This window comes from Chroicocephalus ridibundus, chromosome 1 (assembly GCF_963924245.1).
Source record: "Chroicocephalus ridibundus chromosome 1, bChrRid1.1, whole genome shotgun sequence".
NCBI lineage: Eukaryota > Metazoa > Chordata > Aves > Charadriiformes > Laridae > Chroicocephalus > Chroicocephalus ridibundus.
The window spans coordinates 146,543,221-146,678,196 of record NC_086284.1 but is presented as its reverse complement, the minus strand read 5'-3'; the positions used below and the strand labels follow the sequence as shown (position 1 = coordinate 146,678,196).

Sequence of the window (134,976 nt, the reverse complement as noted above, 5' to 3'; positions counted from 1 at the left end):
GCTCTTATGGCAAAAACTTAATTGGATTTAAAAGGAGTCAGTATTTTTTAGCCTTTTTAAAAGTAAGTAAAACAATGAGTAGTTATTTTTCATTTGTGGTGAAAGCAAAGATTCTTCAAATATTTTCCTTCATACAGTTTACTAAGTAGAGAACAACTGCATTTTGTGAGTTCAGAAATGTATATTCTTCCCCAAAGTGCTTTTAATCAAAGTTCCCTTGCAGACTCAAAGAATGTAATGGCAGAGCGTCTCAACAAAAGAACATTTAAAGGCCATATTGGTTGAAAGTTAACATTCCCTTAAAAAAAATAATTTAAGAAATCTGACATCGTGTGTATTTCAATGCACTGTTGTACTGAAGAAAAGCATTTCACCCCAAATTCCCTGTCACCAAAATTGTTTTAACATCATCTGAGAGTGACCCAGCACTTCTTTTGTTGCCTGAAAATATTCTAGTAGCCACGGGCTGGTGAACATCTGTTTATCATCATTCCAGACCCAGCTTCATTGCAGTGCTGAAAGATGTGATCACTACACACATATTGTAAATATTGCTAAATGATTGAGGCACAGCACAGACAATATGGGAAGTGGAAAGTTTTTGCTAGGGTTTGCATTAAGACAGCTACACTTTTTCTTTCTGGACAAGTCCCAGAGGAGAGAAATAAGCAACATGTATGATCCAGATTGCAGGTTCTCTTATATGTGTTTATGATGTTTGAGTTCCCTGGGAACAGCAGAGAGCTGGCATGATGTCTCGCACAAATCCAGCTGTATTTGTGTCAGCACACTCACATGCTTTGAGCACTTGCCTGGTGACAGAAAATGCACAACTTTTGAGGTATAACTAATGTGAGTATTATGCCCATTCTTCTCAGCAATGGCCCTGCAGTGGTCAAAGCGACCTCTACCTCACGCCTCTAGGTTTGTTTTAATTCTGCCTTGAATGGTAGGACTAGCCGTCAGTAGCAAGGCAATTCAACCACAGCAAAGCACTTCTGCCTTTTGAATTTGCAGTGTTAGAGGGAATGCCTTTTCATTCAGTCAAGGCGAGATTGTCTAACTTGAATGCCGCACATTTCTAACAGTTACTGACATCTGACAAGCTTGGTAGCAGCTATCTGTCACATAAGCGATTATCTGCCAGATTGAAAATATTAGGGTTTCACAAACAGCTCACCAACAAGGAGAATGTTTATCCTATTTCACAATATTTGTAAACAATTGTTTCAGCTAGTGAGCTTAGATCAGGAATACATACAAAAATCAGTCAACTGGGAATGTGTTTAGTACGGTTTTTGCATGCCTGTGACATTGAGAGGCGTATGAATTTCATGATACTACCAAACCAAAGGATGTGTAAGCCCTGACTGATCATCCTGCAAAATATGCTGAAAAATAACTTAGGTGTACCTGAGATATTCAGAGTATGCTTGAAATGGAGAGCAATTGAATTAATGGAAATATTCTGGTGGATACCATTGGTCTTCAGACGAAGTTCATCATGGACACGTTCTGTCACACAACATATACTGCTATTGAAAGATACATTTGTGCTTAAAAATGAACAAACAACGACATTTTGATTTCTCCAGTTTTGTTCCTCCCTGAAATGATATGGATTACTGAAAATGCCAGCAGTCCCATGATAGAAATTAATTCCTCTGTTTCTTCAGCTGCGTTTCTTTGTGTCGGGGAGAAGCAACATTATAGCCAGTTGTTAGATAACAAAATTAATTAGCAGTGTCACGAGAAAGATCAGAGGAAAGTAGCATTAAAAGATGGAGAGCACAACTAGGGTTAAAGGTTAAAAAAATAAAACATAGTTGCTTGGACACAAGAATCATGAGGCTGCTTTTTAATTACATGAGAACTACAGAGGACCTTCCAGTAAAGACCACAAAACTACATAAATAATGTTAAATATATCCTTATCAGCATGGAATGATAATTAACCCATTTATGTAAAACTCCAGTTTTGCAACTCAAAAACCAGAACAGCAGAAAAGTACAATAACGATGTAATTAATATTCTGTGTGCCTGTTGTCATGCATGACACCAGATTTGTACCTACTACACCAACACCAGCTCTAGCAGCACTGCACCTCCTGACAACAGTAGTGACTGACTGTGAGGTCATTAATGAGGCCCTGATCCTGTAAGACCTATCCCCATACTATCTTTATGCAGTGGGACTTGCTCCGGAGGATTGTTCAGAGTATACATTTCCGTATGTGTGTAACCGGGGCAGCACTGAGGTCTAAGTAAGTGCTGTTGCCTGTTCTCTGTGGTGACAAATCATAGAATGGTTTAGATTAGATGGAACTTTAAAGATCATCCAGTTCCAACCCCCCTGCCCTGGGCAGGGACACCTCCCACTAGACCAGGCTGCTCAAAGCCCCATCCAGCCTGGCCTTGAACACCTCCAGGGACGGGGCATCCACAACTTCCCTGGGCAACCTGTTCCAGTTCAGTCCAGTCTCACCACCCTCATGGTGAAAAATTTCTTTCTGATATCTAATCTAAATCTACCCTTCTCTAGTTTTAAGCCAGTATCTGCAAAAAAAAAAAAAAAAATCACCTGCTTTGCAGTCAAAGATAGCTGGATTGTTTTAATACCTCGCTGACTTTATTGCCCATCAGCAACTTACAGGGCCAGCAGTGAAGTGCTGAAGGAATCTACCTTTATCATAAATAAATCTACCTTTATCAGGTCTTCAGGGTGGAAGGTCGTAAAAGGTTTCCCAAATACTATTGAAAAATTGTCTTTAAGGAAGTAGTTGACCAAAAGGACAGTTTTAATCACCTTTTCAGGTAAGATGGTACAGTGTACTTTAAATTTTGTGTGGGACGTGCAAAATGGTCTAAACAAGGCAGGAACTTTATAAAGAACTTCCTTATCTGAACTAGTAACTTTTAATCAGTTGGCATTCAAAATGTTACATTGAGTGTGTACGTCACCCTTTGGGAAATTAGGTGAGGATGGATGAAATACTCTGTTTACACAAATCATGATTTCAGGGTATATACAATACAAACATTAAAGAAATTTGAAATGTTTCACCAATTTGACAGATTATCTGTCAAGTAGACAGGGTGATCACTGTTTTCTTCTTCAACTGTAAGACAAGACACAATGGGGAAAAATAAGCTGTAGATAAAGGAAAGTTCAGTCAGCCAAAGTTTTCATGAGATAGGTGTGCCTCAGGCACAGGACTAACGTATGTGACTACTTATAAGAGATGCAGGCACCTGTAGAAATGATCATACCTTCTCCCATTTTAAATGTAGGAATTTTTCTGTTTGCTGAAGAGCAAAGATACAAACCATCTCCAGGGGGATGTCTCAGTACAAGGCGCAAATTTTTCATGCAGAAGAAAATAATGTATTTGTTCTTTCTTTGCACATTTCTCTCAGTCAAGAGGATTCTAAAATCAGCTGACAGTGATTACTTTCAGCTTACCCAGGTTTGACTGCGTTGTTACTCCCTTCTACGATGATGGCAATGTTATCCCACATAGTATTTTTCAAACAAGCTGCCAGTTCTGCTTAGCTCTCTCAGATATGTCACCTTTTTTCTTAGGGGGCTGTTACCCTCCTCTGTCTCCTCCAGAATAGCAACAGCTGGCAGGAAAATAGCACTAAAATTTATAAATCGTGACCTTCAGAGGATTTTTTCTTTTTGTTAGCATACGAACGACGCTTTCACTGATTTATTTTTAGGACTTCTCATATATTTTGTCCAAAGCATTCTGCTCATTTTTAATTTGATTTTGCATTAAATTAATTACATTTAGTTTTAATTTTTAATTCTGCCTTTCTCTCTCAGTCAAAATGCCACCGAATTTTTTTGCTTAGCAGAGTTCTGCCAGGGCAGGGAAGAGAGAGCTAAGCAGAGAGCCACAGCGCTACGTGACATGCAGTGGGAGATTTTAGGAAGTGGAGAAGACAGGAGTGATTCCAGCATATCTACACGTACACCAGGTAAATTCTGTCAGGTGGTTCTCACACCGTCTTTTCATTTCAGGAAAGCTGCAAACTTCAGATAACTAAGGAGGGGTGGTATCACAGCACTGGCAAGACAGTTATTTATTACGTGCTGTTGATCATGTCAAAGGCAATTAGGCAATAACAGGCCTGTCGTATCGCTCATCTATGTGAAAGGTGCAAAACTACCTCATACTTTATTAGGGTTTTACTTCACATTTCCTAATTCAAGCAAAGCACTTTTTCTGACAGGAATCGAGAGTCTGAATACGGAACTCACAACCAGGAGTGGTTGTGGCTTCTAGGGTGGCTTCTAGCCACCTTCTGTTCCTTCCTGTCCTGGACCAGAGAGGGGAAAAGCATAACTTAGACAAACTCCTGGGCTTGTAGATGCTACAACAGCCGCCTCAGCGCCCAGGGGCCAGACAGGGGCACAGCACGGACTCGCCACAGTACTGTAGAATGTATCCTACTTTTACAAGCTCCCTGTCGCCAGCTCCATTTCCGAACAATAGTCTATGTACCTGAAGAAGTAAAAAACGAACAGCATTGACTTAGGGTCTCAGCCCAGTGAGCTGTACCTGTGCATCAGACGACGAGGGGTTCAGGATAATAGCTTTGCAGGAAAGGTGGTCTAGGGAGGAAAGGTGAACTACAGAAGGGTGAGGGAGCTGGGGAACACATGATAGGGCTCCTCATCTAAGGGGGTGCGATGTGCATGGAAGAGATGAGGAAACACAAGTTATTTATGCCTGACTCCATAGCTGGGTTTTGCTGTTGTGGAAGGGGGACGTGGCTTCTGAGGTTCTGAAGTGAGAAGTGGAAGCACGTAGCAGGTAGTGAGAAAGCAGGCGGTGAGGAGACAGAGATGGGAGGGTTAGACAATACATCTGGGAGGCTAGGAATTCATGAATTAAGTATGTGATTTTTCAGGATATTTCAGGGCTCTGCCTCTAAATGTCGTTGGGACCCGTTGTCAGCTATGCCAGCAACACAGCTCTCAGGAGCCAGACGTGCACCCCACAGCTCCTCTGCTGGGGCTTTTTAGGATTCTTTTAAGCCTTTCCACCAGGTCATAAAAGACAATGGAGGAATGAAAAATTCACAAGCAAAAACATTCTGCAGAAAAAGGAGCCCCAGTAGAGTTTTCATTCAGAAAAATCAATTCAAAATAGTGATTCCCTTTAATCTAAAGTAATAAAAATCTGAAAAGCAAATTAAAAGCAGAATGAAAGAAATGAATCATTTATCTGATTCATGCTCTAATCTGTGTGAATGTACACTCTAATACAATGCAGTCTGTGGAATAATATCTCTTTTCAAACCAGGCCTTTTAGATCAATTTACTAAATTGTTAATAAATGAAATTCTGATAAACCCCTTTTAAAAAAGTCAGGGTAATACAAAACATGCATTTACCTTCTTGGGCTTCCCGTAAGGAACTAAGGAACAGCGCTGCAGCTTCAGAAAGAGATAAAGGATTTGTGTTTTGGCTGCGTGTTTCTAGAATTATAAAATCAGAGGTGTATGATTTGTTACTGTTTACTGACATTTACTTATTTTATTCTTTGGGTTTTTATCTCTATAACTAGAGACCCAAAGAGAAAAAAAATACTGCTGTCTCTTCTGCTCTGTAACATTGTCTGCTCAAAATCAGCCTGATAAATATCTAGCACAGAAGAGACTAGCAATGTTATTAAAAAGGGGGCTGTTTTAAAGTCTCCTAGAAGGTAAAAACAACTTTTTTTTTTCATACATTTTTTACTTTGCTACATCATTCTGTTTACCCAGAAACATTGTCTAGCATGAATTAATGTTGTCTAGTTTTGTCACGTGTAAGTACAGCACAATTAATAAATTGATTTGATTTTTTCCAGTGGAAAAAGAAAGTCAAAGGTACCGATGATAATCCCACTTAACAGCCAGGTCAGTCTGGAACATCACTTAAGTAAAAGAAGTCACACATGCACAAGAGAGGAAAGTCAGACAGTCTTTATCATTTGCTTTTTTGAATGCAGGAACTAACAAAAGGGACTTTCATTGCTTCCTTGAATATAATTCCAGGAAAGCAAATCCCCTCCAGCTTCCACAGATTTCTCCCATAGGATGTGTGACATACACTTGTGCACATGTACTTACCAAGCTGCGTTCTGTCATACAGATCCTTTCGCTGGCTCTCATCTGAGATGAATCGACGTCCCTCTACAAAAGCAGTGGGAAAAGGATGAAAACAACCTCCCAAATCTGTTGTAACTCCTACTTTACAATCCCTAAAGTAGCCTTTTCAAAATACAAAAGTATAGCAATACTTCTACAAACATAAAATGGGAGGCATAAGTCCATCCCGGGGTTTTCCCAATCAGCAATAGCCCATCCTGAACCGGAACACTCAAGACATACTTTATTCCATAGAACTGGTGTTTCGGCCCTTTTCCTTCTTGTATTAACCTGCTTTAGGAACTGTACTTAGGGAGAAATTTACTGGTTTTTCCTCACTCTTTCCTCGAGTGCTGTACGGTCTCTTTGCTGGACTATAAAATATTGTCTTTTAAAGGGATATTTCTACTAAAAAACAAACAAACAAACAAAACAAAACAAAACAAAACCAAAAAACTAAAAACCCAAAATCACATTACTTCCTATGCATCAATAAGGATGATACACAGGTCAGTATAGAAGTAACACAGTGCATTATTCAGTTGGAAGATTTAAACAAAAGAAAAAAGGGACAAATTCTTTGCTTTTATGAATAGAAATAATTTTACTAATGTCACTAGAACTTCTTCCAGTTACACTTACAGTTCTTTGGAGCCTATATTTATTTTGTGGTGTTATTATTTGTATTGTCTCCCTTTTGCATTTCTTTCAGGATTGTGAGCTTCAATATTTTTTTTAATTTCAAGGAAGCTATTTTACTTGCTCTCTTAACACCTACCCTACCTGGTAGCTTTTAATTTTGAAACAACAATTCAGAATAGATTTTTTTTTAAAAATAATAGTTCTGTTAAATTTCGCGTGTTTGCATCAAAGGAAAAAAATCTCTCTTTGGCTCTAAATTTTATCTTTATGTTTAATGCTTCTTTAACTCTGGACTAATGATAGAAACTCAAAAGGTCATTTATGCAACCTTAACACCACAATACTGCTAACACTGACATCCAAGTTCTCCTTAGAAGAGGTCACTTGTGGTCTTAATACCAACTCTAATGCAAGGTGCTTGTAATAGGAATGTGTGTTCTTCTATTGCTTGAGAAGATGTTTTCATAAAGCCTAGGTGAGAATAAGGAATGAAAACTATACCCAGTGTGTCTTAAGCCCCCTTTAAGATTATTTCAGATAAGGAAACTGCTTTTCCAATAGGTATTACAATCAAGCTTCAAACTCTATACATTTTCAGTACGTTGTTTTACTTTGCTTCTTCCAACACTTGCTTTCTTCAATCTGATTTTCTCAAAAAATAAGAATAATACTGTCAATGCCACTCTTTCAGAGACAAGAAGACATAACAATTAACACATCCCTGCAGGCCTCAGCAACATCCTCAAGGATTTACTGCTTGTGTGGAGCCAAGCAGATTAGGAATAATCCAGCGGTAGAGAAAGTTATCTCCTCAAAACGGAAAGAGCTCGGGACTTACGTGCACCCTTCAAATAGAGCATAGCCTGAGGAGTCCAATTTCTCCTTTGGAAATGAGCCTTTATGCCAAAAAAGAGACAAGATACATGTCAATGTTGCATGCTGTTGCCAACTAGTGTAAATACTTAAACGGCACCAACCTGGGAGATTCCTGGATGATGCACATTCAGCCTGAGCGAGCTGTTTACCTGAGGCGCGCTCCAGGAGAAAGATATGAAGGACACTGCCAAGAACAGTGCCATTGCAGATGCTGTCAGTTTACGCAGTCCCTGTGCATAACAAAGAACCATGAGGTCCAGGAAAAGCCTTTCAGGTCCGTAGATCCTCTCGACTTAAAATCTAAATGTGAGGGTATTTCCAGTCCCTCATTTCTCCCTGCCTTGCTGCCAAACCTCCTCTTGCACAGTGTCTATTTCAGCTTCAATACACAGTGATCCGAGGGGAGGATGAATCTTAAATCAAATATACTTTATTCTCTTTACTCATATTCATTATAAAGGTTCCATACTGGTGAGAACCGACATTGAGGCAAGCAGCTTTTGTGCTCCTATTTACGAGGACATTAGGTCCTCCAGAAATGAGAATAACATACAAACGCCAAGGGGGAAAGATGATATAAAGCATATCTTGATTTCACCAAGCCCTGAATGATAGAGTTTAGATAACAAGCAAATGTAGGGGACTTGCCATTTCAAACCAACCAACCAACCAACCAAACAGAGAGGGGGTCCCTACTTCCTCAGGAAAAAAAGTTTTTAAAATTAGCATCCTATTTGCATCAACCATGATTACACTTATGTCACGAGAGAGGCTTGTTTGATACTTGGAGTTTGTTCACTGATGCAGCACATGCAAAGGAAAGCATTGAACATGAATCTTCTGCAAACAAGTTGCATCTCTGCTTGTTCGCACAGACCGTGTTGTTATTCATGCATTGATAACAGTGATGGGCAACAGAGAGTATTTAACATCATGATTCACAGTAGTTCATTTCATCCTGGTTTTGAGAGCACGTTGTGCTATTAATGTTTTTTTAACGCAGTTTTTTCAAGCACACTGAATATAACTATGTGTATATTCCTCCTGGGTTATTTTTAAGTTTACAGTTATGCAGCCCCCCTGCAGTTCCTAAGTATTATACTCACATGAAAAAGCATAAATTGCAAACTAAATGTTTCCCACACACCAAAAGAATCTCACTCACCTTCATGCTCTAGTTCAGTGGCAAATCTTCAGTCTTCTTTTCTTGGGATAACGTATCACAAGACCTCCTACAGGTTTGGGGGTCCCTTTTTAAATCTTCGGAGTGAAGAGACCCTCCCTTTCTTGTGGCAGGGTGGAGGAGTCTAAAGGGATCTCTTGTCAGCCCTGCAGATGGAGAAGTAGAAGGTCTGATGACTCCTGAGGGAAACCTGTAGTCTTGCAGGAAGTCAGAGAAATGATTGAAAGATGGATACACTTGGAGATGCACCCCATTAGCCAGGTGAATACCTTCTGAATACATCAGCATCAACCCTGTGCATTTGCAATACGTCACCTTCTCACTAGACGATCAATAACCACAGCCAGTAGCAGGTATTAATATGGATGATGAGTGTTTACCTAGGATAATTTAACATATATCAGATTGCTATCCATTGTAGGAGCTGAAAAAGTTAGTAAATTACTCTCCAGTCGTAGCATGCCAACATCAAGAAAAAGGTGACTTACCCAGTGTTACCAGCTTGGGGTTATTCCTAGTGTACATTTAGAGGATGCAGTTTCTCGCTTGATTCTCTAACAATCTCTAGCATCTAGTTTTCTTACACACAAGTAAAAATACAAAGCTGAATTAAAAAAAAAACCACTCCAGAAAACCCACCAATCCCTAAAAGTCAGAAACGCTTGTCTGTCTCATGGATTGGTTGGAATAAAAGCCCAGACTGTGGGCTTGAATAGGTCAAGCAGTGGAGCAGTAAACAGAAAAAAGGCAGGAAGCGGGAATCAGAGAAGCCATTTCCACAAGATATTTCTAAGTGACTGTTGGACTCATTGCATCCATGGATAGCCGGTTTGATCCTCAGGCAAAGGGCTAATCATGCTTGATGCCTAGCTTTGCTGGTTCTGTAGCTAGGGTTTTCCTCTCTCCTTCATTTTTTCCTTTCTGAAACGGGAGGGGGAAGCAGAAGGGGAAGCAAAGCAAACAAGGAGCTAGAAAATTGCTGGTTAAGAGACTGGCCAATAGAGAGTTTACTGTGGAAGCCTCACAAACAGGGCCAGGCGGTGGTTTAGCAAGTATACAGGTCAGCCCGTGCGTGTGACAGACACGTGCTCGTGTATGTGGCGTCTGAGTGAGGAGCATGCAGATAGGCACCGCTAAGGCTTGTTATGAGCTTTTTCCTGATGTGTCTGTGAAGACTGCTCTGAAGCACGCTGTTAGCGAAGGTGCAACTGCTCCCCTTGCTTTTGGGGGGATATTGTTCTGTTCTCTGCTCGTGCCAGACAGAATTGTTCATCGAATATACAGAAGTGGCATTAGCTGCAGTTCATTCTGGTACAGATACAAGAAATGAGAGGCAAATAAGAGGTTTGGTTTCATGAAGCTCTTGTGATGGCTGGGAGCTGGTGTTATACCTCTATCTTTCTAAAAAGGCCATGCCATGATGCACCCTAGCCAGCAGAAGGGAATCTACTTGCATCTACTTCAATGTGAAGTTTACATTTTCCCTGCTCTTTTCCTCTTGCTCTGGCAGATCAGAGACATTTCTTGATGATGTTTAACCCTTAGCCTTAGAAGGGGGCTATGCATTCCATCCAGGAGACATTTAACAAGCAGAGACTTGGAAAAGACAGAGCTACTCACCTCTTCCATTCTGGAGTGACTTCAGAGCCTCTCTTTATGCACAGACCACAGGGCCAGAATCAAAACATACAACTGAGTCTGTGAAAATTAATGCCCTGCCTTTGGTATTCGTCAATGTAAAATATATTCTCTTCACAATGGTTCTCCTTGTGGTAGAAAAAACAGAGCGTATTTGGTGCTGAAAATAAGCCCTGGTTCTCCTGCCACTGGAATGAGACAAGTTAACACAAAATAAACCACGAAGATAACCAACTCAGACCCTTCTGTTGGAACTGGGGGAAAGGGGAAGAGATCATAGAATCATAGAATCATAGGGTTGGAAAGGACCTCTGGAGATGATCTAGTCCAACCCCCCTGCCACAGCAGGGTCACCTAGAGCAGGTTGCACAGGAACGCGTCCAGGCAGGTTTTGAATGTCTCCAGAGACAGAGACTCCACCACCTCTCTGGGCAGCCTGTTCCAGTGCTCTGCCACCCTCAAAGGAGAGAAGTTCCTCCTCATGTTTAGGTGGAACTTCCTGTGCTCAAGTTTGTGCCCATTACCTCTTGTCCTGTCCCTGGGCACCACTGAAAAGAGCCTGGCCCCATCCTCCTGACACCCACCCTTTAAGTATTTATAAGTGTTGATTAGATCCCCCCTCAGCTGTCTTTTTTCCAGACTGAAGAGACCCAAATCCCTCAGCCTTTCTTCATAAGAGAGGTGTTCCAGACCCCTCATCATCTTGGTAGCCCTTTGCTGCACCCTCTCCAGCAGTTCCCTGTCCTTCTTGAACCAGGGAGCCCAGAACTGGACACGGTACTCCAGATGTGGCCTCACCAAGGCAGAGTAGAGGGGGAGGATGACCTCCCTTGACGTGCTGGCCACACTCTGAACCCCAGGATGCCATTGGCCTTCTTGTCCACGAGGGCACATTGCTGGCTCATGGTCATCCTGTTGTGCACCAGGACTCCCAGGTCTCTTTCAGCTGAGCTGCTCTCCAGCAGGTCAGCCCCCAACCTGTACTGGTGCGTGGGGTTATTCCTCCCCAGGTGCAGCACCCTACACTTGCCCTTGTTGAATTTCATAAGGTTCCTCTCTGCCCAAATCTCCAGCCTGTCTAGGTCCCTCTGTATGGCAGCACAGCCTTCCGGTGTGTCAGCCACCACCCCCAGCTTTGTGCCATCGGCAAACTTGCTGAGGGTGCACTCTGTCCCCTCATCCAGGTCATTGATGAATATATTGAAGAGGACTGGACCCAGTACTGACCCCTGGGGAACACCACTTGTCACTGACCTCCAACTGGACTCTGTGCCCCTAATCACCACCCTCGGAGCTCTCTCTTTCAACCAGTTATCTATCCATCCCACTGTCCATTCATCAAGACCACTCTTCCTAAGCTTCCCTATGAGGATGCTGTGGGAGACCGTGTCGAATGCCTTGCTTAAGTCAAGGTAGAACACATCCACCGCCCTTCCCTCATCTATCCACCCAGTCATGCCATCATAGAAGGCTATCAGATTAGTCAGACATGATTTCCCCTTGGTGAATCCATGTTGGGTACTTCTGATAACTTTCTTTTCTTCCACATGCCTTGAGATGAAGCCCAGAACGAGCTGTTCCATCACCTTTCCAGGGATGGAGGTGAGGCTGACCGGCCTGTAGTTCCCCGGGTCCTCCTTCTTGCCCTTTTTGAAGACTGGAGTGACGCTGGCTTTCCTCCAGTCCTCAGGCACCTCGCCTGTTCTCCAGGACCTTTCAAAGGTGATGGAGAGCGGCCCAGCAATGACTTCCGCCAGCTCCCTCAGCACTCTCGGGTGCATCCCATCAGGGCCCATGGACTTGTGAATATCTAATTGACCTAATTGATCCCTCACTCGATCCTCCTCAACCCAGGGGAAGTCTTCTTTCCCCATTACTTCCCTCAATGCCTGGGACTCCTGAGGGCTGGGCCGAGCAGTAAAGACCGAAGCAAATGGAGGACTGGAGAAAGATGTGTGTTGTTACCACACTGTAGAAAAACAACTTCAGCTTTTCTTATCTTTTCATGACTTTGCAAAGTCTGAGCTGCTCTGAGTTAGTGTTGCTGGAGTCTCACTCTCCCTTCCATGCTTGGCTGTAGTGCTGGAGTCCCACTCACCTCCTTGTAGAGACTGGGGCTTGTTTGAGGCTTCCTGAGGGGCAGCAGGGAGCTGAACTGGACAGGTTAAAACCTGAACTGGCTTGTTGTGGGGCCAGGTGACCATCAGCTCAAGAGCAAACGCAGGGCCTTGACAGCATCCTCTTAAATTACGTGGTATTAATGTTGTACCACCGGATGTCTCAATGGCACCAAGGTGTCTAGAAGTGAAGTGTTCAGCTTCAACCAGTAGCAAGAGACAGGCTACCTTGCCCAACACCATCCGGGGCACCTGAGACACGCACACGGGACTGCTGGCTGTGACACAGAGCCTGCAAGAGACCCAAGACTTGTGGAGAAGCAGCTGAAGGGCAGGCAGGATCCCTAGGGCACCTAAAATGTCACTAATTGCTTTTGACTAGGAACTGAATCACTCCTACAGAGTGGAGGGAAACAGGACTTCAAAGAGCACCCTCTGGTTGCAGAGTGTAGAGCAGTTCTGGGCTCCCCGGTTCAAGAAGGACAGGGAACTGCTGGAAAGGGTGCAGCGGAGGGCTACAAGGATGATTAGGGGACTGGAACACCTCTCTTATGAGGAAAGGCTGAGGGATTTGGGTCTCTTCAGTCTGGAAAAAAGACGTCTGAGGGGTGACCTTATCAACGCTTATAAATACTTAAAGGGTGGGTGTCAGGACGATGGGGCGAGGCTCTTTTCAGTGGTGCCCGGGGACAGGACAAGAGGCAATGGGCACAAACTGGAACATAGGAAGTTCCACCTAAACATGAGGAGGAACTTCTTTACCCTGAGGGTGGCAGAGCACTGGAACAGGCTGCCCAGAGAGGTGGTGGAGTCTCCATCTCTGGAGACATTCAAAACCCACCTGGACGTGTTCCTGTGTAACCTGCTCTAGGTGACCCTGCTCTGGCAGGGGGGTTGGACTAGATGATCTCCAGAGGTCCCTTCCAACCCTATGATTCTATGATTCTATGATTCTATGATTAAGATGTAAGGACTGAATTTCCCTCTGGAGATGCCTGTGTCTCTTCATTGGCTTTTTACACAAACAACATCAGGTGAAATGAACCCAATCCCAAATTGAATTTCCATAATGTTTTCTTTCCTTCAAAAGGTTTTTATTTTTCCCTAAAATTCTCAGTGCCTTTGTGACATAGGGCCCTACATCCATTTTTTTTCACTATGACCAGCTAGGCTTTGGTGTTTCAAAAAAAAAACCAAACAAATTTCAACACCACCTTCCTGGAAATCTGTAAGAAGTCTGCATGCAGAACAAAGGACTCCAGGTTTGTCAATGCTACTTTAGTGATTAAAATTTAAAAGACTTTTCTTCTCCCTTCATAGCTCTTTCTTGTAATCTCACTCTTCCCAGAAATCTAACCACTTCTAAAATGGCATAAGGGACATCACTTATTTGCAAACAGCAACAAGAGGCAATGCTTTGGGAAGGAAAAGCATGCACTGAGGGTGTTTGCATTCACAAGAAAATGTGTGGATGTGTATGGGCATATGAAAGTTTGTACTCTTGAAAAATGAAGTAGCCTATAATTGGGTTATGGATCATAACACACTAAAAAACTACAGCACTTCAGGATGATGAGCTGTATGTGAAACACTCACTGTCAACCCTGCCATTTATCAGCTGATTCACATAAATGAGGAAGTGGCTTTGGCATGTAATCAATACCTTAAGTGAGGGAAGTAGAGTGAAGCTTGCTGTAGCAGCGGGGCCCCTTATTAGAAAGAACATAACCTATTCTTATTCTTAAAGATGATCTAAAGGGCAGAGACTGCTTATCCTGACACTGTAAATGATAAAAAGCCAATTTCTGGAATTGAAGTTCAGTGCTGAGGAGGGTGAAAAAGTTCTCGTGTGGTGGAGTTTTACCTAGTGAGGTCAAACGTACATCACTGACTTGCGTCATGACCGTGTACTTGCCCAAATCTTTCCCTAAAACTATAGGCTGTAGTCATTGTGCCTGTCTATTTTTAAGCTACTGGTAAGGACACCAGTGATCCGTTGCTTGCTCCTGAGTAAAAGGTGTAGCAGTTGTGTGTAGGCGGCCAGTAGCTACGTCAGCAAATATGTGTCAGGGTATAAATCTCCTGAGATTTATGACCTTTGTCTCTTGTGCTTATTCTCATTTCCTTTGTGCCTTACTGCTGGTTTGTTAACTCCTTGGGAAATACATCTCACTTCTTTCTGGCGTCTGAACAGCACCTAGCAGAGTGTATTTCTGGCTTGTACCTGCTAGCCATAGCATCTTAAAAGGCTGTGAACTATCATGGCGGAGTCCGAAAAGTAGGAAATTGCAAACAAAGAATTTTGTGTTTAATTTGCAGTAAGGGGATTTGAGTTAGATAGTGAGGCAAGTTTTCTAACAGTACCACAGTGAAATATAAATAGATTGCCTTGGAAGGCTGGGAATCTATTATCACTGAGAAACGCAGCCAATAGCTTAGCCAGCCCCTTCTTAGGACTCATTGGTAAGCTGGTCCTGCCCAGAAACATGGTGATGAACCATATGACCTCTTAACATCTTCTTTTGGGCCTGTCTTCTGTGTTGCTGTGGTCTTTCCAAGCTGACTCTAGACTTTAATCCCATACATCCCACTCAGACTAGGGGGAACTTTGTATACAAGTTCCATATTTGCCTTGTAAAACTTGTTGACTGAGCAAACCTTATCTGCAATCCATCAATACATTTTATGTCCGCCATGTCACACTAACATGGTTTTCAATATTATTTTTCAGAATCGGTCCCAACTTCTAGAATCATAGAATAGTTTGGGCTGGAAGGGACCTTTATAGGTCACCTAGTCCAAACCCCTCTACGATGAGGAGGGACATCTTCAACTTCTCCGGGAAGCTGTGTTTTCATGGTGCAGCTCTGAAGAGAAGAGATCCTCTCTGATGAAAACCAGGTGCGTGGTTACAGAGGCCATTGTTTGCTGGCCCAAAATTTAGCTAACCACTCTGTTGCACATTCAGCACCATAACGTCTGCGGGCCTGATTCCAGTGCTACTGCATAGTTACTAGAGTTGCTTTTCTTCTTTTCTCTAGACTGTATGAGAAGAACTGCGCTAAAAAATAATTGAGGTACAGAACAAGCTGTAGAAAAGCCAGTCTGCTAGGGATCGTGTAAACGCCTCACACAACAGAGGTGACAGAGCCTTTGTTGAGGACTACAGCGTGACCAGTGCTACATTCAGGTCCAGGCACTACTGTTCTCAAAAGTGTATTGACGAAAGAGAAGAAACTTGAAGGGATAATTATAAGTAAAAGTTAAGTGTGTTATGTGGGGAGAGTGATGTTTAAAAGTATCCGTAAAGACTAGAAATCCACAAATATTTGAAATATGTAAACATCACAGAAAGGAATTACTTCTAAAGTTCAGTGAACCATAGGATGGTCCAAATTTTTTTTCAGTAATGGACACGTCGAGGGCAAACACCAGGAAAAAAAGACCAGCTGAAAGAGAGTTTTCTCCAGTTTGCAAGCTGGAAAAGAGACCTGACCATCTAAGTATAGGCATTTACAAAGTACATTAGCTGAAGCTGTACAGGTCTTCAGACAGGCAGATACTACTGAAAATATCCTGCAGAACATTGCTTTCTGTAATGACAGAAGCACCAAAGGCCGAGGAGTCATCTGACCTTTTCTTCCACCCCCATGAACTTGGCAAAGAGGATTTCTGTCTTTGTCAAGAAGCTACCTAGCGGGCTACAAACTGTGCTGAGCATTATGCATGCAGTCGTCTCCTCTTGGCTGAGCAGTATGTTTGTCACACAGTCTCACCCATGGAGCTGGGCAAGAAATACACGCTGCTGCTGAGCAGCTGGATGATGACATTTCATTGTAAACAGTGGACGGAATTGGGCAAGTTACACTGAGAGACCGCATGATAACCAGGCAGTCAGGTGTCAGAGAGAGACTGAAAAAGCCTACTCCATGTTCTTGACAGACAAAGCGCCCAGCCTCTGTGAACGTGGTCCATAAAACGTGCAGCCTCTTGGGCTGGTTTTCCTTACCCATGCATACCGCAAGGGATGGGGAGGGGTTGATATATTTATATAGAATTACACATATTTATATGCAAAACAGAATCATAGGATGGTTTGAGTTGGAAGGATCATCTAGTTCCAACCCCCCTGCCATGGGCAGGGACACCTCCCACTAGACCAGGCTGCTCAAAGCCCCATCCAGCCTGGCCTTGAACAATTCCAGGGATGGGGCATCCACAACTTCCCTGGGCAACCTGTTCCAGTGTCTCGCCACCCTCATAGTGAAGAATTTCTTCCTAGTATCTAACCTAAATCTCCCCTCTTCCAGTTTAAAACCGTTACCCCGTGTCCTATCACTACACTCCCTGATAAAGAGTCCCTCCCCACCTTTCCTGTAGGCCCCCTTTAGGTACTGGAAGTTTGCTATACTGCATCACTTATGTAAAGGAAAATGCTGTTAAAGGCCGAACAGGAAACCCTGGGCAGTGTTTTCAAAAGAAACCAAGTAACTTAGGAACTCTGCAGCATTAATGTTTGTTAAACTTTGAAAACATTTGTCCTCAATATTTGCCTATGCACACTGAGCATGAGGTACACTTTACCCTTGAATAGCATGTATTTTAATCTCACCATGCAGAGAACAGGAAGCCTACTCAAATGAGAGTTATTTTTTTGTGTTACACTGTTGTAACAACAAACACCATGGTTGTTTGAAACAAAGCTTGGCTTTAGAGGTAGAAGTCCAATTTAAGGGAGAATAAACAGCTCTACCTGATACATGAGGTCACCAGGACTGACGGGCATTTCAGATGTTCCTAAAGTGGGTGGGAAACCACTTCAGCCGGGTCTATCAGTGCTTCCCTGTCTCAGCCCACAGTGAAGCTCTAAGCAATACACAGTGTAGCACAGCAAAGGCGGGCTGTGAGCCACAGGTGCTCCAACTGCACACCAGGCGAATGGGGGACGGTGGGAATTTCCTGCTGCCGGATCTCCCACATCACTGAATCGTGGTCTCACAGCAAGTTGCAAGTATTTCTTTTTGAAAAGCTGAATAAAACAGCGGAAAACCCACAAGATGATGCAGCTGTTACAAGAGCCTGTGATTCTACCTGTCCTGACGGAATACGAAGGAGAGGACCTGCTATTTTTTTAAATTAGAAACTTTATTGTGAATTTTGTACTACCAGAGTTTGTACTCAAGCAGAGTAACTAACAGCTTAGATCTTAGGCAGTTACACTTAACTCTTTACAAAGTCCCATGGCATTTGTCATCTGAAGCAACGTGAGGAGGAGGCGGACTATGTCATTGAGACTTTCGGGAGTGCATCAGGCACCTAGTTTATATCTCAGACCCTGTGAACGAAGCACTGCTTCCTGTGCCCCTACTTTTCTCTCCATCTCTCAGTTTAGCTTGCAAGGTCTACAGGCAAAGGTCATTTGCTCCTGCTCAGCGCCTACTCTGCTAGCTGTACAGCAGCACAAACCACTGCCAACCGGAGGAGCCTCCCTGAGTAGAGGTCACTTGTTCCTGTCACAGTATGAAAAAATTAGGGGTGTTATTTTAATGTATGAGGTTTTCTCTTCAAACCACTCACTTAAAAGTCTTCCCGTACACATAAATTTCTCGAAGGCAAGAGGAAACCTGGACTGGTTTGATGTCAGAAATGTTACCTCCATATTATTATCAGCTTTACTCCTGGAAGAAAGAGTATCTAGTCAAGAACGCCCATCTGCTAACCAAACCAGAACCAAACGCATCAGCTCCATGGTCTTTGGTAATGCTGCTGGATGACAGTGCCAAGTTTTCACTTTTATTTAACAGTTTTCCCACAAAACAGGGAACAGCAATGTCAGCTCACTTCCGCATTTTGGGGTTTAACCGCAAAGCACCTGTGAGAGCACTTCTTACTTTTTTTCCAGGAGTGCTGAACTAGGCTGTGGTAGATTGGGAGGTGTCATTTCTCCAAGGGTTTGGAGAAGTCTGATGGGCAGTGCGGTTAGTAGGTACTGCCCAGATGGTAGTATTCCCTCAACAACATTAGTGTATTATTTCCAGTTATTTTGTACAGCATATACCTAAAGATCCACAGTTTTAAAATGCAAACTTGTTTGAGAATTTAATACTAAAAAGAGGACTTGGTTAACAGTCCTAAGGACAAAACTCTTTCTTTTTGCTCACAGAAGCAAATGCAGAGCAGACAGTAACACAGAGACTCTTCAAGACATTATCAGCCCAAGACATAGCAACTTCTGCCTTCCTTTAAAAAGTGGTAAGAGCTATGAAATTTATACAGTTTCTGGATTCTCTGCTCAAACTGTCACAGGAGAAACTAGGAGAGAGCTGCTCCTGCCTGAAAGTTTGCAGTAGGTGCGAAAAGTAAGAAAGAACTGCTAATAGAAGTGAGAAACATCCCAGGTTCATGAACCTGAGTTCAGACACAGCAGTGAGCTATATAATTTTCCTCACTGTTTGAAAAATAAGGGTAGGGTAGTGGGGAGACATCACGATGCCTTGAAATTCCAGGCAATTTGTTTAACAGCTGCAGGAGAGATGGGAGAGACCAAGCAGAAAGGCTAGAAAGCTGGAGACTGATGGTTAATTCACACCTCATTGCAGCTTGCTGTCCCTCTCAGCCTGAGAGCTGGGTGGCAGGCAGCACCAGGTGGATCTTGTAAAGCTGATTTTCCAGCAAACGAGCCCGCTGGTAATTTAAGTACCAGAGTCCAGTCAGCTAGACCTCCCGAGAGGAAGAGCTAAAATAGCTGTTGTCCTCCTGTGCTAGCTCTACCAGAGAGGAATAGAAGGTATTTTTGTGTATGCTGTTGTAAGTATAATGTCTTGGACTGTTGGGTTTTTGTTTGGTTTTTTTTTTTAACGGGGAATTACAAGCAAGCGATATTTAAAAACGCATTGTAGTTAAAAAGGCTAATATTCTTTAATGGAGGGTTACTTATATGCTTGAAGGCTCTTGTGTGTTTAGAGAGCATACTTAAATCCAACTGTACTGGTTTTAAGTTTCTCTTTTCAAAGATGTTCTGTATCTCTAATATAGGAGACTGCTTTAACTTCCTGGCATTTATTTTTAAGGAGTAAATCTTTCGAAACAGCCAGAATAATAAAAAGTGGTGTCTTGCCTAAAACTATTTGGAGACTCTTACTATTGGTTTGTTGGGGTTTTTTTAAGTATTCCTGTGGCTAAAGACATAGGAGGCTGAGGGGAGACCTCATTGCCCTCTACAACTACCTGAAAGGAGGATGTAGAGAGGTGGGGGTTGGCCTCTTCCCCCAGGTGAATAATGACAGGACCAGAGGAAATGGTCTGAAGTTGTGGCAGGGGAGGTTTAGGTTAGATATCAGGAAGAATTACTTTACTGAAAGAGTGGTCAGGCACTGGAACAGCCTGCCCAGGGAGGTGGTTGAGTCACCATCCCTAGAGGTATTTAAGAAACGTGTAGATTTGGCACTTCAGGGCATACTCTAGTGGCAGAGACTGTAATGGGGATTTTTTTGTGTGTGTGTATGGTTGGACTCGATGATCCCAAAGGTCCTTTCCAACCATGAAGATTCTGTGATTAAGGTAAATGTTACTACTTACAGAAACAACAACTAGAAAAATAAACCTGGAGATCTTGACTCTGCACATATAAAACCAAGCTGCTGCCACTCAGAAAACTTGTAATAAGCCAAGTTAAGAAAAACATTGAGTATTTATGGCTGTTGTGATCTAGATTAATAAATACTTACATGTGATTTTCCTCTTTGCTTCACAAGATTGTACAAGTAGCAACTCTTGTGTTAAATGCTAGTAAAGAAAGTTGCTATTTTTGAGAAAAGAAATACATTTTTCTACCTAAAAGAAAAGCAGGGAGCTAACTGCTTGTGGAGTAGGCGTTTGCTTCATTTTGTTTCTTGATGCACAGTTTGAGTAAAAAGAAGGAGTTCAGTGAAGTTTATAGCCTTCTGGGGGCAAGTTGGTATTTGTACTATGCAGGGGGAAATCCCTTCATGGTCAAGGAGTCTGGTGTTCTGACCCTGGGGGCAACCACGTTTGTCCCTCTCACATGCACACACCTCCTCATGAGCTCTAGTTATAAAGCTGTTGTTTAATTTTCCTCCCACTCTACCCCTAACAGAAATGTGATCTGTAATGGTACTATTCTGATAGGCTGGCTCCAAGTAAAACCTAATCTTGGAGGATCTGAGGACTGTTGTTGCTGGTCATTTAGGTTATGCAGTTGACATACACTGGACTCTTGACTGCTTCCCTGCTTCTTACTTCAAAGCAAGTGTTGGTTTTGGGGTGTGTTTTGGTTTTTGTTGTTTCATGTTTTATATAATCTTCTGGAGAGAAGCAATGCAGTGTATTTTCAGAGCTGAGGAGTTGAAAGTGATGGAGTGGTAGAAGGTAGGTGTAAAGCTGCAAAATATCACTTAAAGGTAGCTGAAGCTCCCAAGAATCAAATTTTATCTGGTGCATTATTTTTTTTTAAATAATATCTCTAAACGTCATACCTAACTTTCAAAAGTATTGCTTGTTTCCCTCTTGTTTCTTTCCAATGACAAATATTCAGCCAAGCTGCTGATGGCTGTCACAGAGCTCTGCTCAAGTCTGATCATGTTCATCGGGTTACACTGGATGGTGTTTCTCAGTGCTGATGTTCCAGCAGATGCTCTTTTTTGGGTGAGAAACTGTGAGTGAAGTCCACAGTGGCGCAGTGCCAGATGAAAGCTCCCAACTACTCAGTTCAGAGGAGAAGGTTGCAAATTGCAAGGTGGAGACAAATATCTTGCTTGAAAGGTGGCTTTACGCCTGCAAAATTCACCTTCCGTGCTTTGGTTGCACGCACGTGCTTATCTTTTTGGAAATATATTTTAAAACATTGTTTGGGAGAACAGACAATAAAAATATAACTAGAACTGAAGTGCTGCTGTAGGTTATGTATCTTGGGTAAGTCCCTGTGTGGCAGTGTGACAGCTGTAGTTGTGGCTAATTAGTATAAGAAACAACTGGGTTTTGTGGGTTTTTTGATCTTGTAGGCTCATGGAAATGCTGACACTCTTGTTGCACTTGCTTTTCCAGCCTCCCCACATCCCCCAAGCCAGTACCTACAAAGAGCAAACCCATAAAGACAGCCTAATGTTTTCCTGAAAGTAAATTCTTAGCTTCTGAAACCTGTTATGAGACAGTATGGAGAAAGCTGCAGGCTCGGAATATTTCATCTGATTTGTGTGGCTGTGGCTTGCAGGGTTTGACTGGGAGGCAATTGAAAGGGATCAGAAACTGGAAACATCTATAGCCGTAGGATATACCTTCAGTAAACAGATGGACGGTTGTTGCTGTTAGACCTGAGCAAAAAGCTATGGAGTCAGGGAAGGAAGTACATGCTGCAGACGGGGTCAAAAGTAATAGCCACAAAAGTTGTGTGAGGTTTCTGTTTCTTTTTAATGAACACTTTATATAAAAAAGGAATACACAATTTGGGATGAATTGGTCTAAGTAACGTTGCTTGGTGCTTCCTTTAATCTAAAAAGATAGTCAACTGCTAGGTTGCAGGGAGTTCTTCAGTTCTTATTGTTGTTGTCATTGTCACCCCACCCCCCACCTTGGTTATTATAATTTAGAATAAGCAGTGAGATTTCTGAAAGTATTTCTTTTTCTTCTCCACCTCTTCCAAATCCACTTTTAGTTCCCTGGAGAACTAACCATCGTGACTGAAGGTTTACATCACAGCTGGTATATGCATCAAGCATTTTCAAATCATTTGATACCAAAGCACCAGGTTGTCTGCTGAAAGAAAAATTGGCGCAAAAGCTATGTGTATGTTGATCATCCTGAGTCTTGTATCTTGTCCTTATTCTTTCCAGGTGCTTTGCAAAAGAGGTGAATTGATAATGGCTTCAGAACATGGAGCTAACAAACGGCGTCATAACCCAGTGGACAGTATACGCAGAAAGATCAAATCTAATCAAATGATGGACCAAGTCTCTAATCCTGCTTTGCAGATACCAAAATTTCAGTCCCAGAACTTTGACAGTCCACAGTACAATATAAAAAAAAATCTAGAAGAAATACTGAAGAAAAGAACTTTGAGAAGTCATGGTAGTACAGGTCCACACTTAATCAGTCCCAGGAGTGATGGTGTTTTCTCTTCAGACTTTGAGTTGTTGTCACCTTGTTGCAGGCATATCTCAGAGTCCTGTTCTGCAAATGCTTTGTATACAACCATTAAAAGTGAAGAGAGATCCAGCAACACATGGATGGCAGTATGCCCTCTGGAGAATTGTTCTCCATCCTACTTCAGATCCCGAGAAGCCAATACCCGTAACAAACTGTGTGCCTTATCAAGTATTGAATCTAAAGATGTGCCTCGTGAAAAGAAGTATCTTATGTCAAGTCCAAATTTAAATTTCTTCACATCTGATAAAAAGTCAGAAAGTGCTGTGATCCAATCTCCTGTGCCAAAGAGATTACCTTTGAGTGAAAAAGGTAAAAATCCTGGGCGGGAAGTGGGGGGAGGAACTCCCAATCCAAAATCCTAGACCTCTGACCATTCAGCCTACATAGACGAATAGCTGACAGTTAGTTATTCACTACTTAAGCTAGAAACAATATGTTTTAGAATCACTCAAATCCAATAAGACTGCAAAAACAGTTGAGTAAAATCTTAGTTTTTCCTTAAAAAATATTGATGTGATTGTAAGAAGTGCAGAAGTAATGAGTTTTATATGCTTACTTCAAGCAAAAGAGTAGCCAGAGTTGCCTGAAGTGCATGTGTAGAAGTAGATATATAAACCAGTTCCCAATGCAGAGGCTCCAGCTACGAACAGTTCCTGGTGTTAGTTGTCAGTAAAAGCTCTGGTTTTATTGGTGGAGGGGATGCAGCTGGTTGGTTGGTTGGTTTTGGGTTTTTTTAATCACCCTAATATTTTTTTTAAAAAGCATTTTCAAACTACAGTAGGCTCTGTGTGCTCATGCTATTACGTACATAATATTGTAGTTAGAACCTGTGGTGCATGAAAGTTACTAGGAGAAAACAAAGATGGGTGGCAGCAAACTTTTTCTTCATAGGATGGAAGCAGTCACCGGGGTACAAAGCTGACAATGTGCATGACGTGAGCTTGATCTGTGAAGAAGACCTACTGACAACTGTTTTCTGTGCATGTGACATAGAGCATACAGGTTTGACAGCGACTCTTCATTGCTCCATTTTATTCTTCTCTCAGAAGAAATTTTCAAGGCTGAGATCCTGTTGATTCCTGAGACGTGCAAATCTGTGATATGACTAGCTCCCTTAGCTAGGTGGCTATATGTGTGGCAGATGCAGAACAAATGTCTGTGCCTCTTTTGCACAGTGCCTGTCTCTTCCCACCTCCTTCCCCTTTCCCCCCCTCCGCCACCTGATCTCTGCTGAATTTTAGTGCAGAGGAAGTAGAGGAGCAACATGCTTCTAGAAATCAACCTTATTGTAAATGACTGCTTATTTCTTTTAGGCTTTTTCCCGTTAGAAATGAGAACTTTGGGAAACTTCAGAGCTAGAGATAATTCTTCCAAGTTCCACCTCAAAAGTGACTAAAATGGTAGAGAAAGGAGTCACCTAGCAGAGTAAGATAATGACAATCACAGGGTTTGCCCAATTTGATGAGAGACCTGAAAGGAGCAGCATACCAAATGTTGTTTGTTGTTCTTAAACTGAAGTCCACAAAACCAGTGCAGATCCGTAGCATGCCCTTTAACAGCTTTTTATAATGACCTACTGGATTTCAGAGTCTGGCACATGGACATCTGTATCTATTTTAGGAAAAGTAGCAGTTTCCAACATAGTTGACTTTTTGAGACATACAACTAGTCGGGGCTCGGAAGATAGTGGTCTTGAAGAGCTGTGCAACATGCTTGACCCAGATCAGAAAGATGTCTCTATTGACCTGGAAACATATCATGCCATCATGAAAGAGTGGATTGAAGACTGTAAGAGAAAATGGTAATTGCTTTTTATCAATGTCTATCTCATAAAAACTTCTGTGAAAACAGGACAGTAGAAAGTTCTCCTGTGGCTTGTGCCTTCCGTACTCTGGAACAAAGATGGTATCGGGACACTGTGACCACAGTGTGGGTTTTGACTGAAACCTTCTAAATGTTATGAAGTTGGTAAGCAAACTAGTGTCATACTGATTTTGTGACTCTTGATGCTTCCTTGTTTCAGGGAGGATGGTGCCACCGAGGAATCAACAGCAAGCATGGAAGACCCGGAACTTAAAGTACATAAAAATGTCTCTGAAGGTGCAGACCATTTTACTCTGTCTTTATTCAAGAAAATACCACTTTCTTACTCTATAACTAAAACCACCTCCTCTTTCAGCAAAGAAGATGCATGTCCAGATGAATGTTACATCAGGAAGCTTGGAGGCCTTTGGGGGTGATGTGTCTAAAGGAGACATGTAAGTTCACTTAAGCAATTCTTTCTCACAACTTCGTACTCCTAGCTTTGAATTACTTGAGAGCAATTCCTAGAACTGCTGTTCCAGAAAACTATCTTGGCAGAGTTTCTAATGCTGACCTCAGTCTGCACCAACTCTTGATGTTATCACTTTCTTCCTCACAGCTTCTGCTCCAGCTTAAAACCACACTAATAATTTTTCCTACTGATATCTTGGTCCTGTGTCCATTTGCCTCCTTAATTCCCTGTGGTCAGAGCTCTGGCATGTGTTTCTTTTCCTTTTTAAACTGGTTTGTTCCTTCCCTCTCCCAAGTTCTTAGGTATATAACAATAGAAGACATTATCTCCTGAATATCTGGTCCTTGGTTTTGTTTGTTGGGGGTGTTTTAATTTTTTTTTTATAGTCATGACTCTGACTTAGATTTTGTTAATAGCAAAGCACTTATCTCTGAAACTTCTGGTGTTTAACTTCTGCATTTTATGCATGGTCAGAAATCTTAAAATCTGCTTTCTGGTGGTTCCCTATCCTTTCTCAGGATCTCAAAAGGGTGATCTTTGTTCAAGTTTCAGTTGAAAGCCTAAGTTGGGGATAGTTTAGGGGAAAAGAAAGGATCCAGAAATTTTGGAGTTAATCCAAAAGTATTAGTGGTGGCCTTAAGAGCTGATTAGCAAAAGCTTAAGATCTGTCATTTAGACATTCAGATGTGGCACTTGTTTGGTGGCATACCTCAATTGCGGGGCACATTAAAAAAAAAAAAGTGATTAAAAGTGAAACAGTTCCTGGTTTCCATAGAATTACAGAACCGATCTGAAGATGGTCTGATATCTCTGTGCAGAACAAATGAATATGCGCTGCAGTGTTACAAGTCTCTCCTCTCACCTCTCTAATCAGTGCAGCACAGCCCTGGGATTTTTAGAAAGCCTAAATTAGATCAAATCATCTTTCTCAATCTTTCCTGTTTTTGTTACCGGAGCAGGGAGACTTCTGACTTGATAACCTGTGTTGCGGACCTGCAGTATAAGAACCAGAAGCTTCAGGAAGAGAACACAAAGATGAAGCTCACATTGGAAGCTGTGGATGAGACCAACAATAAGCTACTGGCAGATAATGAGGATCTGCATCAACAAATAAAAAGGTTGGAAACCCTGATGGCACCAGGCCTGCAGTGTAATGGCTGTAGGCAGGCTTATCTTCTTCCCAGTGGTCCAGCCTTGCTTTATGCTTTTAGCCTCACCGATGCTTCGTGACAGCAACTTTCTTGACTTAATGTCTGTATCTGTAAGGTTTAATTATCTTGCCTGACTGTTCTGCTCCGTACCTCCTGGTTATTATAAAATCAGCCATTCATTTTATAGCCTGGCTCTTGCGGCGTGAGGTGCTGCAGGCGCACACAGGCAAAATCTTAGGGTAAAGCAAAATCAAACAAACAAAACAAAAATAAAAAGGCTTAATATTACCAAGAGAACAGCCAGGCACTGGAAGGCTTCCAATCCTAGACCACACGCTTGCTGCCAAGCAGAGGGGAAATGAGCATGTAAGAGCTATTTTGCTAGTCCCTTGAGGGATTAAAGTGAGTTGTCTCACTAGCTTAGTATTGCTGCAGCCTGGGGGCCCATCACGTGTGGCCTATGCCATGAGTATGAGCCTATTGTTACAGTGAGTTCCTAATGCTCAACTGACCCAATTAATTCAAATGTGATATAGTTAAGGCAACTGCCAAACTGTTCCCGCTATCTTCTGGGAGATTAAGGCAAGAGTCCTGCAGTGTAGCTGGCATGGGACGTGTGCCCTTGCGTTGGACCATGTGCTCGGCAGCCTAGAGCTAGCTGGGAAAAGGGCCTTGCCCCATTGGTTAAATAGACAGTGTTTGGGGTATCAGATCAGGATAAGAAAACGATGCAGACCTTATCCTTGAAAACTGAACTGAAATGGTTTCCATAAGTGCTGGCAAACTCATCTTTACAAGACTTCATTACGTGCTCAGGTAACCTGATATAGTTGACTGTAACAAGCTAGATTGTTTGGTGGATGCAAACAAAAGCATGCTGTCTTGGATGTTACATTTGCTTGGGGTTTCATCCCATGCTGTGAGAGCGGAAGGGAGTGATAATTAGAGGGTAAGTCCATGAGCCCTTGCTTACTGGACAAAAATGATAGGCTGAAACTTGATTGTCGCTCTTCTGTTAAGTATCTGTGCCAAAGAATAGAAGCCATCTGTGGCGGCTTCTAAAAATACTCTTCTTGGTATTTCAAGCCTAATGACCAACAGTAATTTGCTAAAGTTTCTCTGGATTTACTTTCCCCCGACACAGCATCCGGTATTCCGTGCTGAGAGCCAAATCATTGGAAGAAGAACTAGAAGATGCAAAAAACAACCTGAACCTGTCAGAAGAGAAGAGACAACAGATTCTCTGCCAGAATAAACAGCTAGTAGGTGCTCTTATTTCTTAGCTTCCACTGTACAGCATTTCATACCTTGCTGTAGCAATGGCATGACTTCTCAATGGGTAAAACCCATCAGTATGACCTTCTCTGTAATAGCAGGTGCTGAGGCTTTTTGAGAATGTTTGAAATGTGATTTACTAGTGTTACAAAAACACTGAAGTTCTTGCATGGAAGTTTCTTTAAATTCTTGTCAGTTACAGTGAAGTAAACCATTAAAAGGGCTGGTCTCACATGTAATTATGCTTAAAGACAACAGCCCTCATGCTTCCATCATCGAGCCCTGTCTGTTTTGAAGTTGGTGATGTTCTGCTAGAAATTCACACAACTTTTCTAGAACCAGCAGGGACAGGAGCCTCTGTTCAGATGTCCGCACAGAAGAACCTACCAGAAACCTGTCCGTTCTGGACTGACAGCTGGAAGCCAGGCAGCACACCTTGGTGTGTCTCAAAGGGCACAAGCTGCCTACGTGAGAGTGTCTGAATTGCGTACCGTGTGTCTGAATAGCAAAGCCCGTGTGACGACTGTAGGAGGTGTAAAGCAGCCTGGTAACAAGGCTGATGTGGCTGTAGCTTTAGCAGGCGTTGCCAGACACCAGAGCCTATGCTCTCTGGAGAACGTATGTTTATGTTACTGCCAGGCGTCTTGTTCATACTACAGCGGCATCTCTGTGTCGTCTTGTGTGGGCATCGCTGTAAATCAGTGTTCCATAGCTCTGTGTGCAGCTGATGGTGGGTATTTAGAAATCAAAAATCTTCCATGCCAAGCAAGAACACAAGGTATTTTTTTGGTGTTATCCTGCTGCAGTGCATGTATATTTTTTTAATTTGAGATTACATGCATAATTCACCTTGTGAGAAGGAGGTGGGGTCGGAGAGAGGAATATTATTAGAAGTCTTGTATCTGTGCTTATAAGTCCTTTAGTTACTGTTCCCTGTGCAGTGGAGGCACTGAGTGGGATGCCACAGTCTTCAGACATTCTTCGTGTCTGATATGGAAAAAAATGTGTAGTGTGGCATATAGGCTTTCCAGGTTTGTCTTAACTCAAGCATGAGCACAAGTCATCTGGCTCACTCTGGCCTTGAATACCTTCTTCCTACAAAGTGTTTGGCTTTGAATGTTGAACTTGACATGCTGAAAACAACTGTTTTGTTTTTCTCCTTTTTTCTCTTTTCTTTTTTTAATAAACCTGATCAGGAAAAAGAGAATCGGTCTCTCATCGTCAAAATTACTTCTCTGCAGGAAGAGGTAAAGTAAATCAAGACTCTGCAAGCACATGTTCTTGTCTAGCTAAAAGCTCACCATTAAGAAGTGAAATGTTTGTTAGACTTTGAAGGCTGACATGCTAATTAGGTTATCAAAATATCTTGCATTTTACAAGGATGACTTATCATAAACCTTTATATCTTGGAAGTTGCACTGTGCTTCAGATTTTCCGCTTGATGGGTAAGTAAGGATACAAGGTTGGGGAAGTACGGGGGACAGGAACAAACGGCTTTTTTTCACCCCCCCACCTCTTTCAAAGCTTTATAGACAAATTCCAACTACTTCTAGTTAACACAGCTATATATATACACTAATTCTATATTGAAACAATATCTATCTAACACTTTTTTCTTTTTGTTTGCTTCAGTTTCCCTCCTTTAAGATCCAAAGGAGGAGCCCCCTGTATAGAGCTGTAAACCCCACCAAAAAAAAATGCAGTGGCTGGGGGCTTCACTCACAGAAGGATCCATTGGCACTGGCCAAGGACCTACAGGAGGCTTGTCGGGAACATACTGCTAATGCAGCTATGTCTCTAGGTTTTCTTTCTTTTTCTTTCCTTCTTTTTTCTTCAGAGGAGACCTATTCATTCTTACTTTGCTTTATTTGTTTCATTAAAGTAAACATTCTATAAACCAGATCTATCAGGTGATTAAAATGTTTTAAAACTTGGTTGCAGCCTGTATTTTAGAATGTTTAGGATGAAATAGAGAAACAGGTTAAATCAGACATAGTAATGAAAAGAAACACCTCACGGATTCAGGAATCTACTATCTGTTATAACCACAGGTTAGTCCTTGTTCTTTGCATGCTTACCATGCTGAAAATTAGGCTTCCCAAAAATCTCGTAACCCCAAATAGCTATTAAACTGCACCTTTCCAAAAATAATTCTCATGCTGAAGACCTGAAAGCTTTTCTTTAGCTTTCTAGGTCTGGTAGTGCTTATAAATCAAGTCATGAGGTTTTCTCTTCTAACAGTGCTCTGGAGAAATGGGGGAATAAGTAGCAGAAACAGTTTCAGTGGGGCAAATATAAACAGCGTACGTGCGTACAGGCTGGTAGTGCTTTAGAGTAGGCAGTAGCTTGTGGGTGGAGATGTCACTTTTGCCTTGTTTCTTCAAGGAGAAGCTGTCAATCCATTCAGCTGTGCCTAAATGCTCTGTATCTTGTTCAGGCTACTAGGAATAGCATGGACACTGATGAACTTCAAAAGAAGATTTTGGAGCTGTCTAAAAATGCAGCGGAGCTTCAAGTAAGCATTTCAAGTCTAGGAGGAGCAAAAAGACAGCCTATCGTTTCCTCAGCTCTAGTGAGGGAAATGCCTACCTCTGGAAGGCAGACGGCCCTCAACCTGTCTGTAATTACAGAACTGCTGTGCAACCATAGCTTGGACGGTACGACAGCTTTGACTAAGAAAGCTGTTGTCTGGAGGCTAAAAACTGGGCTAATACGAAAAAGTAAAAATCCCCAGTTTCATTCTTTTCTCTAAGTTAAACTTTTAGGAAACTTTTTCACTGCTGTTTGAGCAAATATGTTAGAAAGTCAGGCTTTGGCTGATGTTGCTGAAACTAATTAGCCTGGACAGACAAGAGGAATCAAAAGTGACAAGGCAAGCTGAGAAAGCTCTTGCTTTTAACTGGGTGCAAGATTTGGACTTTGAATACTTTCCACGTTGTGTTTCAAAGAAGAACTTGGTTTTTTGGAGCAAGGACTGTTGATACCCTTTTCCCCTTCCAAGTGTAGGAGACAGGAACAGACTTGTGTTATGGTACATACTGATGACTGAACTTATTTTTGATCTTTTCAATCTTTAGATCCAAGCACATACCTATGAGAACACTTTGGTGAATAAAGAGGCAAGCTTGATCCAGGTTAGTTGCTTTTACTTCATTACTGTCTCAGCTGAAAATACTGACTATGGGATGATTTGTAAAAAGGCAAGGCAATAGTCTTCGCTGTAGCACTTTTATCTCTACTGTTCTCACACTACAGAACCTCATCCTATTAATGGCTTCAAAGTAGGCGAGATCTGCTTTAGGACCTGCTTATGAGTCAGCATAATTAAAGGTCTCAAGAGCTTGCTTTTATTTAAAAAAAAAAAGAAAAAAATCACAACCTATTAAAACAAAACAAACTTGCAAGCTTCAGAAAAACATGCAGAAGCTTCTAAAGGCTACTTCCTTCAACAATTGGTCAAAGGGTGTACCTGTAGAAGATCCTTTCCTTTGCGTCTTTTAATTAAATTGCTTAATTTTTGTGTCACAATTATGATTCAGAGCCCAATGGAAAATCAAAATTTTCCTTTCTCATTACTGAGGTGTAATCATCTAGGCTTTGCTGAAGAGCGAACACTTCTGAGGTTGTTTTTAAACTAGTATTTTTGTATTAGAACACAAAGTCATAAAACTACATAAGGGTGTCAGCATTCTCTGGATCCATGAATTACGCACACAGCCTTCTAGGCTAATGGAGTTTCTATTTAGCAGAATGTGCTCTAAACTAGCTGATTATACAGTTGACTTTTTTGCTATCTGCAAAAAATGAGTGCAGCTGAATTTAACTAGTGACAAGAGAGAACCTAATTTCAATGTGATCCAGCTGATGATAATTTCGTTGCTGAGTGGTTTTGAATAGTTTTTTTGGTTTTTAGGTTTTTTGACAGAAGCAGCTTAAGGGCACAAATAAGTTAACTTTTTTGTTTTTCTTTAAAATAGCTTTCACTTTCTTCTCCTTGAATGATTTAAAGCTTTTGTGGTTTACGTAGTATCCTTTTATTTTTAAAAAGGCTTTTTTAGTCTATTGACCAAACAAGAATTTTGAAAGCAGACTGCTAAATTGCATGTTTTTGTAGATAAAGGTGACTGGTTTGTATAACCTTGAAGAAATTGGTGTGGAAAACTGACTTTGCTTGTTAGCATTAGGATCTGTGGGATAAGGGTTTACCTGTAAGCTAAAAAAGCCCTCTTGTGGCTCTCTATCCAAAGGTAAATAGGACAGGATTAATAGTCACTGAAAATTATTATGACAACCTTTCTTTTCCAGGCTTGCAGAAGGTATGTGAAGATAGAAAACACTTAACTTCTTATTTTCTTTTTTGGCCTTCAGTATCATACATCAATTGTCCCTGCCAAGGCTGGAAAAATCTGGCTCAGTAACCTCACCTCTGCTTAGCTTTCTATGTATTTCATCTCTTTCAAAACCCTCAATTCTTTTTAAAGAGGAAGAGTAGGAAGAAGTCACAAAAGGGGTGAGAGGACCAGAGCTCCTACCTGAAGTTCCTCTTTTCTCTAAGAAAGGCTCTTTGTCAGCTGAGACATTGTCTTCTATTGCAATGGCATAACGTGACTGAAGCCCGTTCCTAGTTTGTGCTGCTAAGCAAGCTACCGCTTCTACTAACCTCTCGGTCTTACCATGAGGGTTGATACGTTCGCTATGAGCCCTTCTATTAGGCAGTGTTTAATCTGCAGAGCACTACACTCTGCCTTTAATCATGAAAACTAATGAGACTAAACTGAGAACATTGCAACTTGTTTTAAGGGTCTGTTGGGTTTAAAACTGGTGCCAGGCATAATATAGTCCAGGTTTTCAGCTAAAACTAGAGTGCTTCTGTCTAGTTCAGTCTGCTACTGCTGGTACAGAAAGCACATAAGCAACACAGTAAAATACAGCACCTGGAAAGAGTTTTTCTGTCTCCCTAATTTCAGGAGTTACATAGAAAAGGTCTTCTGAGTGCTTTCTGTTAGCCAATATGCAAGGTAATTGACTGTTTTCTTCTCAACTTGTGTTACTTAATTAGATTGCTGCTCAACCTAAATCATAGAGCTTAGTTATGTAATGTAGGTTAGAATATAGTGTTATTTTGGTTACAAAGCATCACAGCTGTAAATATTACAAATGCACTTCAATGTGCTAGTTATCAAGTTGTGTACTTTAAAGGTTCTTTTCTCCACAATCTCTGCAGAAGGAGCAAGACATCAAAGAACTGAAGTTAACCATTGTGGAGTGTTCCTCAGTAATAGAGGTATGGGACCGGCTTTATTTTTTGACTATGTGAGGGGAAAGCATGCATATCCTATGTTTATTCTGCATGATAAACTAATGCCCTAACCAGGTGTGATGTATGTTTTAGACTTTGCGGGCAGAAAAAAATAAGCTACTGGAAAACATGCAACACATGCAGCAAGAGCTGATCTTGTGAGTATTGTGAACAAGTCCAAGGAAACACAGTTCATCAAAAGTCAAAAAGGTCTGATATATTGGGTTTTTTTCTGCTTCTTTTAGAAATGGGTTGAGTCTCCCATTGTTCTACAAATTTAACAGTAATATTCCTGAAGGGATGAATTCACTGCACTGTGAACTGGAACTTGCTCAGTCTTCTGAGGTATGAATCAAATCTTTATTGAATCTTATACCAGTTCTTGCATGAGTAAAAGAACAAAGCTACCCTGTAGATCATTAGATAACCCTGGAATTGGAAGCCATTAATCCTAGCACACACGCATAGAATGGGAAGGTTATAATATTGTCCCAAGTGCATCGGAGAAAGTCAAAACAAAAGCAAACAAAACCGTTGGTGATCTGAAAAATGAGTCCTACAAAGTAAATCTGGAAGAGCTAGGGTCATGCGCTTAGCTGGCAGAAGAACAGACTGAAAGGAGAAGACAGAAGTTTTCAAATGCCTAAAGGGTATTATGCTGAAGAAAGTAACAGTCTGTTTCTTCTTGTCCTGCCTACACCAGCCACAATGATTTTTCAATTGCAGGAGGGGAGACTTTCCTCGAAGGCTAATATAGTGAAAAAGAAAATTAAGCATTAGAGTATGCATCTTGACAAGGTTGTAGAGTCTTCATCTAATTTATTCTTTAGAAACTTTGATAAGCATCTGTGTGTAGGTACCATTCCCTTCTCCTTCAGCAGGTACAAAGGAGACCTGAACTTTAGAAGTCCTGTCCAGCTCTTCTTTTTCTTGTTCTGTTTCTTTTTTTTTTCTTTTTCTGAGGTCTTTGGATAGTGACTCAGGAGAAGCATCCTTCAGATGAGTCTGGCACAGGCTGACAAAATCTTAGTACTGCAGTTGAGCCTATCAGTTTGCATTGTAGTGTGCCCCGTGCCCTCTGCAGAACACCCGGCAGGTGGTTTGGTGACTTTTTGGAACTACACTTTTGATCAGACACACTTCACAAGCACTGGAAGTTTGGTCTCTTAACTTACCGTTCTCATCATTTTCCAGCACTTAAATGGAGAACTGGAAAAAACCCAAACAATTTACATGTATGTTACAGCTTTGGTTCAGATTTTTCTGAGCTATTCTGTGCCCATTTCTCTGAAGACATTCCATGGAGTTCCCGTCCTTCCTTACAGTGCTGTATTCCCTTCAGATGCGAGCTGTGCAGCAGAGCTGATAACAGATGTATGTTATTGCAGTGATTTCTCTCGTAAGACTTCACTATGTTGTATGTGGTGCATTTGCAAAGAGTTAGCAGTTGCAACAGAAAAAAAAGTCTATTAACGGATTAAAACTACAGGCCCAGAAACGGGAGCTATACTTGGCTAGGCAGCTCTGTTTCAAATGTAACGTATTGTCCCCTATTGCAGCTCCCCAGAGTCACAGTGAGTCACTGTGTTTACCCCTCAAATGCTGTAATAAGACACGATTCCACCAAATCACCTGTAAAGCAAGCAGGGGCTCTGCTTATTCACCACTTGGTAAAGCCTCTTCTGAATAAAGATAACTAATTATTGACTTCCTCTGGTCTACTCCTGACATGAAAACTTACGTTGGATCACTCGGCGGCTTGGCCAGCTTGCCTATTTTTTTTTTTTTTTTTTTTTTAAATCATCATGACATGATGGTTTTGAAAAGCTTTTGCAAGCATCAAGTTTCGGTAGCTCTGACCTTCTGGTAAATACAATGCAGGGATACTTCAGTAAAGTCTAAATGTCACCGATGCTGGTTAGTAATAAGGAGATGTCAAAATAAGCTAGCTGGCTCTTCTGTCTCTTCAAAGATTACCGAGACTGAATGGACATCCGTGGATGAAATGCTGGACCGTGAAGTGCTGGTTTTACTTCATGGACCTGAATACGCAGGAGAAAAATTTAAGACTCTCATGCAAAAGCTGGTCAGTGGCAGAGCTTATGTGAATAAGGATGTGGTCTTCTATCAGCATTTTCATTAGAATTTCTCCAAGCATTGATAATCAGATCATGTTTACTCCTTTTGAAAAAATAATAGCTGCTTTGGGGGTGGAGGATGGGGCATGCTCACTCTAACAATATTACTTGGCACCTATTCTAACACTGTTCCTTATAACCTGGGTAATTCTGGGCAGCATTGTGTCAGACTACTACTAGAAATGCCAAGATTTGGGATTTTGGAGGGGTTTTTTTGTTTTGTTTGGCTTTGGGTTTTCTGGTGTTTAGTTGTCCGTCTTCTTTTTCAGCAAGAGGAAGCCTCTGAAGCAGAGGAGCTTGTTATGACTTCTTTACAAGGGGTAAAAGATCCTGATGTGAACACGCAACAGCTCTGGGAAAGAAAACTTGTGGTAAGTGTTTCTTCTGACGCTGTTTTATGAAATAGCAGGGCTGTGCAAAAACTCAAGGTGGGTATCTTACTCCTACATGCTATGCACATTGATTACTTGAGATCCTAGCAGTCCATTTAGGGTGGGAGATGGCTGTATGGAGAGAAATATGGTTTGTAACTTTTTTTTTTTTTAGGAGGAGGAAGGGGAGCATTGCTTATCACTTTAAAGTGCTTTTCACTGTGCTTTTTCTGATGTGTCTTGTGCAAGAGCTCACTTTGTTAAAACTATGCTTGAAGGAAAGGGTAGATGAAGCAAGTTGATTTGAAGAGGAAGATGAGGCCAGATGGCAACACTGTGTTGTGTGAGCTCTGAAGCTTTTCTGCCCACTGCATGCTTCTGTGTGCCTCGAGCCCCCGTTTTCCACCATGCTCTGAATCTGACTACTGTAGTGGATGGTTTCACCATCAAGAGGAGAAGCGGGGTAGCTTTCTAACTGGATTTCCAAATCAAAACCTTCACGGGCTTTGCTTTCTTTTGAGAGGTAAAGAGTTCTGCTGTTGCTGGACACACTCCACAGGAAAAGTCTCTACAAAAACATATTTTACAACTTAATCTTGCATATGTATTTTAACTGTTCCTCATACCTCTTGTGAGACTTGAAAAGAAAGACTTTTGCACAAGGTAACTGACAAAAATAACTGCTCCGTGTGGTAGCAGCAGTCTATGGACACAGCTCAGTTCTCCTGCTCTTGTTCCCTCCTCCCCTCCCATGTAACAGCACGGTTTCTGAATTTTCATATTGCTGGATGTAGCTTTTTTCTAACCTGGTCCTTCTTGCTAATCTATTGTCAGGAATACTGCTGCAGAGAACTTCACCAAACTGTATATTAATGCTGTCTTTCAGCTCCTTAATAAATGCAAAAACCTCAGTTCATCCCACTGGCCCTCTTCATCTTTTCCTGGGCAGGCAGGGGCAATGACTGGAGCCATCCAGTCCCCCATCCAGCTCTTGATTTTCTTCTTTTTTTCTTTTCTATGTAAATCCTGAAAGCTTCTCCTTGGAGACGGTTTCAGTCACTTCATCCTGGTGCGTCCTTTGGGTAGACTTCAGGAAGCTGCTGGCTCATGTGTTGCTGTAACTTTTTTTTTGATCTTGACTAAACTTCCCCCTTCAAAGCTGTCACAGCTGAAAAATGCTTGTTAACTTTTCATGCTGGGATCATGTTCCTGTTAAACATGTGAACATGTTTAACATGTAAACAAGTTAAAAACTTTTGGTATGGGCATTGGAGTTGATCATGGCAAACGAATCCTATTCTGGTTCCTAGAGAGCAATGCCTTTGGAAACTAAGCTAACAGAGGATCAAGGAAGAACAAGATTCTTTAAAAATACAAGGCCCTGTCCTGGGACTCATGGGGATGGGAATTGACTTCATGTCAAATGCATTGTCTTCACCTAGCTAGGACAAGCCAGATATGGGGAAATACGGCATAGGGAGCTGAACACAATAGATCTGGGGGGGAACAAAAAAAAACAAAAACAAAAAAAAAAAAAACCACCTCAAAGTAGCTTCTTCCAGCCTTGGAGAAAGCTCTTGTAAAACAAACAAAAATTTAAATTTTAGACCATGCACTGTCACTTGAAGCCTAAATACTTCCCCACCATTTCCTGGGAAATGTTTTATGGACACGTTTTCCTGGGTTTTAGTATGTTTTAAAGTATATTACACATAAATTGTAAGCATGCCTGTGGTTTTGTGTATGTATACATATATTAAAGCATGTACAGATGGTGACAGTAAAAACTTTTTCACCCTTCTGCTGGAGGATAAGACAGTGGCGTGTGTGCCCTGATAAGCCTTGTACCACTTGTGTCAAAACCATGTCACTTCTAAAAGCAAGTGCTGCCTGCCTTGGCCAAGAAACTGATCTGCAGGATGTGGGCATTTATACACGGTCACGTCCTGTGTCATCCTAGTAAACCTATCTAGCAACACTGCTCAGGCTCTCTTTTTTTTTTGTAGCATGATGCTTGATGTGCTACGCTTTTTTGTTTGAAGCTCATGAACAGTGTTAGACTCTAACTTGCAGGTAGGTGATGTGGCCCGTAGTTGTAGGATTGATGTTTTTCCCTTGGAAGTAGTGTAAAATCCCAGAAATATGAGCCTTGTTCTTACCTCATCTCTGTTTTACTCCTATCAGGTATTCTTTAAAAGCTGAGGGCTCTTTTGTATGTTCAGTTGAACAAGGTCAGAGAAAGAGGACTGGATTCTTCCTTCTCAGTACTTCCTACTGCAAGTCACTGTTCAGAGAAATACAGAGGACGCAATGTTACTTAACACTTCATTTTTACCCTCTTCCCCTTTTTCTTTCCACAAATTGGAGGCAAAACTGTCACAAAGGTCATCCCTTGGACAGATTTCATCTGTTAGGCATGTATGACAAACTGAAATAAGAGTTTATTGAGGTTTGGTTTGGTGGTTTTTATTTTGCTGTAATAGAAACTCAAATTGGTGCCAATGGACTTAGTTGTACTTTGAGGAAAGGGTCACAGAAGCCTAAATCGTTAGTTTTAGGGCTTCCTGCAAGATGGTCATTATTAAAACTTCCCCTTATGAAATGTCTCTTGTTGCTGTATCTGGGCATCTTGTGATGGAGGTTTTCTGGGGTAAGTTGTTAAGACTCCCTCATGCACCATGTAATCCTCTGCCACGCTTTCCATAAATACTTGCTATCTGTATATCTGTTTTACAAGGGATGAAGAGGGCTATCTGTGTACCCTAGATCTGCACAGAAAGAAAGGCTAAGAGTGGCTTTTGACTTGGAAGTAACGTTTGGAAGAAAGAGGGAGCCATTTGTCAAACTGAACCACCATACGGAAGGCTTATGGTTTTTTGTGCAAACTGTTATGCACTGCTCCATCCTAAAAAAAGTCGTAAAGTACTAACACTTGGCAAGGGTCTAGCCTGTCTGTCCCTGCATCCCATCAGATTCAGGAGTGAGAAGGCACAGGTTTGAAGCTTAGGTAGCTTGGTTAACCAATTAGACTGCAGTTTTGTACAAAACAAACACCTATTTCTCCTTTATAATCTCTTCCTTATGAAACTGTATTTTTCCTCATTTCTCTCTCTCTCTTCCCCCCCCTTCCCCAACCAGATGCTATGTGAGTAGATTACAAAATATTGTCAACCATCCACTTCATTGCTGAGAGCGTTGGATGTAGATGATGATGATGGGAATTGATTTCCACCATTTAGTATCATGTAAACTGGGGCTCTGGTTTACTCTCTGGCTCTGCTCCTCGTCTAAGCACGTGGCAACTCAGTTTGAAAATTCCACAGGTTCTCAGGCAAGAACTAGGAGAAAAAAGACACCTTTGGATCCAGAAACTTCATCTCTTGGAAAAATACAAAGAAGCCCTAGAAAAGGACTTTATTCGGATGGCAGGCAACCTGAGGAGAACCAAGACAGAGCAATTCTACCTAAGGAAAGAGCTCTCTGCCAGGTAGCCCTTCAAAGCGTCTGTGTCTCTTTTTCTTTAGTTTTTTTTTGGTTGATTGCTTAGCTGTTTGGTGGTATGTGTGTGGGGGGGTTGTTTTTGATCTGGGTAGGTTTTTTGTCTTGTGGAACAAAGTGTACTGAATTCGGAAGGCTTTTCCCAGAGGAACTTAACCTGCTGTTTTGGAGAGTGGATCTGGTTTTAGCGTAACGTTAACACTGTGTGGGAGTTAAGGTTTGTGTATGAAGTAACATACAATCTTGGGGATGCCTTTGAAAACACCGGGGAGACCACAGACTGAGCAGTTAAAGCGAGAGGGCACTGCCTGTCTAGCAGGTGCAACCATTAAAGGAACTGCCGGTTTTGTGTGAAGCAGCAGACCTGTAAAATATATGCCAGCAGGTTATTACTGCTTTGGGAGGCAACTGCTAGCCCCAGTTAACATAATGTCTCCTAGTTTCCCAAGGGTATAGCTTCAATGAGTTATCTCATTAAATATGCAAATGTAACTTTAAATTTTAATTTATTGGCCTGTGGTTCCTGCTCTGGGTTTTGATGTTAGAAATATGGCAGCAAAGGACGTAAACGCCTGCCTGCCTGCCCTCCCTCCTCTCCTCAGACATTCAGGAAAGTAGCTGGTCAAGTTGTTGGGTGTTTCTTGCCAGAACAATTAATGTGAATTTGTTGTCTCTATGGAGCCCAGGCTTACTCACAGTGTCAGCCTTCTGCTATCCTATGCTAAATGTAAATTTTTGCACGTGTGCCTTTACCTGGGTTTGGGGTGTAAGCAGCTTCCTAGGGCTTTGCATTGCTGAGGGCTCATGCAGAGCAGTCACACTGCACTTCTGCCTGACTCTTCTTCCACTTAGTGTTGTTAATGTAGACCTCCCACGTGCTCTGCCTTCACTCAGAAAAGAGCTGATAAAAAATACTGATGGCTTGGTTTCTTAAAGCTGCCTCTCTGTATCAAACTTGTTTGTGGTGGTAGCAACAAGAAAAAAAAATAAATGCATGAAGGCGAGTTGGAGAAGTGGGAAAAGGGTTTCTGCAGTGGAAAAGAAGGGGTTCCTTGAAAGCCATTAGCTTTTGCACTGGTTCTGATGGCATCTGCTTGCTGTCAAGTGAAATACCCTCTGAAACACTGGGAAATTAATCTGATGAAGCTGTGTATCTGCAGTAATAGCTCCAGGGTATCTCTCTTAGAATGATTGACTCTCTATCTAATTACTAGCTTTCTCAAACTATGAGACAATGCATTCTCTTGACTGAACTGCAAAAGTTTGCCCCACTAAGCTTTTGTTCTTCAAGAGTTGTCAGGATATCCCCCAAGTTTCCACTATGGTATCCAGCTGGTTGGGGCTGGCACAGCTGGGGAGAAACCAGGGAAAACCTCCATCCCCTTCCTAATTCTGGAGCTGCTGTAGAAAAGCCTTGTCTGCCTACTGGGTGGAATTGCGCTTAGCAAGAACAAAGTCCCTGGGGCTGGATCCTGGGGAGCTGCAACGTATAACAGCTGAATGTGATTCTTGATGCACGTCTCGATGACTAGCGTGTGTCATCTCCTGGGCATGCCCGCTCTAAAACGTCAGTAACGGATTGTGGTTTGTGCTCTCTCGCCCCACAGGCAGTGTGAGATAGAAACTGTGAAACAGCTACACGAAGAAACTGCTGGCCAGGCAGAAGCCCTTGGTTTAGAGCTGCAAAAGGCTACAAAGCAGCTTGAGGATGCCAGCAAACAGGTAAGGGACAGTCTAGTTCCTTCTGCGCAGAAAACAAGCGAGCAGATGCAAAAGGCTACGTACAGTGCCTCACTGCTCTTGGGAAAGGAAATCGTATGTTCGGAATGGAGTGCCTCATTGCAAAAGTGGAACCAGCAGAGGAAGTAAAATTTGAGGGGGTGGTGACAACAGTTTGCTGATGAAAGAGGCAGCATTGCATATTTGTGGTGGCTTAAAAAAAAAAAAAAGAAAAAAAACCACCAAAAATAGCTTCCAATACACAGTCCACCCCAATGTAAAAATGCAGAAGTTCAGAGGGAGCTTTATCACTTCCTGAGAAAGAACAGATGCAGTTTGGTTTCATTTACATGAACTGTAGAGGCTCCTTGTGTTAGCCGGGCTGCTCTATTTTTTTTTCCTTCCCTTCTTTTTTTCTTAAATATTGTTTTGTGCTTAGGCAGAGGATCAAGTTGAAGCCTTTCACTCTGCTTGTGAGGAAGCCGCGTCCTTGAAATGCAAGTTAGAGGAAGCCATTTCTGAGCAGCAGAAACTCAAGGATGTGAATGCAGCTTTAACAAGCACTTGCCAGTTTCTTCAAGAAAAGGTGGAAGACCAGAAAAGTAAGTAACTACTGGTAGTGTGCCAGCACTTGCTCTTGCATGGGCAGCTCCTTTATGGCTTAGTTATGGCAAGGGGGAATAGGACTCATCTGCAGGTTATCAGGAAAAAGGCTCTGTGGATACTCTTTTTCTTTTTTTTTTTCCCTTTCTTTCTATTTTTCCTTCTCCTTTAAAGAGATCTGTAAACACGGAAGCTAGGCTGAGAATCAGGTGGGAATCCTCATGAGTGGGTGCTGGGCTGGACCAAAGCTGCAGAACCTCGTAACAAAATCGCCGGTTGTAGGAGGAAGGGTTATAACTCCATGGGTGACACAGGCGCTCCTTTACCAAAGGTGCTGTACCCACACCTAAACAGCCCACCTTATTCCTAACAGAGTCGTCCCTCTTAAGCTTCCAGTAATAAGTAGACCTGATTTTCATGTTCTGCATGCTGCTTGTATTTGCTTTGTGCTTTTGAATAACTGCATGATGTTAGGCTGGTCTCTTTAGTAGAAAGCAATCGTGTCGCTGCATTGTGCACGTGCAACTCCTGCTACGGAACCATGGAAACTTCATACTACCTCTTGCTCACTTGCTAACATTAATACCTCAAAAGCTTGGGCAATTAAAGAATGCAGGTGGCTTGATTCCAGCACGTGTGGCTTTTTCTTTCCAGAGCCTGGAGTGTGTGTCACATACTTATGGGGGGGGGGGGGGGGGAATTGACTGACTTAAACCTGCTGAACATTTGGTCTCAGGCACGCATTTCTCAGGGCGATGTAGCTGATGCTGAACATACATGTGCGTTCTAAACAACTTTATGTGAAACTCCGATTTGCCTTGTAGGAAAAATTACAGTGGGGACCCTGTGTCTTATCTCTGAGGCGCACCTGTTAAGCACTGATGTGGCAGAAACAGCTCCAGGCTGTGCTTGCTGGCTTCTGAGCAATATCTTGGCGTTGCTCACGTGTGTGTTTTCTCATGTTGCTTCCATGTTTGCTGCTTCCTTCAAACTGTGGGGGTCGGCTTTTTAGCAAGAGGCAACAATGGAAAGAGCGTGTCATTTTTTTTTTCCAACCCTGAATAGACAAAGCTCTTCTGCAAAGTGAGCTAGAGTCAATGAAAAGAGAGAGAACCCCAGGCATGCGGAAGAGACTGGTGCCACTGTGATTCAAAACAAAAAAAAAAAAACAAAAAAAAATCCCCTCCAAACACACCCCCAGAAAACATCAGCACCCTGAAAACGGCTGAGACATTGACTTTAAATGACTCAAGGTAGCTTGCAGAAATCTCCTTCTGTAAGATAAACCAAAATAAACTGGTAGATGCGGAGAGAAGTTCAAGGCATTATAAAGAACAGGGCTGACAAACATGGAGGGGTCTGAGGGAGGACAATGCTTTATATTGGTTCCTGCGGAAAGCCAGACAGGTCTAGTGCCCCTTCTGACTGAAGGGCTGGGCTGTACTCTCTTCCCCACCCACCTGCCCCCTCCATTCCTCTCCTTCCTCCCACCCACATGAGAGATGAGAAATGAGGGAACCTGTTGGCCAAGGAAGCCACTTCAACCTAAGTCAGCTTTCTATATTTCAAATGTCTAATCGTGCCTTGCCACTAGTTACTACAGCCCTCATCCAGTGAAAAAGCTGAACAAGTTACCGAGGGCTTGTCTTCAGCTTTTACTTGGGCACTGAGGTGACGGTGCTACTGAAATATCCTTCCCCTGCTGTTATCCGCTGTGGTATAAAAGCTACTGTAGACTTACATCAAGGTAGAAGTCACCAGGCCCTGGCATTACCAAACTTAAACAAAGAATGTTTCTAACTATAATATAAAGCCCAACGATTTTTATTTTATTTTAAACTTCTGTACAGGATGGAAGGACAGATGCGCCTCTTCCAATAAATTGTAACAGAGTCATCCACTTCCACAGGGAACTGTGGTACCTCAACGCTGATGATGTGGGGAAGCATTTCCCCCCCTTATAGCAAGGGGAAACATAACCACAGGGAAGAAAAAGTGCCCAGTGTTTTCTGGAACTTGCAAAACAAAATACATTTTTAAAATTCTCTTTTCCTGTGAAAAACTGCAGTAGGTATAACTAGACTGAAGTGAAGTGCGATGGCTTTGTGACAGGTTGTAGTCGGGTTTAAAGACACTATAACATCTGACTACTTGTTATCAAGTTATAAGGAACCCTGTAAGACTTGTAAATGTCTCTTCGTAGCAACTGTTAATACGCTAAGATGGGAGCTGCTTCAAAGGCAACTCTGCGAATTGCTGTGTCAGGTATGATGCTTGTCTGGTGGCAGAAGAAAAGGTAGGCTTGCACAGGAGGTGCTCTGGTGGAAGGTCATCTACAGCTGGGCTGAACTGCAAGTAATTTGGCTGCATTTGATTTCCTCTTTTCTAACGTGTACATAACTGTGGAGGCAGTAAACTGTATGTACTGATCTGCAAACTATTACTTTCGCCTTCTGGGAAAAAAAGGGGCTATAACTTACAGGTGTGATGTTGGTCTTCACTGTAAATAATTGCTGGTGATCATATCAAATGGGGCTGGGGGAAGCTTTCCCTGATGCATTGGTGTGACTTGTCCTGCACAAACAGCCCGCTTTTCTACACAAAATCTTGAAAACGAACGTTTAAAATCTTGTAATGAAATGTTTCTCGGTATCCAGCCATTGGAATAGGCAGTGATACGATTACACCTTTGCGCTTTTCTGTGGAAATATGCAGGGAATTGTATAATTCTGGAGTACTTCACTTTGAATAAAAATACTTTCTTCAAGTTTGGAAGGGGGTGGAGGGGGAGACATTGTGGGGAGACTTTTGTTCCCCAGCGAGCTCTGGTAAGGAACACTACAGCTCAGGGTCTGAATGGCTTGGATTTAGCATAGAATAACACCGTATTTATAAAGACAAACAGCAGATCCTAAAATGCACCCTAGGCTGTAACAGGGGCGTCAGAGGAGCAGAACCAAAACTGTGGACTAGCTGCACGTGAATAAAACCTGTATTTGTGCTTAAAGGTCTGCAGAATTAAATGCTGAAAGTAGCAAGGGGAAACAATTGCATGGTTTTCCTGATAGCTGAAAATACTTCAGTTGGAAAGTTAAAATTCCATTTTGCTCATAATCAGTTGTAGTGCTCCTTCTCTTTTTTCACTCTTTTTTTTTTTCCTTCTACATCTGTCTTCCTTAAACTATTTCTCTATTGCAACAGTGCTGTGCAGAGTTAAAATCTGACTGCAGTCTGCTGCCCACATCAGCTGAGCCGGTAAAAGGGAAGGTAAGTGTGTTTCCTGTGGTCATTACTGAGCCTGTTAAAATGTGACACTAGCTTTGTTTTTATCTTTTTTTTTTTATGACCAGATGGAAACAAATAACTTTCCTTGTGAGAAACTTTGCCAAGTTAAACATTCAATAAAAATAACTTGAGATACATATTTATGTATATACGCATGCACACGTATACACACATACAAAAGTACATTCAAAACCTTATCGCAAAACCAGTTCCCTATTGCTTCTGAACAGTCACTGTGACAAAATACAGGTGCTAGGTAAATTGCGTTTTGAGAAGGATCAGGGGCTGAAGATGGGGCTACATCTTCCAATTTCTTTTCCGTGGTTTTTTTTTGTCACTCAAGCAACAGTAGGTGAAACGCAGCTGCCCAAGTGCTGCTTCACAAGTTTCCTCCAGCCACATTCAGATGACATGTCTTCAGAACTAAACAGCAAGCAAGCCATGTGTATTCGGGGGCAGGGGATGTGGGGGCAGTGCTTTGTCTCCATGCAGCTGAGCTGGAGCTGCCCCCCCTGCTCCCGCTGGTGGAAACCTGACCTGTGTAGAAAGTGTTGGACACTGGACAAATATTCCCCTTCTTGGTCTGTCTAGTTGGCTTGGCTTCCCTGAAAGGGTGTTCAGACTTTAGTTGGTTTATTTTTATTTTTTTTTTGAATGGGGTTTGATTGTTTGTTGGGGCATTTCTTGATGTTTGGGTTTTTGTTCTCCTGTCCTGCTGCTCATCTTGTCTGGCTGCATAGTATCTAGTTCCAGACCTAGCTTGAACCATGGTCTATTGCAAATGTAAAAGTTGAATTATTCTACCTCTTACTGCGTCTGCTCTGTCTGTTTAGGATATGAGCTTTTCTAGACGAAAAAGCGACAGATGATGTATTTGTATAACTGTTAGCGTGACATTATGCAGGTGCAACTGTGTGTGGGGGGGAGTTGGTGGCATTAATGTATTCAGTGTGATTGAAAAACAGCAGCGCTTTCTATTTTTCAATTAGCAGCTCCATTGCTCGAAACGACTGTGGAGTGAAGGACCCCCCTTGTGCACTGAACTTCCCAGGACACTGTCCTCAGGTACTTCATACTGGCGTGGTACGCTTCTGCTAGGTAAGACCTGGTGGTGTTGGCCATTTTTCTGTCTCTCTCCTAAAACATAGGAAGAGTTCAATAGGTAGCATAGAACAGCATCACTAGTGCTTAACGTGCTGGAAAATCTATTGTTGGCTTGAGCCTATTTTTGCATGTAATACATAATCATAATGTTTGCAATTAATGGCCTGAAAAGGTGACTGCCTGTCAACCTAACAGGAGTCCCCAAAAGCTTAAGGAATGGTATAAATCGTACATCCAAGTATAGTCCTGACGCAGTCTGGATCGAGAGGGCTTGGGTTACGTTCTTCCCATGCATCCTGTTGACTGGCACAGGCTGAGATAGCAAATGATGTCCTCCTCCTTTCCTACTGAGCTGAGGTCAGGCCTGGTTTAAATACTTTAACAAGTAACATAGCTGCTGAGAATCAAATAGTCATATTGGTTGCTTTCTCCGGCATTCATAAGCTCTTCGTACTTCCCTGTACCTCTCGAGCCTTACAAATATTAAAAGCAACCACTGAGAGATATGCATTGCAGGGCCACAGATGGCACAGAGTGCATTTGGGAATTTACAGACAAAGCGTCTCTTCCAGGATAAGCTGGTACAACACAGTGTCTATTCTTGCGCAAACTGTAAAATGCTCAAATGTAACTCTGTACCATACTGGGGGAAATGGAAGATCTTGTCTGGCTGCACACGCTGTGTATAAAAGCACTCTGCTGCTCTGAAAGGGCTAACTCGGAGTGTTCTTGCAACTTGGTGTAATATCACGATCTAGCCACAAACAAGGCAGGTATTCTTGGCTTGTGCCAATCAAGTATTGATACAAATAAAAAAAAATAAATCTGTTTCTCAGCCCTCTCTGCCACACAAATCAATTCACAACAAAGCTGTTCTATAACCTACTGATGGAAAATCCCCGGGTGCTGCAGATTCTCCATCTACAAAATATGTTAAGGCCACGTAACCTAACCCTTTCATACCAAGACAGAAGCTGCTGTATTATAGATCGGTATTTGCTCGGTCTGCTCTCTGATTATTTTAGACTTTGTCAAAAGTTGATAGGGGACTAAATCCATCTTTGCCGATGACTGTCACTCTTCGCACTTGTCCCTCTTAACAGATGCTCTGACCTTGGAAACCTCATGCCCAAATAACTCTCCTGTGCACGGCTGGGATTGGCCTTGCGGACAGAGCTCTGGCATCCGCACGGTTGGAAGCTGCAATCTGGGACACGCGTCCACTTCAGATGTGATGTCAGCAGGGTGCAAGTAAGAGGGTAGAATGAACTCTTTGGGGCGAAGGGTGGAAGAGTCCACGGGATCTAGCAGGCTCCAAGGGAATGCTGCATCCCTGACACGTGCTGAGTTCCACAGTGGGGCATCTCCTGTAGGAAGTGCTGGACGCTCGGTGGTCAGCTGGTGGAGTTATGGGGTAACACTTTGCTTCTATTAACCAAAGTAAAATTAAAACTTCGTACTGAAGCTGTTGGTATGACCACCAGCCAAATGCAGGGATGCTGTTTCCATTTCATGCTGGAGAACTGAGGCACGGTGTAGACGCTTTTGTATCTACTTCCAGTGTTTAACTCGCACCTGCCACGTCCATTTAGGAGCCAAAATCCTATTGGCTTTGAGGAGTCACGCTTTTTTTTTTTTGCAAAGCTTAGAGCAGGAGTTCTGAGGTCTTTGCTTATCAAGCTGCCTCCTTAGATCTTTAAAATTGAGATTGAACTGCTTGAGATTACGAAAGCTAGCTGACTGTTGTTGGTGAATATTTTAAGATAGGGATGTTCCTGAAGATGCAGAGGCAGGCAGTCTGCAGCAAGACTCGGCAGCTCTTGAAGCTTTTGCCACCAGTTTTCTATAAAACCGTGCAGCGTGGAGGAGGCTGGGAGAAGGACTGGTGGTGGTTCTTGCTGCTTGGGGGAGGACGGATTGATGTTAGTGATGAATTTGTCTTTTTCCGAGAGGCCAGCTGCCTGGCTATACAGATAGTGTTGTTATGTGCTTAAGGAAAAAGGGCATTGTGTCTCCCTGTTGTTTGGGCAATAGGCAAATAAAATGTGTATTGCCAGGTGGAAAACATGCCCTGCTGGTAACTATACTGATGCAGACCTTCCTGTTTCCATTACAACGATGGACTCTTCGCTTACTGAGGTGAGTGCCGTCTCTGATTCTTGAGATGTGGTGTTGAACGGGTTCAAGCATTTAGTGCCTTACTCTGGCCCAGACCCAGACTAAGCAGCTATAAATTGGCGCTGGTCCAAGGTGAACGGGGCGGGCATCAGCCAGCAGGGTGCTGTTGGCATATTGTTCTGTGTGGGGTAGTCCCTTCTGGAATACTGTACCTATACACCCAAATGCTGTCTTGATGGTCACGTGCATCTGGGTCACGCTTTTAGCCTGGGGGAGTATTTTAAATGTTGTTTCAAGGCTTGAGACTGCTGTTTAGGCAGTAATACTCAGATCTGGCAGGGAAGTCTGAGTGATTTTGCTCTCTTTATCCACCTGCAAGAAACCACAGGATGTTTTAGTCATGAATGCTGCCTTTCTCTGTGCTTTCTCCCGTGGCTGCCATGTAACAGCTGAAAAGTGACATCTTTGCTGTACGAAAACTTCCCTTCAGCTGGTGTGCCTAGATACGCCTTTGCTGCTGTATTGAATCCTGCATCTACGGCTTGAGCTGTCAGTTGGCTTTCTCATGGCAACAGCAAGACGAGCTGCAGCTCAGCACACCTACTCGTGCTCGGTGCCACAGCACTCGCTATTGAAATCTAGACCTCAGCCCTGCCACGAAGGGCTTCTAATTAACTTTACAAACTCCAGCGTTGGCCTTGGTGTTGATGATGGGAGAGTATTGGTTGGTGGTTTCTGTGAACCTGGAAATAACCTTTGCCAGGCTACTGAGCTGGCACCCTCAGACCTACCCCAGCTGGTGTGTGGTACCTGGAAATGCAGCAGTGGTGCAGTTGTAGCAGTGAATCAAGGCAGAAAGTGTAGTGAGGGGGAAAAAGCGAGAGCGATGGGGACTGCCTGTGGTTTTGGCACGCTGGTCGGTTGGGGTAAAGCAGGCGAGGAACTCCTACCTTATGCTGCTACTACTTAAGCTACCTTAAAGAGGATAATCTCGAGGGCTCTGGCTTTCTCCAGTACTTCTGGAAAGTCCCAGCCTTGCAAAGTTATTTGAAATGCCTGTGCTTTATTGCTCTGGAGCTTTCTGTAACTCCAGCTGGGCTCAGAGATGTCATTTTCCATTTTTGCTTTTTTAATATAAAATTTCCATGTGAATGTTCTTGAGGGGGAAAATCAAAACGTTAAAGCTTGCCCCAGAGAAAAGGCAAATGGGCTCTGTCCAGTATCTGTTCTAAAAACTGTGACGTGCAGCAAAATTTGAATATCCTTGTTTAATAGGAAAAGTCTCCCTAGGTTGTTCTTTTATTACACTGTGGTGGTGGATGTCTTTGAGCAGATCAAGCCCTTCAGCATGTAAGTAACTCAAATTATTTTGTAAAAGCGATGTCACTGTAGGAGTTTAGGGGCTATTTATTAAAGGATCTCTTGTGAAGCCTGGGCTTTTTATACTTGTTTTGCTCTATAAATGTGAAAGTCGTATCACAGTCTAAAAACCAGATGATAGGCCTTCCAAATGTTAATGCTTGTTTGGGAGGAGTTATACAAATTCTGGCCACAGTCTTGTCTGTTGTGATAGAGGATCTTTGGATTATTATGCTAATCGAAGGGACGGAGTGGGGGGAAAAGTGATTAGGATTGTAGTGCAGGATCATCCTTGACACAATCCTTTTATTAGGAAGAAGAGTCATTCTCTGATGCCCTGTGCAACCAGTTTAATTAGGAAATCTAGAATGTCAGGGGTTTGGTGGTGGTTGTGTCTCTTTAAATGTAACACTGTGAGCTCCAGTCCGTGGGAGCTCACAATCCTGATAAGTCAGTATGGGGTTTTCAAAGCTGAACTGAGGGGTTTCCTTCATTTCAAACAGGAACTGGGGAGGGAGAGGGTATGTAGAATAATGCGTTGCTTTAGTCGGTTCCAGGTGATGCAAGGATGTTTGTTTGTTGGGGTGGGGTGTGTGTGTGTGTTTGTTTTAAAAGCCCTTTAGATTTCTCTTGTTTTCATTCCAACATGCTGTTCATTTCCACCTTTTCCTTCCCCAAAACTCCTGTAGACCTAATGGCCTGAACAAAGCAAATGCAATGCTGTATTTCCTTAAGCTTAATAGAGAATTCAAATAAGAATAAAAATAGCCTGGATTTGCATTAGAGGAAACATCTGACTGGCTGGGGCAAGGCTCTGTGAGTGCAGTCAAGGTCTGATGGGTGGAGGAATGGAGAGAAGAGAGAAGGCCCTTACTGATGCTGGGAGCAATTGGTTGCTCTTAGAAGTGCCTGGGGGCCCTTGGTCACCTCCCCTTCAACTTCCCTGTGTTTCCTGGGACCTCTGAGGATGTTTGAGGAGGAAGGGAACATACCATATCATGGATGATCAGTTGCTGATATGGTTTTTCTGTTGTGTCCTCCCCTCCCCCTGTTTCAAAAGTGCTCTTGGAGGCTTGATATGTAGGGAGCTACACAAAGGTGGCTAGTCTCAAGCCTTCTGTGCTTGGAGATAAGGTTTGGGGTGTTGGTTTTTTTTCTATTCAGCGCTCCTCTTCAGCAGTGGTTGGAGTTCATTGCTAGTCATTACTGACTTAACCCTTCAAATTTCTGGTTTACCCTGTATTTTCACCCACAAAGAGAGACCAATCTATCAGTTGAATAAGCGAGCTGGAGTTTTCCAGGGTGAAATGAGGAAGAGGGATATTTCCCATTCAGTACCTCCCTTGCCATATTAAAAGACTTAAGAGGATGTTGGTTTTGTCTGTGACGTGGCAAGACTGGGGTCCAGAACCCCACGCTGCAGTGGCTAAAGGAACGTGAGCAAAACTACATACTAGCCTTTAGCTGCTGAATTCCTCTCCACTGTTTGCGTATGAAGGAGGAGGCCTGAAGCCTTCTGAACTGGTTAGGTAATTATTATATATAATATTGGAAACAAGTGTCATTCAGAGACACATGCAGAAACATACAATGCAACGTGCGAGTTTACTGTGTTCCAAATCACCTGCTCGGTTGAGCTGTTGCTATTAATGGTTATTTGTTACCTAAACGAGTCTGACATCTATAGCTGAGCAATGCTCCGCACCTCACTTGTGCGGTTTGAGGTCAAGGCTTTGAAAATGGATATACCCTCATGCGCAGCAGTAAGATGGAACAGTAAATACAGTAACACTTATGTCGGTTGTTTGAAATTGTACGTTAGAAGCAAAACATGAGGTCAGGAACTGAAATGTATCTCTAGGGGTGATATTCCTGAGATGAGATTTCTTCAGAAACATAGTTATTATTCCTAATGATGATAACGTGCTAAGCTGCGTCCTGTATGTATGGGTGGCTTTAGACCAGCAGGCGAATCTGCACACACTTACCATCTAGTTCTTCACTGCTGAAATAATTTAGGCACAGCTGGGGGAATTGTGAAAACTTTGACATACAAATCTTTGACTCACGTGGCAAACCTTTACCTGGTACTAACTCTGCTCTCTTTCCATCTCAAGATCGACAGTGCAGAGCCAACGTTACCAGCCAGTCTGATCCCATCCAGGTCAGATTTTGTGCAAGCTTTTGAAAGCCTTTATCAAGGTTGTATAATCCGGATGAGTATCTGAAAGAATTTTGTTTTGGCAGTGATCACTTAACGTCACCCCGAGAAGTTCTTACATCCTCTTTGGAAAGCACTGCCCCAGTAACAGGTAAGACCTTAACTTGGGGTGCAGATGTGTGAATTTTTTGCGCTGAAAGTCTTGGAAATAGATATGCTTAAGTCTGCGCAGTTACTGAACAGTAAGAGCCCTGTCTTCTCTTGCCTGACATTATAGCCTGCCTTGTGATGGAGGAAAAATCACCCAAGTGCTCACGTGAAAAGGAGGAAGATGTGCCAACTTCCGTAGCAGTGGAGAAAAACAACAATAAGGATCCGGCTGGTCCCGTGTCAGGTACGGTAACTGCTGCAGCTCACACGGTGAGAAAATAGCTTGCTTCCAGTGCATCTTTGAAGTGAGGAAGTCGAATAAAAAAAAACAAAAAAACCCAACTTAATGATGATTTGTGAATTTCTGGGTTTGCAAATACATTTTCCCGCAAGTACTCTCAGCCCTCCTTGAAACTCTGAGTAGCAGTAAGGCTTTACCTACTTACAGGTGGCCACAGTGGCCTACAGCACTGCAAGAAGTAAATGTGAAATAACTTAGTGAAGTCTTGATGCTTGCTTAGCTGGCAGAACGCTGTGTGGGTACTAAACCCTAGGAAGTTTTGGGAGGAAATAAAAAAAATAGAATGTTTTCATGGTTTTAAAGTTTGGTGATGCATAGCTAGACTAAATAATGCTTTCCTCTCTTTCAAATCTGATGCTCAGTGTGCAAGAAGCTGGGATGGCTCAAAAAGAGAGAGATGAGGGTAGAGGCTTTGTGTATGGTTCTGTCTTTGCTATAGCTGTAAACACCCAGAAGAATTAATCTTATCAGATCCAATGGTGCTTCTTTAAGTTAAAAACTAAAAGCAAAACAAAACTGGAGTACACGTTACAGGGTGTATTTAAGCTATTTTAAAAAAAGCTTGTCTGAATAAGTAGTACAGGATACACGTGCATGCTTGTTTGTAACCTTTTTTTTTTACACCTTTACCTAAATATAAGACTTCTTGTTTGGTTTTGTTTCTTTCTTTAGTACTATCTTTCTGACATCTAATTCAGTCCCCTCACTTAAGCATATTTTCTTTCTAGCAGTTTCCCTCTGCAGTTAATTTTCATTTGTGGTCTAGGTGCCTTCGGCAAAAAGGAAACATATGCAAAACAGATCAGAAAGAGTCCAAAGACCTTTAAAGTCTGAGATCCTGCTGCCTGTTGTACATCTCTGAATAGAAAGTGTTTCTAGTGTAAGAACAGAGGCAGTGATGAATCTCCACTTGTGGTTTTTGCTAGTACCACGCAATGTCTTCTAAAGGTGCTTGGGAGCCAGATCAGATAGGTAGGGCTGCTGCAAAAATCAGCAGGGACAAAAGGGAAGAGCTAAAGCAAGAGGATGTTGTTCATGTGAAGGCTGAAAAAAGAAAGCACTTCAAACCTGAAGGTTTGGTTGGGTTTTTTCTTGTGCCGTTTCTTCGGCTTGCATCTGTGTGGGGGTGTGTGTATGACTACATAAAGAGAGAAAAAGGGAAAAAAAAAATAAATCTAGATGTTCTAAAAGGTATAAATAGCAGAGTTACTGCTATGCAAGAAGTTAGTGTGACTCTCAGACTTTCTTCAGTTTCTTAAATGTTTTCCTTTTTAAAATCTTTTTAATAGCTGTCTCTGGGGAGGTCATTTTTGTGGTCCTTGAAAGTCTGTGTTGTATTGGAACTGGCAACATCAGTTCCCAAACTTAGCAGGAACTTCATTACCTCTCTTCTGGCAAAGAGAGTTCCCTTCTTGGCTCTATCAGCACCCTGCTAGTTCAGTTTTGAGGTACAAAGCACAGTCCAAGGGTCAGACTATGTTCGAAGCTTACCCGAAATACCACAACGGTGTGCATTTCATGACCTGGTGATGCTCAAGCTCCTCTGTAACAGCAGCTGAAGTAGCATCAATTTCTCCCCTTCATCTGATATTCCATAGCATGAAAGAAGAGAATTGCAAATACTCATCGCTTTTCCTGTTAGTTTGAGCATGGGAATTTTTTTATGTATTCCTGTGCTTATAGAATTCCCAATAAAAATTAATTATAAACTGCCTCTTTAAATAGCAAACAGACCAAAAAAAATCCCTTGCTGGTAGCAAAATAATGAAACTCATTTAACCAAGGGAATATTACTGTAACTCTTGCAACTTCAACTAGAGCAACTACAACCAGGAATAATAGTCTCACTTATTCATATATTAACACTTCTTATAGGGATATTTTTTTTTTTAAGCCAAACATAACTGTCATCACACTTCTTCCTTTATGTCTTTATAGTGTTCTCTGCTGCTGCCTCTCCTCCTTAATGCCCTCTCCTGGAGTTTCCTGCAATTTCTTTTAACCTGTTGGTCCGTGGCTAGCACACTGGGTGTGGGAGGCTTGTTTTGTCCCTTTTCGTTATATTTGTTTTTGGGAATGTTTCTCCCCAGGAGCGCATCTGACCGAGAAGGAAATCTGCCCTGTGGTGGAAGAACACAAAACCACATTTCAAAACGTTTTAAAGCAAGACTCGGTAAGAGTCCTAGTAACAGGTTTGGCTGAGCAGTGACAAAGAAAAACACTGCAGGAGGGGACAGGCCCCCCCAGTGGTGTTGTGTCTGTTCCCTTGCTATAACTCCTTTCTGATATGCTTTTTTAGAAGGTGGACCAGGAAAAGAAAAATAATAAAGAGCAGAGTGAAGAAGCACCGGCTGTGGTTCCCAGTAGGAAAGGTAAGAGGCTTTTGCTGAACACATTTGTGTAACTCACAGGAGCACATGCCTTGGTGACCTGTGTCAGGCGCCGCGTAAAGAGGTGCGGAGAGCTGCCTGCCCCACACCGATTATTACGAGGGGACTCTGTGAGGGTGCAGTTAGGGACCAAAATGGATTAGCAGTGATGAGAGGGAAGATGTTATCATGCAAAACCTGCTTCTCTGAGTTCTACAGACACTCATCTAACCAGCTCCTTCTTTCTCTAGACGAGGGAAAATTTTCTTTTGGAGTTGCAAAGGAGCTGGGATATGTGAAACAGTTCTGATGCGCCTGCCCTCCCCAAAGTTTTCTAGAGCTAGAGTTTGGGGTAATATGATACAGATGAGGAGGCTGATGTTTCTACTTGACTGTGTGCTTAGACATCTCTACTCTTCTGATCACCTCACCTTTTGCCTTTGGAGCTAACTGAAAGTTAGTGATGTAGCGAGTCGGGTAACCTCCTGAACCCATGGGCTGGGGACTTAAAGCAAAACCTATAATTGTCCATTCCTATTCTAATTAAATGCTGGTGGAAGCCAACTAAACAACTAACTTTTGGGGCTATGTACAAGTGACAGCTGTGCTGTCTTACTGATGCTAATCCTAATGTACTCTGAAGTGCACTTTTTTTTTTATTGGCAAGAGCTTAACACTGGAAATGTTTAACAGTGCTTTCTCTTGGAGCTTAAGACTCTTACAAGCTGGTTTTGGGAAGCTGTTTTTTCACTTTTTCTTTCTCTTTCCTCAGGGAGTTCACCCTCTGTAGGTGGCGTGAAGGGAGATAAATCAAAGCAAAATGAACCGTAAGTGTGTTGACTTTCACTGATCACCTGCAGGCACGAATTTAAAGCTACAGTCTGTTACATGATTGCTTCTTCTTATCCTACAGTGAGTCTCCTAATGAGAAAGAAGTGGAGGTAAGTCTTGACCCCTTGCATCCTTAAATATCTCAGACAATAGAAGGATCTTGTAGATAAACCCTGATTTGATAAGTAGTCCTATATAAAACAACGACACTGAGTAGCTTAGACTGGATGTATTTCTGTAACTTGTGTTCCGAGATCTGTCTTTCCCATCCCAATGGAAATTTTGCATGGGATGGGAAAAGGTGCCAACCTGTAAAACTGAACAAAAGATTTCTCGCTACTAAAAATTTTGTTTGCAAGCTTGAAGGAGCGTAGCTGTGACCTCCTCTCAGGCAGAATGTGCTGATTTAAGACAGTTTTGTCAAAAGACACAGATGGCACGCTGTGTGCTGCCAAGATATCACCTATTCTGGCTACAGACGGGAAGACTGGCTTTGCTGTATTCGCTTTCTCTTCCGTATCTCTCCTGTAACTTTGTTTGTGGGGTATGGTCCCAAATGTCACGTCAGTATCCAAATCTACTTAAAAAGCTTCTGCATAACTTGGATTATTCTGATATCTTTTCTTCTCCCGAAACAGGCTGAATTTCTGAGGTTGTCTTTAGGTTTTAAATGTGACTTGTTTACCTTGGACAAGAGAGTGAGGCTTGAAGAAAGGTCCCGAGACTTAGCTGAAGAAAACTTGAAAAAGGAGATCACGAATGCTCTAAAGATGTTAGAGGTTAGTGTTGGCCAGGGCTGGTAGGGTGGATGGGATGAACGATTGTGAAAGTGTCTCTCTCCTGCTTTTTTTTTTTTAGGGTGTGTGTAATACATTATAAGCAAATCTGAACGAACTTCTGAAGTGATGCATTTGAAATATGAGACAGCATTTGAGGGGTAGCCTTCATCTGAGTGTGCTCAGGCAGTGGGTAGCTTTTCTGTTGCCCAGGTGTCAGGCGAGAACCCCTGTCTTCAGCTGATTTTATCCTAGATAAGCTGAAGTCTTTGCCCACTGAAGGTCTGTATCAAGTTACACTGATCGAGGATGTTGGATGCTGATCTTATAACTGTGCGGGCCTGAACGCAACCCCTCAGTGTCATCAGTTGGCTTCACCCTTCTTTCTCTACTGAGTTAACCCTTCTCTTGCTAATAGTAGCTCACAGTTTTTCTTACCAATATGCCTCTTAGGCTTTAGTTCCTTTGTGTGAAGAAGATAACCAAGCGCAGGAAATCATTAAGAAGCTGCAGAAAAGCTTGCAGTTCCTTGGCCAGTATGCAGCCCGAGTTGCCAGTAGAGCAGAGATGTTGGGAGCTATTAATCAGGTAACTGTTTCCATGTAAATGTATTTTGTACAAAGCTAAAAACTTCTAGATGTCAAGGGATACCTGTATCTGTTTGCCAGGCATCCAATTCCAGAATAAGATTCGGGAATCTCGTGTATGTAATGAAAACTGACCAGTACAGTTTAGTCCCAGCTTTCTCTTCTTGGATCTGTTTGTGGTGTTATAAGGAATCCCAGGCACTGTGAGAGCAGCTACATTGCATTAGCACTGTGCAAAAACACACAACAGACTTAAAAAAAAAAAAAAAAAAAAAAAAAAAAAACCAAGCAAAAATTCAAGAATGAACTTTGCATCAGAGGGATGCAAAGTACAGTAGAGAGCACAAAAACACAATGTGGTAACAATAATCTTGATGCTCTAATGGTAATTCTGTGCCTTACAGAAAAAGTAGCTAATAAGCTAAATCTATGGAAACTTACAAAGAACTACCCAAATGTTATGTGTAATTGTGTAAAATGCCAAAGAACAGCATGAAAATATGACTTGGCAATACTAGCAAATGCGTGGTGGCAGCTGAGACTGTAGATCAGAGAAAGAGATGAGGAGGAGTTGTAAGGGCTCAGAAAATGAAGACTAATTTATGTTAGGATACGGGTAATCACTGAAGAAGTGAGACTTGTGTAAATTGGGCATGTGTTGAGAGATGAGTTGTAGTGCAACTTTTGAAAGGGTGGACAAAAATGAGAGGATGTTGCATCACAGTGATGCAAGATGAGAGTAGATGGTTGGGGGGGGTTTAAAAAAAAGTCTTAAAATCTAAACACGATGCAATTCCTCAGAGCCAATTCTTTTTCTCTGCTGCTGTTACACTCACTCTGTTAGGAGAGCCGTGTCAGCAAGGCTGTGGAAGTAATGATTCAACACGTGGAAAACCTGAAGCGCATGTACACAAAAGAACATGCAGAACTTGAGGAGCTGAAACAGGTCCTGCTCCAGAACGAGAGATCCTTTAGTTCTCTTGGAGATCGAGGTAACTAAGAAAAGCTGCTTCATCCTTCCTCCTCCTAGCACCTGCCAGATAGGCCCTTAACTAATCGTGGGTGGAGGGGTTGTGTGACTGTCGTATCTCCTTTCCTACAAACAGACGAAAAATTAGCAATTTACTAATGGCATTGGAAACAACTCTGTGAAATTAGATGTGCATGTACCCTGCCATGAATCTCAGGGTGGGGGAAACGTTGCAAGTACGCAGTAGCGTTCTGGCTTTTAGAAAAGTGTGTTGTGTGTGGTGGTGATGATAATCCTTGTGAGCAGTAGATTTGGGTGCTCGCTCACACTGGAGGATTCCCAGTAGCTATTTCTAGGTAGCTGAGCTCTGAGTGATCTTTACAGATGGTTCCTGCTCTTTTCTAAATACAAATTAGACTCAAGTGCAGGTGCTCTGAATTCCGTCCCCCCCTAAGCAGATGGTACAGTGGTCAGGTTTTCAGATGGCACTGGGCACTTTGCTAGGAGAAGTATTAAATTCTTCTGAAAAATAGAGGATGCATTTTAAAAACCGAAAGGGCAGTTTTACAAACTGGTAAAATCCTCACAGGAGCCTTCTTGATCACAGACTGTTCTGACTGGAAGAGATCGTCCTGTAACAGGACACTGCCGTGATCATAGAAGAACACATTCAGTGATAGCAACAGAAATTGATGCTTGTAGAGGAGGTATAATGTGTGAATATTATTAACTTACCTAATGAAATAGAAAGCTTTTTCCTGAAATCTTATTTCTGCTTTCTGAGAGTACTCGGATACGTTCTTCACTTAAACAGACACTGCAAAAAGTCAGACCTTTAGTTTAAAAAAAAAAGTCACTGCATCCTGTAAGCCTTTCTGATGTTTGATCTCTTCACAGATGAATCTACGAATAAAAAGCTACCAAATTCTTTTAACTTTAAGGTAATGGCTCTCTCAGCCTAACATGAAATCTTAAGTGTGTGTGTGTTTATGTGTTTTTCTTCGCTTTTGTCACATGCTGGTGCTCTGCTACATGCTTGACTTGGTGGTTTTCTGTCTCAAATACGGCTGATGTCATCAAACATGAGGATGTATTTCCAATCACCCCCACCAACCCAAGGGAACTGCATGTGGTCCCACTTAGAAGACGAAGCGATCACAGAAGCCGAAATGGCTGTGCTCTCATGCTACGGTTAAGAAATACTGTTCATGTACGGTTCTCTCATCAGGGCTACAGGGGAAGGGTTTAGCACACAGAGATGAAAAAAAACACAGGAGCAATTCAAATTGCCTGTAGGAATTTTTGTGAGCACCATTAGAGGAATTTAGGCACATTAAATTTTGGTATTTTGCCGGAAGATGTGCAGCCAGCCTCACTTCAGATGCTTAGTGGAAGAAAAGCAGTTCATGTGGAAAGATACTGCTGTAAAGAACATGGTTTGGGCTGTGCTTATGATTTCGTTCGTCTTTGTGTGCCACTTCAGGCCAAGTATCCCCATCTAGTTTTCTATTCAGTTTGTATAAAAATAGATGGTATTTTATGTGATCAGTGAGTAATCCAGTCATTCCTTGATAGAGTCAGTAATGCCTCTTATTTGTATAGCCATCATCATCCCTACGAAGAGTTAGCATTGCAGCGTTGCCTAGGAGTGTTGGAAATGCAGGTATTGGGTTGCCGCTGGTAAGTAAGGGCTCCCGGAGGGCGAGGTGTTTTACCTTCTCAAAACTGGCTGGGCTGAAGTGTGAAAATGCCGGTGCAGTAAGTGTGTCAAACTTCTTCTCCAGGCCCAACTCCACGAACCTGATGGCGATGAACAGAGCGATAAGCTCAACAGGAGATCAAGCAGTTGGTAAAGTTGCTTGGGCCTTTGCCTTTGAAAAGGCTTAAATACTTTTCAACTCTATAAGGTGCTTAATACAGCCACAGTTAGAGCATCTTGTGGTGTAATAATGTTTAGGCTACACCTCTCACATTAGTTTTATATGCTTCAATAGGTCAAGAGCCTTTGACTAAATGTTACGCTTTTCTTTTTTTTTTTATTGATGGTTGAGAGTTTAAAAAAAAAAACCTACCTCGACTTTCTTGGTTTAGAACTAAAATATGAAATGTAGGCAGCTGGCATCAATGGATCTGGGTGTTTTGTTTTGTGGGGCTTTTTGGGAGTTGTGGTGTGTTTTGGGTGGGTGGGTGAGTTGGTTGTTTGTTTTTAAAAAAGAGGAATCCTAGTTTCAGGCAACTAATTTTGAAATGTACTTGCCTAATCCCTACCCAAATGAGTAGGCCTCTGCTGAATTTCTAATTTCCTGCTCTGATGGGGAAATTAAGGCAAATGTCTTCAAAATATGACAGGGGGCGACTGGGAGCAAAGCAAAATGAGAAGCGTCCTTCACTACAGCGGTTCATTAGCGCGTATTCTTGGGCGGAGTACGGAGATGAACATCCTGAAACAAAGTAAGTTCAACAGCAACCTTCTGTGAGGTGTGTGTACAGGGTTGGTTGGTTTGTTGTTAATGAACTCTTAACTGTCCACTGCCTGACAAGGGCTATAAAGTCAAGCTATTGTGATCCTGTCAAACAATGCTTGATGGAAAACCTTTGGAACTGTTGATGCTTGCTTACAGACATGAGCAGTCGGAATCACCTGCTGAAGCACAGGAAGAACTGTCAAGGAAGGAAAGTGTGTCTGAAAAAGGAAAATATTCATCAAAATGGAACCTAGAGTCAGTGTAAGTTTTTTCTCATGTCATCATGAGGTAAAGCAGTGTCTGGGTGGTGGACGTGGGACGAGGAAGCAAAACAGTAGCTCTGGTTTGCTTGTTAATGCTGACTTCTTAAACAAACCAAGTGCAAATGAGTAATGTCATGTGCCAGAGACTTGCTCGCTCCACCAGGGATTCATAACTAGTCCTAAATGGTGAGGTAAAGAGGAGCCTCATGCTATGATCCCACCTCTTCCGGTTACACTGTGATAGCGGTTATAGCTGGGACGCTGGGTCATGCTAACGTGTACTCTTGTAGGGTACAAGGGTTTGAGGCCTGTGCAAAACTTAACAGCAGCTTTGGCACACACTGAGATGTGAGTAGCTATCAAGATTAACTCCGGACTGACTATTCCAGCAAATTTATTGGAATATCTCAAGTCCTAAACAAGTATCCCTTGGAAGCCCCTAGCAGGAAAGGAGGTCTGCTTCCTCTGCAGAGAAACTGATTTTTCCGTATGAATGTCCTATGCTAAGCCTCTGCTGTGAGCGTTCCTGATCAAGGGGGAGATGAGACAATTATGCTAGTGTGTAAAACTGAGAAGACAGCAAGAACAAATATATTTTTTTCTATTGTTTGATAAAGCACGGAGGTATCCAATGATATGCAAGGTCTAGGATTTGGATAGTCAGTGAGGGTAAGACTTCTCCCAAACCTCAAGAAGGCACCAAAGCCCTAGAAAACAATAAAGTACTTATAAGCCAATACTCTCAGAGTTTTCTACAAGCAAGACTTCTTGATGATCTGCAAGGCAGCATTTTAAACCCAGAACATAAGCTACCACTGTACATAGCTCCCAATACAGTAACAACCTTGTCAATTTTGATGGTTAAGGATCTGTATGTTTGTTTGTGGGGTCTGGTTTGCGTTAGGGGTTTTTTGGGGTGGGAAGAGGGCTTCCAAGTTTTGAAGAAAAACTGAACCACTCTTGACTCTTCTGTGCAGGTGGAATTTAATGTCATCATGGGCATCCCATTTCAAGGCCTCCTTTTCCAATGCGAACAAAACTCTCTGGGTTTCTGTTTCCATTCTGGTACTGCTTGCTGCTCTTACAAGCTTCCTCACAGGGCTGTCTCTTCAAAGACCAGCATACGCAGCACATGTTGGAACTGGGGACTCCTGGAATTCACTACAGCAACTGTTCTGGCCATATATAGAACTTCGACACAATGGACCACCCCCAGTATAACAAAGGTTCTGACTTTTGTAGTTATACTTCCAAGTTCTGGATGACAGTCTGAGAAGTTGAGATAGTACACTTAAGGTTATATATTGGGGTGTGTTTTGGGAGATGGTGTTTTTTTTCTTTAAAGCATGACTTGAAATTGCAAAATTTATTTTTTTCCCTTCCCCATTATTCTGACAAAAGTCATCTTTACAAGTACCCAAAAGTATCTTGGTTCCATTTATGTTTACAATAAAACAGGTGGTAAGTTTGAACATACCTAACAATAAATGACTACGTGGTCTAGCCACAAGAGAATAAAGAACTTATTTTGCTGTAACAAAAATGGAATGTTTGCATTTTAGTCACTGGAGCTGTTCCCAGAATTCAAGACTTGAAATGTAACTTTATTGATAGCTTTTGATAATAAAGCTTTAAAGGAAAGCTTGCAGTACTTAAGAGTATGTTAAAACTCTCGTAGCAAGGAGCAGCTGATACACAACATCAATAAACAGGAAGCTTGCTGCTTCCACTTTATCAATTGCTTCTTTGCTGGCAAAGTCTTTAAGCATATGGTAGAGTGTGGAGTGAAATTCAGTATCTTCTTCTAGCTCTTCTGAAAAAGCTTCACTGGTCTCAGTGATCTTGAGCTTTTGTGCTTTCTGACCATTAAACATGTAAAGAGACCAGTCTTTGTCTTCAACAGAATCTGCTTTAATATGCTCACTTACCTGTTGCAGGAAAAAAAGGTGCTGTTAAGATGAAGCCCATGACACTGACAGACTACAAACTATAGTATGAAATCCTACATGTAATAGAAAAACAAGGTACTGTATCAAGACCAAAATCCTCCATCTTGTTTGCCCCTGTGAAAGGCAAGTTTTGGCTGCTCCATCTTTCTTGCCACTCCTGAGCCCTGTGTAGGGAGTAGCTAGGTGCAACAGGCATTATTTGTCTTAGTTATTGCTCCTGGGACTAAATATTGGGCTAAATATTTTTGTATGTCATGTGCATTTAACTCAAGAGAGGGGGAGAGAGAAAGATTTCAACAGTATGGTATGTTCTGTGCCTACAACCCCAACTGCATCTACATGTGTTTTTAGCTTACAGGTAGAAACAGATCAATGTTTAAGTTGCCTTTTTTATCCCCCTTAAGTTTACACTAGGAAACAAATGAAAACCCATATGGACAAAAAGAAATGTCCAGGTATTATTAATAAAACTTGCAGATCAGACTGCTGTTCAGCTATAATGGTTGCTGCTTGTGCAAATTGCCATCCAGATACACCGTCCTAGCCTTGGCTAAAGCCCTCAATAGCCAACCTATCAGTTATAGATCCTGGCCCATTACCAACCGTCCTTGTTACTGAGACATGTGACCCATTAGAAATCTCACAAATGCATGAGCCGTGAAGCAGGCTCTGAAATAGTCAACCCTAAATGTTAAAACTGCTGCGCTTGAAGACACTGTTTGAGGTTAATGTAACTTGAGGAAGTCAATTGTTTCTATCTCTCCAACTGCCCTAGAGTTCTGTGCCGTTTTTCTCTAGAAGTTTAGTCTAAATCCACAAACCTTGAACACTACTTTCTCTTGACCTGCTTCTAGATTCCACTTGCTCCAGGCAAAAGCAAAAGCAGATGCAACCAGTGCCATCTGTTGATATGCCCTGACTTCTGCTAGGGGAGCCTGTAATGCAAAAATACAAGTTAGGAAACATATATACCATTTTGTCTAATTTCCTGTGTTATACAAATGTAAGAAAAAGCTTGCTTTAACCAGAATTCACTGGCTAAGCTGGCCAGAACGCTTGTATACTTGCCACCCGATTCTGCACAACAGCTCTTTATACAAGAAAAATGTTACCTATGTGAAAAATAAGTTGAAAAAACTACACGGAAAACCAACCGCTCCTGCACGCACCTTCTTATTCACAGAGACATACTTGTAAGAATACTCTCCTGGGAAAATATTCACACCAGCCTTTTTCAAAACTGCTCTTAGGTCGAGTGGACTTGTCCATTTTCCTGTCACATGGGAAAGCACATGCTTCTCTTCCACCACTACTGAAGACAACATACACTGGTGACCCTGTTGTACAAATCAGGGAAAGCAGGTCACTGGTCATGAAAGCTATTTTCTGCTTCAGGCATCAACACTTAAGAGTATCTTTGCTTTTCTGGATACTGCACACATTGTCTACTACTCTGGGCTGTAAACTTTCATCCACATACCCTGAAGAAAGCCACTTTTCTATAGGAAAAGTTTCCAAAAGACTGTAGCAAAAGTTTCCAAAATTTTCTGTAGGAAAAAAAATTTCCAAAAAGACGCTGGTCTATGGGCCCATACTTGAGCTTATACTGACTCACGTCTGTTACTGAAGCGATTTATATAGCAATGAGCATGCGGATAGTCCTGCATAACTTGAACCTTTACAAGGAAGAAGTAGCATTAGTAGTACGTTGCTTGAAATGCTTTTATTTCTCTTGGTATAGTTGGGAGGAGAGGAACAATTTTTAAGTCTTTAGCTGGTGAAACAGTTGAATTCAGCAAGGTAGTATCAGTATCAAAGCATTTGCTGGAACTTTGCAGAACGATCATACAAATGCTTTCTTCTAAGCAGTTCACGGAAAAGAACAGAAATTAAATGACTAGTTCTTTTCCTTACAGTGCTTGGAAAAGAAGAGATCTTCCCTGTCGTGGTTTAGCCTCAGATGGCAACAAAAAACCACGTGCCGCTCGCACGTGCCTTCCTAATACAGGAAGGATCGTAAGAAAAGGCAAGACTCTTGGGTTGGGACAAAGGCAGTTTAACAGAACAGCAAAGGGAACAGGCAAACAACAACAATAACAACACGGATAGGGGAATATACAAACGCGATTACGGAACCGCCGCTCCCTCCCCGCCGCTCCGCTCGCCGACCGGCCGGACCCGGGACGCCCCAGCCCGCTTTTAAGCAGCAACTTCCTGCCCCCTCCCCCGGCAGCTCAGGGTGGGCGTGGCTCACATGGCATGGAATACCAGGGAAAATTAACCCTATCCCCACCAGAACCAGGACATTCCCTCACTTTAAACCAGAGCACGAGATTCAAATTGCTCTCGTGGAAGCATCCCCCCAAGTTCTTAATAAAGGGCACTGCAGTAATTCGAGATTTTTTAAAAAAAATCTGCAAATGTTTTATAAAAAAAATTATGTACAGTACCTTAATTTGTATCTGAACTGTTGCAAAGACTGTAGTAACTCTGAGTAGTGCTTCATCCACACCAGTAGGTCGCAATTCCCATCCCCGATATAGCATGTTGCAATGAGCATCCTGGAGAAGTGCTATTGTGTAAAAGGCATCCGTCTCAAAGGTGATACTCTTTTCTTGGGTTTTATACCTTACGTTGCTGATGCCATCAGTTCTCCACTGTTGGCCTTTACCAAAGGGATGCAAAAATACAAAGATGCCTATGTAAAGCTTCTGTTTGTGATGGGTGCTGGGGAAGAATTAGTTAGTAAAGACATCCTGGGCTAACTAATATTCAGAGTTAAGATAAAATATGAGGCACGGAATATAAAGAATTCATTTAAGGCAAAAAACTCCCCTCATTTTAATTGTCTTTAAGTACAAGACTGGGCTAATTTGGCAGGAAAGCTTCTCCTTTATTTCAAAAGAAATACAAATACTAATGTAACTGTCATTTCTTACTTGCTATACAGCAGTCCGTAAGCTCATTTTCAACAATAACTTCAAGCATAAAACCATTTTAATAGGTTCTACTCTAGCAGAGGCACTTCATACTTTTCTAATAAGTAGAATATCACGTTTGAGTTTTAATATTTAATTATTTTCATATTTTAGCTTAATACTAATATGTGTAGTTAGGAGCTAATTTGGCTCAAGGTGGACTTTACATGGCTTCACTCTAGTAAAACTTGATTTGTGGTGTACAGTTATACCACTGCCTGTAAATGGTGTGTATTTTTTTTTCATTTTTATTAATAAGCTACAGTAAAAAAAGCCTCAACAAGCAGCTCATTACTAGATCTATGATGCAGAAGCAAAACACAACAAAAAACCCCAAACAATTAAACCCCAAATCAATTAACATTGCAGTACCTAAATTATTTCTGGGCTCTGAACTGGCTCTTATCTTTACAGCCAAATTCAGGAAATACTCAAACTCAGCTATAAATCCCATTATTTAAACTTAAAATAAATTTATGTCCTAAACTGGTACCTGCAGGATCCCATCGGGCTATCACAGGATCCTCAAAATACATCACATGATCAGAAAGCCGAAGGGTTATGTGTATGGGTGGATGTGCGGTCTCTTCAGCCTCTTCTGGGGGATATGGGTATGCCTCCAATCCCACATCGAGTAACTTTGGCAAGATGGGAAAAGGACAGATAACATTTTATTAGAAAATGCAGTAACCTACTTTTTTCTTTTCTTTTTTTTTTTTTTGGTCCACTTAATCACCTGTGGAGTTTCCTAACACACCATTTAAAATGTATTAGTTTTAATGGTTTGCTAATATTGCACGTTGAGCTACAGTCTCCAAAAAAAACCCCACGAGCACCTGAGAGGCAAACCCAGATATAATTCCACTTTGTCCAAACAGCGTCAAAGGGAATGAAAGAGGTCACATGCAATCAGTGATGCAGCTCTGTGTGCTTGGCCGGGAACGAAGATCCCGTGCCTCTCCATCTGCCCACAGTCCTGCTTTCTTAGTTTGCATGGGAATTTCTTTTATTGAAGTTTTTCAGCTTCACTAGAAACCGTGATGTAGATCAATGCTGCATCAGACTCCACGAGTGGGAAAACTAGAAAAGGTTGGCTATAGTCCTCAACTACCTTACAGAGGAACTGAATTGGCCATAATTTTGTTACCATCCTTCTCTAAGTGTACCTTTCACATATGCAAAACTAAGAACTTCTGTCTTTGATTTTACTTTGGTCGAGAGAATTTTCCAGCAGAGCCATCTGTGCTAGCAATGCTGATGAGCACCGACTGAGCACACAACTCTGCAGGTGCAGGCTGATCTGTTCCCCACAACTGCTCCAAAAATTGGCCTAGTGTAATTGAAAAATTATTTGAAAACTTGGTCCTTTAGTTTGCTGCTCAAGCACTCACATACACTGCTTATGTACGGTGGTGACGCACCTCAGACCAACTCTCCAAAGATGACAGGGAAGAGGACCGCACGGCGTGTAATCTCTTTCCTCACTTACCTCCACCATGTTCCAGTCCTTGATTTGTTTGACCTGAGGTGGAAGCTGCAGTGCATCGATATGGTACACACCACCCACCGGCACAAACTGTTGCAAATCAACAACGTTGTCATCGGTTATCGCCTCTTCTTTTTCATTTGTCTTTTCCTGCATCAGTGGATCCTGCACTAAAAAAGAAAGACAATAACCAAACAAAGTGAGTCAACCTGGTGCTTAAACAAAGCCACTGAATTTTCCCACTTTTACCATTTGTCCCTTTTGCACAAAAAGCCCATGCGCTTGAAGTGCTTTACACTCGGCAGCATTTCAGCACCATCTACTGGTGCGCCCCAAATCTTTTAACAGTTCCTTGAAAAGTGGGGAAGGAGAGACAGCTGGACAATGAAAAGCACTTCTTGTTATGGTACTGAGCTTTTTAACAGATTAATCTCTGCTCTAACGTTGTAGTCAAGTCAAAAAGATTTATATAGGAATAAGGTTTTACCGACAAAACGATTTACATCACTAATCACAGAAGAATTTCACAACTATACACTACGGCAGATTCTGGACAGGTTTAATAAGATTGTATTGTTATGAACAAAATAAGGCAAATAAAAAGACATAAGGCACCCACAGGTCATGTGCTGAAGGCGAAAGGCAGCTGATATTTATGAAGAGCAAGAGGGATTTAACAGGAAACAAAATTTTCAGATAACGATAATTCATGTTTTTTCTACGTATAATTAGGTATACATTACCTATATCTATCAATTGAAGTTTTAATTAATTGGAAAATGTTATTAGAAGGCATCAATGCCATGGAGAAAAATGCCTAGAAATATTTTCTTTAAAAAAACCAAACAATCCCACATAAAACATTGCACTGGATGATACAGAAGGAGGATGGAAGTTACTGTTGACAGGGATCAAGAAAAAGTGTTTAATACTGTAAAAACAGCTACCGCAAATTGTATGACATTTCCTTTTAGAGAGTGAGATAACCTCAAAAAAATGACAAATATCTGTATAAGTTGTATTCAAGCTTTTTAAAAAACAAGTGAAAATGGTGTTTATTTTATAATGTCAGATTTAGTTGTATTACGCAGAGATTTTATTCTACTGCACTCACACAACAACAGAACATCCTTTTGCAGTTATTCTGAGCAAAAAATGTACATTTTACTACCAGCCACAACGGTAGCTTGCACTTTAACTTGCTTTTTAAAATAAGAATAAAAAAAATATTCAAGTGGCTTCTAAGCAAAACTATTCATTCTCCCAAGATAAACTACCTTCTTAACACTGGAGTTAACTTAACAATGAAGTTAAATCCCGAGAGGAACCGGCTGTAATTCTCAGTGGTTTCCCTGGTGTTCCATTCCTGGTTTTTTCCTCTCTTCTACCTGGATGCCGGTTTTCACTGCATTTGTGGTAACCGAGTATCCTTTCAAACTCTGTTCTGAAAAGTGGTTGAATGAGTTTGCGAATCATTAGCATGCCAGCAAAAGCATAATTTCATAAGCCTTCTCTCCTTATTAAAGCAGATAAACAAGCTTGAAGATACTCAGGTATAAGTAGTACGCTTCTGCGCATGCACGTTTCACCTAATGCTATGGTAGGGATTTTCAAAGCCTTACTGAAATAAAATAGCAAAATGCTCCAAACGAAGCCCAAGTTCTTTAAAGTCTCTGGAAAAATCACCTTGCTTGGGTGGTCTCTAGGGTCTAGTCTGACAACCGGTTGCTTGGCCTGTGCTCAGCAGAAAGTGTTGTTTGGTTGGTTAGGTTTGTTTGGGTTTTTGTTTGTGTGTTTGTTTGGGTTTTTTTTACAAGGAGGAAAAAGGCTGTACAGTTCAGCTAAACTATACTGAACAGTTTGCAACTGTTTCATTTAAGACAGCACTACAAGAAAACTGACTCTTATTAAACCAAAGGACACCACAACACTGAAGAAATTTGTAACTTAACTTATGTGGGACAGATAAACAGATTTAGTTCCTAGAATTAGGCCCTCTTTTAGCGAACTATAGCAGCATGTATCTTGGTTTAAGCACACATTTAAGTAACAGTAACACCTATACTACCTGAGTGCCTTCCATTATATGCATTTAAATAATTTTTTTCTGAGGAAGTCAATCTCACCAGACAGCCTGGCAGATTCATAAAGATTGTCTGTCTCACCCATAAACATATATAAATGTATGCTTAATAATACACAAACATACATAAACATAATCAATATGGCCATGAACATAAACAAAAATAATAAATAAATTAATTCAAATAAGTGTGGGGACAAAATCCATCTTCCTGTCTGTCCTATTTTCTCCCTGCATTTAACAATCATTAATAGAAATGTCAACAATCCCCAAGTGTTATCAAAACATCAATATATTTACGAACTTTGTTCCATTCACATAGAAATCTATATCACAATGTTTCCATATATAAAATGAAATACTTAGAATAAGCAATTTTGCAGTACTGCACGTAACCTAACCAAATACCTTGTGACGGTACATCCAAGATTTCTGATTTCTTCTCAGTTTTCTCCTCTGCTTCATTTATACCAGCTATGCTACTGCTGTTTTCTTTGAATGAGCTAGCACTCTATATAAAAACCAAAAGACATTTTTTCATTAGGCAGAGACCGACACAGTAAAGAGGAGGGTATCACCTCCTTCAAGGAGCCCCAAGAAGACTACAGTCCCGCTCCTCCAGCAACATTTGCACCGATCTTGCTACAGGGTCAAGGTTTTAGGAGAAATCATTTCTACCTAGCTAGTAAAAATAGCGTTGATTACTCTCCAACTTTGTTACCAGATAGATAAATAGAGATAAACATAAAATAATTACTTCAGTTCCACGGCAAATTCCATCTCAAGCTTCCCAAGTACCATATACACACTTAACCTTTTTAGCAGTGTGCGCACTCCAAAATTTCTTTCTGCTGACGTAACAGCTAGGAGAGTGACACAAAGAAAACTCAAGCCAACGCTGAATCCAAAGCCACACCGAAACTCTGCCGGAACCCCCGCTTGCAGTCTTAGCCTCTGCCTTGCCCCTGATATTTATTCCCTTTCTCACACTGCTTTCTATTTTCAAAACATTACCCTAGATTGCCAGCCAAATTTCCAACCCCCAAAGCCAACACAATCCATTGAGAAGTGCTGATGAAGGGAACCCAGCAAACAAAAACAACAGTGGGAAAGCCCTCTGGTGGCAAAAGCTTCAGCCTACAGACACCAAGCAAACAAGTAACTGCACAACCAAGACCTGCTGAACTGAATCCTGTTCTGCACGCTGCTAGCTGTCCTCATATAGCAACCCATGTTGGGGTCCTGCGGTGATCTTATGGGGCTGTCAGTTTCTCAGAAGCAGAAAATATGTCACAGATTTATGGAAATATCTTACAATGGCACCTAACATTCCTCACGGATTGATCCCACCCTTAACAGCGACCCAAACGCCAACTCATGCACGCCAACCGCACAGCAGCTACCACACCCTGTCCAAACATCCCTTTCTACCTCCTGTACAACAACCTTTGGTCATTCATCTTTCCACTCTCTTGAGAAGGTCTACAGCACTGTATTAAGACAAGTTGCCTTTTTTTAATAAAATGTTTAAGAACCTGGCTCTCTCAAGCACAGGACACATTAAGAAGCTGTTAGACTGTGACTGGGCTTCGAGTAACAATAGCAAGGTAGAATATCCTTTGGTGAGATTTTTTTTTACCTACTTTTCTCTCATCAGAACATATTTCTTCTTCAGCGGGCATGCTGGGCTCTTCTCTGTCTGTCTTTTTCTCTTCTTCTGGTTCTTCTACATTATCTTTTGAACACTGAGTTAACTCTTCGCTATCTAAGACTTCCAATTTCGGCACACTCTGACACTGCAGCCAAAGTGGAGATACATGATCATACTGAGTATGCAATATGCGAACAGCAACATTGCTCACAGCCAGCGACTTCGGAAGATCAAATCCATGCTCCACATCACAAAACACATGATTTTTGAACCTGTAAATAACAGTCAAACGGATAACATTCCCTAGTAAAATTGGCAGCACTTACTTTTATATTTCTTTGTAAGTATTCAAATTGATGTTCTACGCTAAAAGTCACCTAAATTCTCTTTTGACGCATGGCACAGTCTAAGAAAGAGAGTGGGATGTCACGGTACGCTTCCTGTCTTGTACTGACAGTTGTCTGTAAGCCCCTCCAGAAAAACTGTAACTGCATCAAGGAGATGAGGAGCTGCAAAAATAAAGCTCCTGATAGGATGACAATGAGGCAAAATCAGACAGCAGCTCTTCTACACAGTATATTTCTGGTAAATTTAATTTAATTTAAATTATTTAAATTTAATTCCTAACTAGCTTAATGGGCAAATCCTACATAGGTGAAGTCACCAGCTGTCTACATTATATCCGTCTTAGCATCTTCCACATAAAACCCAAAGAGATACAGAAATGTAAAGGTAATTTTGATAACCAACAGAATTACACAGCCACCAAGCCTTGTGACAGTGGAGGAAACGGGCTAAGAGCAGCAGAGGAGGCCAACTTGCACCAAATCATAGAATGGTTTAGGTTGGAATGGGCCTTAAAGATCATATAGTTACAACCTCCTTGCCATGGGCAGGGACACCTCCCACTAGACCAGGTTGCTCAAAGCCCCATCCAGCCTGGCCTTGAACACTTCCAGGGATGGGGCATCCACAACTTCCCTGGGCAACCTGTTCCAGTGCCTCACCACCCTCATAGTGAAAAGTTTCTTCCTGATACCTAATCTAAATCTACCCTCTTCCAGTTTGAAGCCCTCGTCATATCACTACATGCCCTTGTAAAAAGTCCCTCTCCAGCTTTCTTGTAGGCCCCCTTTAGGAACTGGAAGGCCTCTATAAGCTCTCCCCAGACCCTTCACTTCTCCAGGCTGAACAACTCCACTCTCGCAGTCTGTCTTTATAGGAGAGGTGCTCCAGCCCTCTCATCATCTTCGTGGTCCTTCTCTGGACCCTCTCCAACAGGTTCATGTCCTTATGTTGGGGGACCCAGAGCTGGACAGAGTACTCCAGGTGGGGCCTCACGACAGCAGAGTAGAGGGGGAGAATCACCTTCCTCGACCTGCTGGCCACGCTTCTTTTGCTGCAGCTCAGGATGCGGTTGGCTTTCTGTGCTGCAAGCCACACTGATGGCTCACGTTGAGCTTCTCACCAACCAACACCCCCAAGTCCTCCTCAGGGCTGCTCTCAATCCATCCTGCATCCAGCCTGTATTTATGCTTGGGATTGCCGCAACCCAGGTGCAGGACCTCGCACTTGGCCTGGTTGAACTTCATGAAGTTGGCGTGGCACCTCTCAAGCCAATCAAGTATCTAACTTGTGAACTTGGGTTCTTTAATCAGATACAAAAGTTTTTTGCTCATTGCAATTCCTGCCCAAACAAAGCCAGGACAATTCAAAAAATGCTTATTTCCAGGTAAGATCAGCTGTTCACAAGTTCTAAAAACCTTCTAGCAAAGGAACGTTTATTTTTTAATTCTTGTTTGAAAATTTTAAGTGCATCTCTAAGCTAAGCTGACCAAAAGGCTTTAACACTAACTAAAATGGGCTCTTCCTGCAGGTCAGTCTGACATTGCTCAGCACCCAGCCTTCTAGTTGCCCTAGAAAAGCTTACAGCAACAGGTCCTGAGTCAATGCAAAGTCCTTTTACCAATTTATTCCTCATATTTGCGGAGTGGGAGTAGGAAGTCCGCTCCAAAATCTTGTTTTGAAAAATGTATCAGTTAAAGGGCAATCTAATAAGAAAAAATATCTTGGATTCAGAACGCACTATGGAGGATATTTGCATCCCAGGCCCTAGAATCTTCCATCTGACAGAGAACTGAGCACAAAGCATCATTCACCATTTTGCAAACAACTGTAACAGCTTAGAAACTATTTAATGCATGAGCAGGAAACATTACTTCAGAGGAATTTAAATTCTCTTGCATGAGTTTTATTGTTTTCCTTTAAAAATTGTTCTGGCAGCAACGAGGTTCTACTTTATAATTTTAAGAAAGAAATTATAGATATGTATAAGCATACACATATATAAAACACTCCTGTTTCTTTAATAAAAGGCTGATGTAACCAGTACCTTCCTTAGCAACAGGTTGGTATGAAATCCATCGGTTGGGAGTCTGTAGAAGAAATGTTATTCAACATGAAAAAGATTATGAGAAAGTGGTTCTTGGTGTTTACTCGCCTTGGGTAGACAAGGCCAGGCCTCATTTCAAATTAAGAATTTCAGTTTGCTGTACCTTACTTTCTTCTTCAGATTGGCCCAAATACAGAAAGTAACATTTTTATCCTTTATGACTGCCTGCATGTTTCCAGTTTCAGAATCTTCATACATATTAGCTGTCTACAAAGAAAAAAGCCACATGTTTTCTTCTTATTTATATCACTTCGATTTACTTACATTTACACTTGAATAAATAGAAAAAGACACATAGGAATGAAAATACACCAGACCAAGCTCAGGTATGTTGTACTTATGTACTAAAACATGACAGTTATAAACTCAAATCTCTTTGTTAAAATTTGAACTACATTCTTTTTCTTCCTCTGACTTCATCAATTCTGTCAGTCAAATACTGCCAAATACGGGATCTTACATTATCCCCTTCAATGGTACTGCCTATCTCCCTTAATCATGTGCCCCCGAAAAGGCTTCTCAGGACAACTTAAAAAAAAAAGAAAAAAAAAAAAAAGGAGGACTTACTGAGCTATAAAGCACTCCTATCCTACAGACACTACACAGATTATGTTATAATTTTGTCAATATAAAACTTGTGAAATGATAATTGCATTAGGAGTTTAATCCTAAACTCTAGTATTTAACATTTCTTAATGGGTTTTGACTGTGAACAAACATACAATTGCTTTACTATTTCCTTTACTCTTTTTTTGTTTCTTCTAGCAATAGTCTTTTGCTAAACATACTTACATATATGATTAATACATTTAAAATAGCAAGCAAGATCACTACCTATACATGCAATCCAGGGAACAGATTCCCGAGCACCTTTTCATTTTCTTGTTTAAATACTCTTTATTTTTCCCAAGATCTTAGTTTAAAAAATGTTCTAGTCATATCAACTTGTATTAAAAAACATGTACAAGCTAACCTTATGACCGGCTTTTTACAGCTGCCATTTTTTTGTACAGTCAACTAGCTTTAATTTAAATCACTGAGACACAATACGAAACTAATTTCACACAGCACCCCTTGTTTTCAACATCTCCAGCTGTCACAAAATTTCACAATGATTTAATCTTAGAGGTCTTAATGATGGGAATTTCCACTGTAAAGCTAAGGTTTCTAGGGGTTTTGAAGAATTACGAGTCTAGTATCTGCTATGCATGTGATTTGGAAACTCAAATGCTAAATTTGGAAACTCACATACTAATCTGTGACAGTTTAAGAACAAACAAAACCAACCCTCACAAGAAGACACTTGTAGCTAACCTTATGTGCACTGCATGAATTACAGCTTCAAAGTCGTAAATCTTACTTACTTTAAGCAGGTGCTCTGTAGCTCCATTGTACTTCTGATGAAGCAGATTCTGCAATTCCAGAATAGATTCCTGGTACTGGACTGTTTCTTTTTCTGTTATCTCGTTTGGTGGTGTGTCCAATAAAAGAAACTGCAACTTCTCAATTAACTAGAAGACATTACATGTGGGAAAAGTATCTCTGTTTTGACACCATCCTTAATATACTGTGTGTTATGTCATTAAAAAAAGGAAGCAAACTTCCTTCCTTTGTACCTAAGCATATTTTGGTTGCAGAAATATTTTTTTTTTCTTATAGCTCTAGAAATTTTGTTAAGCCAGCAGTATCAGATAGACAGTCCACCATGCAAAACGCTGGGAATTCCAGGGTCAAGGCTGCCTGCCTTCATTCCTCCAGTCCAATTCCTTCATTCCTTGACCCGTAGGCTGTGAAATCTTAGCTTATGAAACAGATCATTTAGTGAATCATTTTGGTCATATGAAGAAACCTTTTGGTCATAAATTAGTTTTAATGAAAAACTTGCAGCTTTATTTTGGAACCATATTTTCTATAGTAATAATCTCAAAAATAAAAAAAAATAGGAAGACATACAGCAATTACATTCTAATTCTTAGAACAACCCTTGTCGTGAAGTTTGGAACTCTGTCATAACATTGCTGTTTGCTGCTACGTGCTAATATCTTAATACCTAAATGCTTGTATAGAACTAAAAAATTCCTAGCTGGCCAAAGCGACGTGCAGCACTGAGATGAAAGGGGGATCAGATTATTTCTTATGCCTCCCTTCCAGACTCTTCTTCCTCTTAGCCTGCGGAATCGCAGTGCTGCTGCTCATTAAAGGTGTGGGAAAGCAGCAGCAGAATTGTAACTACTACTGTCTTCTTTATATTGCCCTTTTAACATGGTCTACCTCAACAGTGAGGTGGTCCCTGTCAACTCTGAACTGCTGATCTCCATGATCTCACAGAGATCATGAGAGTGTTTAATAGTTTCCTCTAAAACCATGTAAAACGGGAAAGAAACGCACAAGTGTTTTAGACCAAGAGAAGACAGGCAATATTTTTGACATCACCTTGCATTTCCAGTAGAGGTGAAAAAAAAAGCCTATCTTCTAGTATCAGGTAATACTCTATTGAGCATACCGTGCAAGGCAGCACACGTTTACAGGACCTGAAGTACCTGTAACTGCTTCGGTGTTGGATGGGAAACATACAGTGGGGGTAGAAAAGGTGTTTGTGGGAAAGACGTGGCAGCAGGGAGAACAGTGGAGAGAAGGAACAGAAGTGGGCAACTGCATCTTTTTGCTTGGGTTGCAGCATAGAAGAGAAAGGGAGGAGGTATCTGTTGAAATTCTTGGAAGGGACCAGCATGTTCCCCACCGGCTCAGAAAAAGGCAGTATGCCCAAGGTGAAAATTGCAGCACCCCGCAAGCATTGCAAGCCAGGAAATCTAACACTTGGAACCAAACTAGCCCAATAAAAGTTGTATTACACATGCGACTTTCACCCCCAATGGTGGAGACCCCATTTAACTTTCTGAAAAAACACTATAAAGTTAGCATAAATGAAAATAAAGCCCTACCTTTACAGAGCAGCCACAAATTGCTTAAAATTTGCCTCCCGACCCATCAGTGGTTGGTGGCTTCCAGTTTGGGAACTCCTGCTCTTCCATGCCACCTTACTGGTTTAAGTGTTACACAATAAGGCTGCTGCCCACCGAAGCATCTATACGTGACATGAACTTATATGTTCCAGCTCAAGACTGGTTAAAGTGTACACAGCAGGGAAGACGGATGTTGGAATACTAGAGGTCAGTGTAGAAACATCACACACAAATCCCTTAAGTGCACTGCATATTTAAAGTCAATAGTCATCTCCGTCAGAGTTAACAATAAATGTGTAATTAAAAAATGTAAAAACTGAATAAAAACTTCCAGGCTTTGAATGTTATAGCCAATTTCATCCATTTGGCGGAAGAAAAAAAAAAAAAAGGAAGGGGGAGGGGGATGTGGCTGTTAAGGATATGTTCTGGTAAGCTTAAACTGAAAAATACCATCTTAGCACTTACATTTAGCACCTGTTCTCCCTTCTCCATCACAAGTTGAATGTCCTCATTTCGATCTTCACGCCATAAGCTCATGAAAGTATTTATTTCCTGCAGTACAGTTGGGTCAGGACTTCCATCACAACTGAGGTAACGCTCCCACTACAGAAAATGTTCAAAGGAAAGCAGATCTGGGCATGTGGTGCAAATGGCTATCATTATTACATGAAAAAGGAGGATGCTGAAAGACAAATATATTACAGTGATACATTCACACCTGCATCTAAACAGGACTGTAACACCACCTGGCTTATCATTATGCCAGAAAAAAATGGTTTACTTTGATATTAATGTGTTAAGATACTTCTGCCCACCTAACGTTTGCTGTTTACACTTACTTCTGTTCTGCTAGGTAGAGCTTGCACGTCTACAAAAGCAATGTAGTTCTGTATTCAATACTGAATTCAGTACCTGCCTCAAATGAGGAGCTGAAAGAATAAACGACCGAGAACATAAATGAGGAACCGGTGCAGGTGGAAGAGGCAGATGGTTCTCAAACCAGATACTGCCAACAAAACTGAAAATTCCTACGCTAGCAATAAAGCTGCTTAAGAGCCTTCTACTCGAACATGTTTATTCCTCCTTTCTCTGCCTCTGAAGGAGATTTCCTCCTCCTTACCAGCACCGATTCAGCTTTACAGAAACCTTTGGTGGGAAAGTGAAACCCTAGACTTTTACTTTTTTTTAATAATTTTATTTTCAAATCAATTATTGGTCATTCTTATAGGTCAGGGAAGAAAAAAATAATCAGTGACAGGCTAAACCCACTATTGGCTCGTGGTATCAATTTATCACCTATAATGCAATGTTTTTCATCCATACAGTAAGATATTAAGGAAACATTGCCTCCCTGTTTACTGTGAAGATTAATAACACAATGTTACTGAAGATTGCCTTACAATGTAAAATGGATCTTTTAGAGTAAAAGCACTTGTATAATTGCATTCCCAACCACTTCCATAACCATTTCCACTGACTTCAAAAAAAGTAATAATAAGTAAGTACTGAGTGCACTGGAAATTCCTGTATAAAAGACTGATCAGTCTTTAGTAATTAAAACATCTGATTTATTTTTTCACAACTTTGCACTTAAAAGAGAGCTTCGGTTTCACCATCAGGAAAACACATCCTTAAAAATAACAGCGCTTGTTATTTGATAAAAAGGAGAAATGTCATGATAATTTGTAAATGTATCTATTAATCTGAATTAAAATTGTTCTGAAATGGATGTGGAAACTCAGCATTTGGTATTATGTATTTCTTTTGCCCTGAGTATTCTTAACAAACATTTATTATCTTAATAAATAAAAACCACCCAAAGTTGTCAAGACGTAAGTGTGAAGTTATTGTGCTGCACCCTTGTGGCAATGAAGGCCAGGGAAGGGCACAGCGGGCTACAACAGGCAGCGCGTAAGCAGCAAGCCCAAGACCGTTCCCTCTGCAGGGCTCCTGAGGCCACATCTGCAGTGCTGCACCCAGCTTTGGGTTCCTCAGTACAAGAGAAAGAATGGTAAATGGGAGAGTCCAGAGGAGGGACATTAAGATGGTTCGGGTACTGGAGGAAACGACACAGGAGGAAAGGACAAGCTTTGTTAGTCTGGAGAGGACTAACAAAGCTAAAGGAGGAGCTAATTGCAATCTACGAGTACCTAAGGAGGGGTTATAGAGAAGACAGAGGCAAACTTTTCTCCGAGGCGCGCAGGGACGATGTCTCCTGGCAAAGAGGCAAAGATCCTAAGCTGTAACAAGGGAAATGCCAATTGCATGTAAAGGAAAATTGTTACAATGAGAGTGGTAAAGCTGCCAACTTGGCTGCCCAGAGCTACTGTGGTATTCCCACCCTTAGAAATTTTCAAAACCCAACTGAGCACCTTCATCTAACTTCAGAGTTTGCCCCGCTTTGTGCAGGAGGTTGAAGTATAAGAGTTTCAGAAGTCCCTTCTAACATGATTTATCCTATGATTCTAAATTCGTTCCACAGAGGCTTTATAAAGGATTAAGTAATAAACAACACAAAGAGAAAATCCTTCTGTCTACAAGTCTATTTAACCTTACTTGGAACCAAACCGACCAAACATCGTTCAGACGGTTACCAAATGACGTTTGACAGATTTACAAGAATGAAATGTTCTACTAATGTATTTTCATACCTTATTATTTAAAATTTAACTTTACAGGCATCTAGTACTATTGGGTGATAATTCAACCTCCACGTATGTCACCCTAAACTGCAGACATTAACTCCTGGCTGCATTTTCACATATTTCAAGCCCTGATATCTGACCTAGATTTTCACTGTGTCCTTCGAAGTTTTGACCAACCACTCTCTGAATGATAACCCGTGATATCCAGGAACCACTGGAACAAATGTTGTCAACTGTCTCAAATGCTACCAAAATATTTTTAAGCCCTGGTAGAGATTTTTTTGGGGATTGTTTAAAAGTAGAATGAATTAAACAAATAGAAAAGGAAGGACAAATACCAGAATATCTGAAACTACAGTTCCTCTTGATCACTGGGGTAAGCTGTGGGGCCCTAATACTTCATCAGCCAGACAGGCTCCTCTTTGGCCAAGTGTACACAAAAGTATAGAAGACGGAGGAAAGTGAGGATGGCCAGCTACTACCTTGAGATGGAACTTGAAATGCAGTCATAGCACGCACCTAAATTCAAGAAATGGAAGCATTCCTGGGTCCTGCAATGGTGACATAGCATGAAGTCTCTCTACGACACCAGGCAGATTTTGGAAAGAAAGCTTACCTTTGCATTTGCTCTATAATCCGTTTTCCACTGCTGTGCAGACAAAAACTTCTGTTCCAGTGAATGAAGTTCTGCTAGTTCAGACTCCCTTCGTTCTTGATCCTGTTAATATATATATCTCTCTCAAACAGAGGAGTTTAATATTTGATTTACTTCTGACTATTATTTTATATCAAAGAAAATAATTTGAGATATTTGAATGAGTTATCATTTAAACAAATCCAAACACTGGTAACTTGCTTTTTTATGAAACATTTAATTGAGAAGACTGCAGCAGTTCTCAATATGTTATTGTCATCACATTAGTTACTGAGACATATGATAAACATAACGTGTCATATGATTGTTAACCTCTCACTTGAACAGTTTCCATATCATCATCCTGGAACTACCTCTAATGAGAGCTGCTAAAAAATGTAACCATATGTTGGAAAAACGTGTGCAAGATTATTTTTTTTCCTTATAATTTATCTTATTTTAAATTCCTCTTCTCCCTAGGGGAAAAAAATATTCCATGAAGGACAAAAGGCACAGGCAAGAGTGACTTTTTCTGAAAAAAGACAATTAAAAAAAATGTTTGCAGTAAATCTCCTTTTTTTTTTGAAAAAAAAAAAAAAATTAGATATTAACAATCAGTTTTTGCTCTGAATTCCAGTCTTCTCAGAAAATAATCATACGTATTCAAATACACACACACACATATATATATACAGACACATGCACACACACAAATCAATGCATATCCCCTAACGTGTAACCAAATGTAGAATTCATACCAAAATTTTCTTGCCAAAACTGTACCAAATGTAATTATGGGTAACACAAAAAACACATCCAATTGAAAGTATAGTGGAGATGGAAGAAAAAAAAAAAAAGCAGTATTCATTCGAACTAGAGTATCACATATGCCCAAAGTTAATGTATTTAAACCACAGCATCTTTATGTATCAAAACCAGGGAAGACTATCCCGTCGCAGGGAATTTTTCTGAATCAAAGCCAAATATTGGCTTAATGAAAGAATACTACAGAAAAAAAACCAGCACCATTTCTCTCGACTTTACATGCATTGTGTTTTAGTCAACTACTAATCCAGCTCACTACTTTCTCAACTTGCAGGATCTTATACAAGAGTACCTTTCATCGGCTTGGCTAGATTTTTGATTACTAATTTTAACCCAGTGATGCTAGAAAATTTTCTGTACATTGCTCCCAACACTAAGAACATAAGGAAATTCTATTCCATTCTCACACTAAATTAATAATGTTTTACAGACCTTGTCACCAGTTTAAAAATAGGATTAGAATTTTTCAGTAACAATTGAGCATGAACTAACTTTCGCCTCAAGGTTTTCCATCTGCTCTTGTTCAATTCTCTCCTTTTCAAGTCTTGCTGCTTCTTCTTGTTGAGCTTGCAATTGAGCTTCCTCTGAAGATTGGGAAATATATCAAGAGCATAAATATATTTTGCTGAATAAAACCAGACAAATTATTTTGTTATTCGCTGTAATGACAAAACCATAATAATGAGCAGCATAGTTATATCTTGTATCGCTCAGAAATCTTCCCAATGCGCCAAATTAATTTGAATCATAGTACTAAAACAGACTATCTATGGTACTACCTCTATCAGCCTGTGACAATACAAGTGGAGACAAGGATCACCAAGCCCTCTTCTTCCCTTCAGAAACAGCAGCAGGAGTGCCTTCTCCCTTTATCTACAGCTTGAACAGGCCCAGGTTCTTAATCCAATGTCTATGGCGAAACTGCCTGAGTGGTTCAGCCCCAAATTACTCTTCTCCTTTCCTACAACCTCCAGTGGCTACCACAGTCTTATAGCTATTTGTTCATTGAAATCCTCTCCAGGATCAGTTACTCCTGATTACAGTTTTACCTTTTCTTTGCTGCCATAGGGATTAGAAAATTAGAGAGGATGTGCAAACTAAAATTCATCTCAACCTCTAAGCCTTCATCTAAAGCTATGCATCAATCCAGATGTTCCCAAACAGCCTGAATGTCACCACCTACATGTAAATCACTGCAAGTGTATCTGTGTTGCACAGAGGCAAGAGCAACAGCAGTTCCCAAATCTGCCTGTACTCGCCGGAGCTGCTACTCCCACCCACAAAGGTTATTAGTGATTAGTAGGCACTTACTATTACTAGCAGTCATAGCATGGCCAAACCCCCACCAGTATGGATTAATGGCAGAAAGAGAAGCAGAGGAGATGGATCTGAGGTTCAGACAGGGTTGTTGGGTTATGATACTAAACTGCAGAAGCCGACACGTTCAGATGGGGAGGACAGGTCAAGTCATGCAACTGGGATTTCATTTTAAGGGATACAGTGATATACTATAGAACGACCTTGAAGAAGTGGGTGGAGAATCACTCACTCAGTAGAGACAGAGAAAGCACAAGCAAACTACACTTTAACCTATCGTAGTTTGTAGTTACTTTTTCCTGCTACCCCATCAGAACACCCACAGAAGCCAACAGAAGTATTCCGTTGGCCTTCTCTGGAAAAAAGTCCTTTTCAGAGAATTCTCTTGACTACTGATAACTAGGCTTGAGAGAAGAGTGAAAAAAAAAAAAAAGAAATGCAATGTTTTGTGGTTTTCTAACTTGCTGAGAATATTTCAAAAGGTAATGGTAAAAGGGAAAAAAATAAAGATCTAATTCTTCCAACCATCCTCCTTCCCAAGTTCCTAATGGCAGTAGAATCATAGAATCATAGAATCATAGAATTGTTGAGGTTGGAAGGGACCTTTAAGATCATCGAGTCCAACCTTTAGCCTACCCTGACAAGAGCCACTTCTAAACCATGTCCCTAAGTGCCCCATCTACCCTTTTTTTAAACACCTCCAGGGATGGTGAATCCACCACCTCCCTGGGCAGCCTATTCCAATGTTTAATAACCCTTTCAGTGAAAAAATGCCTCCTAATATCTAATCTAAACCTCCCCCGACGTAACTTGAACCCGTTTCCCCTTGTCCTATCACTTGTCACCAGGGAGAAGAGGTCAGCCCCCATCTCTCTACAACCTCCTTTCAGGTAGTTGTAGAGGGTGATAAGGTCTCCCCTCAGCCTCCTCTTCTCCAGGCTAAACAACCCCAGCTCCCTCAGTCGTTTTTCATAAGGTTTGTCCTCCAGACCCCTCACCAGCTTTGTAGCCCTTCTCTGGACACGCTCCAACACCTCAATGTCCCTCTTGTAGCGAGGGGCCCAAAACTGAATGCAGTACTCGAGGTGGGGCCTCATCAGTGCCGAGTACAGGGGGATGATCACTTCCCTAGTCCGGCTCACCACACTATTCCTGATACAGGCTAGGATGCTGTTGACCTTCTTGGCCACCTGGGCACACTGCTGGCTCATATTCAGCCGGCTGTCAACCAACACTCCCAAGTCCTTTTCTGTCGAGCTGCTTTCAAGCCACTCTGCCCCAATCCTGTAGCGCTGCATGGGGTTGTTGTGTCCCAAGTGCAGGACCCGGCATTTGGCCTTGTTGAACCTCATACCATTGGTCTCAGCCCATCGGTCCAGCCTGTCCAGATCCCTCTGCAGAGCCAACCTACCCTCAAGCAGATCAACACGCCCGCCCAGCTTAGTGTCATCTGCGAACTTACTGAGGGTGCATTCGATCCCTTCATCCAGATCATTGATAAAGATATTAAAGAGAACCGGCCCCAGCACCGAACCCTGGGGGACACCACTTGTGACCGGACACCAACTGGATTTAACTCCATTTACCACCACTCTCTGGGCACGGCCATCCAGCCAGTTTTTTACCCAGCGAAGAGTACACCTGTCCAGGCCATGAGCAGCCAGTTTCTCCAGGAGAATGCTGTGGGAAACAGTGTCAAAAGCTTTGCAAAAATCCAAGTAGATAACATCCACAGCTTTTCCCTCATCCACTAAGTGGGTCACCTTATCATAGAAGGATATTAGGTTTGATAGGCATGACCTGCCCTTCACAAACCCATGCTGACTGGGCCTGATCACCCTGTTCTCCTGCATGTGCCGTGTAATGGCACTGAGGAGGATCTGTTCCATGACCTTCCCAGGCACCGAGGTCAGACTGACTGGCCTGTAGTTCCCTGGATCCTCCTTCCGGCCCTTCTTGTGGATGGGTGTCACATTTGCTAACCTCCAGTCAGCTGGGACCTCCCCGGTTGTCCAGGACTGCTCATAAATGATACCAAGTGGCCTGGCGAGAACCTCCGCCAGCTCTTTCAATACCCTTGGGTGGATCCCATCCGGCCCCATAGATTTGTGCACCTCCAGGTGCTGAAGCAGGTCCCTCACCATTTCCCTTTGGATTAGAGGGGCTTCATTCTGCTCCCCATCCCTGTCTTCTAGTTCAGGGGTCTGGGTGCTCAGGGAACAACTGGTCCTACTGCTGAAGACTGAGGCAAAGACTTCATTAAGTACCTCAGCCTTTTCCTCATCCTTGGTCACTAGAAATACCTAGAGAAATACCTAGAGAAATACCTAGTAGAAATACCTAGAGAAAAGAGTATGGCTCTAACAGGAAAGTGAGAGGCAAGAGGCGGTAACAGGTAACACAGAATTCGGCCCACACAAGAACAGAGGGAGAAATCATCTGTGTTTGTGAAATAGATATTGATGCACATAGAGTTTATTAAATTACTTTCTGTCCACTTACTTAAAATAAATGGTTTGTGCCATCACATTCCCTACAAATGAAGTGCACAGTACCTTCCTCTTTCAGCCTCCTTTCTTCTTCTTCTTTCTGTAATCTCAGTTGTTCAGCTTTGCTAACTTTCTTTTTGCCACTGGACTTAATGTTTGCAATAAATTAAAAGAAAACAAACGTCAATATTACTTTAATACATTTTGGGATGTATTCACCCTCTGTAACTTTGCCCTTCTAATCTGATCCCTGAATTAAGATTTTAGACTCTCTTATACAGTCAATGGCAATCCATATCCTGGACTCAATTTTCTTCTAATTTTCACGCTGCAATATATGCTCTTACAATTAATATATTATTTTATGCTAGACACTCCTGAACACGGCCACACTAGAGGAATATTAAAATCTCTTGGTTTAATGGGGAAATTGAATAGCATCTACATTTGCTAAGGAAGCGGATATTACAGTTTCAAATGTTTTGCAAAATAGTCGGAAATGCATTTTGGGATATAGGCAAGTTTGGCATTTAGAAGCACCTAATTCACAAGACAACTAACACAGAGTTCTCTTTACTGTCACAAAATCCTAACTGCAGCTCAAGACAGTTTACTGTTCAACCTCTAGGTTAATCCTAGAATAACTATATTTTAAATTTGGGTTTCTCAGAAATTATCTTCCTTATTAATTCTTTGCAGTCTGGGTATACATTTGAAAAAATAAAAAAAAGGCGAGGTAAGTAACATGCAAAATCTACCGGCATGTAACAGATTAACCAAAACAGAACACTTATTTTTGTCCTGTAATTCATAGCACTTATTGATTCCTCACTGATGATACACATACAAATTTGATAATTGGATTTGTGCACATGAGGCCACGTTGTCTTCAAGAGACACAAACAGCTAGGATGTGGAAAGCATAATTCTCTATGGATCTGAAGATTTGCATTTGGCCCCTCGCTTTTTTCCTCAAGAGCAAAAAGGAAGATTTTTGGATGGGGTTTTATTTTTTACTATCATTTTGTTTTGTTTTTGTGTTGACACAGTCTTGGGATGTTTAATCAAGCATGTAGGATCAGCATTGTCACCAGAAAACAGCACTTAAAGACACACAAGAGGAAAACACTGATTTCCTGCTAATGCAGTAGCTAAAGCAGCCTAAGGCTGCAATCTTCACCAAGCACATGGTTACTAATGACTAAATTATCTTTATTCAGTTTTACTCAGTGTATACACAGGTAACACTGCCATTGTATTGCACACATAATAAACTTGCAGTCAATGTGCCTTGACTCCATCTGGGCTCGATGGAACGATACCAGGGAGGAGTGCTGTTCCTGAAGGCAGATGCTGCAAAGACGAGGCCTGAATACAAAAGATTTAAAAAAAAAAAAAAAAAAAAAAAGGAGGGGGTGGGCTGGGGGTAGAAATGGCCAGGAAGGAAGTAAATCAAAACAAGTTTGCGGAGCTTGTGGAAACAAGGAGGCTGATTTAATACTGAACTGCAAAATGAATTCACAGCCAATGTTATTTGCTCATAAGTGGGACAGATAAGGCTATTTTATTTTTATTTATACATGAGAAAATAAACCATGGTATTCTGCACAGGCTCCAGCACGCGGAGAAAACAAAGAGTGACAGCAGTCTAAACTAAGGCTGAAAGCAAAGGTATGGATGCCAAAATACAAAATGTGAAGGAAAACAAATGACTTGCATTTGGTGGTGCTGTGTACTGGCTGAACAATGGTATTCTGCCACTGACACACACAAACGGAAGAGTTAAATTAAATCAAATGTTTACTTGTTTAAACCACAGAAAATATGGAATGTAAATGGGTTCAGAGGGCGAGGCAATGTGAAAAGAGGAGGAGACACATCCTCTATCGAAGCATCTAACCTGGATGTTGTATATCAGAGGGCTGAATCCCAAGTCCCCATGCCATCACTGGTGGGAGATGAGTGCTTACAAGGATTCAGTCAGGTAAGGTAAAATGACTAAAACAGCATGAGTTTCATCCACAGTGTCAGCAAGAGAATACAATCGGACGGTATCACAATGTAAATAAGCACTAAGGATCAAAGGCATCTGCTAGGAATCCAATCCTCCTCTTCCGCAGAGAAATGGGTACCGAATGGCACCAAACCAGCACAGTAGCACAGTGCCCATCTTGCAGAGGTGTAAATGAGGCAGTAAAGAAAGAGGTCCAACAAAGCTGACAACAAAAGAGGACTTAAATCCAGACAGTTGCAAACGAACACGATGGTATTATGAAGACTTCCTACCCACCTCACCCGAGTATTTGTAATAATTTGGTAACTACTGTTACAAGTAATCCAATTGACAGGGAACTTAGAAATAATCAAGGAGAACCTTTGTCATTCATCACACGAAAAGAGTGTTACAAATGCTGTTATTTCACATTTTGATTCTGACTAGTATATTTTCAGCTGTGAATAACTACTTGGAAAGCTATTCACTTTACACTGCTTTGCATGGCAATAAATATATACATAAATGTAACTTTGAATACAAAGGTTATCATGAAGCTTGAACAAAAGCAATGGTGAAAATTTACACACACCGGTTATCATGAATCTTGTCACATTTGTTACCAAAGCATTTATTTGCAAAATTCTCCTAGAAGAGAGTCAATAAAAACCACAATTCTACCCATTAAGATTTCAGGGAAGAATCAGTTCCTTCCAGTTAAAAAAAAAAAAATATATATATATATAAAACCTTTGGATTACTTTTCTTCCAGTGAAAATGGAAAAATCTGTTTGTTTCAATTACTTTTAATCACTTTTTAGTCCACTTCTTTTCACATTCTTATGACTTAACATAGTACAGACAAAACTGAGATGCACAGTTCTCCAATCAATACTGTGTTCTTTTTTTTTTTTTTTTTGGGGGGGGGAAGCGTAGTTAATTTCATTATCACTGAATTAAGAATAATCCACAGGCACGAATCTCTGCAATCTAGGTTCCCGTGGACTTCTGTCTGTTGTCCGCCCCTACCCATCATGTTCCGTGTCGGGCCTGCGGCTCAAAGCCAGGACACTGGCTCTCTGCCCGGACACCGGCTGCCCAGCACAACACACAGCGACTACGCTGACCGCCTTCTCTCTAGTAGTTCCGCAGGAACACGGCTCTGCCTCCTTGCAAAAGGCACACAGGCTTAGTGTCCTGCAGACGCCTGTTCCTCTCTCAAATTTGACTGAGCCTGACCAACCAGCTTAGAAGAAATACAAGTTAAAAAACCCCACCTCTTTTAAAAAAAACCCCACCTCTTTCTTTCAAAAAGCACATTTGCACACGATTATGGTATCACAGCACCTTTATTACGACAGAACCTCTTAAAAATAATGTTTTGTAGACATTAAGTCCAGAAGTAACTTGATGCTTACTTTAATTTCAGTATGAAGCGCTTCTTAATTTTACTCATTTAAATTCCGAAATAACGGAATTGTGCTGGCACACTGTCTAAATGAACACCACAAGGGCCAAAATGCTGTATGCGAATTAGAGCGTATTTCTGCCTACCTACCTTTTTTTTCTTTTTTGGACCCTAGAAGATCGGGGGAGGGGGGGGAAGAAAAAAACAAAAAAGGAAAGTCAGCATCAGAGAACAGGGTATTGAGTATAAAAGAATAATTAGAAAATACAACTATTCTGTAAAATTAGATGAGATTAACTATTGAAAAGTTATAGTGACAATAATTTCAATATTGCAGAAAAGTAGCCGCTAACACTTGCCTCCAGACCATCATAATTTACCAGGCTGGCTTACACATACGGTTATAGAAGTACATCTACTTACTCCCGGTGCGAAAAAAAATAACGTACAACAAATATATAACTTATTCCGAGGTACAATTTAGTCACAAAATGTTTTCCGCACCGATGTACTGATACTGCGTGCTGCTGCTGCTAATAACGCTAAGTTGCACCGCGCGATGATCCGTCGGAACACGGAAACGCCACCGGCGCCTCTTCTCACCCGCGGGGAAACTGCCCGCGAAGTGAAAAAATGTAACCAGGGGCCTTCTCCAGGGGACTGCAGGGCACAAGAGGTTTTAGAAAGCCAAACGTCTAACAGTGAACCCCTTATTTGATTTACCGATTACCTTTTCGGTGCGACGTCCAAATATTGCCACGCGAATTTACCTAACTTCGGTGTGAATGGGCACCCGGCCGAGAGTACTCCCTGGGGGCGGGGAAGGGGGAGGAAGGAGGAGGCAGGCTGTGCCAGGGGACGCAGAGAAGTTCGTCGCGGCACAGCGGCTGCGACGGCAAAGCTTGAGCTCCCTCCCAGCTGGGTTTCTCGCCAAGCAGCCACCGGAACAAACCGCGGCGCAAGAACCGAGCACGGGGGGGTTGCAGCAAAGCTACCCTGCCCTTCGGGTGATTTTTCAGAGCCTTCAGTCTTTTTTATTTTTTTTACAATCTTTTTTTACTTCAGTAGCCCCCGTGGAATACTTCAGCCCAACCCTTACCCGCTTGACCACCTAGCCAGCCTCCCGAGACGCCCGTCACCGTTGCTTTCCCTCAAAGCCCTGCGGCCACACGGCCCAGCAAGCCGCGCTCTCACCGCCGGCAGCTCGGTCACCCGGGCCGGGCAGCGGCAGCCACGACCCACCGCGGTGCGGGGGGTCCCCGGAACGGGCCGCCGTCACGGGGAGACGCCCCGTACCCCCACCCGGGTAAGGCCTCCCGCCCCCGCCGCCGGCCCGCTCTCACCATGGCGCCGCCGCCGCGTTGCCTAGGCGACCAGCCCACCTGCTCCCCACCGCCAATGGCGTCCTGCCTGCCCCCGCCCCGCCCACGGACGGTCGGGAGAAGGGCGGTGCCTCCCTTTACGGCTTTGTCGTAAAGCGGCGCCAGCAGGGATTACGGCGCGGTGGCGGCCGGTGAGAGACTGACCTTCCCCTTCCCCTTCTCCCCCGGCCGGGAACGGAACGGGTCGGGGGACGCGGGGGTCTGTGTGACCGAGCGCCGGGGGTCTGGGGCAGGGCCATGGGGCCAGCCCGAGGGGCGGCCCTGGCCGGTTCGCCCCCCACCCCGCCTCCGGGTGCGGGCTGGGAGGCTGGGCCGGGCTGGGCCGCAGCCGCTTTTATTTACAAAAAGGAAAAATCGGTTTACCCCGTTAGCTCACGCGTTACTTTGGTTTTGCGTTCCGGTTTGCCGGTGCGCGCTGGCCTCGCTCGATTCGTAACGCGGAAGAGAAAGGGAAAGGAGCCCGAAACACAAAAGTAGCCAAAAGAGAGCGAGCGGAACCAGGAAACGTGCGAGTCAGAGCAAGCAGGGCGACAGGGAGATAGAGGAATCTGGTTGGAAGCCCGTGGTGAATGAGGCTGGGATTTACTGACGCCCGTGGAAGGCTAATGTCAGACTGATTATTCTTCAGGTAAAAAAAAAAAAAATCAGACGAGAATAAAGAGTTCACTGAAATGTGAGAATGGCCAGTTCTCTAAGAGGTGAAGTGTTGAATCTGTACAAAAATGTAAGTGTTTTAAATGCCACGAGCACCTTCCTTAACCAGACAAAGCCCTTTTACTGCACACTCGATCTATAAAAAAAATTCTTTTTTTTTTTTTTCTTCAAGCTGCTGTACCTTGGAAGGGAGTATCCCAAAGGAGCAGACTACTTTAGAAGCCGCTTGAAAGCAGCTTTTCTAAAAAATAAAGATGTGAAAGATCCTGAAAAAATTAAGCAACTAATTGCACGAGGAGAATTTGTTATAAAAGAGTTGGAGGCTTTGTACTTTCTCAGAAAATACAGAGCTCTGAAACAGCGCTACTACAGTGATGACAATAAATAACTGGTATTAATGACTGCATGTAACGATACCAATCCATAAAAATAAAACAATAAAAGAGCTGTAACCTCAGAAGAAATGAAATGTAAATCCTTCCAACCCATCTAAAGTACAAATTAGGACTTCGCTTACCCTGAAGTACTCACTTGAAGGGCTGGGGGCTCATATTATATGGGTGGTAAGTTTTTCCTCAGCTACTTTTGACCTCCTTGAACTAAAGCTTCGTGTGTGAAACAATTTTCCAGGAAATAGCAGCAACGTAATTCTGTTCTGTTTCACTTGGATATGCGCGTCGAACAGAGCTGTTGTTACCTGGGAGCTGCGTGCTGGTATGCCGATTCAAGGTGCTACATAGAGGATTAATCTAATTTGGAAAGTCTTCCACGTTTAATGATGCGTTTCCACTGTTAAATGAGCACCTTCTCAAAAGTAAAGTAAACTTGTAAAGATTTTAACTACACCTGCTTGACATGCGGAGTCACGTTGGCAGAGGTGCCGTCTGGCTGTGTTAGAAAGAAGACTGTGGGGTCAGGAGGGGGGTGAATTTGAAGAGTAGTGGTTGAAGCGCTTAGAGCCCGAAGACAATTCCAGCTACTGCTGATTTCTGATGTTGTGTAACTGCTGTAGCAGGAATATAGGACTTGATCCTTCCCCCTGGAAGAGCAGTTTGATGGTGGACGTTTGCTCCGTGGCTAACTGTAGAGCTTGGCTCAACTAGCACAGACCTGTACTCAGTACATACTAGAGTTGGTTGGTGTTTCTGCGCCCCCGCCCCAGCCCAAGAACTAAATGACACTGGAGATAGAACATAAATAATCTTTGAAATACAAGTAATCACTGCGGTGGGACTGTTGGCAATAGCAAGTCTTCACTTGCTACTCACAAATTAGTACGCTACCTTGTGATGAAGCGTTTGTGCTTCGGTTTCTAGCACCACATTGAAGTGAAAAGCAGTCCTTCCACATCAGCTTAACTCCTCTGCAACATGTTGCAGTTAAATCTATTCTCAACAAATACCGCCAAGTACAAAATTTAACCTACCCTTCATTAACTGATAAAACATTATCCAGACATGGTAACAGAGGGCCAAAGCGTAAGCTTATAGACCAGTAGCAGATTCACACTTTTTTCCCCACTGTGGGACACAATCGATACTGAAGAACGTCCTTCATATTTTTCTGTAAATTTATGGAAGGCATTGATAGAAGAAAACAAGTACACACCTGGGAATGACCACAGGATGGCTATTCAGAGTATTTTAAACTTGTAGATTAGTTCACATCAAGTTAGCTGTTAAGACTAATGAAAACAAAGTCTGGGGGGTGCGACTGAGGGTGGTACAGCCCGAGCAGCCCACAACAGTGGGTGAGAAGCGCATTCTGTCAAAGCATGGCGGCACCCCCCCTCTTCACTGGAAGGAAACACCCCTGGGCAAAGACAACAGCTTCGTGACAGGCAATGAGATGTACAAGAAATAAACCGAGAAGAACTGCCAAACACATGCAATTTGGGATACTCCAGGGCAGAGATGAAAGTGCAAACTGGGACAGCAACTCACAATAACTATTTTTTATTACATTACAATAAATAGGAGCAGTACAGTTTGACGAAAAAATGACAAATTCCAGATCACCTCACAGCACATACTCCTAAAAACATTAAAAATTTTAAAACAAACAGTGGTCTTTTTTTTTTTTAACTTAATGTCTGGTATGACCAACATTCCTAGGTCACGCAACCAAATGATGGAAAAACTGGATCACACTGCATATGTTCCACATCAAATAAAGCACAATGTACAAAATGTGCATGTTTCAGTTTACACTATACAAAAATAGTTAAAATACATTCCAGGTAAACATATTACATTAAGAAGTCATTCTAGTAAGAAGTTGGCACTCAAGAGGAAAAAGCAGAAGTATTTTCAACATGAAAACACAAAGACAGTGGAATAAAGAAATGTTAGGAAAGATTTACCATCTATGTAGCTTTATGTAAACTTGAGACAAAATGATTTCTTTACAGTTTGATGGTCTTCGAAGGTAATAATTGTATTGCTTCATAGTATAGCCAAGAGCAGAAGAGTGTGTGTCAGTATCTACCCATTACAGAGATCCTGTTACTGTAACAAAAATCTATGCAGTGAAACTTTCTAAGTTTGCAAAAATTTTAGGGCAACGAGACTGGTCAAAAGAATTACACTGGAGTTTTGAGAAAACCAATGATAGAGTTGTTTACCAGTTACATAAAGCTACTGTAAGAAGGTGTTACTCCCTGACACATGACAATTTAATGTATTAACATGGTAAGTGATTCACATGTTCATTTAGTAGTTGCTACCAGAACAGATAGCATCCAGGTGTGTTCTTTGAAAGCATTTCAAATAGGGAAAGACAGAATAATTAGGAGATCAACTTGTGCAAGCTGCAATCCAACATGCTTCACCAAATCTCAACAAATATTAAGACAAAACTGCACAACAGTGGCAAGGATGTGTATTTTTCTTCTTTTTTTTTTTTAAAAAAAAAGTAAATAAGGGCTAATCTAAACAGATTTTGTAGTAATTAAATTGGTAGCTACAGATCACATTTACTGAAAAAAAATAAACCAACCTACTTTATATATATAGCTTTGTATTACAGCTATATAAATCCACATTCGATGATTACAACATTTCAGCTAAAATTTCTCCTAACAGTTTTTAGTTAAATTAACAGAAGAATTTTAGACCAGCCCTAATTTTACATGCAGTGTGACTCAGTTACCAGAAATCTTAAAGTAATCTTAAGATTACTTCCATTTCCTCAAGGTATACAATCCACTTTTGCTATGTTCTTCATATATAATCAAGCGTGTCTAAGATGTGCAAATAACTGTCTCCAGAAGGTTTTAACCTTGGAAGCTGTAAAATGTTTTGCGACCTTAAGAATCCGTTCTTATTCCTTATTGGTCCTTATGATACAATGTTAGGGTCTCCTATTACTGTTTTTCAAAATATTTCATAATCTAAAGTATATTTCACATCAAAGCTGAAAGGAGGGCGGGGGGGAGGGCTGGGATTTGTTGCAGGGTGGGGAATGGGGGGCTCGGGCAGGGAGAGGCATTATTTGTCTCAGCCACACAGAAATCAAAGAACACGGAGCAATGCGGACAGTACACGTCCCCTGCCAGCTTTACAGCTCTCCACCTACGAGAGTCACTATGGTGTTGTTTTTTTCCCCCCCGTAGAAGCAAAAGAATATTTTTCTCATGCAGTTGCACCTTTGACATTGTATAAATGGTCCAAGTTACACAGGTGTATGAAAATTTTACTGTGTAAAATTTCCACATGATTGTTTAGGTATACCTTAGGTTAGGGCAATGCTGCTGTTCCCTGTTCCAAATTTTCCAGTGTCCTGAACTATCCTACTTCAGTGTCTCATGTTTTACTTTTTCGGGTACACCAGAGTCCCATTTTCAAATTTTATTCTGCAGCTGAGTTAGGTACTATGAAACAGCGTACCTTCAGGAACCCAGGCCCTAATGAAACAACCAAACAATGCCACATTTAAAGTAAGACAACAGGAACTGGCAACACTGGAATTACTGGCTCTTACTTTAGTTGCAGAATAACTGGGCTGCTGCAGTACCAAAAAACCAAAAGCTTATGCAAGAATTCTGCATTAATTCCAATAGAAAAAAAAGGAGGGGGAAGGAAAAAAGAAAATAAATCACAAGAGAACTTAATCACAGAAAAAGACAACATTAAAATCTTGGTCTAGCTTCATGACAGTCTAGAGACTGGAATGCCACTCACCAACCATTTAATCTGTGCAACAAAACTAGTACTTCACAAACATTACACAAACAACATTGACTCTGGAAACCATGTTCTATGCTGACGATTTGTGCAAATTCCACACCATTTTTATGGCATAGTGGATTTCCAAATTATTTGCATGAAGCAGCTAAATTCAACTCGTTCATTTATTCATTTGTCGTTACTAGAATTTAAAATTTCCTCCCCTATTTTGCACAAAATGGGCATCTGGAAATATTTAATGCCACTCTTGGGGGGAAAAAGAATGGTTTTACACTTCACTTTATAATTTAGGATTCATTCTGATTTAATTCTTACGGTAAATTCTGGATCCATGTATGAATTAACCTAAGAATTTGAATCAACTTATCTGTTAAGGCTTTCTAGTATTTCCTAGAGACACTAAGGGTGAAATCCTGTACCTACTGAACAAAGCTACTTAAAGATTTGCCACTGGGGGTCAGGAGAGCTAGGATTTCACCTTGGTCTTCAGACACAAAAAGTTAGTGGAAGTCTTAAAGCAATGCATTAACAGTAGCAAATCAACCTAATTAGAACTTTTACTTTTTCCATTGCCACATGTGCATTGTTGTCTTTTTTTAATTTTTCTTTTTTTTTTATAGAAAAAATAGAGTATTTAAGGAGTGACCGTGACAAACTGCGGTGAAAAATTTTTTTGTGAAAGTTTTATCTTTACATTCATTAAAGTTGATCTGAAATGCTACAAGACTAGATGCCTAGAAGCAAAATCTACAGGAAGACTATAAAGGCTTCTGGTCTTTCTATATTGCAGTCAGTCTAAAATAAAAGAAAGGCTGAAATGAAAGTCTCTTTTGCTAACTAGTCCTTTTTCCCAACCAGATTTAAAACCCAAAAAATTAAAGGGGATGCTAGAATGCGTAGCGCATCACTTCATTGTTTGGTTTGCACACAGAAGTTCACCATCAGTAAGAAAAATAGGAAGTTAGCAACTGTGCATGCACCAAAGAGTCCTAAGACAGTTCTCAGGTTTTTTGTGTGTGTTTTTTTGTTTGTTGTTTTCACAGGCATTGCTAGTTCAAGAACCAACAGTCAAAGAATACTGGCACTTTAAGAGGAATGAAGTTTCCACTGTCATTTAAAACAAGCATTCAGGTAAAGCTAACAGGATCATGAAGCAGAAAGTAAAGTAATGCTAAAACAAATGCTAATAATTTAGTGTAATGTACAAAAATTACTTAAGTACTTTAAGAATAAGCATAAACTGTATTTACATAATTATACACTTTGTCTTTGTCTTCTTTTTCTTCTTTTTACCATCTTTGCTCATCTTCTCTTTGTGTTTTCTGATTTCCCGAACTAATGTATAGAAGGCATCATCGACACCCTGAAAAGGTACAAAACACACACGTATTAAGATCACGTTAACAGACTTACACACCTGGTTAGGGACAGCCTGTTTGCATCTGACCTGATCTGGTGGAGGGTGTTCAATGAGCAGTCTGTTTTGCTGCCTGCCAGGAGAAGTTACACTGTCTTCTCCTTTTGCAGGCTTTTGTAGTGTCCCCATAAGTAGACTGTGGGTTAGAGGAATTGCCGGGGCAACTGTCCTCTCGAGCATTCCTGTTTCTTGGGAAGGGGCGTGCCAGGAAAAACGTATTCAGATGGAAGGGGAGCTACAGTTACCTCACGTGGTAAGAGGAACACTCCTGTCTGCATTACTGTGCATGGGCAGAGGGAGCTGCAGGAGAGCAGCTTTGGAGAACAGGCTGCCATTGTTTGAAAGATTACTCCTGGCTGTTCCTCTCCCGAGCTCTGAGGAGCACCGAAAGAACAACCTGAATGAACTGTTTTGACACCAGCAACAGCTAGCGCCGGCCTGCCCTCTCTCTCAGCTGTTCCCCAAACTGGGCTTACAGCAGCCTGCGGGTGATGCACTGCTCAGGGGTTGACCAGATACCCCATCGGTCCGGCTCCATTACTAATGTGGTAAGGAAAGTAATTTAGTGTACTGCCCTCTTCATCTCAAAGAGGGCACATGTCCCACCTCAAACTAGAAGGGTATAGGTAACATACATTTAGATTATAAGTATGTATATTATTACTACATAATAAAGTTCTGAAGCATTAGTTAACTTTGTTTATGCCTTGATCTATACGTGGCTTTAAGAAGTAAATACAAATATTTCTAGCAAGAATTCAATACCAAAGAGATAGTTATGATTATTCTACATATTCAGGTCATTTCTCAGGCACCCTGATAGAGTAATCACACCACAGTTTTATAAATCTTTACATATGCAAATCAATCCTCTCTTCCCATGATAAATTATTACTTGATAAATCATTCTATTCGGATCATATAGTTAAAGACACATGGAACACATTATCTATGCTGCTGTATCATGTACAGTCACTTAAAATCTCCACAGCCTCCATAGTTAAGCTACAGACACAAAAGCTAGTGTTTCTTCACATTGAGTAGTTTTTAGTTTTTGGGGGGATACTTATAGCTGACAAAAATTGACTCTGGTCAAAAGAGACGAGCATATTTAAAAGCCTGATATCCAGCACAATGTTATATGTTATACGGTATACTTTGTAACAACCTGTTTACGTGAAAGTTTATTCTATTGCCTAGCTTTCAGGTTGCTCCACATTCCAATCAAGTACCCACGTTCTCAAGCAGCCTTTACATTTAATAGTTTGAGCACTGACAGTTAGAACATCATTAAGATAAAAATTTATCTTGATTCTTCACTGCCTTACTCCTTATATTGTCTTTTAGCTAGATCAGAAATAGGTGTATAATCTTAACGTATCAACAGCAGCCAACTGCACCGCTACAAAACTGAGTCTTGCAATTTAGCCCTACAACCGGCAGGCAGCTTCCTACCTCTTGTCAGCTGCAGAGTTTGCCTTCAAGCTGCCAATAAAAATTAAAAGTCTCTGCTTCCTCCTGCGTGCCTACTCCAGTAAAAGAACTGAAAGTGAACTCTGAAAAAAACCCCACAACAAGCCAAAAATCACCTAATTCACCACTGTTTCAGTCAAGCACCAAATGGTGATGAAACTTAAAATGGAAAACCCAAACAACAGTGAGGTGTTAAGTAGCTTCATGGATAGAGCAATGTTCCCAGAATAACCTAAATTTATTAAAAACCTTCACATTCAAGTTCATAAAACATTTACAGTTAGCTGATGTTCCATCAAAGTCCTTAGCAGTGTATCTCCTAATACTAATTGCACGCTTGTGCAAGGTCACATAATATACAAAATAAACTTGCAAATAACATTCTAAATTTATACATTATTATTAATCAATACAAAATTGACGTAGCATGCCTAATGGAAGAGTAGCCTTGGTTCTGGAAAAGGTCATGTCCCCCGTGAATCTTTTGAGAATTAGAAATGCTTGGTATTATTAATTATGTATTTAGTAGTTTGGTCCTGCCACAATTTGTCTTAAATCCAGGTAATGAATATAACATAGCATACAAAACTACATTTCGAATATTTGTGAATTAGAACTGGAGAACCCAAGATAAACTGAGGTCTTCCACTTTCCAGTCTGTGGATTAAATTTTAAATGTAAGTAGTGGATACTGTTTACAGAAGGCCCCTAAAGGCATCAATATGGTAAGATCAAAGGTGATCAACCTTTCTGGTTACTTCTTTCAGTAAGAAGGAACTGCACGCAGCTGAACTTACTCCCTCTAGTAACGGGCATATTGTGCGCAAGCTTTGCAGAAAGCGTAAGATGTACTGAATGAGTGCTTTAAATCCAGGCTCAGGAATAAAAACTCAGAATTCACTGGGCATGCTCAGAACAACACCTCTCTGCCTCAATAAAGGTGCATTGATGGAGCTTGCTCCTGGCACCTGATTTTCCAAAGGGCAACTACAAAATGCAAACAGAACAGAAAAACCACAACCCTTCCCACAGAAACTGCCTGCTCCCAGCTACAGCTTTTCTTTGGAGCACCACATGGTCTCATGACCATATAGAAGTCTGCAGATGTGGTTACATGGCTACAAGTATGTATGAGACTTGGCAACTAACCTGACTCTTATCAATAAGAAACCCTAAATTCATAAGGAATTGGGAACTCCTAAAGATTCCAGGCCCAAATAGGCCCTTAAAAAGTTTTAAATTGCATAAGAGAGTCTTTTTACTTACATGTAATATTTTTTACAAATATAATACATACGTGCACACACACGTATGAGTCATGAGCAGAAATTATTTGTATACCTCAGTAGTACTATGGGGAAAAAAAAATCTTTTGAGGATTTTATACTGCGTTTTAAAAATTTCTTCTTGATAGCTGGAAATTATAAACCAAGAAAAAGGTGCTATGTACTTTCTGCTTTACTGTGTAACAGGGAAAGGAATGAACCTCTTGGAAAGCATCAGCAGTTAACGGTAGGTAATCTGGGTAGTCAAAGTCTTCACTTACCTTGTACAAGGTTAATATAACTAAGAAGGCATCCCATAAGCAGCAGAAAGATAAACTGAGTTTTCCAAGAGGTCGCAAAACACTCTGAACCATCAAATTTGATTACCCACAGACAAAAAAGGAAAATGAATACTGTCTATCATTGAAAACTGTTATAACAAATATTTTTGAAGTCTCAAATCCCAGCTGAAAGACTCGCATCATTAGATGCTGCTCTCCTTAGCTTATCTACTATATATTGTTTCAGTCTGACGCGTATCTTCTTACTGAATGGAAAGTAATACAAGCCAGACTGTTTTAAATGCCAGATTTCTTATCCCACTAGAATCACTGCTGAACTACAGCTGTACTATAATAATTTTGGAGTATGCTTTCTCCAGCTTAACCTCTTAAGCACAAAGTTGCTGAAATGACTATCAACACTATCTAGAATTCACTTGAGTATAAAGACAAATGTTTCCTCCCCTGAGCAGACACTCTCGAAGTTCTAGAGTCTTATATCCAAGACTTTTCTAAATAAGGTATGGAGGAGAAAAAAAACCAACAACAACAAATAACAATATATATTGTTGACAAAAGATTTCCCCCATCTGGGGAAAACACCCTCAGAACAGTAACAACAACGAACCCAAACTATCCTTCTCTCAGACACAGGCAGAGAGAAAGTAGGAAGCTGGAGGAAAGCAAGCACATGTTTGCTATCAAAGTGAATCTTAAGATCTGAAAAGGCACTTCCACTTAAAAAAAAAAAACAAACCAACAACAATCAAACAAAACCCACAATCCCCACTGTCCCATTCTCCTTCTCCCAAGGAAATCCACAGAGAGGAAAAGCAGAGAGAATTCAGGATCTTTAAAGTCCTAGTATCCAAACAGAAATTCTACGTTGAGGTATGGCTACGTTAGTAAGACATCAAGAAATGGCAAAGTTGTTTTTCAGAAGGCTAATTGAAGGAGGCCTAGCAACTTAATTCATATCGCTCTCATCAAAAGTAATCTTGCCAAGCTGCTGTTAGTTGTTTTTTGATAACTAGGAAAGAATAAAACAACCTATTGTTATGGCATCAATTTTATTGATATTTGGATGCAACACTGGGGAGCTTCCTAACTGAAGCTTCCAGTTTCCTGCAAAGTAAACCTTTGATACAAAGAGTATCACAAAGTCTATCTGTAAAGAAACATCTAAAGAATTATTTTAGAGCTGTCATTCATCACCTAAAAGCTGAGAACATAATAAGCCTGAGCAGACCTAGTAAAAACTGATGTGAAACAGTATTTCTCCTCCATCTCCTGGAAAGAGGAATAAAACTCCCTTATTGGAGGCAATATTCCTACGGTTTTGACAGTCACTCTAGGATACAAGTCAAATTCCACTATCTCTCTGCAAGACATTCTGAAGTATGAAAAAACACCTTGAAAAGGAAACAGTTTTTCTTTTACACAATGTGAAATTGCTGATCATCCTCCTGGTGGACAAGTATTTAAGGCGTAACAGCCCACTCTCTGCAGTGGTGCAGTAAGAGGTAAAGAATTAATGGGACAGCAATGTATGCAAGGAGCTATTCTGATGGTTTGTTCAAAACGCACTGGAAATGGTTTAGACCTAGCACTTCTTCCATATTGCAGTTTCTTCTTCTCTCCTCCCCCCGCCTTTTTTTTTTTTTTTTTTTTTTTACAGGACTGTACTAAAAAAAACCCCACAATTTTGTGACAATTTGTCTATTGTTTGTTTGGGGGAGAGGGTCTGTTGTGTCTTTTCTTCTCTCTCCAGTTTTACTTCAGTGTTGCCTCTCCCCCCACCGTATAAATATGATCCTCTCCCCTCAGTTCATCAACCTGTAGGTCCAATCAATATTCACTTCAATAGTATCTGCAACATATCTGTAATAAAACTTTTTCCTCTTAACTTCACACACAAGTGGAGATCTTGATATGCAGTAAAGACTTCCTCTTCACCTATTTACAAAAAAAATCCATGAAACTAAACAAATCCATAGTACTTGGGTGTTTGCCAGGAATATTATTCAGAACTACTATACTAAAATCTGATTGGGTTTATATCTTAAATTATGTCATCAATTAACCATAAAATGTCTGATTTGCAAGACACTGTCAATCATTTTCATTTGGCAAGTGATTTGTAAAACTTACCCTGTTACATTACAAAACTTACCCTGTTACATTACAAGGCATTTTTTAATTTTCACGCACCCTGGAGTCTTTTCTTCTTTGCTGATTTTTTTCACTCTGTATTGTCGAATCTCTCGCACCAATGTATAAAAAGCATCCTCCACTCTCTGCATTGTAAAACACAACTCCTTAAAAACTGCTTAATTAACAATCGTGACATATTGGGACACCCCTGGCAGGGGAAAAAACCACAACAAAACCACTGAAATTATGAGCTTTACTTGAGAGTAGTATATGGATCTTCATTTATATATTTAAAATGCTGGGCTTGCACATTTGCTGCTTGACAGGTACTTTGTCATGCAAGTCAGAGAGACACACTCAAAGAATTCCTTGATTACCAATTATTGTAAATATCTACACTTCAAGCCCTCCTTTTTTTTCTGTGCAAGGTAACACTTGCCCAAAAAAGAATAAGAATTATTTTGTTCCATTGCATACCATGCTGAAAATAATACTGCTTGCGTTACTGAATCTTTTCACACAGTTTTGTGGGAATGGATGTATTTAGCAGGCACCAAAACTTATTAGATTGCTAACTGGGGGGGTACTTAGAAAGACACAGAGTTAACCACCTATTCTCACTTCTTAGCCTAAGTGAGAACCTGTTACTGTTTGGGCAGGCAAAGAAAAGTAAGCTCATTTATGTTCTGCTCTTCATGTAAGAAGGTGTAATTTCTTTGCAGAAGTCTGTGGAATAAACTAACAAAGTATAGGAAAAGTCTAACTAGGTCATTTCCTAAGAGGTTACAAAGGAATAAAGTCTTCTAGGAATACTAAATTTTGCACAATATTGTTTTTAAAGCTACTTTATAGAGCATGCATTATGCTATTCAATTTAGGAAAAGGGATATTTGAGTCACAGCAAAGTGCTTTTAAGAAGCACCTTAAGTACATTATATTCCAGAGTAACTTCCAAAAGTAATTACTTATTCTAATTGTAGAATTTCTGCTCTTACATGCAGATAAAACAACTTAAGAGCTTGGTTCACATCAAGGAACGCCTAATCTGTTCTCTTTGGGCCAGATGCAGGCAACTGTGACGGTCCCATAATAACAACAACTAAGTGCAAACAGCCTGTGAAGTTCTGCTGCTCAGATTTTCCTCTGGTTGAGGAGAGCTCTTTAAGTATTCCAGGGATGACACAGAGCTCCGTGTTTTACTTCTCTGCTCTCGCATCCTGCCTTTCTGCAGCTCTGTGTTTAGGCCACTTGGATATGGTGATACCATAAGTTGTTTTTTTTTTTTTTTTAAAAAAAAAGTATGAGGACTGCAGATTATCTTTAAGCAAATATGAGATAAAGAGGTACAGCACCAGCTTTAAGTTAGAATATCTGCTATTTTAAACAGAGTACATCCACACATAAACTTAAAAGTTTAGGTATATCTGTGAGGAAATTCTTGTTGTAAGAAGATGCAAAATCTTTAGCTGCAGCTTTTAAAGGGGAGAGCAAATCTCTCCTCTGCCTTACTGTCAATCTCATTACTTGTCCCCTCAGTCAGACCAACAGGGCTGTTAATTTAACACAAACTCACTATTTGAAAATAAAAACAGAACAGACTGATGATCATGGAAAACAGTACAAGCATTTAAGCCCCAAAACTTTATTACTACCCAAATGCACAATCTGGGCTTTTATTTGGCAGATTTTCCATAAATTATCTCTCCAACCCATCTTCTTATTATGCACCTAATAACAAAAATAGCTAACGTTTACTGCCACAGTTATTGGGTCATTTTGCATGAACTGTGCCATAGGTTATCACATTGAAGACTCATTCTTAACATACTGTTGCTTATCTGAGGGTTCTTCTGAATTACAGCCACTTGAATTTAAAGATTAAATGAATTAGATTTATTTCTTGGATTGTATTTCTCTGTTCCATATAACATGCCATGTTAGGAAGTATTGATGAGGTGACAAGTCCTACAGTCCAGGTCTGAGAGTTTGCAAAACATAAAGAAAGTCATTAAAAACCAGCAAAACCCAAGTAAAGCTCATACTTTCATGTTTTCCTGGAAGGAATGAAAGTTTGTTCCTGAAGAGGAAACAGTAAACATTGATCAGCTGCTATGTGCCAAAGCACAGGCTGTACAAGAATCAACATTTTTTGCAGATCTACTGTTTTGCAGTAGAAATATGTAATTTGATTATGGAGCTTTCACATGAATAATTAGACAACAATTCTTCAGTCAACATTTATTGCCAACTTTCCCATCACCAGCATGAGCTGTAATTTGCTTTAGCAATGCAGAGAGGGGGAGAGACACAGAGTGAGAAAAGAAATCGCTACTACTGCCACCACCAAGAACAGTCTTATGAATCCTGTTGGAAGAAATTATTCTGAAAGAAAAATCTGTAGAGACACATTTGCTGATTTCATTAGCACAAGGTGACATTTTAAAGAAACAGGTGCCAGTCTTATAAACTTCAGAAATCATTTTAATACCAATTTCTTTTAAGATTCTTCAGTATGTTTTCCTTAAACAAGCACAAACCATATATCTAAAATAGGATTAACCAGTTCTGTTAGCTGTCAGAACTGGAAGCAAAAAATATCCTTTGGCAGGTATTAAAACCTTCAAAATCTAAACTGCTGTTTATTTTAACAGCCCAAAGAACCCGTGACCTTGAGGCTATGTTTTCAAGATGCTTTTGACTCCTGGGAGACAGCCAAACATTCAATTTAAAATATGACTATGTGCAAAGAAATACTATTTCAAATACAAACAAAAGTAGAAATAGGAATTTTCACATGTTCTGCTTCTGTAAATAGCACTTAAATGAAACTAACGAAAATTAGTCTTGACATCTCAGAAGTGTTCTGTGCCCACCTTTACACACTGCATCAGAGTTGGTCTCCTGAAACCAACTGGTAGACAAATAAAATCAAAATTATTCATCGGGACATGAGCAAGAAGAATGTTACTTGCATAAAAGCATTCCCAACATAAAACTTCGTAGTGGTAAAGTCCTCTTAGCCAACACTGGAGAATACACAAACCTTCAATAATCGACTAGCTCAGGTAACATTTAGCTTATAGGTTAAGACTTATTTTTTGCTGTCTCTAAACCAGACATACTTCACAGAACTGTTTGGAAACAGCTACTACAACTCAGCCACATGCGGAACCTCCATTAGTTTGGGGAGGGAGGGGGTGTGAAGCCGATCATGTTATCTTATGATGGTTAAATACCAGACATACATCAATAAATTCATACTAAGTATTGCACAAAATCATGATGAAAGTTACAAAGTTAATCACTCCAAGATTAAGAAGTGCCAGAATTACAGCTGTCTGTCCTACCTGAATTTCATCTGTTGTGCACATGTATCCCTTTTTTGCTGCACTTAGTTATCTGTACATTAGGTAAAGAACAAACCTGTTTCCTCAGCATCCTGGAGTCATTCAGCATACAAGTTGGATGCCAGAATTTGTTTCAACATTATCAAAACTTTTTTTTCTTGGGGTTTTGCTCTTGGGAAGGACTGAACTTTTTTTGAAGAGTGACATGAAAAAGTTCAACCCAGATTGTGAAGTCTGATAAATTTATAATTAAAACAAAGTTTTAAAATGGAACCTGTACACATGAACTACATTAAAAATGGCTTGGAGTGAAAACACATACAGTATCATTAAAGGGATATGACAAATCCCTAAAAAAATGGCAGGTTGGTTCAAGTAAACTACCTAAATTATCAATTATTCATGAATCTTTACTGAAAGGTAGGAATGAAGTTCTGTAAATACTGCACCGATTACTTCATCAGACCAAGCACAGGTTCTCAACTTATTTTCTTCACAAGTTTGTGGCCTAACCTAGTGTACATCAGACAGCTGAAATAACTATCATGCTTTTTCAACAGCATTGTCAACTTCTTCATTAAACACTTTGAAAGTGTGTTTAAGTATATATTCTCAACAACGAGACCTAATGCTTTGGGGAATCCTTTACTATGCTTTTCCTTTGAATTCAATACCAGCAGGACAGTTGAAATGTTCTAAGGAAAACAAAATCCTACATTCATTTGGGGTACAGCCTTACAGTTTTTCCTTGTGTAACTCACAGGCAAATGGAAGCCCACTAAAGAACACACGATGCAGCCTTGGTGGGGATAAATCAAGTTTGCCTCTCATCTCTTATTGATAATATTGGAAGATATATGCTCATGCAGACAGGGAAGAATTTGAATTTAAAGCTTATGTCTAACAGAGAAAAGTGAAAACAGCTATCAAAATAAACCTAAGAAATTCATACCCTTCTGCATAAGGACTGCAAAAGAATGAATATTAGGTGATGCAACATGCCTTACAAGACGACCAGTATTGACACGTGTTTACATTTTGAAATAGGACTACCACTATTTTTCATAAATTACACTATATTAATCACTATTTTTTATAAATTACATTCTATTAATTTCAGTCAGTGAAATTAGTAATCTATAGCCTTATACCCAAGTTGTAGGGTCCACTAAGCAAATGCTTCATTGATGAAGTCAATGATTTGTATGAAAATTCACACAGGGATTTCATTAAAACACAACCTTTTTGCAGTAAGTTAAATTTACATCTTTATTGCCAGTCAGAACCAAATAAAAACAAGTACCCTTTTAGAACAACTTATTTCTGCACTTGATTTCAGTGCTTTTCTCTTCCTATTTTTGACCTGTCTATGAATTTTTGAAAATCTTTTTAAAAACTGACTTAATTAGAACTGAGACATCATTCTGCATGAGTATGCAATGCCCTAATTTTAAAAGAGTGTCTTGGCAATCAAAACAGACTACATGGACAACTCCTTTCCATTCCCATCTCCCCTGTTTCCTTCCCCAGAAACATTTCTGATTCTTTTCGAGCTCCAGCAGAAGTGAGGCATGGGGAAGGGCTGAAACAAGAAGATGGTGAGGGCCCCTTCAACATTAATGCTGACCTTTCAGTGTGGTGGGAGGTACATAGAGGAAAGGAAAAGAAGGTTCCTACTTCTAAATATTCATGTCAGACTTTCTACAGACTCCAGAAGTTACCAGACCACCAGCTACACCTGTTCATACTTGGAAGTTCTGCGTGTAACCAGAGGGGACCAGATTACTTACTTATTTTTAGCCAAGGACAGAATTCTGCCCAATAAAGACATAGTCCGTGAGCCACAAACAGTTCACAAAACAGTCTGAATCCCCTAATTAAAAAAGTTACTTTGGAAGGTGTGTGTATATATACGCATATATTTTTTATATATGATAGTGTGACTGAAAAATCTGATGTAAATGCATATGTAAACACACATATATACACAAACACATACAGGAATATTGAGATGATCTTGCTGTAATTAAAGATCAGGTTCTTCCTCCCATTCCCTTTTGTCTTCTCAAAAATATTTCATTGACACAGCTTCTTATGAAGCTGGTTCATAACACAACCTGTTACGAACAGCACTGCTAAAGAATCGACAACCATACCTGGTGGTTCCAACTTTTAGAAGCCAACATTCTCAGAATCTATTGGGCATCTTTATTTTAAAATCCATGAGGCACATTTAGGGACTCCTTATCTGTAGGGGGTCTAAAGCTCAGCTTTGAAAAATCAAAAGCCAACAGTCAGATGCCTTCTATAACATTCAGTTGGCACCTCCAGAAATAGAAAGTCACAGATAAAAGCAGTCGAATTATAGAGTGACAGTTCATATATGACTGATCTATTGTCCTCTGTAACAAGTATAAACCTCTGACAGACCTTTTAAAAGTATGCAAGATAATAAAGCAGATACTACTTTGCGTCAGTAAATATTACAAAAGTGAAGAGGAGTGGTGATTTTTGAGCATGCAATTTTGTATGGGCTAGGCATGGTGGGGGTTGCTTGTAGAGCAAACTCCAGGTGGGGTGGGAGAAGAGATCTTTGAAAATACACCATCATATCAACATACTTTTATTAAAAGTGGCTATGCAAAAGGAATATTTCCTTATGAAAGCCTGATGCTCTGCAAAACAGGCTGAATAAAGTACAATCTAGATGTTCGTACAGAACTTCTGTTATTTCAAACCTCAAACACAATTTCAGAGTTCTTCGGTTTTTATCCTAACATCTCGATAACAGCCACTAATACAGGACCTTCTAAGCAAGAACACTATAATTATTCAGTCCACTTGTATACCACATAGACCACACTCTTGTGGCCTAATTTATTATCAGCCATTAAAGTTGGGTAGTTCTGTTTTTTCAATCCTACCTAACAGAGACTTTCTCTATTTCCAAAAGTTACCATTCCTTTGACTTTTACTAATTAGTCCAGGTTTCAACTTGTCAGAAACTTGGGTGGGTGTAGCAAATTTGCACTAATAAAATATTAATTTCTTATATCCAAAAATAACTTACATACTGTCTGTGAGGAAATTCTGCCAAGCGATGCAGCTGAATCTATATAGCAGTTACATGAGCAGTTACTCAAACTGCAGTATTCTGCTCTTATTTCCCCTCTTTCTGCTACACCCAATTCCTGATTCATAACCTGCAAGTAACACTTCCGATTATGCAGAGAGTATGAGTTATTCAGCCACTCAGGCCTCATCTAATTTGTACTGATAGTAAGTCTTTATTCTTAAAAGAAAAACCACAAATCAGCATTTTTCAAAAAGAATGCTTTCTTTCATAGAATCATAGAATCTTCATGGTTGGAAAGGACCTTTGAGATCGAGTCCAACCATACACACACACACAAAAAAAACCCCCACCCAACAACCTACAATCTCTGCCCTTCAGAGCATGCCCTGAAGTGCCAGTATTTCAGAAGTACATAACCAGTTTCATCTATATCTGTATAGCTTATCTTCTCCTGAATAGACAAATGTACCACTATGTGCACCTTTGTCCTAGCAAAACCTGAGAGAAGCACTGAAAGGATCCTAATGGCTGCCTCTTTCACCTATACCAGAGGGGTACAATAAACCAAAACTGAGCTCTAAAGTCTTAGATGACTATCAGTTTACACAAGCAACTAAGCCAGTCAATTCAAAAAAAGACTTACGGTCAATTGCTTAGCTATAAGAAGGTATACCCCACTAGCATGTCCCACTAATACTGAATCAATGCCTCAAAGAAAAATTCCTTTTGTTATTAATGAAAATAATTAAACCAGAATAAACTAATTAGCTGTTTGTGTGCTTAATCCTCTTGCTGAGGAAAAAAGCATTTCACCTTTCAGTAGAAGTGCTTTTTATTCTATTAAAACCTATCACAATGTTAAGAATGCTGGCAAACATCTGACAGTGAAGAGTAATAGCAGGCCAGGTCTCATTCTTTGAGTTTGCACAACTGAAGCAAATCACTCATTAATAAACAATTACCACTTGTCAGTGGGTTGACAGAAAGAAGAGACACCACAAGAATTTCTACTCTGAAGAAACAGATATATTGATATGACCAAGCAATTATCAACACCTAGAATAATTAGCATTATGGCAATTCAAATAAGAGTTATGTCTTTGTGTCTGCTAAGTTTTGAGCTTTACCTGTCTTGTTTTTGCTGATGTTTCAATGAAAGGAATTCCGTAACTTCTTGCTAAATCCTGAGCTTGTTTTGTATCTACTGTTCTGGAAGGCAAATCACATTTGTTTCCTACTAGCACCATTGGGACATCTTCAGAGTCTTTAACTCTCTTTATTTGTTCCCTAAGAAGAAAAAAGAAAAAGAAGAGACCTATTTTATTTAACAGACAAATATTGTTTTAAAATCTACCATATAAACTATGAAACAAAATTAAATTAACAGATTCCAGCATCATTCTTTATGTTAATTTACTGCACATACACTATTAGAAGCCATCAAAAAATAAATTGACGAATCCTGTCACCGTCAACTTTATCGTCCTATTTAGGGGGGGAGGGGGGGGGAAAGACATCGACATTTCGCAAACTACCATAGATTCTGATGTCATTACACAATTATTAAGTTTTTAACAGCTAATGCCAGAACAAGCTTAAGAAGCTCCGGTATAAATCTTCCTACATCTCTCATACTCAGCACTCAATTCATTTGATAAGATAAAACACTGTCAAAAGCACTATGGAAGTGCTGTGATTATTGTCTCAATTCTGGTTTGGGGTGGGTTTTTTTCTTGGTTTTGTTTTTTAGTTAAAGACAACAGTACAAACTTTCCATTTAGATAGGTTTTGGTTTGTTTGTTTTTTTTTTTTTTTTTTTGAAAGACCCCTGGTCTGGTGCTCTACACAGAGCAATTTGTTAAGGGAGGCCTTTCAAACACTAGCTATAAAGCATCTTGAAATACTAGTTAGATGTACTTGTCAAGAATCTCAAATAACAATCATTAATTTCATTACTTTTGCCTTCCCAAGTAATCTAGCAGTATATTCCTTAATTAATGTAGTCACTGTTTCCTGCAAGGTCATCTATGGGTGTGTGAATGCACAGTAGAAACTCCAGTATTCAACTCACAACATTCTTTGAAATAAACTGAGGCAGCTTTCTTGCACATATCTGCAACGCTCTCTTTAAATAAGAGCTCCACGTAAAAACCTCTAGCTCCTTTTCCCCCTTACATCAACATCTACCTTACCTTCGTCATTCCTCCTCTACAACCCATTTGTAATAATCTGGTTAGATAATGAAGAGAAGTTTACAGGTTTTTTTGAGGGCAAGATAAGTTGGTTTTTTTAATTAGTCATTTCTGCTGTGCTCTTAACTTTTTTTTTTTAAGAAGTCACCAGTACCAATACATCAATTACAACTTTTTGTATGTAATGAAATTTATACAAAGGCTGACTAGCTCAATTTAAATGTAAAAATGAAACAGTCCTGAAAGAAAGCGTCCATGTTCTCAATATTGTTCTCTCCCTAAGTTGTTAGTATGCAGCAGTTCTGCCCTTCTCATTTCCAAGAGCACTCCCCCGATCCTGCAGCTGCTCCAGGCAGCTAGGCCAGCAGTAAACTATTTCCGTAGGTAGGCACCTACCTGTTTGCCTACTGACATTGGCACACTACACAATCAAATGAGCTGATTTGCTAGCATACAGGAGAACAGGAAACTATGTGATCAGGGCATTTGTACCTTGTGACTTCGATTACCTTGAACTAACACGGTATCCCACCTTAAATGAAGAACTGTAACTTCTATTCGTAAAAAAAGAGTGCAACTTCAGCTTATGAGTAAGTGTTGGATTTGTGGGTAATACTCATAGCAAGACACTCCTCCACCATGCAGTAACATAGATCTGACAGCATTATAAATGCCTAACTACGAATAGCTTAATGTTATGGGTTTGGGACTAATCTTAAATCGATGCTGATAAACTCAGTGATCTTCAGCGAGATTTGCATTGCATTCTAACAGAATACCTAAGGAAATCCAGTATAATAGTAAACTGCAAAGTTATATGTTATCTGGTATGGTAATCACCAAAGGCTGCTTCTATTTCCATATTAGTGTAGCTGACAAAGAAAGCATGAGTTGAATTTTTTTTAACTAATTATTAAAAAAAAAAGAACATGAAGAAACTAATAACAGGTTGGTTTTTAGCAGCATCCTGGAGCTCAGATTTTGTGCGTCTCTTCCTGTGGCATCGGGGCTCACACACCTAAGTCTTCTGGTAGCATTCCACAGGTATTTCTCCTCCACCCCCAGAACAAAAGCTAACAATTGACACAATTAGCATTACTGTCTGTAAAATTTCAATTGCATAAGTTTTTCCATCTTAACACATAATTTTATTTCCAGAATAGGCAGAGATTACTTTTAGATAAGTCTTCAGTATGAATAGGCAGAAATAGTAAGTCACATTAGTTTACAACAGCAGGGCTTTCAGATATTTTGCCTGCCTAACTTGCAAACGAGGCAGCAGATTTTCAGATTACCCCAAATTACAGACCAACAAATGCACAGATAAACTGCAATATTGCTAATTTGCAAGTTTCCCCTTAGATGTTATTTCAGAAGAGAATATTCTATTATCTAGTATAAAAGGAAGTAACTAATCCACCTAATACAAGAGTTGGTCAATTATCTTTCTGTATACACACCTATAATGGTGAATATCTTCAAAAGACTTTGTATTGTTTATAGCAAATACACACAGGAATCCTTCTCCTGTTCTCATATATTGGTCCCTCATTGCACTGTATTCTTCTTGACCTGCTGTATCAAGAATATCCAAGAGACATGTTTCTCCATCAATTACTACTTGCTTCCTGTAGGAATCCTAAGGAAAAAAACCACAAACTTTGGTGAAACACAAACAAGTAAGATTTCAAAACACCTAGAACTCAGAAGATAAAGTTTACTAATAATCAAGCATAACTGAAAACACTTGAGAGTTAAAATCCAACTTTATAGATGGGCAAATGACAGCAAGAAAATAGCGTCCCATGTTTACATGTATACAGTAATCCAGAAGTGGAAAGAGCACTGAAAGAACACGTTCTTATCTGTATTCTGAATCTTCACTGAGTAACAGCCCATGTGCACACACAGAGTAAGAGGACACTTCTTATTTCTTATTTTGCACAAAAGGACCAAAAGTACAAATTGGATCCAAATCAAAAAGCATCTCCCCTTTGTCTCCGTTAATAGAAGAATTGAAGAAACTTGTAATCCCAATTTAAAGGGTTTGATTCTGTTTAAGCTTACTCAATTTACCAAATTTATTTTTTTTAAAGTAAAATTTGACCTGCATTATATGGATGTTTACAGAAGTGTTTTACTGCAACAATGTACAAAATAATAAAACAGAAAGAGTTCACAAGACAACTCCAGAAATATGTGCCACTGATAAGGAGATGAAGTATAAAAAGCCTTCAGTGCTTGAGACAGGAAATCTGTTTTGTATGCCTAAACAGGCGCATATAATGATATTTGTTATTAAGTTATCAAAGTTGAGTTGATATATTCGAAATTCAAGCTTTTTAGCCAAGACAGAACAACAGTGTCATATAAGAGCCCTGATGGGTTCACAGAGATGTTGGAACAAATTATTTCAGTGCTATCAATTCAAAGTTTTCAGGTCACTGATTCAAATGGCTAAAATCTGTATGAAGTCCCAGGCAACTACAAATTAATGCCTATTTTCAGCTCTTTTTAGTGCTAGGCTTCTATGAGTACATAGTTTTAGCGATAAGAATATAAGCATTACTTTCCCAATAACTCTTATTTTCTATAGACATCTATATATTCAAAGTAAAACTGTGTCAACAAGCTTTAAAAACAGGTCATTGAGCAGTACTATGAATTATTCTCAGTTAACAGTACTTGTAACAAGTAAGAAGTATAAACACAAAATCTTGGTATTACCTTTCAGATCCTTTAGCTAGAGATTAACACAATATTGCTATTGTTCTTTTTAACACTATACAGAAGTGAACCTAAGCTCCTGGGAAAGGAATTAAAGAATTAAAGTTGCAATTCTAGCCAACTTGAAGATGAATTCAGAATGACCTTCCTTCCTTTGTACCCATTTTAAGGCACAGTACACCTACTCCTGTGCACTTTCTATCTATTTGCATTTTTACAAAAGGCTCTCTTCTTTCCTGTTGCTCATGGTAAAAACCAAGCAGGATGTAATTGTATAGAATCGGTATCTTAAACTAAACAAACTCTGTAATCTCACATTTATCTTGAGCCTGGATGACATTTAACAGTATTAGGTAAAACAATATTAACTGTTTACTTTAAAGATAAAAGTTTACTGCCAATATGATTTTGGAAATATTTATTTCACAGAAGTGCAAATTCAGCATACAAGTAAGAAGTAGGTAACTTACTTTAGAAATATATAAGCCACATTTAAATATCAATACAGTTGAGACAAATAACACAAGCTCCAACGCATTTTAAAAGTAATGTTAATATTCTATTTAATTGCTTAAAGGAAAAAAAGACACCACCAAAAGAACCCCAAAGGATACATTTTTATTCCAGTTCACTTAAACTCAATAGCGTATCCCCCATGTCTTACGATACCTTTATCACAACTGCAAGTAGAACTTCTAGCATTATACTAGGCATATTTACAAAGCTTTTGTTTTCTCTTCTTGCAATTTGACTGCTAGTTAAAAAATATGAAAAACAGTTCTTGAAAAGCCTGTATTATTCCTTTACATCTTAGCACTTCAAAGGAAAAGAAATTCCCCTCAACTGAGCCCTAAACAAAAGCTTTAAGTAATTTTCATCAAAGAAAATCATTTTTAAGAGAAAAGAAAGTCACTTTCAAGAACTGCTGGCTTTAGCATGCCCACCATCTTAGCAGTAGTAGCAAAGATGCACCAGCATAAAGCACAGCACAGGTACAAGCAGAAGGAACGCTTTTGAGATGGTATTTGGTTTGCCCACTTCTGGAGAGAAAATTTTGTCACTAACCAGGAAAGGAGATTTGAGGCGGAAGAAAAAGACGTGGGAGAGAAAATTCAAGCTTATGATTTCCTTCCAAGCTACTGAAATAATAAACACTTTGCTTTTATGCCCCTTTTTCTTCCCCCCCCTGCAACACATCAAACCTGAAATCACATTTGTCACTCTAGGAAGGAAAACTGAAGCACCACATTAAAAGGTCAGGCTACTGGGACCCCCACCCCTATCACTGTGAATACCAGTGTAAACATACCCAAGATAAAAGTTGTTTATTTAAGTGTTACCATACTGTAAAAATTATCAAGCCCTGCAGAACAGAATGTAGACTATAACAAAAAGAAAAACTGTGTCACTACAGTACTCATGGCACTTCTGCTTCAAAATGCAATTGCAGAACCCAAATGGTCGGACTCCCCTCCAACAACAAAAAAAACAACCTTCTAATCTATAAAAATCCAGTGACTTTACTGTACATTGGAAGATTTGCAGTAATGAATGCAATGAAGAAACAATGAAGAAACATCCAGTATAAGCCTTTAAGCAAAAACAAAATGCAAACTAGAATTTAACTTTGAATTAGGACCCGACTCCAAATATTAATTTGCAGTTTTTCCCCAGTATACAGACTCAGCATATCTATATCAAAAAGTTTTCATTTCATTAATCACTTAGCCTGCTTTCATTGGCCTTTCACAAGCCATAAAAATCAACATGAATTATGCAAACGGGGTAACAATTCCATCTGTTCACATGCACTGATAAAAAAATTTGATAGGAAATCTCAGCTATATGCTACATACAGAATTTATCTAAAAAAAACCCAATGCTTAATAAATCCCACCTAAGCAAGTAACTATTATTCTGTTAAAATACACTATACGCGTGATTTCATATTAAACATGCTGAAGCTGTAAAAAAAATAAAAAAAATTAAAAATATGTTATCACACCATAGCTGCAAATAAAGATTTAACAAACCTCGACCAGTAGAGGGCACTAGCCCAACTGTTCTGTGTATTAGACCAGATTTACAAGGGTTAGTGTACATACAGTTAAAAAACAACACTTAAAATTGCTTGGCTATAAATCTGTGCTTGGACATCTACTTAAAATACGATGTAAAACACATATAAAGTATGTATATTTGAATAACAGTAGCCATCCAAACATGCACTCAGTTTAATTCCTCCCCCTGCCCCCATCCCATCATCTGCTATACTCAAATGTAAGTAAATAAAATACTCAAGGCATGAAACTTGACATTTTCCAAACAAGTTATTTGTTGAATCATTAAGTCTATTCCACTAAAAACAGCAACAGCATTAACGCTGTAAATGTATCCGTGATTAAGCAACTAGTGTATTTTTTTTTCCTTTCTTCAACTGCATCATGTCTTCACAATATCAGGATTTTAGAAGCATTGAATTTAATTTTGTTAATCACAGGAAAGATTTAACATTATTAACTGTGTAGTTATGGAATCCACTATAGCTACCAAACACTGAAGCCTTTTCTCCATCTACCCCAAAATATTTAGCTTGATTAGTTATCTGCGAGGGAAAACTAGTGTTTTGGCAACAGCCTTATGGCAATGAAAGAAACAGTAGTAAGTGAGAAACAATAGCAGTGACACTACTGAATTGTCTTAACTGTTCTTATTTACCAGTCAAAGCAGCTTTGGCCTTATTTCCTCATAAAAAATACTCTACAGCTATTGTTCTTTGATAAGGCCCTACCACCACAACTCCATCTATACAGGAAGCACAATCAAGCAACCAACCCTTCTCAACTGAATGGGATTCTGCCCAGGCAAGGATTGAAGCATTTGAACCCAATTACAAGCCCATTCTCTGGAACTGTTTGCCACTCCATATCACAGGCCACTCTTACTATAACCGAACTATTTCTTCCCTACAAGCTTACCTACACGACTATTCTATAGCACCGTGAGCACACAAGGTGATTGACCACATAATAGGAAGATATAGCCTCCATCCTCAAGGTCTCAGAATTTCAAGACAAAAATGGTAACTAGTGCTCAGACAAGAACTTGCAGGAGTTGTAGAAGATTAATACTGTTGCATGCAACAAGTTGTTAATGCTGGTAAAACCCATTAGGTTAAAGTCAGGAGTCAATATGTCTGTCTTTCAGAACACCACATTCCACATTGATTCTGGACAACACTAAGTGTTACAGTCATCTTGCACACTACCGAATACAGGCCACAGTTCTGGGATTTTAGGTTCTTTCTATAAGGAACTGTATTTTCATTTTATTGTTTTACATTTAAATGTATTTGTTATTCCCCAAAATACTCAGCTTGTTAATTAGGAAAATGCCTCAAGTGATTTAGGAATACTGGCATTTAAGTTTTCGTATTCCTAAGTTGGTTACACAGTTCTGCCTTTATATGACAACTTCTAACTTAGAACCTCCAAGGTACTTTCTGTAATGTGTAAGCACACCTCTAGCCTAAGAGAAACCCAGACGATTACGAACAAGTAATCATTGACAAAGTAACAAAGACCAGCATCCCCCAAAGCTGCTTTTGCAGGAAAAAGTAAAATCCCATTTTGCATGTTCCTTTCAATGAGTTTTGTGTGTTTTGTGTTTTTTTTAAGCATGTTTTGGGTTGTTGTTGTTTTAAGATTTCACATCTTAGTAATCAAAAGACCTGCTCTCCTAGTGCAAGTCAAACACACTTCCTCTCTCCATAGGTCTATTCACAAAAATCTTCTAACAAGCATCCATGAGGTTACTTGGCCATGCAACAGAGAGACAAGACGGAACAACAGGCACATTAAAGGTAAACTCAAACTCAAGCCAACACACCTTTCTTTGGGGCATGTTAGCGAAGTACAGGCCTGGGTTTCAGTAAGACAGCTTCCTATCATCTCAGGGCACTGCCTCCTTTCGTTTATGTCTACCTGAAAATGACTACATAGTAATTTTCCAAGTCACCATTTTAAGCCTAGATTTAAACCCTTGTAATTCCTTCAAGTGAGCTTGGAAGTGCCTCATTATATAAACATATAAATGAAGTCATAAGCTACAGAGCTTCAGTGCTGGCAACAAAAATCTTGTGTAAATTATGGTGTCATTTCTCCTTTTATACGGTCTGAGGTTATTAAATCCAATGATCCACGGGAGATTTCAGAAAACACTAGCATTCTTCTTGTATTTAAAAGGCAGAGCTTGCTTGCTCATTAAAAGCCTTTAAAACATCGCAACTTTTAAAGCTTAATTACACTTTCAGAGTTTGAGCGACTGTGACATGTATTTCAAAGACTCAACTACAGCAGCTACCTTGTAACATTTTTTCCAGATACAGAAACACACACTGGTTTGTTTAAAAGGAAAATAAAATAAATAAATCGGGTTCCAAATTTTTGCCTATTCACCATAGCATTCCAGAACACATTTCTCACCATGTGAAACAGATCCCAATGATGAGGGCTGAGAAAGCTTGACACACACATTTCAGAACTACAAATTTTGCTCCTTGATACCAAAAAGGAAAGTCACATTTAAGAGGTTGCATGCAAAGCCATTAAGGTTTTGCCAAGCATTTTCAATTAAGTCTAGCAAATACTTTGTCACCTAGATCCTAAAAACACACATCCAAACTGTCCAACAAAACATGCCAATTAACACCTTACTTCAATTGATTAAAATGGTTAGGTTTTTTACTGCAGCTGTTGTTCCACAGCCAGAGCGAGAAGCACAGCGATCTCTCCCTCCCAGTGCTGACCATTATCTTTGAGCCCTTTTTAATGTAAAGCCTTGTTCTATGTTTTTGTGGTAAGCATCCAAAAGTAAACAACTACCATTATTACCAATAATCTCTCTTCACAAAAAGTATAAGATGAAATTGTTTACCTCTATTGTAGGGTCATATTCATCCACAAAGTGGTTCTGAATTAGCTGTATTGTCAAGGCGCTCTTGCCTACACCACCAGCTCCAACGACAACAAGTTTATATTCTGTCATTTTTTAGCAGACCTGATGACAAAGAAACCAACATTAAGCAGAGAGTCAGGCTCCGACTAACGAGGATGCTGTTGGTGCGTTTTCATTCAGTACCGCGTTCCTCTACTATTACCGGAAAGCAACTCCCTCCCTGAAAGACAAGACAAAAAGCTATGAGGGAATGCTATTTCTCAAAAAAAAAAAAAAAAAAAAAAAAATTATACATAGGAAACACAGCGCAGGGACTAAGCTGAAAGGCACCGATTACAAGGAGCTAAAAACTCAGGGACACACGAAATTCTGAAAAAGGTCGAAAAGTATTTCTTGACAATCAAAGATTTTGTTCTCCGCTCCTTTCTACCACAGCCCCGGTGACTCCGAGAGACCTCCCGGGTTTGTTTTTTTTTTTTTTTAGGAAAGCCGGGGCCAACCCGGGCGCCCCTCGGGTTGAGCCACGACGCCGGGAGCCCGCCTGCCGCAGAGGGCTGTGCCGGGAGGGGCGCGGGTGCGAGCACAGCTTCACCTGACGGCTTCACACACACCAGCCCTCGGGTTTTTTTTTCCCCGGGCGAGCTCAGCCCGGCCGCCGCCCGCGCTCGGCTGCGAGGCCAGCGGCGGGACCCCCAACCCCACCTCCCCCGGGGCTCGGGGTGCCGCTGCCCGCCCCGCCCCGCCTCCCCTCAGCCAGGAGCCGCCAGCGACGGGGCCGGGCCGACGAAACTTTCCGGCCCGGCCCGGCGCCTCGGCCCCGCGCACGGGGGTTTTAAGGATTTGGGATTTGAGGGGAGGGGGGGGATAAATATATGAAGAAAAGGGGAGGGGTGGGGGGTTGACTCGGTACAAGCCGCCGGGCTCCCGGAGGGCGTTGGCCACCTGTCCCGCCGCCCCCTCCCGCGGCCGCCGAGCCACCGCCCGCGCCGCGGGGAAGGACGGCGGAGGGGCAGGCGGAGGCTGCTCCGGGGGATGCCAGCGGAGGGGAAGCGGGACAGGAGCCGGGAGGCGGCCCCCGCTCGGTTGCCGGCGCTTCTTCCCCTCCGCGGGGAAAGGCGGGGTGCCCGGCTCCGGGAAGCCGCCGCACCGCTTACCCCTGCCCCACCTCGAAGGGAAAGGCGGGGGGAAAGCAAGCAAGTGCGGCGGCTCGTCCCGGTTCAGCGACGCGGGGATAGGCGAGTACCTGCCTGGCCCTGGCGCTGCCGCGGGAGCACGCCGGCGCCTCCCTTGCCCGGCCCCGCCGCGGCGGTGCCTCCGCTCCGCGTCCCTTTCCGTCCCGGTCTGAAATGGCGGGGGACGAGGGAGGGCTGGGGCTGCCGAGGGAGCCGAGCGCCGAGAGGCTGGATGGAGAGATGGATGGCCGGGCGCCGATCGATGCGCTCGGCGCTCGCCCGGCCCCTCCCTCCTCTTCCTCCCCCCTCCTCCCGCCGCGCCGCCTCAAACGCCCGCGGCGGGAGGAGGGGGGAGGAAGAGGAGCTCAGAGGCGGCGTGAGGGAAAGCCCGGCCGGGAAGTGCGCGCTGGAGGGTGGGTGAAGGGAAATAAGTACAATTCCAGCGTTTCCTCGCCATTTCCCTCTCCCCTCATCGCCGGGGCGGGGGGAGAGGCGGCGACTGAGGGAAAGAGGATTAACGGCCGCCGTAAGGCTTCCTACCTGAGAGGAGCGGGTTGGCCGGCCGACGCGGGGCAGGCGTAAGGCCGTGCCTAGCTAAAGATAAAAAGCATTTTATCCACAAAAATGTCAGCAGAGGCCTTGCGGAACTGCCGGGGAACTTCGGAGCCCGCTAAAGTTGGTCATCTTTCACTCGTTGCAAAATAAAATGCAAGGCTTTGTTATTAGCTACCGGGGTGTTCTGTATAAAAGTTGATAAACACAGGGTTTTTTTTTGGAAGCAAGTTAACAATTGGCATAATGAAGCCTGCTTTCTTATTAAAAGGCCAAAAATATCATTCCCTGTAATTGAAAGGCTCTAATGTGTTGATTAATACGCTCTAATGCTGTTTATACCCGTGTTACATCCCAAGCAGTAAGATTTGACACACGTCGCCAGGTCTCAGACAAAGGTAGTGAACCTTATTCCTAACGAAGCTTATTCCGAGGGTAACTCCAGCGATGTCGACTGGCTCACACAAGGGATTAATTTGGCCGATTGCACTTTCCGTCTTTAAATTGGAAGGTCAAAAATAAATGTGTCGTGTCTACGCATCTGGTGTGCAAGAGTTTTAATGTGTTTAATGTGCTTTGTTCTCTGCAACTGCGTGTGACAGCTTCCAGCTTCTTTCATTCTCAGCGTGCATCTGAGGGGCTCTGCTTTTGGGCCGTACCCAGCTGAGCATGGAAGGCATTAACCCTCCGGGGCTGTGCCGGCTAATTTACAAAGTGCGTTCCTGTGATTAATTCACACAAGTAAGGCAAAGCCTCCATGGTGGTGTTCAGCACTTCTCCCTGGTGCTAAGGTGTTAAGACTCGAGTGTAAAACAAACACATCTTCGAGCTGTTGTGTGAAACATGATGTCTCTTAAGGCACAGACTGCGAAAGATCAGATGAGCTTTTCCTGTATTCTTGAAATGAGTCTTTTGTCACTGAAATCAGTGACAAAAGTCCTATGGACTTTTCCTTCTTTTCCTTTCTTTTCCTTAATTCTCCTATGGGAGCTTCTGTAAGGATACTTGTGTGCAGCGGGAGGGTATATACTGTCATGAACTATGGGGAAAATGAAATTGGGAAACTCTTTATGATCCCCATTTCTCCTCTACCAGTGATTTAGGTGTTAGTAACCTGGTCATTTTTGTGTTAAATATTCTTACTAGATTGTTTCCCAATAACCTCAATAAAAAAAGACTCACAAAAACACATATCACTGCTTAACGTGAAATCACCTCCCAAATTAGAGTTAAAACTGAGTGATTCAGTGTGCTTATCGAGTAGGCTACCTCACATGAGCAGATGTAAAAACCAAAAGAAAGACCTGCTTTCAAAGAACAAGTAGCCTGGTGGTAAAACCACAAGCTTGGGATGTGGGAAACCCACATTCCCATCTGTGGTGTGAGAGGCAAAGAAAGGATTTGAATGCAGATGTTCGGTAACTGAAGTAAACGCCCTGATCAGCAATTTTAGGATAGCCGGATCTCACTTTCGTATTTTTTTTACCCCCCCTAGGAAAACTATTTGTGTGTTGTGGTTCTTCCTAATGCAGTGGGGAAATGCCTGCTTAACAGGAAAACTTGCCCAGTTCTGCACAAAATGCTGGTGTTCCACAAACAGCTTGGATGGTTTGTTCTCATCTGCAGTGCTTTATATGGGGAGAAGCTGTTCATCTTTAAAAACCCACACAGTCCCAGCTGGGATCAGAAGAGTATCCGGAGAGCAGCTGCCTTTGGTGCAACCCTCCCTGTGAAAACTTCAGGTACCTATGGCAGCTTGAATCGCCGTGTCTCAATGAAATGTGCAAACAATCATTTTGCATATAGTTGGAGGGAAAATGAATTATTGGGATTCTGGAGATAGCAGAATGCAAAGCTTGATTTATTTATTTTTGTGCACAGATTTGTTTATAAATGCCTTTTATGAGATTGCTGTTTGCTTTAATTAAATTTCATTTAGAAATATCTTCTCAGGCTTAGGTATGAAGTGGTTTGAATACAGGCTAAAATAAATGAGCTGATCAAAAATACTAAGTGCCAAACCATACACCGAATTGACGTGAAAGCTGGTGAAAAGTCATCACAAGTGATGCAAAACCCCCTGGATTTTGCAGAAGTGCTGTTCTATGAGCTACCAACTTCATTTTGGTTATTGTTTCTTCTCAATTTGCCCAGAGAATTCTGAACACAGGCAAAGAAGATGCACATCCTCAAATCACAAAACACTTCAGTGTGCTAGAGCTAAATACTTCCATTAAGTTAAAGAATATTCATCAATTCAAAGGCTTCTTCACATTTGCATTAAAATATTCCAGTCCCAGTCTTCTGGATCCTGCATGGATATGGATCTTTGAGGACAAATCACCCGTCACAGCTCCTTACTCTGACAAGATGTTTCCTTTATGATATCAAGCGCTAGGCCCAAATTCAAGTATAATCCCATCAGCCACATAAGCACGCTACTCAGATTTGCCCAATCCTAAACATTATACAGTAAAGTCAATGACATTTTAACTTGGAGAATATATGAGCTTTCACCACCCGTCAGCAGTTGCGAGGTGGGGGGGAGGAAATGTAAAATACAGCTCCAGCCTCAAGATAAATAGTAAGCTTTCCCTGTAACAGAGAGTGTCAGACAAGCTGAGACAAGAGTTAATTTTCCTGTGGCTTTTCCTGGCATTGAACTCTATGCAAAGCAGATGCAAAGCCAATGCAGAGTTACTACAGGAAGATAAGTGGGTTTGTGCAACTTCGAGTTTGCCTGCCGTGAATGAGGAATAGCAGTAAAGAGACTTTTTCTGTCACACATAGATAGACCAAGGGTCCCTAGCCCGTACGGCCAGTAGTGATGCATACGTTGTCAGGTAACCACCAATATAGATTCCGTCCTGGCCATGAGTAAGCACGCAGTTATACTTCAGTTGGTTTAGCCAGAGGCCACAATACCGGCGTTAATGGCGGTTTCATGCTTTTAGGCCACCATTATGGCACTTTGCGCAAGGACAGACACTACCTGATCGGGCTGCACATGTGACGTGTTTACATTGCAAAGTCTTTGAAGACATTTGGCCTGGCTGCATGAGTTTATATGGGCTGCCTGTTTTGTTTTATGCAGGCACCTTATTTTGCTCTCGTGTAAGACTCCATGTGTCACCCAGGAACAGCATTTGAGACATTCCTGTCATTTGGGATGTACCAGCCTTTAGTTTTTACCTTTTCTTGTTCTCCTCCCAGGAAAATTAAGACTTTTAAGGAAGCCCTGCCAACCTCGTTATGCTGCCCTACCGTTGTTAAGACCACCTACAGAAGATTTTTCTTTTTAAGTCCTACCTACAGCAGTACCAATGCCCTTACAAATTTTTGTCTGCTGACGCAGCAGACAATTGCAATTGTATTCCCCAAGACTTTTAACTCATTAACTCTACACCAGACAGGATCTACAAGACAGGTATAGGACAGCATACAGTGAACTTAAATATATAAGTGTTTACATCCATAGATAAATATCTCTATATATGCCATTTTAAATATGCGTGAGTTTATATCAAGATAAAGGCTATAGTTCACATGGGGTGTTAATTTTTGTGCCCTATCAAATTTCCTGTGGTGGTATGGGCCTCCTAGTAATTTTACACGTATGGACTGAAGTTTAACATAGATGAATTCACACAGTCTATGGACACAGCATATATGGACTCACACTTAATGCGAACAGGTTTTGCCTTGTCACTGCAAATCCTTTTCAAGTTATTTGATGGACCCTGAGAAATCCCCAAACCCTAAACCAAGAATTACCTTTCAAATGCTCAGCTGTATAGAGCGCGAGTCTAGATTCTGCTCCTTTGGCTTCAGTGGCAGGTAGGTAGTCCACTACTATATAAAAATAGTGCAAGGTCCTGCAAACCTTCCTTCTTTTTTACACATAGGCACTAAGGAAACATGGTGATTGTATTTTTCTGCAATAACATTTGGTTTGGCTTGAAAGTAACACGCTAAGATACACCACATTACTGGTATTTGTAAATGGTTTGACTTTTGGTTTAATTCAGCTGTTCCTGACTTTTTGAATATAGTTCTCTGCTAAAAATGGGGTGGAGAGAGAGGAACAGTTCAGCTGTAAACTACTCTTTAGAAAACTGGATGCTTTTGCGATCCCACTAATGTCATCTGGCATTAATTAACATAGCATCTCTCTAATTATATTGTCAGCATACAGCCACTAAATTAAAATACAAAGAGAATTGTTAAAATTTCCCAATTTAACTTTGGTATTTCTTTTAAAGCATAATTTTTCAAGTTTTGTGTATATAGGAAATCATCCAAAGCCCACTGAAGTTAATGGGCTTCATTCCGACTAGGCCCAGAAATGTTTGGAAAAATCAGTGGGGTGGCCAAATTGCTTCTCTAAAGCAAGCGATTAGATGGCTCGTTTCTATTATTGGCACCCGCAGCTCAGCACCCAAAACTAACGAAGTATGCAGCACTGCAGATCCAACGGGTCTCTCAAGGGGAGAAAAAGAGAGCATTAGACAGAGTGGCAGTTCACCTTCCCGCTGCACCCACGCCTTTAGGGTGCCAAAAAGAAACACGAGGGAGAATGACTTAAGTAGATCTCTCCTACCCCAGACAGCGTGGAAGAGCAGCGTGGGGGGCCTACAGCGCATGCTTGCAGTGTGGCTGGGTCGGCTGCAGCAAAACGTAGCCCTGAGACACGCCAGACTTCCACTGTTCCTCAAGTGGAACCTGCAGGAGGTGAACAGAGAATGCCAGCCCTGGCATGACCCACTCCTCGCGAGCGGCTCCCACCTCTCCCCTGCGTGTTTTGCTCTTCCCGTCCTCACGAGTCGGGGCGTCAGGCACAGCGCAGTGACCGCCTCTGCACATTGCCCCTCAGCTCTAGCTGGCGGGAGAAATCAGGTAGCTGAGGAAACACGGCAGTGCTGCGTGGTGACATACCTTGCTACGTCCCGTGTTTTTTTTGTGTCGTGTTAGGGTCAGCAGCTCCTTGACGCTCTCCTAATGAATTTTGTGTCTCTCTCTCTTTGACTGGGGAGAACAGCGGAGAGCTTGTGCTCTCAGTGCAGAGCTGAGAGGCCTTGAGCAAAACCTTTGGTTCCAGCTAAGTCATCCTGCTTAAAGCATCCTCCCACCCTCTCGGTGGCTGAGAGGAATCTCTGTGTGCGGCTGAGCCAGGCTGGGGGCGACACTGAAGCAAATCACCGGGCTATCTTCGCCTTTTGGCATGACCTAGAGTTCAATCCTGCTCTCAGAAAATGGCCGTTCTGCCGCTTGCTTATGCCTGGGTTTATATTTTAGCATTGCCTACCTTTCAGCATCACTAGCCTCCACTCATATCCCTTGGTATTATTAAAATCCTTGAGATCTAGCTGATTTCTAGCTCACCAAGAGTTTTATTTCTCTGGAGTTTGGTAAAACTATACATCTCCCTGAGATGATCAGAAACACATGGAAAAATACTAAAATGGTGCATAAAGCAAAAAAGAATGAAATATTTTCTTTCCAAGAGAGCTACTCTTTTGCTGCAGACTTTTTACTTTAGAAAAAAGAATGAAAACGTCATCGTCAGTTTGGAAACCATGTCCCTTTTTCTGGCCCAACAGTTTTTTGCCTGTTTTGCCTGGACCTGTAAGCTGAACACGTTGCTACAGCTCAGGACAATGCATGAAGACCTAACGCTTTTCAAAGTAGTAAAAAGCATTCCAGCAGTAGTAGCAGTTCACATTTTTCTTGGACAGGATGCGTTTCCCCAGCTCCCCTGGGAAACTGGAAGCAGAATCCCAGGGCAGCCCTCCTCACAAACCGCTGTGCTTGGGAGTCAGCTATTTTGGGGATATGAACCAGCCTGGGAGACTCAGCCACTGGAGATGCTGGACAGCTTGCAGATTTAGGGAAGGCTGGAAGCCCCTGATGTCAGTGATCCACAGACCTCTCAGATAGCAGAAGAGCTCAGAGCTGGAAAAGCCTAGGCACCTGGGCTTGCAGTCCAGGGAATTGCCTGGCGGGTTTGGAGCCCAAGATCCCGGCAAAGCAAAGGACAGGCAAGCAAGAAGTTTAAATTGAAATTACCAATTTCACACAGAAAGTTCTGGTTGGCAAATCCCCGCTTGTCGACTGGGGCCATGGTCTGGATGCAGCTGTTTGCCAGATGAAGCTTGGTAAGCAGAGGGCTGCATTAACTCCTGCTGGGACACTCCAAACGTAGATGGCAGGGAGCACAACAGCCTTATCTTACACAGCCTCTCCCACAGAAGAGGTGTGGGAAGCATGGGGTGCTTCTGTGAAGAAGCACGCACATCTTGCTGCGGTACCGTCATGACCTGTCAATGACTTTCATTCACTGCTGCCCCAAAGGCTAAAATATAGCCCACTGAATGATATTTTTGGCCCATCCAAATGATGCAGGACTGGACTCCCTGTGCCCCGTGACTTCTGCATTCATGCACACCAGTGCCAAAATATGTGTGGAGAGAGTGCATTTACAAGGCCACTAAATCAAAGTGGCGGGATGTACACAGGGATAGGGGTAAGCACGCACCCACATTCCCAGTCATGGGGCACTTAAAACGCATTTCGTCCCTGAGCAGATTATTCTGTAAACTGAAAAACAAGCTTGAATACACCAAATTTTGTGTTTACACCTCTTGGTTACATAATGCACTAAGTTAGATGGTAAACGGTCTGGGACAACCCCTGTGGCCAGACTCTCCACCAGCATAAAGGAATATGGCATGTACGGAGTGATACCAGAATACCCCATCGCGGCCATTTCTGGGTTTCCCAAGGCTATAGGTGAAACTGAGTTTTGCAGCTCAAATGACACAGTGGTCTGAGGCAGAGAGGACCTTGCCACTTCTGCGGTGGGAGACAAGGACGTGTAACTGGGACAAAACCTCTGGCAAGCTGGACTGCCAGTTCTGGTTGCTGTCAAGGCACGGGGAAGCACAGGGCAGTGGCTGCTATTGCTGGGTACAGCCAGACGCAAACCATACTAGTGATCTTTATCCCATATAACCAAGCTCTTCCTCGGCACAGCAGCCTCCACATATTGTCACAGGCATGAGCAAAACAGAGAGCAGGCCCACACGATTCCTGCCTCTTTCCTTACTGTCCTGGTCTGCTGTCCTTGCTCTACATCTAGAGCCAGCCCAGATAAATTATGTATGCTAATACATGTATTTTATAGCAACCTACAAACCAATTCTTTGATCTCAGTTTAGGCCTTTGGTTGTTACTATGATACGAGCAATAATAAATAAATAAACACAGGAAGAAGTAATGCGTATCTGCAGTAGCAGTTTGGTTACCTGTTTCCTTACACATACACACAGCCCAATGCTAGAATTTAATTTTAAGAAAAGGTCACTGTACTCGAGATCACAGGTCCTACTTTGCCGCGCTGTAATTCAGTTTTCATCCCATTTCATTTCAGGAGATTCCACTGTACATTTATCAGCTTACACACTCAGAATTATTCAGGAATGGCTGCATTTACTCCAGACTTGAATTAGAACAAATTATAGCAAAATTTGCCTAATGGTGGTTAGTAAGTCCAATAGCAGTGTACAGCTCTAGGAAATGCACCTAGAAGCACTGCAAGAACGTGAATACGGTGAGAAGTATTGCTGAGCTGTAACACATACACTCAGAGATGGTTATAAAAATAAAAGAAATTTCTGTATAATCACAACAGCGGGATTTTTAGGATTGCTTGCTCTTGCAAAGGCAGTCAAGTAGATCCTGACACAGAGTACCAAGGAAGGAAATGTACATGTTTATTTTGGAGTGTTTGGATCATCGGATAGAAAGCTTATAGGAAAATGGAAAACATACAGCAGAATTTATTTCTGAAGGGAAGGAGGAGAAAAGTCAAGGAAATTCCCTCGCAGTCTGCATGGAGCCAAGTTTTCAGCTGGTGTAAATCTGCAGGCTAGGCTAAAATTATTGGAACCAGCTCATGTCCTGTATCAATAGAAAGCAATACAGCAATGTTGATTTACATTAGCTGGCGATTTGAGGCCCTAAGGAGAGTCAGCACTACCAGACTCCTGCATCAGGGTAAGACCAGGGTCAGATCCAGCTCTCATCCGCAGCGGAGCTGTGTGGCCAGGTAGCAGCCCCTGTCCCTTGTTACGTGTCAATAAACATCAGCCTCTGCCTCTCTTTCCACCACACTGGTAAGTCCCTCCCTTACCACATTAAAATAAAATTTGAGCTTTGCAACAACGATTCCTGTTTGCTTTTCCTTAGGTCCCTACTCTCAACAGTTTTGCAGACGGAAAGTCTATTCTTTGCAACCTCCTCAATATGTTTGCATTATCAGCTGTTACATTTTTTATTACACATCATTGAATTTGCCACATCAAGGCTTTAGCACAGCTTGACCCTGCTCTCTAGGAATTTCACAAATAAATCACCAATATGCACTGCACACTGTCAAACAGATGCTGACATACTCTACAGTAGAAAGGCATTGGATAACCTTTTGCACTAGAATGCTATTTTTAAGTGTTTTAATAAAGAGCACTATTGTTTTTGAAAATATATGACAATGGTGAAAGTAGTTAATGGTTTGCACATGATGTATCACACCCATAACATTCTTCACAGAAAAGTTAAAAATCCCAAGCAGTAACCACGCACAGAAAATTGTTAAGGATACTGTGTGGGTTGAAGCTCTCTTCTTTGTCTGCGCATTTAGACCTTTTTGAGCGTCCTTTGTGTAACAGCACAGATGTAAAAGCCAGGCATAATGATCCAGGCACTTTTCCACACCACGGGGTCAGAGCCTTGGGCAAAGGTTTCCCCCATTCAACGGCAGGGACGGAGGAGAGAAAAGGGTGCTCAATATGTCTAAACAGCTGCCTTTCGGTTTTATGAGAGCCCTGAAAAGAAAGGATACCAAAGCATCTGTTTCTTGGGACAAGGCCATGGTGTTTCTGCAAAGGGGAATTGACTGTGTGCCGTTTATAACCATCCTTGTGGTAATCAGCAAGTGTCTGTATGTTCTTTAAATAGACACATTACCCTAAGGAAATACCCAAGTCAGCACCTCTGTATCCTGCTCTTAGAGAGGAAACCTGACCTACAAGGCATCAAAATTTGCTGCAGCTTGGTGAAGGGGCAGAAATATTTCAGCTAAGGCCTGACTGCTGCTTGCTTTTCTTGGAAAGGTAGCTCCATCGTACTTGGTTCAGCTCTCACATATGTCAGTTTTACTCTGGGGTGACTCGAGTTACTTAGAGGAGTTGCTTCATAATTACACAAGTGGCAATGAGAAAAGAATCAAGCCTGATGGGACTGCTTCCTAAGTAAACCAAGAACGATATGATGGAGTAATTGATTAACGATTCCTCATTTATTCTCACTAATTGCTGTTAAATATGGAAATACATATTTCCAAATATTTGTCCCAGGAAATTACTGCTGTTTTATCTGATACTCAAGTCTTACTGTATGAATCATTTACAACTAGACAAGACAAACCACCAGAGAGTGTGTTAAGCAAAATAAGGATAGAGTTGCAGTTGATCAGACGAACAGACAAGATAGTCTTCCTCCTTTCTCAATGCCTACAGAAGAAAGTTCTGCAATATAGTTTTTTAACTGCCATGGTGCTTGGGACAGTAATTCTAAAAAGAGCTTCTCTAAAATTCTTATCTCTAAAAGGTTTCCATAATCAGGGGATGTCTGGGAAAATATGACTTCCAAAATATTATCTAAATACACATTTAGAATAGAGAAGGAGGGAAAAAAGCCACCGAAAAGGCGCTGTGAACTGTAGCATTACACACATCCATTAAACTGCATTTTGCTATCTCAGCACAGTCAGAAACTTTGCAATTATAAACAAGAAACAGAAGACAGAGCTTAACATGATAGATCTGTTACACAGTATTTTACATCAGAATCTGGTTGTGTAATCTAAAGTGAGGATACTGAAGTCAATGAAGCCACTTGGGACAGACCCTACCATAAGTGAGATCAGAACTAACTGTAATAGTATGTTGTTAAAACTTCATTAACACCAGAATGAGTGGGGGAAATGAAATTTTTCTAATACATTTTCTCTATTACTTGTCAGATTTTGATCAGCCTTTCCTGAAAAACCTGCCATTTTGGAGGAAATGCAATAAATAAGCCAATTTAGTTTTGCAGGAGATTTACCAAGGATGCACGTACACTTAAAGTTTTCATAAGTCTTAGTCTAGGGGAATCAGCTTTTACAAACATACACTTCAGCCTGTCGATCATTAACAATTCCTTACATTGTCCTCCTGCCATAAGGCCCCGTCTCTGTCACAAATCTGCCCTTTGAATTGCTGATTCACACTCTCACTTTTCAAAGACATCTAAATGACTCCTTGTGAACAGCTGACATCTCACTTAATTCATGTCAGAGAGAACTTCTGTGTCTAGAACAGCTCCTTGTCAGTGGACCTTCCCTGAACAGGTAGAAGGAAGAAAAGTGCAGTGGTTAAGGAAGAAACATGAGTCACTGGGTTTGTTGCCCTGTCAACTCTTAAATTGCTGCGTTCACACTCACATTCGGCTTGAGATTGAGCATGACCGAGCTGAGGCCAAGCCATACTTCTGGCCATGTCTGAAGTCTGTCCAGATGGCAGGCATCCCTGCTCCTCACGGAGGCAAGATCTTAACTTCAGTGACAGGCCAGGGCTTCTGACTCACGCAGCTCCCGCTGAGCACAGCAGCCACGGGGAGGTACAGCCAACGGTGGAGACAGGAGCATGTGCCAGGGACAGGAGCAGTAGCATCCAGGGGACAAGACCTGATACAGCAAGCTACTTCAGCCTGTACCCTGCCTCTGCTGAACTGAGACAGGCCTGCTCTGTCTCAGATGTGAGGAGATAAGACTGGCTCGAAGACATGCTTAGGGAATGCCACTTACATGCAATGTGGAGCTTTTTTCCATTCAGATGCAAACAGTGTTAAAACAATCTGGAGAACTGAGAGCTGAGCTAAATTGTCTGTGTAGACATAGCATATGTGCTTCTGATGTGGACTTCACTGTGAGCTTCTTTCTTGCTTGGCCTGATTGGAAGATGTAGTCTCTGGTCACTAATGTTAACTGGTGTTTAAGGAGCAGAGACTGCACAGTTTTACAGAGGACACAGCCAAAGAGTTAATGACGGCCTCCAGTGTTTTCTTTTCTTACTGGAACCACTTCACTCTTGATTGGGATGAGCAACATACTGTAGGCACTGTGTAAGTGTTTGGAGGCCTTGTTACAGCATCTAGAAGGGACGGGAATATGAGTGCTCCAGAGCACACTGGCAGCACAGGACGACCCTGAGGCTCTATACAGCCTCCTCTAGGTTTATACATCTATTTAACAGGGCAAGATCATTTCTATGCCACTCTACACATGTGAGTCTTTGTGGGCAGGGAGTGGCTCCACACATTGGCGGATCAGCCTGAAAGGGACAATCATGATTCATTTACACTCTCTGTTCCCGGTAGGTTCTGTGTGTGGGTTAGCAGCTCTCTGTAATCAGTAATCCTGTAAGCCATTGATAGGCATGAGCAGTATGACCGCCGTGGTTCGAACTCTCTGCATTCGCAGACAGCGGCCAGCCTGACCCCTCACGCAGCACAGAACAAAGCTCACCCAGGCATTTCTGCAGCAAACTCGGAGCTTGTTTGTGAGGTTTTACACATCTGTAAAGGAGTCACCTACTAGCGCTACTAAATCTTTCTTCATGCCGTGGACTGACTGAAGCTTTGCAGTATAAAGGGATAAAGCTGCTGAGGCAAATACATCTCTGTAGGAGACCTATTTCTTACATTCTCTTCCCCAGCACGCTTGCCAGGGATGGTTCACCTGCCATCACAGCTGCCAACGCAAGGAAGAACTCTTAGAGAGGGGAGCAATCTGGGGAAGTGGGAAAGCCTGTTGATGTGAAAGGCAAGCGTAATAGATTAGTGGAAGTGTATGAGCTGACAGGTATATTTTCTGTCAAGACAAAGGAACACATAAGCATAGCTCTGCTATGCTATTGAAGAACAATTCTTCATATACAAAGAACGTCACCTACTGACTTTCGAAGAATTCCTCTAAATTTCCTATCAACCATCACTGCTGGTAAAGCTTATAAATCTGTTTGAGACCCAGGAAAGGAAGATGACACAGGACTGCAAGATGTCATTGTACAAATAGTGTAGTTCACCAAAAATAAGACCCTGAAGACTTACCCCTGTCCTCACCCTACAATTATGGGGAGGGAGTGACTGTGGAACACAGCATTTAGGACACCATGGAATATATTTGGCCTCCAGACACTTCTCAGAGCACCTTGACATACATAATTAGTGAGGATGCTGGTGTTTATTTAGGACTTGTGTTTGTGAAAAATAGAACAAAGAGATTTTTCGGGGGTGGGCAGTAATCAAGGCAGTAAAATAATTTCATTCCTCTCTTTGCTTTTTCTCTCAGGTTTTCTATCGTAGAAACAAATCAAACCCCACCCCTACCCAGTTAGTTCACTTAACTCACACTTTCTTGACAGCTAACACACGCTATGCAAGATTACTTTCCTACATTCCCTTTTGTCTCCTACCCTTCCATTTCATTCTTGCTGTATCATCTTAAAGCTAGAAGATCTTACAATTTCAAATAGTTTTTGAGAGCCTGCAGTCAGACTGACAGAAGGCAGGAGGGAATGAGCTTAGCTTGCTATTTTTCTCAATAGCTCTCTTTGAGATGAAAATTCCTCCTTGCCACATACAGTCCTAAATGAAAGAGTCATTTCTGACTTGCTTTTGCAAGCCTTTTGATTTTCTTCTTCTTTAGTCTGCACATGTCTCAGATATTTCTCCAGCCCCTGCTCCTTATGTACCAGTATCATCTTACATCACTCTTACATTTTCATCAAAGCTTTCCTTTTAACAGAGAGATGCTCCTTATTAAAAGTTCACATCTAAATTTCCCTGAGCTTTGGGAGAGGCATCCGCCTGGAATTCCATTTTGCTACGATGCTCAAGTCAATGTTTTTCTGGGATTTTTTTGGGTTTTTTTAAATTGGAAAGAAAACTTGGTTAGGTTAAAATTAACGTTACTTTTTGTAAATATAAACACACATTAGCACCTGAACTTTGTAGCTTATGCCCACCCATTCCTTTAAATATTCATTAGTAAAACACTCACTGAAGGCAAAGAATTAGTATCATCTGACATTACAGTCAGAAATAAAGGTTGTGTAAATATATATGTGATCAAACCGTAGAATTAGAGATCATTACAGAAATCTAATTCAGCTGACTATTTAAGCCTATTCTGCTCTGCAGTTCCTTCGTTTCAACGAGAAACAAGATAAAGACTGGGTGGGTGAGTAATAAACTTATATCACATACATTAATATACAGTAATTAGATAGCAAAATCTTATTCAAAAGGCCTATTGTGCAAGACACTGTACAAACAAAGACAAACGCAGTTCCTGCCTGGCAAGTCAGTAAAGGCAAAATGGAGAATGAATCAATTTTAGCAATTTAGATCTTAACATGAAGCATAGTAAAGTCAGTGCTGGTCTTTCCATTGACTTCCCTTGATTTCAGACCACATGTGTCCATATACACACATGTGTGCACACACATGCACAGAAATTTGTTCCACCTATGTTTATAGATACACACATTTTACTTAGATGCAAGTCTTGGAGTGACAATATACATGCACAGCAGTGTGCATGATCATATGGAAAAAGAATCCAGGCTTCACTTGGCAATGAAATCAATACCTACTTTGTTTAATTGCTGCCGCTCTCCTGAAATGCATTTGTGTCTTAACAGTTGTACTATGACAGAAGCAGTTAGTGAGGGAAGATCTATCGAACAGAAGTAGAGGAATAGATCATAGAAATAAGGTCTTTTTATTGAGAATAATAAGCATATACTTTCATTCAAACAAGCTGTTCTATGAAAAGGAGAAGGAATTTTACTATTTGAATTTTCTGGATTTTAGCGTAAGCTGAGATATTAAAATCCTACACTGAATGCATGAGCTACAAAGGTTAAACCTAGCAAAGCAGAGTTTTAGCAATGTGGGGGCAGAGTAAGAATGTATCTTTTCTTTAGCAGCATTTCAAGAACTAGTCCTCACAAATTTTTGAAATATTTTGTGTGGCATTTAATGAAGTCATATCGAGACTCCCTCTTCAGCCCTTAAGAGATGCTATTGTCTTTTTCAAACACGCTTTTTTGAAGCATACTCCTTCACTGGTAAACTTGCTGTGATAAAAACAAGCATGAAACACAGCAAAAACTTTGCATAAATAAAGCATTCTGGTTTTGTGGCAAACAAGTAGCTCAAAAACTTGAGGAAAGAAGCCAGTGTTACAAAGTCTACATGCATGGAGGACAATTTTCAAACTTACCCTCAACAAAGTTTGGTGCCCTACCCCATACACAAATTCACCAAAACCAGTGTAAAGTGCTTGCGTCAATGCAAACTTCCAAACACAGGATTTTCTGCTTAGATTTAGCTTTTATTTGTGAACACTTACTCCCGATTTGCCCTTTAGCCTGTCATGTAGGAGGCTGGCTCCTACATAAAAATCACTGTACCTGTTACCTAAATCCTACTTCCTAGCCTATTCCTAGCCTTTCCTAGCCTAGCAGGAGTAATGTTAGTCTCAAAATCCTGTCCAAACTTCAGCAAATAAATGCACTCTGCCTACCTGGCTTTCCTAATTAGTTTTGATTAGAAAAAACTATGCTGCAGGTTCTATATTGTTGTGTTTTACAAAGTTAGTACAACATCAATGTACTGAGTCTTTGTCAAAATGCCACAAAAGCGGGTGAAAATTGCTCAGCGAATAGTGTACATTGATGGCTCTGAAATCTCTTTGTGGAAGGAGTTTCTCTATATCATGTATAAACGTATTTTTGTTCATTTAAAGGCATTTCTTTTTGTGATTTATTGTCTCAGGGTAATGTAAGCGGCTATGCCACTGTTACGCATTTACAAACTGGTGTATGAATAAATGACAATTAAACTGTTTATACTTTCATTTTCAAATTTTATATTCTACTGCCACTGAGAATGTATAACTTGAAGGTTGAATCCACAACTGACGAGTCACTATAAAGGAAGGATGCACATGGCTAAGGACTGGTTTTATAACATCTTGCTTGCAGATATTTCCTTTTGCAAACTTTAATGGAAGATGAGGGAAGATCCATGTTTCAGTTTATCTGAACCACCAAAGCTTACAGAGGAGGAAAAGAGTGGGTGGGAGAAGAGGAAAAGGGAGGGGAGGCTGGGGGAAAAAAAACATTTCAGCTGTTGTCTATCTATGTTCTAAATACAGGATCCTCTGATCTACTGATACGTAATTCATACCAGCAATCTCATACCTTGACAATAGTTTGCACAGACCTGATGATGTTATGGATATTTTTCCTCCACCTCCTTTAATAAACAGTGCCATCGGATGATTTTCCTCTCTTAGCCTGAGTCATTTCCTCTTCCGTTGCTTCAAGCTCTTTTAGCCTTCAACTGACACTAACCACCTCTCCATTGCGGGAGTCCTTCAAGCCTGTCAGCTGCAGTTAGCTTGCAAGAATTAGGTATTAGTGTTTGGGGAAGCTATTATGACGCTTGCCAGGGTGGTTTAAGTGCCCACACGGACAATCTTATTATGTACTAAAAATGCCTTTTTTGTAGTTTAATTTGATCCATATCCGAAGTAGCCTATGCTAAAGCCACATGGACAGATATACATGTAAAAATAGCTTGTAATAGCTTGTATTCCTCATTACGTCCTATGTGGAGATGCTTATTCCCACCCTAATTACACTCTGGAATGGGTTACTTAAATCTTGGGTAGTTTTACTTAAAAAATCTATTTTGTCTCTATTATCTCTTTATGCTACCAACTGCCAGCAACTTTATCCAGCTGTATAAAATGCTGTCTTCCCTGACTTCCCTTTTTCACAACCATTTCAAAATGCCTTCAGTGAGTGACATTTTATAGACTTACTGTAATATCACAGATAAAACGCAGCGTTTTAGCAAAATTCATGCTGATGAGATGTTGCTATAGAAATACTTAAAATATAAACAGCTTTAATCCGCAGCCATTGTGATGGGGAAAAGTGACACATACTTACAAGCTTTTACAACTCTGAAAAGCTGCTCCAAACCAGCAAGCAAGGCTCTTGAAGAGACCTACCACAGATCCAGTTTTTCCTCTGATGTGCCCATTTCTTCTCCCAGCATCCCATCTGGGCACACTTGTAGGAAGTGCAAGCTGAGCCAAGTCTTCTGTAGTTCCCACGAGAGCAGGTCCGTGGTTTTGGCATTTATGGCTGAGCCTGGCAGGCAGCGGTATGACAGCAGCAGGTAGCAAGCAAGGAGAGCCAACATGTGAGGCAACAGCGTTTCAGCAGGCAGAGCTGAAGGAGCCAAGAAGACAGAGGCAGTGCATGCTTAATGAGACGTTGGAGTTTCTGGGGCATATTCAGAGGAAGGGGTTTGGGCTTAGGAAGGAGTGGAGTGTACTGGTGGGAAAAGGGCTTGGGAGGAAGGACAATCCTGGCAGGAGGGAGGGGGAAGTGGGGAACTGGAAGGGCTGAAGGGCTCTTCAGTGGTAGAGGAGGGGCAGACCTCTGTGGCAGGCAGTGTCAGGCAACCAAAACAGAAGTCCTGGTGGTGGGATCTCTGGCTGGGAAGTGCAGGAGGGCTCCAAGACACGATGGGTGGATAGCTGGGATGCCCGTGGGTCAGACAAAGTTGGATTTGTCTGGGACATGCTCCTTCCCAGGCATTCCCAGTTACACCTGGGGTCTAATGGGGGGTGACTAGGGTTACTTAATGCTATTACCTTATCACTTACCTTTACCTTCCTCACTTTTACTGTTAGAAATACAGTAGCTCAGTTCAAAACTCTGTGCTTACTGCTGGTGGAGCCTCTTTGAACTTTGGGGGCCTCAGCAATAGACTTGAAAGGACTTGCTGCAGGAGGCTCTGGGGAGCCGTTGCAGGGGCCTCCCCTACTTCTTAATGACTTTGTTCACTTTTGAATTCAGAGCTGAACATGAGCTAGACTGTGACACAAAGCAAATGAGGTACCGTAAAAATAGCTTTATGTACTAGAAAACCATCGTAGTCCAAGGGGATTCAGACTGTGGTACACAGCCAGGACCCCCGCAAGGAGAACATCTAAAGAGTGATGTAGGTGTTCTCACCAGGACTCCCACAGATCTAGAGAGTGAAATTGTCATCCCCCGGGCTGGAATTTTATTTGCAGAAACACAACTAAATGGACTCCTGAGCAACAAGTTAAATGCTGCTACTGCTGTGATTGCTCAGGAGTCCACTTACTCACCACTGTATTTGGCAACATCATAAGTTAGTTTTCATTATTTTGTTTAGAGCATGGAAGACCTTTGGAGAAAGAAGTGAATGATAAGTTGCTTTGA

At 41.3% G+C, this 134,976-nt stretch overlaps 5 protein-coding genes across 25 annotated transcripts; 2 read left to right on the top strand and 3 right to left on the bottom strand.

Moving 5' to 3' along the window:
* Positions 1-3,061: 3,061 nt before the first annotated feature.
* On the bottom strand, positions 3,062-8,834 carry SPX (spexin hormone). The gene is made up of 6 exons (XM_063323784.1): positions 8,829-8,834; positions 7,813-7,893; positions 7,626-7,683; positions 6,128-6,190; positions 5,408-5,491; positions 3,062-3,120 (listed from the first exon to the last, which is right to left on the bottom strand). Exons 1-6 carry the CDS (start codon positions 8,832-8,834, stop codon positions 3,062-3,064), a joined length of 351 nt encoding a protein of 116 aa, XP_063179854.1.
* A 13,621-nt stretch (positions 8,835-22,455) lies between these two features.
* Positions 22,456-61,426, top strand: IRAG2 (inositol 1,4,5-triphosphate receptor associated 2). 4 transcript variants are annotated; one of them, XM_063357352.1, is made up of 39 exons: positions 22,456-23,071; positions 23,654-23,764; positions 24,383-24,563; positions 24,786-24,862; positions 24,942-25,020; positions 25,997-26,155; positions 27,333-27,450; positions 28,660-28,710; positions 29,901-29,978; positions 30,541-30,597; positions 32,688-32,747; positions 32,856-32,920; positions 33,008-33,107; positions 34,735-34,848; positions 35,170-35,271; positions 38,595-38,758; positions 40,377-40,491; positions 40,928-41,090; positions 43,295-43,356; positions 44,293-44,358; positions 45,366-45,474; positions 46,584-46,731; positions 47,538-47,619; positions 51,075-51,121; positions 51,205-51,269; positions 51,396-51,512; positions 53,660-53,742; positions 53,869-53,941; positions 54,711-54,765; positions 54,852-54,879; positions 55,408-55,548; positions 55,999-56,133; positions 56,977-57,124; positions 58,000-58,043; positions 58,705-58,782; positions 58,887-58,951; positions 59,452-59,553; positions 59,724-59,828; positions 60,808-61,155. In XM_063357352.1, the coding sequence occupies exons 1-39, from the start codon at positions 22,477-22,479 to the stop codon at positions 61,049-61,051; spliced, it is 4,386 nt and encodes a 1,461-aa protein (XP_063213422.1). In that variant the 5' UTR covers positions 22,456-22,476; the 3' UTR covers positions 61,052-61,155. The 4 variants fall into 4 exon arrangements, with proteins under 4 accessions (XP_063213422.1, XP_063213432.1, XP_063213451.1 ...); XM_063357362.1 differs by lacking the exons at positions 22,456-23,071; positions 23,654-23,764; positions 24,383-24,563; ... (10 more) ...; positions 34,735-34,848; positions 35,170-35,271 and having other exon boundaries at positions 38,538-38,758; positions 45,369-45,474; XM_063357381.1 differs by lacking the exons at positions 22,456-23,071; positions 23,654-23,764; positions 24,383-24,563; ... (14 more) ...; positions 40,928-41,090; positions 43,295-43,356 and adding an exon at positions 41,378-41,422 and having other exon boundaries at positions 45,369-45,474; positions 60,808-61,426.
* Positions 61,414-88,106, bottom strand: DNAI7 (dynein axonemal intermediate chain 7). 12 transcript variants are annotated; one of them, XM_063357404.1, is made up of 17 exons: positions 88,047-88,097; positions 86,854-86,874; positions 83,369-83,450; positions 79,989-80,080; positions 78,654-78,755; positions 75,858-75,995; positions 73,794-73,940; positions 72,533-72,636; positions 72,370-72,412; positions 69,970-70,122; positions 68,735-68,837; positions 66,247-66,413; positions 65,251-65,395; positions 64,230-64,444; positions 62,949-63,116; positions 62,601-62,714; positions 61,414-61,758 (listed from the first exon to the last, which is right to left on the bottom strand). In XM_063357404.1, the coding sequence occupies exons 1-17, from the start codon at positions 88,047-88,049 to the stop codon at positions 61,483-61,485; spliced, it is 2,073 nt and encodes a 690-aa protein (XP_063213474.1). In that variant the 5' UTR covers positions 88,050-88,097; the 3' UTR covers positions 61,414-61,482. The 12 variants fall into 12 exon arrangements, with proteins under 12 accessions (XP_063213474.1, XP_063213465.1, XP_063213495.1 ...); XM_063357395.1 differs by lacking the exon at positions 72,370-72,412 and having other exon boundaries at positions 69,970-70,249; positions 88,047-88,106; XM_063357425.1 differs by lacking the exons at positions 72,370-72,412; positions 88,047-88,097 and adding an exon at positions 87,434-87,484 and having other exon boundaries at positions 69,970-70,249.
* Positions 88,107-88,174: 68 nt separating this feature from the next.
* Positions 88,175-90,536, top strand: ETFRF1 (electron transfer flavoprotein regulatory factor 1). Of its 2 annotated transcripts, none has more exons than XM_063357559.1 (3): positions 88,175-88,216; positions 88,714-88,809; positions 88,912-90,536. In XM_063357559.1, exons 2-3 carry the CDS (start codon positions 88,765-88,767, stop codon positions 89,125-89,127), a joined length of 261 nt encoding a protein of 86 aa, XP_063213629.1. In that variant the 5' UTR covers positions 88,175-88,216; positions 88,714-88,764; the 3' UTR covers positions 89,128-90,536. The 2 variants fall into 2 exon arrangements, with proteins under 2 accessions (XP_063213629.1, XP_063213620.1); XM_063357550.1 differs by having other exon boundaries at positions 88,175-88,218; positions 88,717-88,809.
* Positions 90,537-90,678: 142 nt separating this feature from the next.
* Positions 90,679-117,214, bottom strand: KRAS (KRAS proto-oncogene, GTPase). 6 transcript variants are annotated; one of them, XM_063357538.1, is made up of 6 exons: positions 117,058-117,203; positions 116,017-116,030; positions 115,794-115,916; positions 109,592-109,770; positions 107,067-107,226; positions 90,679-94,289 (listed from the first exon to the last, which is right to left on the bottom strand). In XM_063357538.1, exons 3-6 carry the CDS (start codon positions 115,902-115,904, stop codon positions 94,173-94,175), a joined length of 567 nt encoding a protein of 188 aa, XP_063213608.1. In that variant the 5' UTR covers positions 115,905-115,916; positions 116,017-116,030; positions 117,058-117,203; the 3' UTR covers positions 90,679-94,172. The 6 variants fall into 6 exon arrangements, with proteins under 6 accessions (XP_063213608.1, XP_063213590.1, XP_063213599.1 ...); XM_063357520.1 differs by having other exon boundaries at positions 116,017-116,034; positions 117,058-117,202; XM_063357529.1 differs by lacking the exon at positions 116,017-116,030 and having other exon boundaries at positions 117,062-117,214.
* Between the last annotated feature and the right edge of the window lie 17,762 nt (positions 117,215-134,976).

Coding starts and splice junctions, on each gene's coding strand:
- KRAS (XM_063357529.1), bottom strand. CDS start 115,904: ATGACAGAATATAAACTTGTTGTCGTTGGAGCTGGTGGTGTAGGCAAG. Junction 107,227..109,591: donor GAAGATATTCACCATTATAG/GTGTGTATACAG, acceptor TTTTCTTCTTAG/GGAACAAATAAAGAGAGTTA. Junction 94,290..107,066: donor CATCAGCAAAAACAAGACAG/GTAAAGCTCAAA, acceptor GTACCTTTTCAG/GGTGTCGATGATGCCTTCTA.
- IRAG2 (XM_063357352.1), top strand. CDS start 22,477: ATGGCTTCAGAACATGGAGCTAACAAACGGCGTCATAACCCAGTGGAC. Junction 30,598..32,687: donor AAGAGGCAAGCTTGATCCAG/GTTAGTTGCTTT, acceptor CAATCTCTGCAG/AAGGAGCAAGACATCAAAGA. Junction 47,620..51,074: donor TGGACTCTTCGCTTACTGAG/GTGAGTGCCGTC, acceptor TTCCATCTCAAG/ATCGACAGTGCAGAGCCAAC.
- SPX (XM_063323784.1), bottom strand. Junction 5,492..6,127: donor GTATGACAGAACGCAGCTTG/GTAAGTACATGT, acceptor TTATAATTCTAG/AAACACGCAGCCAAAACACA. Junction 3,121..5,407: donor CTTACGGGAAGCCCAAGAAG/GTAAATGCATGT, acceptor CTTGTCTTACAG/TTGAAGAAGAAAACAGTGAT.
- DNAI7 (XM_063357395.1), bottom strand. Junction 66,414..68,734: donor CTTGGATGTACCGTCACAAG/GTATTTGGTTAG, acceptor TTTCTTTTTTAG/TGCAGGATCCACTGATGCAG. Junction 64,445..65,250: donor AGCCCGATGGGATCCTGCAG/GTACCAGTTTAG, acceptor CCTTTGGTAAAG/GCCAACAGTGGAGAACTGAT.
- ETFRF1 (XM_063357559.1), top strand. CDS start 88,765: ATGGCCAGTTCTCTAAGAGGTGAAGTGTTGAATCTGTACAAAAAT. Junction 88,810..88,911: donor TGTTGAATCTGTACAAAAAT/GTAAGTGTTTTA, acceptor TTTTTCTTCAAG/CTGCTGTACCTTGGAAGGGA.